This window comes from Chelon labrosus (assembly GCF_963514085.1).
Source record: "Chelon labrosus genome assembly, chromosome: 7".
Lineage (NCBI taxonomy): Eukaryota > Metazoa > Chordata > Actinopteri > Mugiliformes > Mugilidae > Chelon > Chelon labrosus.
The window spans coordinates 18,114,728-18,236,623 of NC_140343.1; the positions used below are offsets into that span (position 1 = coordinate 18,114,728).

The 121,896-nt window shown below is 42.0% G+C and overlaps 8 protein-coding genes across 9 annotated transcripts; 4 read left to right on the forward strand and 4 right to left on the reverse strand.

Annotated features, from left to right (window-relative positions):
- Positions 1-28,366: 28,366 nt before the first annotated feature.
- LOC311491172 (uncharacterized protein) lies at positions 28,367-37,480 on the forward strand (the record flags this gene model as incomplete). The annotated part of the gene is made up of 19 exons (XM_084549030.1): positions 28,367-28,558; positions 28,960-29,125; positions 29,221-29,373; positions 29,480-29,640; positions 29,769-29,945; positions 30,032-30,170; positions 30,452-30,639; positions 30,719-30,860; positions 30,970-31,124; positions 31,319-31,322; positions 33,093-33,208; positions 33,541-33,706; positions 33,801-33,953; positions 34,022-34,182; positions 34,432-34,605; positions 34,705-34,846; positions 34,937-35,124; positions 36,856-36,997; positions 37,117-37,480. The coding sequence occupies 19 exons, from the start codon at positions 28,367-28,369 to the stop codon at positions 37,290-37,292; spliced, it is 2,895 nt and encodes a 964-aa protein (XP_084405156.1). The 3' UTR covers positions 37,293-37,480.
- A 195-nt stretch (positions 37,481-37,675) lies between these two features.
- On the reverse strand, positions 37,676-51,843 carry hook1 (hook microtubule-tethering protein 1). The gene is made up of 22 exons (XM_084547723.1): positions 51,529-51,843; positions 50,338-50,423; positions 49,574-49,646; positions 48,845-48,895; positions 46,548-46,680; positions 46,202-46,269; positions 45,883-45,945; positions 45,058-45,141; positions 43,606-43,769; positions 43,390-43,530; positions 42,151-42,352; positions 41,900-42,010; positions 41,713-41,800; positions 41,567-41,633; positions 41,336-41,476; positions 40,756-40,843; positions 40,506-40,537; positions 40,338-40,420; positions 40,149-40,249; positions 39,925-40,026; positions 39,749-39,817; positions 37,676-39,656 (listed from the first exon to the last, which is right to left on the reverse strand). Exons 1-22 carry the CDS (start codon positions 51,571-51,573, stop codon positions 39,498-39,500), a joined length of 2,151 nt encoding a protein of 716 aa, XP_084403849.1. The 5' UTR covers positions 51,574-51,843; the 3' UTR covers positions 37,676-39,497.
- A 2,683-nt stretch (positions 51,844-54,526) lies between these two features.
- Positions 54,527-56,686, forward strand: LOC311491173 (E3 ubiquitin-protein ligase RNF170; the record flags this gene model as incomplete). Its single annotated transcript, XM_084549031.1, has 5 exons — positions 54,527-54,547; positions 54,723-54,831; positions 55,443-55,516; positions 55,597-55,707; positions 56,267-56,686. The coding sequence occupies 5 exons, from the start codon at positions 54,527-54,529 to the stop codon at positions 56,606-56,608; spliced, it is 657 nt and encodes a 218-aa protein (XP_084405157.1). The 3' UTR covers positions 56,609-56,686.
- A 320-nt stretch (positions 56,687-57,006) lies between these two features.
- pfas (phosphoribosylformylglycinamidine synthase) lies at positions 57,007-71,014 on the reverse strand. Of its 2 annotated transcripts, none has more exons than XM_084548684.1 (28): positions 70,153-71,014; positions 67,912-68,034; positions 67,620-67,755; positions 66,405-66,510; positions 65,974-66,172; positions 64,344-64,449; positions 64,096-64,236; positions 63,884-64,008; positions 63,644-63,772; positions 62,771-62,908; positions 62,310-62,438; positions 62,122-62,195; positions 61,874-62,030; positions 61,729-61,790; positions 61,441-61,602; positions 61,078-61,314; positions 60,738-60,968; positions 60,374-60,554; positions 60,201-60,284; positions 59,831-59,986; positions 59,487-59,606; positions 59,231-59,376; positions 58,935-59,142; positions 58,612-58,703; positions 58,392-58,506; positions 58,166-58,315; positions 57,871-58,011; positions 57,007-57,612 (listed from the first exon to the last, which is right to left on the reverse strand). In XM_084548684.1, the coding sequence occupies exons 2-28, from the start codon at positions 68,030-68,032 to the stop codon at positions 57,296-57,298; spliced, it is 3,963 nt and encodes a 1,320-aa protein (XP_084404810.1). In that variant the 5' UTR covers positions 68,033-68,034; positions 70,153-71,014; the 3' UTR covers positions 57,007-57,295. The 2 variants fall into 2 exon arrangements, with proteins under 2 accessions (XP_084404810.1, XP_084404809.1); XM_084548683.1 differs by having other exon boundaries at positions 67,620-67,761.
- Positions 71,015-71,546: 532 nt separating this feature from the next.
- Positions 71,547-98,407, reverse strand: ipo13b (importin 13b). The gene is made up of 23 exons (XM_084548000.1): positions 98,336-98,407; positions 97,851-97,929; positions 91,818-91,943; positions 91,381-91,737; positions 90,785-91,038; positions 87,406-87,546; positions 86,730-86,871; positions 86,070-86,236; positions 85,682-85,802; positions 85,196-85,343; positions 84,894-85,075; positions 84,655-84,681; positions 84,043-84,177; positions 82,317-82,469; positions 81,820-81,900; positions 81,612-81,749; positions 78,102-78,198; positions 76,096-76,148; positions 74,508-74,574; positions 74,287-74,345; positions 74,096-74,185; positions 73,766-73,947; positions 71,547-73,644 (listed from the first exon to the last, which is right to left on the reverse strand). Exons 2-23 carry the CDS (start codon positions 97,917-97,919, stop codon positions 73,548-73,550), a joined length of 2,886 nt encoding a protein of 961 aa, XP_084404126.1. The 5' UTR covers positions 97,920-97,929; positions 98,336-98,407; the 3' UTR covers positions 71,547-73,547.
- Positions 98,408-99,527: 1,120 nt separating this feature from the next.
- LOC311490657 (uncharacterized protein) lies at positions 99,528-110,672 on the forward strand. Its single transcript, XM_084548268.1, has 5 exons — positions 99,528-100,067; positions 103,187-103,402; positions 106,226-106,738; positions 107,693-107,850; positions 108,528-110,672. The coding sequence occupies exons 1-5, from the start codon at positions 99,998-100,000 to the stop codon at positions 108,570-108,572; spliced, it is 1,002 nt and encodes a 333-aa protein (XP_084404394.1). The 5' UTR covers positions 99,528-99,997; the 3' UTR covers positions 108,573-110,672.
- A 95-nt stretch (positions 110,673-110,767) lies between these two features.
- LOC311490804 (uncharacterized protein) lies at positions 110,768-117,704 on the reverse strand. The gene is made up of 11 exons (XM_084548509.1): positions 117,660-117,704; positions 117,355-117,397; positions 117,016-117,176; positions 116,817-116,898; positions 115,484-115,658; positions 115,229-115,302; positions 115,024-115,100; positions 114,836-114,936; positions 114,661-114,749; positions 114,437-114,577; positions 110,768-113,450 (listed from the first exon to the last, which is right to left on the reverse strand). The coding sequence occupies exons 1-11, from the start codon at positions 117,663-117,665 to the stop codon at positions 113,284-113,286; spliced, it is 1,116 nt and encodes a 371-aa protein (XP_084404635.1). The 5' UTR covers positions 117,666-117,704; the 3' UTR covers positions 110,768-113,283.
- Positions 117,705-118,413: 709 nt separating this feature from the next.
- On the forward strand, positions 118,414-121,554 carry mmachc (metabolism of cobalamin associated C). The gene is made up of 5 exons (XM_084547790.1): positions 118,414-118,938; positions 119,220-119,417; positions 119,944-120,096; positions 120,185-120,361; positions 120,470-121,554. Exons 1-5 carry the CDS (start codon positions 118,849-118,851, stop codon positions 120,650-120,652), a joined length of 801 nt encoding a protein of 266 aa, XP_084403916.1. The 5' UTR covers positions 118,414-118,848; the 3' UTR covers positions 120,653-121,554.
- The last annotated feature ends 342 nt before the right edge of the window (positions 121,555-121,896 follow it).

Here is a 121,896-nt window from a genome sequence, read left to right on the forward strand (position 1 = left end):
CAGTTCGTTATCATTTTTTTTCTTTTAATTTTCGTTTTTATTTATTTCAGTTAACAAAATTGTTTTCTCAATTTTAGTTTTCGTTATTTCGTTCGTTTTTGTGAACGATAATAACCTTGATCTATACCACTCCCTGTTCTGAAGTCACTCTTTGCATTTTAATTTTTTGTAAATACTTAGATGTTCAGATTTCAAATGAACGGTTCCACACTGTCGAATCAAATGAAATATCATGTAACATAACATATGTATATGACTGCAGATATGTATAATGTGTTCATTAAAAAAGATGAAATGAGAACTCAGGAGGATCAAGGTGAGAAAGGTAGCAGGCCTGAATGGTCTGTTGTCAGTCTGCAAACCAGAGTCATGGTTTCCAGTCAACAGGTGAGTCTGCTCAGAAGTCACCTAGTGGAAGAAGAAGAAGACAAAGAAGAAAAAGAAGGAGTATAAGTAGAAGACTGCTCGAAGGAATGGACAAGAACAAGAAAACGAAGAAGAAACAGAAGAAGAAGAAGAAGGCGGCGACGTGGAAGGAGTAGCAGAAGAAGAGAAGAAACTAATTTGAAGGAAAGGACAGGAAAAAGAAGTCATTATGTCTGTGTTGAAACTGAAGCTCCCATTATGGTTCATGGGTTGTAAACAAGAAGTATTAGGTAGCTGAGATGCAGTGAGCCGTCCTAAAGAAGTCTTTTTTGAAGTCTTTCGTTTCTGCGGTGCCACATTCCAAAGTCCATCAACTCTAATAACTATTGTCTTTCAACGTGATGCCATATTGTTTTTCTGGTACCTGCATCTTTGTTGACGTTCTGCAGGATGGTGTAGATCTCCACCAGCCTCCTTACCAGCTGATTCTTCTTCTGTCCGAAAAGAGACATAGGGTGGGGTTGGTGAGGGGACAAATTTAAAGTTGTAATTGGCTAAGTTGTCATTTCTTTTGTGTTGACGTTTAATAAAAACGAATGAGAAATAAAAAATATTAAGAATATGTCATCATATTAACTAGGGGTGTAACGGTTTTTGTATTCGCCCCTCTGTGTTACGGTACGGACGTCACGGTTCGGTGCATGCAGTCATTCTGAGTGAGTAGCCTATCAAAACAAAGAAAAAGTCGAGTCCTCACTTCAGTCCAGGTGATGGTAATGAGCCTAAAAGCTGCCAGCAAACGTCATTAGCCTACAGCAGAAGAAGATAGAAAAAGAAAAAGAATAGACAAAGAAGAAAAGTGATGGAGAGAAGTGTGGAGTTGGAAGAGCCATTGGCTTCATTTTAATCACCAGTGTGGGAACACTTGGGTTACCCAGTGCAACATGGCACGATGGCACGCGAGTGGTGGACCGGACAAAAAATGTCTGCCGACGATGTTTCACGCAGGTGCCGTACGTCGCTTGAAACACATCAAACATGCTAACGCACATAAGATGGCATCACCCCATGTCTATTTTTTACTTTTATTTTTAACAGGAGGCGGTTTTTAGTTCCCGTTATGCCGAACCGTAGCGAACCGTGACCCCCACACCGAGGTATGTACAAAACCACGACTTGTGTGTACCGTTACAATATTAACAGATTTTTAAACACTTTTTCATTTAAATTCAAATTCACAGCATACCATCCGAATCCTGAGCTGGATTAACAACCTTTGCCTTCTTTCTTTTGGAGTCTTTGAGAGAAGAAAAGCAAAAAAAAAGACAATATTATCTCAGTGTGACCTTATAAAGATTTTAAGTTACCTGGGCAATGCAAATATTAATAAAGAAAATAATTGAACAATACACTGTACTTACCACACAGGAGCACAGGGACACAAGAGGACAGGCAGGCAGAAGGAGTTTAAAAAATAAGCCACCACATTAATTACAGTTCATCATATTGACAGATACTTTTACTACCAGTTACTGTTGGCAGGAAGTAGTAAATACAATTACCTTAAAAAAAGTAAAAAGTAATGAGTAATAAATTAAAATCTCTGAATAACAAGCCCAGCAGTATTCAAAAGGATTACATACCAGTTTGTCTTCTTCTTACTACCTTTGTCTGTATAGATTAGAAAAATGAACAGCTACCAGTTGCAAATACATTTAATATGGATTAAAAATCCCTTAGTTATCGTAATCAAAAACTCCACTTTCCTACGTTGGCTACATTAGCTCCTACCATATTGTGTTTTTCATTTGTTTATACATCACAGTAAGCTGAATATCGTTATCGACGTTTAACGCTTTGGAGCTTGGGCTCTGTGATGGACAGTTTCATTTTTTATTTTTTATGACAAAATAGTGAATTATTTCAGCAATACCATTCAAGTCTTGGGACGTGTCAAATGAGTCTCCGTCGGCATCACTCGGATTGACTTCAGTCCCCGCTTTTGTAGACAAAACAACTGTTTTAACAGAAGACACATTATTATGTTAATGTAAATACAACACATAGTTAACATTTGCAGAACAAGGAACATCAGTTTCAGTTCTATACTCACCTTCTAAGCCTGCAACTATGTCATCAAGGGATTTTCCCTTGTACAAATACACTCCGAGTTCAACTACCATCAGCAGCTTGCTAATTTTCGCCAGTTGTAGCATATTTTCTGTCAGTCTGTAACACTCGCAATGGACTCGAATATCGTGTCCCATAAACTTGGCGAGCTGGTCCAGTATGTTTTCTTTCAGATTCATAATTTGACTCAGTGTGGCCACGTGTTTCTGGCCTCCTTGCCCCACTTGCAGCAGCATATTTTCTTAAGCAGTCTGACCCTCGAAGATGTGACTGGGAATTCTGTCTTGCAAAGACATAGTCATTACACTCCATAATACCATTGTCCTCTTCCCTCTTTTCAGTTAGAAAATCCAGTGATTTGGTCATTTTCTTTGTGAGAAGCACCAGCACTTTTTGACCCCTCTTCCCTCCAATCACCAACCTGGTAAACTCATGACTCAAATTCAGTTCAAGTTTTGAAAGGCACTGCATTTTATCTTCATTTGGTGGCTGTGTGGCTCTGTCCCTATAGGTCACCAAGTGCAGTTTTGCTGCCTCAACTTGCCGTGTTTGGTTAAAAAGAATGATCTGTGAAAGTTGGCACTCACTGAGAGTTTAGAATGTGCTGGGGTTAGGTCCTTTCAACAGTTCACCTTTTGCCTCTTCCTCTGTGGACTTCAACACTTTATGAAGCTTTGCCAAATCCTCCCAAATCAGTGGGATCATTTCCTTTTTGTTCCATCTGTCCCCTTCCAAGTTTGTTCGTGCACGGCGCGACACATAGAGGCCCCATTCTGCAGCTATCAAACCCAAGAAACTCCTCACTCTGCTAGCAGCTGCTTCATCTTCAGCCATTACATGCTGCACAATCACAATATCACAAGCTGCCTTCAGTGAGTGTCCTAACTTTAATGCCAGAGATGGTGTATTATATCTGTACTTCAAACTGGTGAAACCAGAGGCTTTTTTTGCTGCTGCTATAGCTAAGGATGTAACGGGGGGGGTGGGGGGGGGGGTGAATGGATGAAGAAGTTATATTATTGAAGGGAAAGGGGGAAGCACAGGTACTGGTGATTTATCGGGGGAGAGCACGCTGTGTACTAAAAACAAGGGTTTATTAAAAGAACTTAAAATAATTACAAAAAACAATTAAAGAACAAAAACGTTAAAACCTTAAAAGGTTTTAAAACCAAAAGTTAAAAAAATGCAAATGAACGTTAAAACTGTCCATTACTAAAATAAAATAAAAAGAGTCAATCATGGCCGCCAGACCGGGGACGAGGCGGCTCAGAGGGGAGATGACAGAGGCCTTCCACCGCTCCAGGTGCCGCAGGCACCTCTTCTGGCCCTTGGCAGTGGGCTGCCCGGCTGACACCTGTGTTATAAGGGTAGCAATATGGAGATAGAATCATGCCAAAACCTCACACACACACAAAACATGTTTTACTCACGCCCAACGATTCACAAACAAACTCAGTGTGGTTTGCAAATACAAAACATCATTCACAAACTAATGTATTTTGTTTTGCAAATAAGAAACGTACCTATCAAATAAATAGATAATGCTTCAGAAACAAATGCAGTACGTTTTACACATACAAAGAAACATATTTCTTCAAGTACAAAAAAATATCCTTCGAGTACAACAAAAAATCCTTCAAGTACAAAAAAATATCCTTCAAGTACAACAAAAAATCCTTCAAGTACAAAAAAAACCCCAATTCTACAAATACGAAAACTGTCACGTGACTTTTGGCACAATCTTACCACTGTCACGTGACTTTTGGCACAATCTTACCACTGTCACGTGACTTTTGGCACTAATTTTCCGCCTTGCTGATCCACACACAAATGCCTTCAGATCCACACACACAAATGCCAGTAAAATGTCCTGTAATTCACACTCCATAACAGCAGGTGGCGCGGTTGAGTCAATTTAAGGCCGCCAGGACGAACTTTCCCTCCCCCCAAATCTTTATTAAGGCCACCAACAGGAGCTAGCCTACCATGTGTGGATTGGACTTGCCGCCATCGAATTTAACGCAATGAGCAGCCAACAGGTGAGTTTGCGGTCGTTGCTGGTGAAAAATCAAATGTTAAATAAACTCCAGAAATGTCTTTCGTGGGTAGGATGATATATGTAGCTTATGGTACCGCAGGAGCTAACCTAGCTTACACCGATAAGGCTAACTTAACTTTTCATTCTGTTTCTGACTTAACTAAATTAAACTATGGCCACATATAGCGTTACACTTGATACGTCTTGGTCTTAAGACGGAATTTTGAAGTAAAGACGACCTTGGGCCACACACATTTGTTTGAGCACCATCTGAGGAGTGGTGTTAAGTCACTGAATTAACAAAGTAACGGAAGGCTTTTATTGTGAAGAGTTTATAGGAGGTGAAATGTCATTAGCGTAAACTTTTTTAGCGGCGCTGCTCGCGCTAATTCACGTGAAATCAGGTGAAGATGTTCGAGATATTGAGAGCCAATTTGTTCATGGAACAGTTATAAATACTATAGGAGGTTAAAGTGTAAGCAGAAACCGCCACAGTGGGGTGTTGTATGCTGCAAACAAACCGGTTTTGTGCACCTCGATCTGCACTTTATCTCTCAACTATGGTATATCAATGCTTTTACATGCCGTGCTGTGTGGTGAAAAAACGCTAACATAAAAAATAGTGGGGGAATTTTATTGTGAATAATTTGAAGAAAGACTACTAAGTTTGTTTTTTAAATTACCTTTCCAAGTTGACGTGAAGTTATGGGATGATGATAACAATAGAAAACGCAATTTATTATTTTGGACTGGTAAAAAATATGTCTGTTCGTTTTATTTGTTTATGATGCATATAGTTCAATTACCACTTTATCTACAGTTTGCAGTAGTTGGTGGTAGTTAAACTGCAGTGCATTTCAAATCTCTAGCTTCTTCAGTAGTTAACTACTTTGGGTCATGTAGTTTAGCTAGTTAATTACAAACTGCAAATTTATAGTATTTGAATAACATTTTTGGTCGTAAAATATGGCACAATTCCACAGCTCCTTGGCCACAGTTGTCATTTAATGACAATCACCTGTTATTTATAATTAAATGTGGTTTGAGTTTAAGATGTATATGGCAGAATATTTCTCTGGAAATGTAGGCTAGCATTTTTGTAATTCCACATTAACAACTGCTCCCTATCCTCTCTTGACAACAGAAAACACACCTACCTATTGATTGGGATCAATAAAGTAATTCGATCTATCTATTTCTCTCTGTGTCAGTTCAGTTGGACCTCCAACAAGATGAGATTCAGACACAGATTGTGATAATTTCTTGTAATCTTTAGATGTAGATTAACTACTTTTTCGTAGGTTTAGTTTGATAAGGTAGTCTGTTTTTTGAAGCAGTAAATATGTAGTTCAAGTACTTTACATTGTGAAGTAGCTAGTTGTTTGGTTAATTACAGTTTCCCAACAGTGGTTACTGGTACTAACGGCAAGCTGAGGTATTTCTTACAGTGTATGTGCTGGTAGAATTAGGTGACCAGACATCCCAGTTTACTTAGGACAGTCTAGCTTTCAGGTCTGCCTCATTATGCTGTAGATTGTCACAGAGCCTGCCAGAGAATACCTCACCTTCTTAATTAATCCTAATCCCTATTGTCTGAACCACAATGTTTATTTACAGTAACTGACTATTGTTAACATTTAGTCACAGTGATTTGATAAATTTGCATAGAACTGTTTAAGAGCCACAATTGCTGATAACAGATCCAATCCACTTTATTTATATAGCACATTTTCAGATGTGTAATTCCAACATAATACAGCATAATTTGTTCACCCAATTTACTAAATTTTTATAATATTGCTTAGTTATTGGTTATAAATTATATCTAAGTTAGTGTGAACAGATAAAATGTGTGCATAGTGCTGTGTGTTTGCTGAGTGTTTCCTTTGGATTTGAAATTGTGATTTTTTAATTATCTGTTTAAGTTCTCTCACTTAGTAGATATTTATTCTGCTGAAAATTGCTTTTATGTTAATTTAAAAAAGAAAGTTTAAACCTTTCTTTATTCTTGTTTGTATGTGTTTCCAGAAGCCAGACTATGCCAATATTGAGACTGCAGCACGGAACTTGCTGTCTCTCTTATCAGCAAGTGTCAGTCAAGGGCAGGTTGAGGTTCCAGGCCAGAGCCAAGTTCAGGTTCCGATTCAGGGCCAGAATCCCAGCCAGGGAACTTTTCAGGAATCGAGACAGGCCAATGTGCAGCAGGAGATGTCAATGTTAGAATAAGTACAATGTGTCTACAATGTATATAGTATGTGGGCCGTTCAGATTTTGTATGACATGCCTTTCAATTTACTTCACAGGTCTTTTCCTGCTCTTTTTCGAAGGGGACGAACTAGTGGGAAACGCAGATTTCCTATGCCACTAAAAATGGTTTCAGCAGCATCTAAAAAGGCCACAAATATTCAGTTTTATTTACTCCCAAAACCCATGACCAGAACTCCACAGGGGTCTCAGGAGCTCAGCCTGTTAATGGCAGGCTTAGGAAAACGCATGATGTCAGTGCCTGAACACAGCAACCATGCAGAGGTAGGCATTTCTAAAATTATGTACTAAAGAGATCATTAGGAGTGATGATTTATTATAAGAAGTGCTCATGGTTTGTTTTATATTGTCCTAATAAGATTTCAGCAATGCTGCTGCTTGAATTCCCTAAACTGGAGACTTTGTCTGGTGGATGGTTGTTTCATAAGGCAACTGGTAAGCAGATACAGCATGATTTGACATTGTGTGACACATTTGAAATGGACTTTTTAAAAACAAGTTAAAATTGTAGTTGTTAATTCAGTGTTGCTAGACAATTCTGACCATCTTCCAGGGCTGAAAATTAACAAGCACCAAATGCGGGTAGATTATCCATTTGGAGACTAAATGATTAAAAACACTCTCTCTTTTGTGGTAAAATACGAGTAAAAGGTATTAAAAAAAAAAATGGAATTACAAAAAATAAAAACTGAATTTGGGAAAAAATAAAACGCAGTCTGAGTTACATGATTAATAACTATCTGGAAGGTTTACAAAAAATGTACTGTTATGTAATGAAGTACATTTAATAGCAAATAGATTTTTGAGCTCAAAACTTGATAGTAGTAAACTAATTTTGCTTAAAATTTCATTCTGGCCTCGCCTTTAATCTTTTATTCAATACAATACTGTATTATCTCAATGAAAAGTACTGAAAGAAATGTATATGTGACAGAAAAAGGCAATTCATTATTTTGGCTGGTAAAAAATATGCTTGGCTGGTGAATTTTTTCATCTACCAGTCCCCTTGGCTGGTGAGCCAAAAAATTAATTTTCAGCCCTGCCATCTTCATTCCTTAAGGAAATTGGAAATTGCTCTATAAAGTTCTCAGACACCATGCATGATTTCAGGCATAGAGTATTTATACGATACTTAATTCAACACATTGTACTCCTTTCCTCCTGATCACTTTCCCACTGTCCAAAATAATGAAGGAGGAAGTGGCCAGAGAAAACTTATGTTGATCCCACCTGAGTCTGAAGGCTACACCGCAAAACTGCTTAAGACCGTGTCCAACAATGGAAGAAACATGATTTTCATCGTTCCACTTCAAGATGAAATAGACACTACGCCACTTCCTTCTGATGCCCCTGAGTTCAGCAAAATGCCAAAATCGCAATGCAAGACCTGTGGAGAAATTTTACCGTTACAAGTTCTGGCTCTGCATGTAGACTCTTGTAGCAAGTCTACAACTGAAGAAGTAAGTTTTTCTTTACATGACACTTAGTTCTTGAAATCTTTTTCATTTTCAGTGAATGCATATCAAAACAACAATTGCTTTACTACTACAGTGATGTACAGTGATGATGACTGGCTGTAGTCTCCCGAAATCTTCTACATGCTTTGAGACTCTCCGTCTTCCTGCCCGCTACCAAGACTTCACTACCTTTAAGGAAGAATTGATTGCCTGCCTTCAAACAACCGACACTGGATTTGGATTGGTGTAATGGCAGTGCTAAAATGTAGGTTCTTTAAAAAGGCAGTTCTCATTCATGTTTTTGTAAAGAGTTTGTTCAGTCTTTTGGATATACAATGAAGACCATGCTGCCTCCCTCCTTCACCTCCACAAACAGGGTGGGGCGAGGCACCGGTTCGTGTTTTCAGAGGTGTGCTGTTTCACTAACACCCTCCCTGCCTCCATCATCTTTATTTATGTAAATTACTGCAAACATGGGCTTTTTTTTTTTTTTTGCAGGACTTGCTGCTGAGCTTGTTTGCATCTCTAAGAGCAATTTGTGGAAAAATCTTAATCTTAATTAATTTTGGCTTTAATCATATTTTTTACAGTTGCCAAGTCATGAAAAAATGTCTGGCAACAAAATGTTTGAATTTGAAGAGTTAGTGTTTTGCTGGTTGTTGACTTTGGCTGCCTTGAAAAAAATAAACAGCCAAAGTTGGGGTTTATCTTCAGAGAACAACCACTGTGGCAAAGGGTATGTTCATGTTGGAAAACAAATGGTCAGTCCTCCGGAAATAAAATAAAAACATTCTGGAAATAATCAAATGGCATGTTTATTGTACAAAGTTTGCAACAAACAACCCACCATGCCCTGCACATTTTATTATATATTTAGCAGTGGTAGAAATACTCAGATCCTTTACCTACATAAAAGTACCAATAGATCAATGTAAAAATATTAACTGCTCTTGGAAGTATTACAGTAAAATGGGTCTGGTCCCTCTGACTGATTAGCTTAACTGAAGCATCAGTGTGTGCAGTAAGCAGGGCTCCCACATTTCCTGTGTAGAATAAATTCTTTGTTGAAGAAAACTTTACTTAGGTTCAGATTGGTAAAAAGAAAACTCAAGTCCAGAAGAATAAAGGGTGGTTGTGGTAACCATACATGCAGCATGGGCAGAAGCACATTCATGTAGTGTCTGCAGTTCCACCCGACAGTCCCAACATCACCAAATGCTGAGTAAGTCTTACTGTAAGCCTAGTAAGTGCTGGACATACTGGACAGTAACTAGGTAGATGTCTGAGCCATGTGATTGGGAGTGTCCCAGGGGATTTATGGCTGCCTTTAGTGCTGCCATTTGTTCATCACTCAGTACATCGCCCATCTCAGGAACAGTGACCCCATGGTGTGGCTCCTCAGGCAGGCCACTGTCCTCCCAGTCCAAATGTGGTAGGTACAATCCCTGAAAAGACATGTAAAGTGTTTATGTAGAGCAGTGGTTCTCAAACCATCAAGGACCCAGACCACATTTGATAACATTTTGAAACATAAACTCCATAAACACACAAATATTTATTCTGAGCATAATATTACTTTCTTTGTCAATGTATGTAAATTTGTAGAAAAAGTCTTTCTAGAAAAAATCAGAATTAAAAAAAAAAAAAAAGAGGTATTTTGTAGCCTACTAAGGGTTTGTACTCATTCTTTGCTCTCACGCTATTTGGCGCTAAAGTTGTTCATTCATAATTATAGTTCTCACGGCGTAACTAAGACGTGGATGCACCAAAGAAGCAAGACATGTACAAGTAATAAACGCCCGTTTTAAAGAACCGACCTGTGTCTGTGTGCGATGAAGAGAGCTACGGTGTGAGAGACACTATTGTGACGGCGGTCACAAGAAAAAAATCAACATCTTTGTTATAACTTGGGCGATAAAAATAAGCATTTTCTGTTTATCTGTGCAGTATTGATTTAGTACGGGAAATTCCGAGACCGCGATAAAACATTAACGTCAGCTCAGAGTTCACTCATCTGGGACTAGAACATCCTTTCTGTTGCTCGGTCGTTACTAAGGGTTGGGTTATTTGCTGTAGTGGTTAAACCACGTTCCATTACACATAATGAGTCTACTGATGTGACTGATTTTATTTCAGTTATTAGTCAAACCCCATGTGTTTCCATGGAAACGCGACGCACACTCGCAAAAACCTTTCAGCAAATTGTCCGTCAACATGGATATATTTTGATTATACATTTTAGTTTTGTTGGTATTAGTTGTATAATCGCAATATTACCCTTGAGGGTGCTTTTAAGTCATATGAGCACCTCTCGGGTAATATTGCTTAATTGATTCAGTAATAAGTAGAAATACACAAATAATTCATTGGAGTACCTCTTGATCATTTTTAAATAAATATCTTGCATGAAGACAGCCACAGATTCCATTATCTTCTGTGCATGGACAAAACTTGGCAGTTTGCAGAGAAAGGATCTCTCAAGTTGCGTCTGTTTTGAATCCACAGGTTAAGCCTCGAGTCGTCGCAGAACATCTGCAGGTGTCGACTGAAGTGGTTGCTCAATTTTGTAGCGTTATTGCAGTATTTTAGTACTGCCTGGCACAGCTTACACTGAACCTTACTTTTGTCCATTTCCTGCAGTGTTTCTGGTACGTACATTAATTATGTGGCGGTCCGCCGCTACTTAATTATTGCGCCGCTGTTTGGTCGAGTACAGCCTCTGTCCTTACAACGCAAATCACACAAAGGTGTTGGTCACCGCACCCCCACTGGCCAGGGGCTTGAATTGATTCAGAGGATTTTCTGAATTGATATTGATTTGGGGAAAAATATATTGCAATGCATTGATGAATCGATATTTTTACCCACCCCTAGTATGCACAGTAATTAATAATAAAAGCACCATGAATTCAACAAATCATCTAAATTAGACTAACATAAACTCACACCAAGCTAATACAAAGAAAGACAGCTATGTTGAACTTGCTTCATAGTACATCCCTCTGTTCAGATAAGTGCTTTTCTGGACTGACATAAACTTAAAACATAGAAGCACACAATGTCACAGACATTCCCCTTTACCTCTGCATCTGGTTCTGCCATGGCATGTTGAATGTTCCCCATCTCCCACAACTGATTGGGTGTTAGGTTACCCTCAGTTCTGAGTGGGTGGTTATCCCATCCACTGCTGAAGATATCAAGACTAGCTTGTAGTCTGGGCAGAAATGCATAATGACAACTGAAGAGGTGTGCAATGTTTGACAGGTCAAGCAAACCATCCTCCTCTAGTGAGTGCAGCACACTGTAGTATATGCTGGTCACAGCACACCACACGTCTCTCCAGAGTCGTTCAATTCTGGGAAGAGAGTTTGAGAAAGATTAGATATGGTTTACATACATTTATGCATAAGATTTTACAATAGCATAACCAAAAGGTCTCAAAAGAAAAATAGTTATCACAATTAAGTGAATATTCATTTTGCTTTCTTGATGTTAAAGTCTAATTTGTTCAGTCAGTCGCTATATGGTGCATGTCAAAGACTTGAATGTAAATTGACTTTGTGGGAGGAAACAGTTATGGTGATGTTCAATCTTATATTCATTACATTAATCAGGTAGCACCATCGCCCAAGCGTATTTGCTGCAAGATTATGGTCACACAAATCAGAACACAAATCAGAAAAATTAAGTATAAACCAAATTGGGTCCATGTTCCGTTTTTTCCATTTCCTATTTTTGACTTGAGCATATATCAAAAGCACAAAAAACAAGCTCTTCTTTCTTTTTGAAAAGAATATTGTATGAAAAAATAGATTTGATATATAGTAGTGTGACAAAAACCTGCCTTTGATTGTGCACGCTCTTCCCAGCAATGAAACTGGACCTTCCTGTTCCCTTGATAGAGAACATCAGCCGTGCAATGTCCACGTTCTCGACTCCATGATCCGCTCTTACCCTAAAAAAATAAACATTTTGTGCATTTATTATTTGTGGTGCTCTAAACAATTTTAACTTCAGGCATTTCCTGTTTGTTTGTGTCAACATATGATGTAAACACACCAGTTTCTCACTTAAAGATGCAGTAAGTAGTTGAGTCACTAAACCATGTCAAAGACGTCTTCGGTGTGGCAGCACCGAGCACCGCGGCCTGTGTGTTTTTCCTCGGACCGCCGAGCAGCGAGCACTGCGGTCTGTCTGTCTCAAGTGTGTGATCATTTCAGTGTAAAATAATTAGGTCAAAAATGATTTAATATACTGCAAATACTAGTTTTTTTTATGTTGATTTATACTTCATTTAATCTGACAAGGCTACCAGGTACGGCCCATTTAATTAATCTAAATATAAAAACTTCAAGTGTTTTGTCAGGAACATGGATCCTCCACTCTGCAGTAAGCAGAAAAGTCATGTCCTGTATCCGCTCCCTTTTTCACCCAATCCGGAGGGAGAACTCCACACATTTCTTTTCCATTTATCGCAGAACAGAGGGAGTGGCAGAGCCACATTAATAACCAAACACTCTAAATGACTGATGGCTATGGAAATATAGAACTATTTAAAACTTATATTTAATAAAAATATATCACTTACTTCTGCTTTAAGCCAACAAAAAAAATGATAATCACACCATTAATACCTTTTCAGCTCTTTGCTTTATATCATTCTGTACATTCTTTAGATGCATGGCATACAAGATTGCATATTGTGGTGAGGAAGGCAAGGCAAGGAATGACCCACTGTATTATTTACCTTGATGGAAATCCATATCTCTCCACTGATTGCTGGAAGAAGGCCAGTGCTGTTGAGGACCGATTATTGTTTGCTGCACCCAGGTACATGATCTATAGAAAATATTAAGAGGGTGTAATTTTTTCTTTTTCAAGCTGTCCTCTTAAATGTTTTTTTTACGTGAAATATACCTTTCTAGAAAAGCCATCCACAGCACCAAAAATGACAATGTTGTACCTGGGTAGACAAAAGACACTATAATAGTACAGCCTGCAATATATGTAAGTGAAATCCATTTCATTTATATGGCATCAAATCAAAACAGAAGTGATGTCATGACAGTTTTAATATACAGCTGGTCAAGACAATACTCTTTAACTCTAAGTAACAAGTAGAATTATACAGACCGTATTAGCTTGTGATTGGTGTCCACGTGGACCAGAGCTTTGGGACCAGGGACTGAGTAGGTGCGACGCACAACACACCCTAGCTGGTTCATGCGAGAAAGGATGCCAACAGTGTCCACACGGTGCATGGAGGCCCGCACCCTCTCCCACTGCACTCTGAATCCTCTGGCCTGCAAGCTTCCCTTAACTAAGCGGTACCCAGCATGAGGCATGTCTTTTTTTATTTCGGTTACCAAAAGGTCCAACTCTGCATTTGAACATGTGCTATAGAGTGCTCTGACAGAAAACCCAAACTCTCTCATTCTTCTAAATATGGAGCGAGTGGACACTCCCATCAAGTTAGCTATGCACGGCACAGGAAGACCTTGGTTGATGAGATGCAACAAAGAATCCGGAGAAATATCAAATCTTGGACGCCCAGTTGCTCCATGATGAACCTGCACAAATACTATGGGGACCTGCTTTTCTCTTTCTTCAACAACCAACTTGTGCAGCTCTGTGAGTGCATCTACAATGGCTTTTGGGATGAGAACCTGGTCAGAGGCAGCACTAAAAAGAACAGCCTCCTGAGAACACACAAATTCAAAATAATCCAGGTCAAGTGGCTGCTGACTGACAATATGCTGGAGCCGTGTGTGGAGCCTCTCTAACATTGTTTGTGCAAGCAGTTCCTAGAGAGAGGGGAAAAGAGGAAAAATGTATGAGAGGTCAAAAATACTGGTATACCTGAACATGACTAGTAAAATGACCAAAAACTGCTATTACACTTTGCTTTATTCTTAATATCTTCATGACCATTAGTGATAGAGACCTCACATATTTGCACATGATTAATATTAGATTGTGCTTAAAGAAAATGTAATGATTAACATCATATGGATGCAGAAAATTAGTTTATAATACCCTCAATATCAGGAGTTTAGCCATTTACCCAAATCTAGGGCCTTGTAGAAAATCAATAGGCATGCAGTACAAACTTTGAACGGTTCAGTTATACTATGAACATGTTTGTCTTCCATCCTGCAAAGTTTGGTGAGGCTAGAAATACTATTTAAGATATTAATGTCCAAACATAGTTCCTTGTCCATTTAACCCATATTCTAACTAGGTCAAGTTTTGGCAATAGACCAGCTGATGCAGGGTTAGGGTTAGATCATCATAAACAAATAAAACGAACAGACATATTTTTTACCAGTCCAAAATAATAAATTGCGTTTTCTATTGTTATCATCATCCCATAACTTCACGTCAACTTGGAAAGGTAATTTAAAAAACAAACTTAGTAGTCTTTCTTCAAATTATTCACAATAAAATTCCCCCACTATTTTTTATGTTAGCGTTTTTTCACCACACAGCACGGCATGTAAAAGCATTGATATACCATAGTTGAGAGATAAAGTGCAGATCGAGGTGCACAAAACCGGTTTGTTTGCAGCATACAACACCCCACTGTGGCGGTTTCTGCTTACACTTTAACCTCCTATAGTATTTATAACTGTTCCATGAACAAATTGGCTCTCAATATCTCGAACATCTTCACCTGATTTCACGTGAATTAGCGCGAGCAGCGCCGCTAAAAAAGTTTACGCTAATGACATTTCACCTCCTATAAACTCTTCACAATAAAAGCCTTCCGTTACTTTGTTAATTCAGTGACTTAACACCACTCCTCAGATGGTGCTCAAACAAATGTGTGTGGCCCAAGGTCGTCTTTACTTCAAAATTCCGTCTTAAGACCAAGACGTATCAAGTGTAACGCTATATGTGGCCATAGTTTAATTTAGTTAAGTCAGAAACAGAATGAAAAGTTAAGTTAGCCTTATCGGTGTAAGCTAGGTTAGCTCCTGCGGTACCATAAGCTACATATATCATCCTACCCACGAAAGACATTTCTGGAGTTTATTTAACATTTGATTTTTCACCAGCAACGACCGCAAACTCACCTGTTGGCTGCTCATTGCGTTAAATTCGATGGCGGCAAGTCCAATCCACACATGGTAGGCTAGCTCCTGTTGGTGGCCTTAATAAAGATTTGGGGGGAGGGAAAGTTCGTCCTGGCGGCCTTAAATTGACTCAACCGCGCCACCTGCTGTTATGGAGTGTGAATTACAGGACATTTTACTGGCATTTGTGTGTGTGGATCTGAAGGCATTTGTGTGTGGATCAGCAAGGCGGAAAATTAGTGCCAAAAGTCACGTGACAGTGGTAAGATTGTGCCAAAAGTCACGTGACAGTGGTAAGATTGTGCCAAAAGTCACGTGACAGTTTTCGTATTTGTAGAATTGGGGTTTTTTTTGTACTTGAAGGATTTTTTGTTGTACTTGAAGGATATTTTTTTGTACTTGAAGGATTTTTTGTTGTACTCGAAGGATATTTTTTTGTACTTGAAGAAATATGTTTCTTTGTATGTGTAAAACGTACTGCATTTGTTTCTGAAGCATTATCTATTTATTTGATAGGTACGTTTCTTATTTGCAAAACAAAATACATTAGTTTGTGAATGATGTTTTGTATTTGCAAACCACACTGAGTTTGTTTGTGAATCGTTGGGCGTGAGTAAAACATGTTTTGTGTGTGTGTGAGGTTTTGGCATGATTCTAACTCCATAGTAGCATGGCTCCTTTAAGGGGTGGTACTATAGTGCGCATGTGCGACCATGACGTGTGTGTGGGTGGTAGAGCGAGGGTGAGCGAGTGTAACGGTGAAAAGTTAACAGTGAGACTGGTTAGCGAAGTTAGCAATAGATGAACAGTGCATGTTACAGTGTTGCGTAATAAAGGCTGTCACTTCTTCAAAGACAGAAGGGAGCTTCCGTGTATTGCTTGCCACTGCTGAAGATGAAGTAAGGGGGGTTAGCCCCGAAGTTAGCATCAACTTCTGCCCTGGAGGAAACTCTCCCCTGTGCTTCCCGACTACGGTCTGGGAGCCGAACAGGAACGGCTAACACTGGCGACCACGAAGGGACTCTCTGACATTTAACGGAACAACAGTGGTGAGCAAAGAGAGAAAAACGAAAGAGAGAAAAACGGCGAGATAAGCCGGAACAATTAGCCACGTTCATTGTTTACTGCACCTGGCCAAGAAGTAAAGAAATACAAATGGCTGCTAACCACCGCTATACTGCCAAGAACATTTTTAATAACGTGACCAGCCACTCTAACCCTTTCATGACACTGACTGCAGTAAATGAAAGTCAAGGAGAAATAAAAAGGGACTACATAAACGAAAGAAATGAAAGATATGCACATTATAACCCCTTCTACTGTGAAGAAGAGCCAATTGAAATAAGGCAGAGAGTGACTGAAACTTCCCATGAGCCAATACAGCCCAGGTTATCAAGCACAAACCCCTTTCTTGGTGCTAATATGGACAGTTACTGTTTTCGAGACAACATGGCTGACATACAGAGCTCACAACCATATTTCCATGTGCATAACCACCAGACTCCTGCCCTGCTGCACAACCTAGCCATGCCACCGGCTGCCACAGTTGCAACACCCAATACAAACCCCTTTTCCTCTGCCCACCTGGGAAGTTTCATCCAGAGCACACCTGCCAACTACTCTCTCCCATGCTCCACCTGCCCGAGACCACACGCCCCTTGCTGTGACCTCATAAAAGACTATGATAATAATAATGCACCAGAACGGTGTCATAGCCAGACTGAACGGTTAAAGGACATATCCACCAATTGTGAGAGGGCCAAGACACGTGTATGTCAGCCTCACAGTGCACGCCAGCCTCACAGTGCACGCTACCAGCCTTCATCTGAGAGTGAGGAAGACTACGACAACAGAGAGAGAGTCCCCACTCTACGTCCTGGTCAGTATGATGGCACCACTCCATGGAAAGAGTTTCTGCACCGGTTTGAGAGCTGCGCAAAGGCTAATTACTGGTCGGAAAAGACTATGGCTGTCCAGTTGAATTACTGTCTGGTGGGCGCTGCAGGGGCAATCATCCACAGAAATCCTCGGTCTGCACGGTGGGACTACAGCCGTCTGTTGGAGGAGATGGAGACTGCATACGGCCCTTCGTCAGAGCATGCAGCCGCAGTAGCTATTGAACTGAAACAGCGTGTTCGCCGTTTGGGTGAGGCTCTCCATGTGTTAAGAGATGACATATATGGAAAAGTGTCAGTAGCCTACAGTGACAGGACAGAGACCGAGCAGGACGCCATAGGCGTTGAAGTTTTCACCAATGCTGTAGGCAATGCAGAAATTGTACAGAAACTGTTAGAACAACGGCCACACACACTGGCGCAAGCCTATGACATCGCCCGCCGTCATGAAACCACCAAGCGGGCAGCGTTACATGTCACTAACCTCATGCAGTCAGGGGCACGCAGCATGGCTGAACGGAGGCCCTGTGCTGCTGTAATCAGAGAGGGAGCTGTGACAGAGAGAGCTGAGGCGGGTGCAGCACCACCAGTGGCCAGCTGGGTGCCTGAGTCTGCCAGCTCCAGCCATCCACCACGTAAATGGAAGGGCCAAAAAGATAAAAGTGAGGAGATTCGCTGTCACAATTGCTCAGGGTTGGGTCACATGAAGAGAAATTGCCCCTCACCAAGGAAACTCTTCAGAGCTCAAACCTCAACAACCTTCTCCGAAAGCCCAGAGTCTGCTGTGCTCCATCTTAAAGCCCAAGGTCAAGAAATGAGCATTAACATGTTTGTGTATGAACTGGAAGTGTGTGCTGTTTTGGACAGTGGGGCACGGAGAAGTGTGATGCCTCTGTGCCATTATAACAGCATTCATCCGGATGTCCGGCCTTCACTGCAGCCATCAGAGGTAGAGACTTTGCTTGGTGTTGGGCCTGGTGACGTCCCCGTGCTTGGTGAGGCCTATATTCCTGTACACGTTAACAACCGACAGGTGAGTGTGCATTTCCTGGTTGCTGACATAGCCGGCGATGAGGCTCTCTTAGGCCATCCATTCCTGATTCAAGCTCAAGCACGCCTTGATTTTGGGAACCACCGCATTGTGCTATTTGGGGAGGAAGTGCCCTATTTCCGCTCACAAACCAAACCAAAGACGCATGCAGTGAAAGTGGCTCAGACTGTGGTGCTGGAGGCCGGACAAGAATACCTGGTACGAGGCAACGTTCACTACAGGGAACCTGTTAAAGGGGAGGTGTTGTTGAACCCCACCAAGGGCTTCGTAGAGAAACACAAAGTGCTTGTTGCACGCATCCTGGTGGAAGCTAAGCCCCTCAAAACTGTTCCCCTCCGCCTTTTCAACCCTGGAAGCACATCCGTAACTATCAAAGAAGGGGCAATTGCAGGGTTTCTCCAGCCTGCTAAAGCCTTGTCATCTACAAAGACCCCAACTCAGCCTGAACAAACCATTAGCAGCCCCCCCCCACTGTTCCCCAGCACCTGCAGGAGCTTTACACCCAGAGTTCCGCTGAGCTTAACAGAGAAGAGCAGCTTCAGCTAGCACAGCTGCTGTGCACCTACAACACTGTGTTCTCCACTGGTCCGGATGACCTCTGCCACACCAGCTTGGTGCAGCATGACATCATAACCCGGCCAGGCATCCCAGTCAAGCAGCCACCACGCCAGATGGCGTGTGAGAAACAACAAAGTGCTGACCACCAGATACAGCAGAGCTTGAAAGCAGGACTGGCATGCCGGAGCCACAGCAGCTGGGCATCGCCCATAGTGATGGTACGTAAAAAGGACGGTACATACCGCCTCTGCATAGACTATAGAGCCTTGAATGACTGTACCATTAAAGACGCATACCCGCTGCCTCGCATCCAGGACACCCTGGACACCCTCTCCAGTGCCAAGTGGTTCAGTACATTGGACCTCGCCTCCGGCTACTGGCAGGTCGAACTGACCCCCAGAGCACGCAAAGCAGCAGCTTTCTGCACCAGAAATGGACTGTTTGAGTGGAACGTTATGCCGTTTGGACTGTGCAATGCTCCTGCAACATTCCAGCGATTGATGGACCGCGTCTTGGCTGGCATGCAGTGGGAGACGTGTCTGGTCTATTTGGACGACATTATTGTGCTAGGCCGGAATGTCTCTGAGATGTTGGAGCGGCTGGGCCAGGTTTTCAACCGTCTTCACCAGGCCAACCTGAAACTAAAGCCTGCCAAGTGCTTTCTCTTCCGCCGCCAGGTAGCCTACCTAGGGCATATTGTCTCAGAGGATGGTGTGGCCACTGACCCCAACAAGGTCCAGAAGGTGCAGGAGTGGCCCACGCCATCGTCAGTCCACGAGGTCCACCGATTCATTGGCCTTGCATCATACTATCGTCGCTTTGTGAAAGACTTTGCCTCCATAGCTGAGCCCCTCCATGACCTGACAAAGAAACATGCCCATTTTCGGTGGACTGAGGAATGCCAGGTGGCGTTCGACGAGCTCCTCGGTCTCTTCATCCGTGCGGCCGGCACACCCGCTGCTGGGACACCTGCTGTCTTTGCCCGTTCTTGGCTCGTTCGCGGCCTCCTCTTCGTTCTCCTCCCCTCACGCCGCCACGACGTCCCTCCGGCGTTCCTCTCACATGATGACTCTTGGTTCTTGGTCCTTGATCAGTCCTCACTCAGTCCGTCCGTCCGTGGTTCCCTTTTGTTCGTACATGTTACTATCGTTTCTCTGGCGTCTTTTTCCCATCGTGCCTTCATAATCTTTTCCGGGTCGTGCTCTCTTTATATCCCTCCGCCACTCTTCCCCGCTGCCGATTGGTTCAGTGGTACGGGGAGAGGGCGGAGCCTCCCAGGTGCAAAGTGGTGTGTTCACGGGCAGAAGTTAAAATCACACGCATGCAGTTAAAAACATAATAAATAAAATGGTTAAAAACAACACAAGTAAAAGCATGCAATGTTAAAAGTCAATAAAACAAAGTCAAAACAATTCAATCATGTTAAAAACCACACTTCTGCCCCGTGACAAAGGAAAACTTTGGTGGCACCAGAATGTCTTGAATTGTCTTTACTTCACAGTCAATGGACTTAGCAGCAAGAAGAAATCTCCCTAACTGCCTAATTTTTTGACTAATATGACCATCTTTTGAAGGGTCACTTCCATGCTTCTCCAGTAGTCAGTCACCAAATCCACATATGAGAGGGTAATTTTACACTTCAGTCGACACCTCATACAGTATCATTCTGGCAATAATTTTTGAGCACCACTCTGTTAACTGTCCTCTTTTTGGCAGAAGAGATGAAGCAGAAGATTGAACCCTCCTTTTTTTGTTGGACTGAAGTTGTGGGTCACCCATTTTGTTATGACACGTTTTCTCAAGTCTCCAGAGCTCATCTTTCAAGAAGAATTCAAAACATAAGTTGCATGGTAGAAAATCTTCTGCTTCTGCTTTTTCTGATGGCTGTCTGTATGTCACCATCTCCCCCTGTCCTTTTTGGAACACAAGAATGTTGTGAAAGTAATTGCCTTTCCTCAGAAGTTGTGCTAATATCTGACGGCATTTCTTTGATCTTGGTAGAAGACATATTGCCCTGGCCACTTCTTCCTCAGTGCTGTTTGCGCAGTAGGTGTCTAGCCATTTTACTCTAAGACTCTTTGCAGTATACACAATAGTGTCTCTTGTCCCATTTCCTCTTCTCTCCCTTGTCACAGGTTTTCACTGTAACTTGTACCTTACCAGCATCATCATCCTCCTCTTTAGAATGTGCATCGTCATCCACACTGAATTCATCCCTGTTGTCACTTCTAGCAGCTTCTTTGTGTTCATCAAGAAAGTCTTCGGTAAAAGAAGTTCCACCAATGTCTTCAAGACAAATGGTAGTGAATTTCTTCTTGGTGTCTACCACTTACTTTTCGTTTTCATCTCTAGATGAGTCCATGGATGACGTGATATAATCACTCTCAAGATCATGACTGGATTTTGATAGATATCCATCAGTTGCACTATCATCCTGAAAGAAATTAACAGATCCCTAGCCACGGCGGTCTAACACGGAGGCTAGCCGGAGCTTGTCACGGTCATCAAACCAGCACGAAAGTCAAAACGTAAATTTGTAGTTTCAGAATTTAAAGGGATGTTATTTTTAATTGAAGTGCATCTGTGTGAAGTTGCAAAATGTTATTCCACCACGCAAAGTAGGAAACGTTTATGTCTTGTAACAACATTAATGACAGTATATATGTATAAGAAGAGTAATGTTATATAATATGATGCTTTTCCTTAAATAAATGATGACCTGTTGAACAGTGATAAGAGTTATATTAAGTATACTATACAACATTAGTTTACATGTATATTTGTCTGTGTATAGTTTTCCTTCAGTAATCACTTTTGCTATTAAAATGATTCTGATTAATGATCATTTATTATGATTTTCTTGTACTTTCAGTAGAAGCCATGCCTTTCGAAAGAGAATTAGGGCAGACACCACACAAAATTTTAACAGGACGCCAGCAGTATTGGCACAGTCAAAATTTTGTAGTTATTATTATTATTATTTTCAATAAATTAATTAAATAATGATGCAATAATAGTAATTACAAATGATAATTGCAATATAATGTTCAATAAATACAAAATATAAATATAATAATAAAATCCATATGTACCGTTTTGTTTTTGTGGAAAAATGTAATGAGAGCGGTGGTCAAAATTCATGTCCAATCAGAAAATTCGGTTCCTCGAAATAAAATTTACATGCACAACTGGTGTGTGTCCAATAGGGGAGCTCCGACCCTCTTTCACCCAAACACACTTCAGGGGTTACAAACTCTGTGAGATAATTTTCTGAAACTTCTACAGACCACCCATTAAAGTCAATGGAGCCTATCTAAGCATTAACTTTGTGAGGACTGGACAAACGGTCCTCACAACGTGAAATGTCCTAACAATGTTGGTCCACCACCCAGGGTTGGTCCTCACAAATTCATGAAGACAAGTGCACACACACACACACTCACCCCCACACTCACCCCCCCCCCCCCCACACACACACACTCACTCACTCACTCACTCACTCACTCACTCAAACACACACACACAAAGGTCTTGGTTGTTAAGGTGGAAGTAGGTGTGGTTTACAGCTTTTTATATAAGTGTTCAGGCACAAACCTTTATACAGACTCTGATTTACTATTTTTTCAGATGTCCTCTCTCAGTGTGTGTGAAGGTTACAATAGATTTGGTCAAGTGTGAACAAGCTGGAAAAAGTTGTTGTTGGAGGACAACGAAACTTGAAATCATGGATATTCCTCCTGCAGCTGGTTTCACGCACTTTAACCATGTGGCTTTATAGTTTTTTGCTAGGTCTTGACCTAAAGGGGATACTGTTGTTTATTTTCTGTTCCTTCTGATAGCAGACTTCCTCAAAAACAAGAATCCACCAAATTTCCCTCCAGGACCTAGGCCTCTCCCCTTTGTGGGGAATTTGCTGAGTGTGGACAACAAGAAGCCATACATTTATTTCACCAAGGTATTGATCCATACACAGGTGTTATTTTAAAGGGCTTGCAAGTACTGAAGATTAAAGACTGGAAGTCACATTATTTCTTTTAAGTCACATTATTTCTAAATAAATACATACACCACTGTTATAAAGCATATTTTTATCAAGTTGTGTTTTTAAATAATAGTTAAACTTGCACTTGATTAATGAATAAAATTTAGCTCAATAAATCTTTTTTCACCACTGTGACAAAGTGGGTGAGAACCACACCATTTGTCCCATTTACCGTTTCTGCATAATCATGTTTATTTAATATTTGTTTGCCAAATTCCACCTTTTTCTGTAATGTGCCTACACTTAGGGCCTGTCCACACAGAAACGCAAAAACGCAGAAACGCAGAAGTTTTGCATCGTTTTGGCCGATCGTCCACAGGTATCCTGTAAACGCATAGCCCTAAAACGCACTTTTCTGAAAATGGGTCCCAGGATGGAGAAATTCGCAAACGCACCTCTTGCGTTTCTGTGTAGACAGAAACGGAGAAAACGATGATGTCATTGCCACACCCCCGAACAGCCTTCCACCTCCCGCGAGACGTCTCATAACAACATCAACAACAATGGCGGACTACATGCTAGTTTTCCTGCTGGAGAAGATATTGAGCCTATTAGGGTTACTAGGGCAAAATATCATGCTCCTGTGCCACCACGCTGAGCAAAAAAGGCGATTTGTAAACAGCGCTCAAGATTTGTGCGCATGCTCCGCCTCTTCCTCTCCGTTTTTGGTGAATTTCTGAAACTGAAACAGCGCCACCTATAGGCCTGGAATATGAAGTAGCGTTTTCGGTCGTGCTGAAATGGATCTGTGTGGACGCGGATATTTCTTGAAACGATGCCATCGAAAACGGAGAGGGAAAAGATCGTTTTCGTACGTGTGGACGTGGCCTTACTATCCCGGGTTTGTTTGTGTTTGCATTATATTTGGTTATAAATCATTAGTGATGGGCAAATGATACCGAGGCTTTGGAGCTTGTGTCGCACTTCCTGAAGCGGAGTGGTTCGAACCTCTGTGTCGGAGCTTGTATCAAAACACCAGCGTCACGTGACCAAAGCACTAAGCGCTTCAATAGGCGTGTTCGACTTCATGCAGATCTGTGCAGATCTGACTTGACGTGATGCATGCTGGGTTGTTCATGCTATAGACCTCGAATATGATTGGTTAAAATGAACTTGTTCAACCCAGCATGCATCACGTCAAGTCAGATCTGCACAGATCTGCATGAAGTCGAACGTGCCTATTGCTTCAAAATGTTTTGAAGCGTTTCATTGGCTCACAGTGTGCCGGTGCGTGTCATTGGCTCATAGTGTGTGTCAGTGCGTTTCATTGGCTCGTAGTGTTCATGCGTTGTGAGCCTATGACAGCTTGACAGGTTTGACAGAGTTGCATTCAGTACAAATATTCTCAAACACTACAAACCATGATACCAAGAGCAAATGAAAATAGTTGCTGTAAGTGCTGAAACATAAACATTGGTGTAAATTACCAAAGGTTCATGGAACGTAGTAGTGACGTAAATTAAAATGGTTCAACGACAAAAAGCGTAATATGAAAGGGGCTAGTGGTACATTGAAAAAACAACGGTCTTTCGTTAGTGAAGCAAGGGTTCGATGCCCATTCATTGCTTTGTATGCATTTTATTATTATATGTATATAATTTATTTATTATCAGCTTTAAACCACATATCCATGTAATGAAGTCGAACCTCATCACAGAGGATCACAGACAGAACCATCAATGGGGGTGTTTTGAAATGAGGTTATAATTTATTTGTTCGTTTAAGATTAGGTAGAGAGGGTAAAGAGTACTGGAAGTTAAAGGCCAACGGGAAGGTGCCTGTTTGTGCAAAAAGTATATTTACAACTTGTCACTTAACTTTTCCAGGATGGAAAAGGTGAACATACCTGCTTAATGGTATGCACCAGCAGGATGTCAGTCAAGTGCTAATGAACAGCACTATAAAAGCAGGGGAGAACAACCATGTCTGTGTAGCTGGGTGCACGTTACATTACGTTAAGTTGCGTTAAGTTAATCTAAGTTGCTATACGTTTAGTTTTATTCAGTTAAGCTTTGTTAACTTTAATTTTGTACATTTTGTAGATATTCCTTTTTTTTCCATTATATGTATGTTTTGGTGACACCTGGGCTCGGAGAAATAAACACTTTTTTTTGGACTGGAACAACGTTTTGAGTCTGTCTCCTACTAATTCCTACCGCTCTGGCCAGACTCCCCCACAAGGATGATGAACATACATGCTTGTTAACACATACAGTATTATGTGTTTTAAGGAGACCTGGTTGCACCCTGCCATCCCGGACCACAGTGTGTCTATACCCAACTTCAAGACTCTATGGGCAGATAGAAAGATAAGAAGAAGGGCGGCGGGGTTGCTGTTTGTGTGAATGAGAGATGGCAGTCCTGGTCATATTACTGTGAAGGGTTGTGTCTGTACACCGGACATTGAACTTTTAGCTGTGGAAGTGTGTTGATATTAATTACCAAGTTAATTTCCTTCTGTTATATTTGTCGGAGTATAGTGCCAGTGCCCTGCCCTCCCCTGGGACGGTCAGATCACGTACTGGTGCTGTTAACACCTGAGTATGTTCCTACAGTGAAGAGGCAGCCTGTCTCAACAATGACAGCTAAGGCTGTTACATACTCCGCGAGAAGCACAGAGGGCTGTGAGAACAAAATTACATCATTTTGCCATCTCGTTTGGGAGTTCTCGCTGCTTCTTCTCGACACATCAACCGGGCAGAACTTTTTACTCGAGTGGTGTCCGGTTTCTATTCTGTGAATGGTCAGAAATTGTAAGTGGGTGTGGTTAATGCGGAATAGCAGAAATGCTAGCAGAATAGCAGAAATGCTAGCAGAATAGCAGAAACGCTAGCGGAATAGCAGAAACGCTAGCGGAATAGCAGAAATGCTAGCGGCTAGTGGAAATGCTCCATGAGCTCCCAGATGCTAATATTCGCAGTGTGACCACTGATCTCTCCTGGCTGGAGATCGGCTTACTGTGTGTGTGAGTGCATCCCGAATGAACGGCATGATCCAACAGACACGGTTGTCAAAACAACTGGTCGATATCCATAAATATTAAGAAAAGTGCATCTCGTCACTCACAAGGCTTAGGGCATCTGATGTATGCTGCAACAGGAGGGCCCTATGAGGACTTCTCCGGAGTTCGGCAATTAAGCTTCTTGTGAAGTATAAATTACTTGGCCAAAATATCCAAAAAAAGCCTTTAAAAAAAGGCAACTTAGTCCAGGTGGAGTCAGGAGGCTAGCCCGGCTCTGCAGGACTGAAAACACCAACTGGGACGTGCTCTGCCAGCCCCACAGGAATGACATACACAGGATGACATGACATGATGACTACATCATGGATTATATCAATTTCTGTGAGGATACAGCAATCCCTACAAGGACTGTCCGCTGTCATCCTAACAACAAGCCCTGAATCACCAGCCAGTTGAAGGATCTCCTGAACCAGAAGAAGCAGGCCTTCAGATCTGGAGGTATGGACGAGTTGAAGAGAATACAGTAGGAAATCAGGGTCAAGCTGAGGGAGCTTAAGGGTGCCAACAGGAGAAAACTGGAGGCCAAGCTCCAGCAGAACAATAGAGCTCCGAGCCTCACATGACTTTTTTTCTGATATAGCCAAATTGGCAGGAAAACTGAATGGCGCCAACGTTGATTTCAGGCCATCAGAGTTTACTGCGCACTTTAAACAGATAGAAATTGACCAGTACAAGGCAAAACTCAACAGATTATATATCACGGACCCTGATCATATCCCAGGTGTGCTTTTTTCGAGCATTGAAACAGCTGGCGCTGACAATTTTCCTGACCTGCAGTATCCAGATATATTCTTCTCTGGGGATGGCACATGCTTGAAGATGGATGGGACATGAATCGGTCACTTGACAGAGGGTTGTCGCTCTTTTTCCCTGAAACATGTAAATAATAGGGGTGTAATGGTATATGTATTCGTCCCGCTGTGTCACGGTATGGGCATCACGGTTCAGTGACAAAATGAATGAATGGTATGAGAACCCTCCTAATGTTTTATTCTATTTTTCACTTTTATTTTTTACTTTTATAACAGGAGGTGTTTTTTTATTTTTTTCAGTCAATTGGTGTCTGTTAAAAATAAATGAAACAAGCTAGTCTTTTACATGTGTGAGTTTTTGTTGCTTTTTTCCCATTGTACCAAACTGTACCGAACCGTGACCCCCACACCGACGTACGTACCGAACCCTGCCTTGTGTGTATTGTTTCACCCCTAGTAATTACATTTTCACATGTTTACATACTCAAGGTTTAATGGATATTTATGTTTGAAAGTGGGACTCTTAAGATTAATCCTATGCTCTCTTGTTTCCATTATACACAGAAACAGAAATGCAGAATGTACAATTGAAGTAAAGACCTACATTGAAGATTTTTTTCTGAGGAGGTTCATGACAGTAACATAATTACAATAACAAGTGACTGCCTAATCCCGAATTTCTTTCTCATTGTGAGTATCTTCAAAATAAAAGTATCTGATGACAAAATGGCTACCAAAATAAACACCGGAAGTGGTTTACATTAGTAACAAACCTTCTTGTAAGTCATTTACATACCATACTTAATCCATCTGTAGAACAACTCACCTTTCTGGAACAGATAACACTATGTCAATGTCCACTCCCACACTTTTGGAAGTCGCTGTAAGAAGTGTTATAGGTTATGTTTTTAAACAAATCAATGATTTCAGTTGTGCTTCCTTGCCGAACATAACGTTCCATTAGCTGAGGAAAGACTACTTTGATTTAAAAAGACAACTAGATTAGTCACGATGGGCTTTAAAAAAATCACCACAAACTCAGTGAGTTTGCAATATCGATCAAATAGTATCATGTTGATCGATGATAAACATCAGTGGACTCCAGTGAAATAACATCTGACTTCCATCAGAAAATTGACAGCTTTTTATGTCCTGTCATTATGACACCACTACTATTTGTCATTTACATGAAACATTTTATTTATTACCGTGATTTGTCCTGGATTTATTCTATCAGTGCACATGCACCTTAAATGCCGTTTGTCATCACTGCACTTTGTATTTTGCTCTTTGCACTATAAACATTTAATGTCACTCTATCTTTAATCATCTTGCTGAGCTAGGGATTTTGTTGCCCATGACTGTTTGCCTTGGGATAACATTGCCAGGTTACATTAGGTTAGGTTTTATCTCACACACACCCACACACACAAACGCACACAAACGCACACACACACACGCACACACGCACACAAACAAAGGTCTAGATTGCCAGGGTGGAAGTAGGTGTGGTTTGCAGCTTTTTGTATAAGTGATCCAGCACAAACCTTTTATACAGACTCTGATTTACTACTTTTTCAGCTGTCCTCTCTCAGTGTGTGTGAAGGTTACAATAGAATTTGTGCGAACAAGCTGTAAAAAGTTTTTTGTTGGAGGAAGACGAAACTTGAAATCGCAAATATTCCTACTGCGGCTGGTTTCACGCAATTTAACCATGTGGCTTTATAGTTTTTTGCTAAGTCTTGACCTAAAGGGGATACTGTTGTTTGTTTTTCTGTTCCTTCTGGTAGCAGACTTCCTCAAAAACAGGAATCCACTAAATTATCCTCCAGGACCAAGGCCTCTCCCCTTTGTGGGGAATTTACTGAGCGTGGACAACAAGCAGCCACAGATTTATTTCACCAAGGTATTGATCCATACACAGGTGTTATTTTAAAGGGCTTGCAAGTATTGAAGATTAAAGATTGGAAGTCACATTATTTCTAAATAAATACATTATTTGAAATTTGTTTTAAAGCATATTTTTATCAAGTTGTGTTTTTTAAATAATAGTTAAACTTGCAATTAAATTGATTGAATAAAATTCTCATTTGTTCTTAATAGCAACAAATGTGGATCATAACAACAAGTTAAATGACCCAACATGTAACTAAGTCAATTATTTTTATTAATTCACATGTAAAATCTGTTCACTGAGCTGTGAGCTTGGGTTTACACTGACATCTGGTGGTCTAATTGTGAACATGAAATTAACTTTTGAGTTAGAGGTCCATGTGATGCAGTGTTTCCTTGATGTGGTGTCAACAGCTGGCTGATGTCTACGGGAATGTGTTCAGTGTCCGACTCGGCAGTGAGAAGATGGTGTTTGTGTCTGGGTACAAGATGGTGAAAGAAGCCATAGTGACACAAGCTGAGAACTTTGTGGATCGACCACCTACTGCAATGCGTGACAGGTTTTACTCAGGACCATCAGGTAAAAAGAATCTTTCTCTGTTCTTTGCCACCTTCTGTACAGGAATTAGTGAACCTCATAATTAGCCTCTTCTCCTCTACATTGCTTGTGTCTAGGTGGTCTGTTCATGAGCAATGGTGAAATATGGAAGAGACAGCGACGCTTTGCTTTGTCTACCTTGCGCAACTTCGGCCTGGGAAAAAGCACTATGGAACAGTGTATCTGTGAGGAAATCCAATACCTCCAGGAGGAGATAGAGAAGGAGAAAGGTGGTTTGCACTGAGTACATCATAAGCTCATACCTCTGTGCCACCAGCAGTAACCACTGGTAAGAAAAAAAATGCCTTTTTATGACAGTGCCTTCCTCTTCTTCAGGTGGACCTTTCCGCCCTGTGGGCCTCTTCAATAATGCTGTGTCCAACATCATCTGCCAGCTGGTGATGGGGAAAAGGTTTGACTACAGTGACCACAACTTCCAGATCTTGCTGAAATACCTGTCTCAGATTCTTGTGCTGGAGGGCTCCATGTGGGGCCTGGTAAGTCTCTAATATCCATTAAGTTCAGTCATTGACAGGGGGGCAGTACTCTAGTGTGACTGTGGGAGCATCACTGAATGTTTTTGAATGAAAGTTTCTTTCAGCACATACTCTTTTATTCCGAGTAGCTCTACGAAGCATTCCCTGGAGTGATGAAGCACCTTCCAGGTCAACACAACAACCTCTTCAACTATTTCGACATCCTCAAAGACTTCATTAGTGAGGAGATACAGAGCCACAAGAAGGACCTGGACCACAGCAATCCCAGAGACTACATTGACACTTTCCTTATTGAAATGGAGAAAGTATGTAGACAGCTGCATTGCACATATTGCACTGAACAACTAAGCGATTGTTGACACTAATGTGTCTTCTCTGTGTGTCTGAATAGCACAAGGAATCTAACCTGGGCTTCAGTGAGACCAACCTGGCTCTATGCTCTCTGGATCTGTTCCTTGCTGGAACAGAAACAACATCCACTACCATGCTGTGGGCTTTAATCTACCTCATCAAAAACCCAGATGTCCAGGGTGGGTCAAATGACAGACCCTACAGTGAACTATGAAGTATCCAAGGAAGCCGTTTCCAACTTTGGTGTGCTGTTAGTGTTAAAAATAACAAACACGCTGATAACGGTTTGCAATATTTGTGTGATAACATAATGCACAGGTTTACTTAAAGCCAGTCTGGCTTAACATATTATATCAAGTTGTTAGTATGGCTCATATACAAATATGAAATAACAGAGAGATCTTTGACTCATACGCATGTCTTGCAGTTGAATCTAAGGTCCTTCAATTTCCTCCAACAGAGAAAGTCCATGCAGAGATTGACAGAGTGATTGGACACACCCGGCCACCAGTCATGGCTGACAGAACAAATTTGCCCTACACTGATGCTGTCATACATGAGATTCAGAGGATTGGAAATATTGTTCCTCTCAACGGCCTCAGGATGGCGGCCAAGGACACAACACTGGGTGGATACATGATACCCAAGGTGCATTTATTGTGGTATACAATCATTTTAGGTGTTAGTTGAGTGTTTGTGTTGCAGCATATTCTGTTTGTTTTTATAGGGTACTGCCTTGATGCCTATCTTGACCTCTGTGCTGTTTGACAAGACTGAATGGGAGACTCCAGACGAATTCAACCCTAAACACTTCCTAGATGCTCAGGGAAAGTTTGTTAAGAAAGAAGCATTCCTTCCTTTCTCTGCAGGTACAGTCCACCGCATTCACCTCTTGTGTTTTAAGCATAACTCAAACAAGAAAATCCATCATCATCCTTGGCTTTTAAACGTGTTTGTGTATGTTTGTTGATTCTTCAGGGAAACGTGTGTGTCTCGGAGAAGGCCTCGCCAAGATGGAGCTGTTTCTGTTTATGGTTGGTTTACTGCAGAAGTTCTCTTTCTTTGCTCCTGATGGAGTAGAGCTGAGTACAGAAGCAACCGCTGGAACTACACGTGTACCTGTCCCCTTCATGGTTAAAGCCAAGGCTCGCTGAATTAAACAATATCTCACCGAATCATTTCTCTTTCATCGATGTGTAACAGACAAGAAAAATGCTTTGGTAGAGAAAGATGTGATTATCAGAACCTTTCACATGCAGTACTGTTGCATGTGAAACGGACCTATTGATTCTCTTTATATCTTCATTTATTTCTGTTGTTTTTACAGAACAGTATGATTTTATGAAAGGCACTATTAACAAAAAAATCTTATGATCATACATACTGTAAAATTACAGTGACATATTCTGAAACTTTCAATTATCTAGGTCACTTGAACATTTGTAAATTAAAAAAAAAAATGATTTGTGTCATGAAAGCTGAAGTCATTTGTTAAAACGCAACACATTCGCTCATTAAAGTGTGAATATTCAAACATCTCAGACCCACTATGTGAAGAATTAAAAATACATTAATGTCATCAGGTAGTATTAGGAATGACAGCCAGATATGCACAGTGAGTAGGTTTGTCCCATAGACTGTATATAAATATGGACAAGACGTCCCCGCTCCCTTGCATTGGCCAACCTGACGCTAAGCCAAAATCAAGCGCCTGCGCAGTACAGTCTGAGAGAAATGATGTGTGACTTCTGACTCGCCATCTTGCGAGTTTGGAGCCAGAGTCTGTGCAGTACGGTCCGAGACTGGAGGGAGGTCGACCAGTGTTATCGACGACCTGCCCACACATCTGGCGGACTCCCCTGCATTTTAATTGAATTAATCCTACGGTCTGCTCTACCTCCACCAGTTATAAATAAATGTTAGATTATACACAGTACTTACTTATTATACTTACTTATTAATTAATATTTCAACTCTCACGGTCCTACGGACTGCTTTATGGAGCAGTTGACATGGCAACTGGTAACTAAAATTAAACTTATCAGAAAATTTGAAACTTGAACATGAATCAGCATTACATTTACTACCTACATTGAGAGAACCTATCCTTAAAAAAAATATTTCACTTGTGTTTTACGTGTATTTTAGTGTTTTGGCCAAGTCCCATCCACTATCATGGAGGAGGTGGAGCTTATTACCTATACTACAGCCAGACACTTGGGGGAGTTCTACTTGCTTTGTCTTCAGTTTTTAGGAGCGGTTCCGCCCTCCAACTTTATTTACAGTCTATGGTTTGTCCACATTGTAAAAATATCATGGTCCTGTCTGAAGATTTCATGTGAACCTGTTTGAGTTTCCTGTTTTATTTTCCTGTTTTAAGTTCTTCCAGTCGTTTCCTGTCTAGTGTTATTTCCTGTGTTTTCCCCCTTTGTATTTGGCATATTCAGTTACATGTTGTTTTCACTAAAGCCATTTTGTTTAATATACCTGCCTCGTCCCGTCGTGTTCTGCATTTGCGTTCTACCTCACCTCCAAACCATGACAAAAAAAATAAAAAAAAAAAAAGTCAAAAGGAGTTACACAGACAGCAATCCTTTATCTGCATTGCTGGTATTCATGATAAAGCCTTCTGAGCTTACTCTAAAACATCAGCATTTAATCCACTACAATAACAACAATCAGAATCATACCATTTTATGCATAATGCTTTGTGATGTCTTTGTTTTATATGAAGAGAAATAATTATTTATTTTCTGAACTATTGTCTTAACACTGGATAACAGTTCATGTATTTGAAAACCTGCTATGTTTAATTGAGGTTCATGCACGTTTTGGTCACTTTCAAGGATGGGACATATTCTGTATTTGGCTAATAGAGGACTGAGTTGATGTTAAACACATAGATCATTATATCTACCAAGCTGTGAGTCATCAGAGTGCCAGCCCATCTCCAACTAGAAAACGATGATGGGGTAAGAGGTCCTAACCAGTGCTTTGCTTGTCTCCTCTCCTGCTCTGCTTCACAATGTGCCTGTGTGATTTGCTTCTGTGGCTTGGTGTGAGGGGGATTCTGCTTTTTATTTTGACCGTTCTCCTGGCAGCATATTTTCTAAATGAAAAGGACCCTGCACACTTTCCTCCTGGACCACCGGCTTTGCCTCTCTTGGGAAACATCTTCAACATTGAATCTAAACAGCCTCATATTTACCTAACCAAGGTAAGCGGACGGCATCAGGACATTTTCATTTCGTGTTTTATCTCATTCTGAAAAGGCCACTTAAAGTAATAAATAACTCTATTCATATGAAATGTTATTTTAGTACACAATCACTGCTTTATAATTAGACATGTACTTGAGAATGACGTTTTAAAAAAATGTCCACATGTATAGCAGACTTTTCTCAAACAGAATATTGAAAGGTTTATATTATATTTTAAAAACAATGCTTAAATGTGTAGACGTTTCGTGTTAACGACACATTTGTGCTGAATGCATTTTATTACAGTCACATGCTAGACAACAGGCCATTTATTCTTCTGCGTCAACAGCTAGCTGATGTTTACGGGAATGTGTTTTGCATCCGTCTGGGAAGACACAAAACAGTGTTTGTGTCTGGGTGGAAGATGGTGAAGGAGGCTTTAGTGACACAGGCTGACAACTTTGTGGACCGGCCTTACAGCCCGATGGTGACCAGAATTTATTCAGGAAATTCAGGTGAATCGCGTAGGACAGTAATATTGAGTACATCGGCCCACCTGCCTACCTCCTCAGACCCACCTGAGTAATGTCTGCTGTCTTTCCGTGTCAGCTGGTCTTTTCTTCAGTAACGGCAAGGTGTGGAGGAGACAGCGACGATTTGCCATGGCCACGTTACGCACATTTGGTCTGGCCAAGAGCTCCATGGAGCAGAGCATCTGTGACGAGAGTCGACACCTGCAGGAGGCTATGGAAAAGGAGAAAGGTTGACAATACAAAAAAGTTCCGTAAGAAACTCAGTATAATGTAACTAAACACATTTCCTCTGTTCAGGTGAGCCACTTGACCCTGTGCCACTGTTAAACAACGCTGTGGCCAACATCATCTGCCAGATAGTGTTTGGGAGGCGTTTTGAATACAGTGACCCCAACTTCCAGAGCATGCTGAAGAATCTGACCGATATGGCCTATCTGGAAGGCTCTGTTTGGGCTCTAGTAAGATGCTAATGTAACACACGCATAAATAACAGTGCATGATTTCATCCATAAATTTCATATTTCATCCATAGCCAGAACAAGAATGTTGACTCACAGACACATCAGCCAACAGGATAGTGTAATTGAGATATGTATAATAATTGTATACTGGTGAAACAATTTATAACTGTCCAAGTATCTATTAAAGGCTCCTCTTAAAAAACGTATTGTGATATACGGTAAGCTCCATCTTTCTTCTACTCACAGCTATATGATGCATTCCCAGCACTGATGAAACGCTTGCCGGGGCCTCACAACCAGATCTTCACCAGCTCCAAATCTTTGGAGTCATCTATCAGAGCAGAGATTAGGAGACACAAATTGGATCTAGACCTCAGCAATCCACGAGATTATATCGACAACTTCCTCACTGAGGAGAAAGTATGATGATCACATTCAGATCAACAGAACTGTTGAAATGACAGCAAATCAAATATTCCCGAACCGACTGTATGTTTCTCCCTCTGCTCTGCTCCACAGCACAACCGAAATAGCGAAGTGGGCTTTGAGGAAGAAAACCTGGTTCTGTGCTGTCTGGATCTGTTCCTGGCTGGCAGTGAAACCACGTCAAAAACTCTGCAGTGGGGACTCATCTTCTTCATCAAGAACCCTCATGTCCAGGGTGGGTGTTCAGATGAAACGATTTGTTTGATGAGGAAATAGATCACAATGGCGGAATATGTTCAATGAATAAATGTGTTCTGTGTCCTAGACAAAGTCCAGGCAGAGATAGACAGAGTGATCGGACAGACCAGGCAGCCCACCATGGCAGACAAGCCGAACATGCCCTACACTGACGCCGTCATCCATGAGATCCAGAGAATGGGAAATATTGTCCCGCTCAATGGACTCAGGATGGCTGCCAAGGACACTATCCTGGGTGGTTACTTCATACCAAAGGTTTGTCTGATGCTCACCGAACACAAAAGCTTAAGTAGACTACAAGATTCATTCACAAAACTACTACAAGTAATTTTGTGAAGTTGGTGTGAAAAATAGAAATACGGGGAAGTCAGCAACAATAATTTATTTAGCATGAGTTAAAGAAGAATCCACTTGGAGATTTACACTCCAAAAACAAAACAACTGCTTAGCTTACACATTTGTAGCGCAGAGATTTCAGTTGATGAATAATGGGAGTTTAGGACTGGGTAGGTAGGAGGAAGAGGAGTGAGAGAACACTGAAGGACATACACTGATGGGTAGGCAAACTGGGTTAAAGTAAGCTTGTCAGGCAGTTGGGGGAGTGCCTCTTTCTGCCAAATATTAGTTAACCTGATTTCCAACGCAGGTTGCTGTACAAATAGTTTGAGCGTGCAGAGACCAGCAGCCTATTGGAAATAAGTGAATATTAAAAATTCTGTTAAAATATTTGAAGAAACACAAGGGCTGATGATTTATTTTTCAAGACACATGCAAAAAATGTTTTAATTGTCATTGTGGTCAAAGTTTATTCCTGAGTCCTGGAGTCCTGGCCAATATATTACAAAATAACAGTTAAAACACAGACAAAAGACAAATAAAAGAAAAACAAAAAGATGAGAATTTAAAGTGCATATGTGGAGTCGGCCTCAGTACTCTTGGGCTCAATGAAATGAACTGTTTCCAGTCATTCTGCAAGATACTATTATGCAAAGGGTGCAGAGTGGACAAAAGGCATTTTTCCTGTTTCAGTATATGCATATTGACAGAAAGCAACCATTGATTTTGTGATCGCAGAGAGTAAAGAGCAGCTGTTCTCTGTGCAATCAAGGTACATATGTAGGAAGGCAGTAATCCGAGTATTGCCATATATAAGTGTACCAATAAACGATCCTTCAGGTGGCCAGAGCAGGCCATCCTGCCCCTTCCTCCATAATCTAACACAGATAAAAAGGTTGCAGCAACAAGCCGCTTTTTTGCATTTAAAGAAAAACGCAACTTGTTCTGGAAATGAAAACCCAATTTTAGCCTCAGCTTCTTTACAAGTTTCTCCACATGTGGCTTGAAAGTGAGGGAGTAATCAATTAAAACACCCAGGTATTTATACATGTATACCACCTCTATAGCATTTCCTTCCAGAGTGGTCACTGAGGGAATCATTTTTGGCCACTTCCTAGAATTGCACAGCATAATCTTAGTCTTGCCTGCACTGAGAACAAGTTTCAGGTGAAGTAATGAGTACTATATAGCATCAAAAGCTTTCTGCAGGGACTCAGTGGTCTGAACAAGAGTTGGTCCACAGCAGTGTATAACTGTTTCATCCACATAAAAATGCAAATTAGCACCTGACACACTTAGACCCAGATCACTGATATAAATAATGAATAAGAGGAATCCTAATACTGAACGCTGTGGCACCCCTCTGTGAACAGTAACAAATTCAGAACAGAGACCATCATATTTAATGCGCCGAGTCTGAATAAAAGCTGATTTCCATACATAATTATTTTCCACTATGCCACTATGAAGTTAAATAGGTTTGTAAGAGGACCTGACATAGGGCTGTATTGTCAAAAAGTATGTAGTTGACTTTTTTTTTCTTGAAATAACGAAATGTCAGCTTTGTATTTTCATATTTTCAAATCTTGTATAATAAAAACCAGTCATCTGAATGGAAAAGTAATTTGATTGTCGTCTGTTTGTGTGCAGGGTACCTCTGTGATGCCTAACCTGACCTCTGTGCTGTTTGACAAGACCGAATGGGAGACTCCAGACACCTTCAACCCCCATCACTTTCTAGATGCTGAGGGCAGGTTTATGAGGAGGGATGCCTTTTTACCTTTCTCCGCAGGTTAAGTCTCGCTTTGAATAGGCGTTAATCGCTTTTTGGAAATGAAGCCTCTGTTGAAGCTGCAGAAAATGTGTGTTCACAAAGGATTAACTTAAGAGAGTTGTGTTTTTTCCTACCAGGAAAGCGAGCATGTCTTGGCGAGGGCCTGGCGAGGATGGAGTTGTTCTTGTTTTTCGTCAGTCTGTTTCAGAAGTTTCACTTTTCCACTCTGGACGGAGTTGAGCTGAGAACAGACGGAATCACTGGAGCCACACGCACACCGTACCCCTTTAAGATCTATGCCCAGCCCCGCTGAGCGCTCCAGAGTAACCCCAAAAAGATTATAAACTGCTATTAAACAGAAATATGGTTTGTTTTTGTACACATGCAATATTTTGGCTAGTTTTCCTGTCAATATCAAAGAAGATGATATTTATGTCAGTGCAAGAAAAGAAATGTCTACAGTAGGTAAAGCAGAGAAACCACAGCATGGTCTACATCTGTGAACACTCTCGGCTATTCAGGTCATAGTATATCTAAAAAAATAAAAAAATAAAAAATAAATTGCAGGTGAATATTGGGTCTATACACCCTGGTCATTTGAATTTCAGGTGGGCGCCACCGACAGATACTCCAGATAGATACTTACAAACTGCAGCTTCACACTTTTCTCTGTGTTGCTGGCTTTTGTTGTCTGAAACCCACTGAGTTGTTGATGATAATGATGAAACGTCTTCAAGAAAACTTGAGTCCAGCTGGCTTTGTTTTTTATGTTTGGGACACATATTGGGACGTAATGGGACATGTGTAACTGTTAACTATGAATTTAAAGACCAACACTGCCATCTAACCAGCTGCAGCAGCAAAACAATCACCAACTCAGTCATGTCTATCATTTCCCACTTGTGTTGAATTTCACTGGACTATTTGCTTCCAATAAAAACAGACATTTGCTTACTGTCCAAACAGACAGTAGTAGATATATTTTGTAAGTACAGTAAGTGTCCTTAAGTACAGTATGTATGGTGGAATTTAACTGTTGAGATTAATTTCTAAAGTGCAGCTTTACTGTACGGAGTCAACTCTAAATAAAGACCCGATGGTTCGTGATCGTGGAGTGTATATAGTTGTTTTTTTTTTTTTAACCAAACGGAGACGGAACAGTACAGTTTTAGAAAAAGAATTTATTTATTCACCAGAAAATGTTTGACTCTTAAATTCCTGAAAACTCATAATGCCTTTCTCAGTCTTCAATTACACACAAACATAAGTTTCTAGGCTGTGCTACGCTTGATCACACTTTTTACTTTTACGCTATCATGAATCTATATGACGCATTCACTGCAAAGGAACAATCAAAGCTCTTTGAGATGCATCTATGGGTCTCGTATGGGGAAACCATGATAACAAAACATCTGTAAGAATACAAAGTGAGAAAGAAGTCAAAAGGCTTGTTATATTGTGAAACTACCAATAACCCACAATATGAAAGACAATACCTGCCTCTATATGGCGCTTTTTACTCTGAACATCTGCTGACACTAAACCAGCTGAAAACATATTCATGATTAAAAACTCTCAAGTCCAATATATGCAGGTACTGTATGAATGTTTAACCTGGTTCTGACATTTGGATCAAAAGCTGGTGTTTCAATCATGTTTACATTACAATTATACAACTTCATTGACTACACTCTTGATTACTCACCACTAATTAAGACTCAAGATATTCAGAGAATAGAAAGGCTAGTCAGTGTGCTGCCAGTAAAGAGGTCAAATCACCAGACCTCAAAGGTTGACTATGGATAATATGACCTCCGGGATTTTCACAGCTTCATATGATGGGCTTGTTCCATTGTAGTAAAAACGTTTAAAGTGTGTGATGTTAGATGCTTAAACTCTGTTGGTGGCCAGCACCAAATATAGCATTCATTTTCTCAAAGCATGCTTTTTTTTTTTCTTTTTTAACCCCCATCAGCCTGTGGGATGACAGCATCGGTACCATTCACTGCATAGTATGATGGTACAGTTAGTACATAAATCAACAATCACAAGTTACATTTAGTAGGCTTTAGCGTTCAAGTAACCCTTTATAAAAATCACATTCATAAATACGCAGGGCTCTAACATCATTTATATTTCTATCATTCCTGACCAAGTGCAACCAGGCATAAAGGAGCCATGGTTACATTGATTGTAGCAAGTGGCTGAGTCTGCAGATAACAAAGCAAAAACACAGGGAAGAATGGGAATACGCTCCACGTCTACAGTTGGGACAGTGAGGAGAAAACAGGTTAATGTTCTATATAAAGTTGACTAGTGTAGCGTGGGACTGTCTGCTATAACCTCCACTGGCTCACCTATAGGGCTGTGTTTGATAAGTGCTCACTGAGTCTAATCAGCTTATCCCTAAGTTCTAAGAGCAGATGTGTTTAAGGTCACTTGAGTGCTCACTTGTAGTAGGGAGTGTGGGTTTTAGCCTCAGGAGAATAAGGTGAGACATTTGGCTGAATGACACAGTCTACTTGGAGGTAGTGGCAGGCATGCTGATGGAAAGCACCTGGCGCGGGGCGTTTGAGACTTGCCGCTGCTGCGACAAGAAGGACTGGCCAGGGGACAACATGGAGGAGTTACCGCCACCGAGACGGGATTCAATGGCCAGTTTCTGAAAGTTTAGACTCTGAGGACGAAGAAAAATGTATTTTCAGAGAATGCTGAATGTCAGTTTTGTCATAAAAGACACAATGTCAATAGACAATTCTGTGATTTTACCTTGTTATACCAAGCTGTGACAATCATCTTCTCCTCATACTCTCTCAGCCTGGCCTGCTCACATTGACGCTAGGAGGCAAATCAACCAAACATCAGTTAGATTTGAAAAGAGTCCCGTAAAAACATCTCTGATGTCCATATTATAAGCAGTTATCCAAGTCAAAGTGCTGACTTACTTCCAGTTGGACGATCTGCTTGTCTCGGTCAGCTAACTGGTTCTTCAGAGCCTGGATCTCAGCAGTAGCAGGATTCAGCTTAGGGTCTAATGCTCTGATCACCTACAAGCAGGAAGCAACAACAGTGAAACAATAATACGGACAATGTTTTAACTACTGGACTCTAAATTAAATTTTAGGGTCAAACAAAAACAGCGTCACAATACAAAATGAAAATCACTCACATCACGAGCTTTCTCAAGGTACATCTTGTACCTCTCTTCCATGGCCCGCATGTCATCGTCCTTCTTCTTCAGGGCAGCCATCAACTCATCGTGCTTCAAGGCTTAACAACAACAAATTATAAACAGTCATCCTTTGTTGTGTTGACATTGTAGTAGTGGTAGTGTAATGACAGAAAACATCAAACTTACAGTTTTGAGTGTTATCAGGCTGGAGGTCCTCCAGCAGCTCTTTCTTCTTCATGATTTCGTCCTGAGCCTCGTTCAGCTGGACCCTGGAGAGAAATAAAAGCTTCTTCTTAACTGGAAAACACACAAAATCATCATTCATCGCAGCACAGACCTAAGGCTCACACTTACATGTGCGCATCAAGTTTCCGCTTGAGGTTTGACTGAAAATAGAATTGAAAGTAGAAGATTATATTTGTATGGCAAAATAAGCAACATTATGTCTGGGCTTTTACCTCTTAATCCGTTAAAATTTGGACTTAAACATAAATTAGTGTGACTTTCTTGTTTGATGCTACTCAAGCACAAAGTCTAACAGCCTAAGATTAACTCTCCAGGGCATTTTCTCTGTATTGGTGCCGGTGAATGTTTGCAAACTTACATCATCAGGTTTGGCCGCCTGACTCTGCAGAGCCTTCTGGAGGTCCTCGACCTGCTGCTGTAGCTCACTGATCCGCTCTCGGCTCAATCTGGAGATTAACCACCAGGCAGAGGAAGGTTAACGTGCAGGAAGAATGTTTGACAGGGAAGTTCACACAATACATCAGCGCCAAAAAACATAAAAAAGGAAAGCCACTATGGATTCATTCAACACAGTTAGGGATTCCAAATTAACTCTTTACATGGATGCTAAACAAAATGATCTGATTAAATATATGCATTTTCATGCTCAGCTTTGTTACTCTCACAATTCTGTATTTGTTGCCACCTAAATGTTTTTGGCCCTCCAGAAAAGTCCCCTTACTTGGTTTTTAGCAACCGTAGAGTAAACACGAGCAAAAAGAATGTATTCATTCTACGCATGTATTAATTCACATGATTGTTAGGCCTTCCTGTTAACTGATTATCAATTTCTGATCAGGCCAGTCTCTTCCAACTGAGATGTTTACACAGAAGCATTTTTATTCTGACTGGACTATTAAGTGCCCATGTAGTTACAATCACACATTAACTCTGTTAACCTGTTCTCAGTGTCCAGTTCACTTCGTGTCTTATGAGCTTCCTCCAGCTGTGCCTGCAGAGCAGCGATCTTCTCCCGCTCATATTCCTCCTGCTGAACTCTCAGCATCTTGTTCTCATGCTGCAGCCTGATGAACTTCTCTCTAAAATCACACATACAACGTCAGCGCACGCACCACACTGGACAGCCGACAGAAATAATATGATGTACGGTATGAGCAGTAAAACACTACCTGTACTCAATGGGTATTAACTCAGCTGCCAAGTTGTCATGGCTGGGGCTGCCAGAAGTAATAATCCCTATAAGAAAAATGTATGTGTAGTTTAGAATACAAGAGCAACAAGTGGCTAAGCAGCACTATTATCGTCCTTCAGATACCTGCTTGGGAAAGCTGGTGCTGTTGAGCCTGTGTGCATCGCAGCTCCTCATTGATTTCCTTCAGAGAATCTCTCTCGATGATGGTCCTCTACAGAAGGAGTAGAGATGTTAAAGCAGTTCTTAGCTAAGACTTTTTTTTATTATTATTATTATTATTATTGGTAGCACATGTCAAATGCTGCTGAACCTCTTTCTCCTTCATCACAGTTTCATGCTTCTCCTCCAACTTTTTCATCTCAAAAGCCAAGTTGTCCGCTCGCCTCGTCTCCTCAGACAACTTCTTGTGAAGCTCCTGCACCTTAAGGGACAAACAAAAGTGGCACCAAATACATTCTTTCCTAGCAAATTCAAACAAACATATTAATATATACAGTCTCGTTAAATGTGCATTGTTCTATACAATGTGGATATTCCCTTTAATATAATACAATAATCTACCTGTCTCTTGTATGACTCGAGCTGAGCACGGGCAGCGTTGGCTTTGCGCAGCTCTTCCTCCAGACTGACAGTGTTGTGCATGTAGGTCATGTTGTTCTCCTCCAACAATTTCATCTGCCTCTTGAGATCACCCAGATTCTCCAGCTTACGCTTGTACGTTTCCACTGAGGCCTCGAGCATCACCACTCTGTCTGAGTAGTTCCTACAGGAATTCAAAACAAAAACATGAATATAGTCGCAATTTGTGGGCTCTGCAGCTGGTATTGAAAAATATAAACGAAAGAAGGGCTCTTTAAAGTATGAAATAAAGTGAGAGTCTGCAGATCTTCCAGAATCTTCCACTATTTTAAATTAAGGCGTTACATGTCCTGCTACTACACAGGTAGTGTTAATATTCTTAACTAGCATCTGAATGAATCAGTCAAGCTTGTCAACATGTCCTCACTGGACCAATACCTAACAACTGTGGTATTTTCCCTCCTCACAGTGCCTCGAAACATCTAAAAGAATTGCCCTCACTAGAGTTTTAAACATACTACAATACTGCAAGTCTCCTCCTCATGACCAAAACTCACTGAACTGGCATCCAAAGAAGTGTCAAAAATAAAGTAAGTAGCCATAACCATAAATTGTGTGTTGCCTTTACCTGTTGTGTGACATTTTATACCAGGTAGGTAGTTAACTCAATCAAGCCCAGCACAATGCCATACAAAACAAAGCCAAAACTTTGCCTAGGGTGGGAATCAAACTTGTTACATTAAAGCTAGTCACACTAACCACCACACCATCTGCGCACTGTGCTTCCACAGATAGAAACACTGGCTTTTGTAGATCCATGAATTCTGCTCCCATCAAGTTCTGACACACTAAACAACTGTGCATGAAGTAAGTCTACTCTGAGAAGTTTTGATCCATTTTAAATACAGTCCAAAGAGAAAATATTAAACTTCAAACTAGTTTGATTTTTCCACAGTGAGACTTGGAGGCTTGTGGCTACATTTTGATGCTACTAGATCCTTGTAGAGATAAATCTGCATGATTTTGAGCAGGTTGGATTTATTTTTCTGATCTCCAAAGAATGCTCCTCCACTCCCTAGCTAATGTCACTCATTGAAAAATCTGGAAAATGCTTCACTCTGAGCATAGATATTGCACCAAATTTGGTGAATTTCTTGAGCACTGCGTTTTAATGTTACTATGATCAGTCGGCTGCAGTAAACCTCCCACACTGACACAAACCTCAGGACATCCAGTTCATCTTTAAGAGCCCGTGATTCCTCTGCCAGACCGGTGAGCTCGTCATTACGATGCTGAACCTCAATCAGCTGCTTCTCCAGCTCCTCACAGTGGATCCGGTAGTCATCCTTAGCAGCCTCCAGCCTGGAAGAAGACAATAACTGTTTGGTCTTTACCATATGAGGTAGATGGCGCTCATTAAATATCAAAGTCACAAACCTGAAGTTCTCCTCTTGCAGTGTCTCGAGTTGTTGCTGTAACTGACTGTGTTTTCTTCCCGAGGGCACACTCGGATCGTCGAACGTGTCGAGCTGATTGGTTCGGTCTGTTAGGACATCATTCTCAGCCAATAAGCTGTTCCGCTCCTCTTGAAGAACGGCCACCTATCCAGGGACAACAAGGTCAGAGAGCCACTCTCATAAGTAGTACAATATTTAAGTCAGCAGGAAGAATATACGTTAGATCTCGTTTTGGTGAATTATTACATGCAAAGCAAAAACACCACATCTGGGCATCAAAAGAAACACCCTCTCCATTATAAATAACTCTTCTTTTCCCAGTTGTTAAAGCAAACAGTGCAGTTAATTCATGCTGCAAACAGTGCAGCATGAATTAACTGCATGTTAAGCAAACATGTTAATACAGTTAGTTCGTTTTTCCTTTTCATCCATCATCCCTCACGTTCACTATTTGAGTTTGACCAGTTTAACATACACTAGATCATTAATGAGAAACATATTATTCTTTAAAGTCCTGCTTATAATATGTCTACAATACTGTGTCTAACATAAGAATTTACATCTTTAACTAGGACTGGGCTATACTGTTGAAATTAATATTGTTGCAATAGATATGGGAAATGTACAGTATATAACCCACTTGAAAACTTTACTACAAATAAAATAAAACCTTGACACCTACGACCATTATCTCTAACAACACAATTCAACTCTGTGTCTAAAATATCACATCATATTTAACTTTCATTTGCTTGTCTTGTGAATGACATTGTATCGCCTGGTGTAGCCCAAGATAGATTTCAAAATAACGTGATGTTGCTTTCCCTAGGAGAAGGTTATTATATCAGACAGATGTTCTAGGATGAATTACTGGGAAAAAAATAATTATTAAACAAGCAATCCGCGACTCGTCTTGAAGAGAATCCCCACTGAGTCATCTGTTAGCTGAGTTAGAATAAAGGTCTGAGCAGCTGGTTTAGATGGGTTTAGTTTCACCACGACGGTCAGCCATGTTGGACTTACCTCGCTGCGAAGAGAGACGAGCAAGACTGGGGACAGAACAGATCAAATCTGTCGAGAGTCCAGTTGAACAGTTGATCAGTGGCTAAGCTACATTTAGTCTGCCTGCACAGTGCTGAGTGAGGCCTTCCAAAAGTGTGGTCTGGATGCCACAGTGGGACCAGCATAGCCCAGACTAAAGCCCACAGTCATTCTGCCAGAGCAGCTCCAGACAATGGACCCAAGCATTACAGCAAATTACACAACTCCTGTTTATACTGTACCAAAGGCGCGCGCGTGTGTGTGTGCGCGTGCGCGTGCATGTGTGTTGACATGGAGAGCTGAATATCTGCAAACATGTGAAATGGTACTGAGGCAAGACAGCTCGAAATAACTCATACTAATGTAAACTTTAATAGAGATTTGTATTCACCTGTATGTCCAGCTCTTGACAGCGTTGTGCTAGTGCTTCCTTCTCTGCCAGAAGTTCCCCAAGGTCCTCTAGGGCTTTTTTTAGCTGGGCACATGAATTGAAAGCAGAATGAACTAATGCACACATTCTGATGATGCCCACATGCATAAAACAAAAGCTTCTGCTGCTATATGCAAGTCAGAAGGCTAATATGGCCACCAACTAAACTTACATTAACTATTAACTAAAGTAAAACTAATGTGAAAGCATGAAAAGGATGGCCATTTTCAGTTTTCACACAATGTTAAAAGCCTGACCTCTCAGTTAGTTTTCCAGTTAAGGCCGCAGATGCGCAGAGCACTGCATTGCACAGTGTGTGTCAATATCTGATCTTTGTGATTCTCTGCAGCATACTGGTGTGAGGTAATGCTCTTCCTCAAACAGAGCCACAAAAATAAATTCCCTAGTGAGTGGTTATGGAAGGAGGTTGGCTTGTCTTTGATATGCTAAAATTAACTGTATCTGTCATCCTAACCGCCTACTAAATATTTCACTGGTGACATATACTGTTTGTACAGAACAATAAAGATCAAAGTACAAGTCAACAAACTGGCTTGCTCACCAACCGTTTAATTAAATTTCCAAGTGATTTTCAAGGCGCAGCAAAGAGGAATCAACTGAACTTTTTTTTTTTCTGCTATGTAGATCCGAGGGATTTTTATTTTGGGGCTTTTGAAGTGTTTAAAGTCAGAACCAGCTCCCATCTGGACATTAGCAATGTGTTTCCACATTCATTTAGTGTAACAGTACCTGATTCAGACAAATCTCTGTGGTAATAACACTGACCTGCTGTTCCAAGTCCCCTGACAGCTCTGCTCCAAACGGGGCCACGATCTCTTTACTCATGAGCTGGAGAGGAAAATGTCACTGGGTTTATTACACACTCATTAAAAGAGCTGTAAAGCCTCAACCTCTTTTAACCATACAGTGTGTAGTGTATGCACTCTGTCCTACTTCAACAACTACAGCTGCTGCTGACGTTTTCTGAGACATTCTGACACAAGTTACCAAAAATAAAACGTACAACTGCTCAACAAAACTGTTCTGGATAGTTGAGATGCCGCTAATCTGAGAGTGACAAATTTGGTATTAATGATGGACTGACCTCTTGAATCGCTGTCATGACAACATGCTGCACAGACTCCTCCAAGGTCATGATGATCTGAATGTATTCTGGTGATATAATGAGAGAGGCTCATCCCACACATAGAAAACATTTACATAGAGACAAATTACTTTTCCTAATCTGTGTCCAACTTCGATGAGTTCTGCCTTTGTCAGTGATTTGGCAGGGAAATAATTAACATTATTCGACAAAGGGCCTTAACCCAACACTTCACCCCTTCTTATCCTAACTGAACAACACATGTATACTGTAGATACTTCTGTCTATAAATGATGTATCGGTCTAATTTGTATATAGACATTTTAACACACAAGCTGTGATATACCTTGTTTGCGCTCACATCTGACAGCACAGCCCAGTATGAGCTGCAGCAGCCGCCCCAGCTCCACTGGGTCTGAATGCTCTGCCACCAGAGACAGATCTGGCAGGGGGAAGTCTGAGATTTCCTGAGTTAAGACCTGATGGTACACAAACAGAAGCAAATGCAAGGTTACATATATATATACACATATATGAACATGAAATACAATGTGCATTGATAAAAAAAACTAAAAACTAAACTAAAACGGATATCCTGGGTATCTGTACTTTACTACTAAAGTACTAAAGACATTGTGCCTCATTTGCTCTTATATTTGTAGACTTGTTCTTGTTTTATTCACACAGCATGTGCAAAATTATTATTATTATTATTATTATAGACCTGGTCATGACACATGTGCATTAACCAGTTTTGATCTTATTACTGGAGCTATGTTAGTGAAACAGAATCATTCTAATTGATGGGTGTATGCTCGCTATTAGCATACTGCCCAACCTCCACTTATCAACATAAGGAAATACATTACCCTAAAAATATATTACAGAGAAATCTGTGTAGTTTGTCTAAGACAGGAGAACTTAATGACTGAAGCCACTGAAAGAATCGTATCTGAGGTGGAAGTCAAAACAGCAGACGTTCCAGAGTAACTTCCTAGGAGTGACAAAAGTTAAAAGTAGTTTAACTGACATTGCTTCAGGGAAAATATAAGTTGATGAAGAAAAACAATAGACCAGAAGACAAAGAGGGACACTGGCGGATGACAAAGAATACGTAATCCAGGGGTGTCAAACTCAAATAGACGCTGGGCCAAAATTTAAAACTGGGACAAAGTCGCGGGCCAGACTCGATATGTACTGAAACCTTCTGGAGCTTCTGCTTTATGTCCACGTCCTTGTACTTGTCGTGGTGTTACGTTTCATAGTGTCTTCTCGTGTTCTATTGTTTCGTTACAGCCGCGTTGGCTCACAAGACAAACAGGTCTGTCCTTTACAATAGATAATCTGCCTCCCACCCGTCTTGAAAGGTCCTGTTTTCCACCTTTCGTTTGACCATTTTTAGGCAGGGGTGGCTTAAATTCGCCCGAAGTGAGTGGTAGCATGAGGTTGCTTATAAATGTCAACAGAGGAGGAGGGGACGCGTACCAGTCTTTATTAACATGCCAACACACTAGCAAAGCATTCTGGGATTTATAGTATTGGCGGTGCATAGCTACATACAGGCGTCTAGGACCAAATATTATTACACCGTGGGCCAGATTTGGCCTGCGGGTCTGAGTTTGACACCCCTGACCTAATCAGTCCTACTTGCCACAACTACTGGACAAACATTCACAACTAGGTAAATCAAATAAATGAGTAATTTCTTTCTGGTAATTTATGTCAGTTTATAAGATGATAGCACACTTTATATAATCTGTTTACTGTTTACTGCTTACTGTTTATTGTTTGTGCACTGTAAATTGCTCACTTTATCCGTATTTTGTATCGCCTAATTTATCATCTGCCCATCTCCTCTATTGTAAATTATGTTATGTTATAGTTCCTGTTTATAGTCTAGATGTGATTATGTGATTATGTATATGCTGCTCATTAACCTGTATATATGGCCTCACCTGTACATAGGTTTTGATCTGTAAATATTGTCCATATGCTGTAAAAACAACCTGTACCGTAATATTTATGCCACGTGCACTTACTGCCTATCGCACTTCTGGTTACATGCTAAACTGCATTTCGTTGCTCTGTACCTGTACATGTGTAATGACAATAAAGTTGAATCAAATCTAATCTAATATTTGCAATTGCCTGTTTTATTGGAAAGATAATGGCAATGCATGCAACACGTTTTATAGCTTAATATTTCAATTATGGCAATAATACAATGCATCTGTAAATTAAAGGTTTTGAATATTTTCGTTATTTAAAGCCTTTTCAGTAAAAGTGATTATTAGATGCTACACATCCAGTTAAAAGGTGTGTGTTTACATGTTCTGTGTACGCATGGTCTAAAGGCAGTTCTCAATTAGTATATGAACACATTCAGGTAAGAAAGTGAGAGTGAAACGGTCATGCGCATGGTTCACGCTTATGCACTGTTTGTAAATGAGGTCCACTGTGTACCAAACTTTAAGTGCTTGAGTTTGTAATGCACCACTAATTTTCCTTCAACTGAATCTCCTGAGTCATGTCTCCATTGAGACAGTAAATACTACAACTCCCAAAGCAAGAGTCCAGCCCTCATGTAGGGTGTTTTCCTACAACTGTGCAACAACAACAACAAGGACATTGTGTTCTTCCTACCTCGTTATAATAGTCAACCACCATCTGAAGAATCTTCTTGAGGTTGTTCATCTGAAAACAAAGATTATGAAAGAATATTTGAAATTTGTTACCGAACACATGTATCTAGAGGAACAGATCACAACAGAGAATGTCTTCCAATGCAGTTTATGTTCATGCAAATGAACACACAATGCACACATGTGAAAATAGGCCTTTGTCAAAGCAGACATTTTCAGATGTCATTAAATTAATTATTAACAGCATTGACAATGACTCTTTTAAGTGCCCCAGTAAGATCAACATCAACAAAACAATAAAGTTAACATGACGCAGCTAAATGGACCCTTATTATTTGCACAGATAGTTTTCCTGTTTATTTTTTGTTTGTTTGTTTGTTTGTTAGTTTTTCTCAATGAAAAAGGCCTACTTTGGAGTAAAAAGCAGCATGAGAGAACACAACAACCAAAGAGAAGAACAAATGGGATTTTTTTTTTTTTTATTACCTTTACATTATATATATATACACATATTTGGACAAACATACATGCACACATTTCACCAGAAGAGCGCAGGGTCATAGTGTGGGATAAGCCAGAAGCAGCACCCCTGGAGCAGGTTGGAGGTCAGTGTCAAGGACAGTTTTGCAGGAGCAAACAGAGGATTTAGCAGACGGGGGTTGAGCAAAATGTGAAGAGAAAAGTCAGAGAGGACAGATGTTGGACAGGTAACAAGACAGCGTCTTTGTACCTTAAGTCTCCAGTTTCCCTCGACGTCCGTTTTGATGCGACCGAGCCACCCATCAGTGAACCATGCTGGGTCTCTGTTGCACACAGACGGCAATAATAGTTAGGCAACACTTTCCTTTCAACGTTATCATTAAAATCGTTTAGTATTTATTTAATGTTTTCTAGATAATAGTTTTTGAATGACTTTTCTGTTTCTCATCATTTTTTATTTATTTTTTTTTTACACATTCCTACTGTATCTGGCAGAATGCATTTAAATGATTAACAGAAGCCAGGTGTTTCTTTCATGCAGCTGTGAGTTTACTTATAAAGAGCTAGTCACTTATTAGGAGCCTTGCAAGCGCATTTTAGACTCTCCACACTGATGTGTAAGATGAAACTAGCAAAACCCGTTGTCTACAGTGGACATGAATTCACACTGGAGTAAACTTGTGAAACCAAGTCAAAACCCGCTGAATTTCAGTGTCTGACACAATCTTTTGTCTACAGAAAACAACATCACTAAATCATGGTTTGCCAAAGACAAACAAACCAACAATCTCCAACAAGGACATCATGAGTAGCTTTTTTTTTTGTATGTGTGTTGAAGTGAAATCAAGAATCTCGCACATAATATTAGAATAGTTTACAGAGGCTGGGTGGTGAACTAAATAGTTTAGCTTGCCCTACTGTTTAGACTGTGCGTCCTCTAGACCTCACACATCAGGCTGCAGTGTGGCGTGATTTACTCAAGCCTAACTTAAGTCCTCGTAAGCGCTCCCTCACATCTGATGCAGGGCCTGCGACATTGCTGCTCCGGTGGTGAGCTCATCCACCGTTCTGCAGGGCGCAGGAGTGTCGAACGTCTGCAGCTGAGAGGGAGAAACAAAGCGCATTTATGAAGAACAATGAACAGGAAAGCATAAGGAAAAATGCACTTTCTTGAGGAGTTTATCCACAACCCACGTTTTCCGAGTTGGTGAAACTTTTTTTTAAAATTCCCTGTGGAAAGTAATTAAAGACGAGACGGGAGAACAGAGACGAACTAATAAATGGATAGAGGGAGAGGGATGTGGAAGAGTGCATGTAACAGAGACAAAGACAAGACAAGGGCTTCCCTCCCAAAGTGAAGCGGTAAATAATTCATGTAGCAGCCAAGGTGTAAGGTGATAAACATCCTGCTGTTAATAGAAAATGACCAAACTTATCTAAAAACTATCACTTAGAGATTCACAACCACCAAGCAGATGTAAGCATTAACTTTTACAAGACATGTAAATGAGGCGCTTTATTTCATAAATGGACACAAAGGTTTGTCTTGAGTTTAAAAGCCCTGGTGGCGGGGTAGGCTCACCAGAAACCAATTGATATTGATCATTTCAGTCCTGCCAAGTATTTGATGTGACTTATAAAATGTAAAAGTATGTCAGATGAACCTGGCATGAGCTCGTCCTAGTATTTACCCGAAACAAAACGCGGATACACACCCTAGTACATCTGCACTAACACTGTTAGCTACAGCTAGCTGTGTCCAAGGTGTATGGTTGATACAGTTGGCGTTAGCTGCATTTAATCACATTACATAACAATAATGATTAAAGAGCGACATTCCTCAAATATCCTCTGGTTAATTGGATTATCAGACTAAGCCCGGTGAGAGTCAACTAAACTGTAGGATATTGTTGATATCTTAACTTTACACCAACAGTCTTCAGGGTGGACCAACATGTCTCTTCGTTACCTAGCTACTTCATTTGGACGGACAGGGATGCTACAGAGACTCTGACCGAGACATGAACCACGACTGGAGCTAATAACGAAGTATTTCTGCTGCTGGAAAACCTGCCCACAGTCTTGGTTCATATACGCTTCATTTTCTCGCTGCTGGTGAAACGAGCCATAGCGGACACCAGCTTAAAAACAGGTAAATAAAATCCCTCACATTTGTTGCGGCGACACATTCTCAAATAAACTCACCCATATTATCAGACTCTCGACCAGCGCCGTTTTGTTTTCGTCCATTTGCAACCCTTTTAGCAATAATATGCTCCTTCACCTGTCCGCTCGGCTCTTCCGTTCTTTTCCTCCGCATTTGACCTCACCTGCTGCCAAAGGTAGACCTCTAACGACATATACGCAGCTAAGAGACCGAGCTGAGGCTTTTACGCCACAAAACAACGTAACACGTACGCGAATGGCGCAGCGACGTAGCTCTTTGACGTCCACTTGCTCGCAGGTTGGGTTGATGTGAAGTGGAGAAGCAGCCTCGTCCAATCAGAATTGAGATTGGCGGAGATTGACGGCCGTTAAACCTCGCTCTGACCAATCAGAAGGCTTTATTTGGATTTTGCGTCTGCCTCCATTATCTGATCAAAATCAAAACATTTTTTTTTTCCAACCTAGTATGCCATTGTCAGTCAGCATCTCCATTTAAGATACACTTGTATTTAACAAATTAATTTAACACAAGGGTATGAAGCAAAGATTAATAGTTATTTAATAATAATTATATCCAATCATTGAGCCAGCCCACGTACAGTTAAAAAGACTTTACCTGCCTATAATAATAATACTGTACAGACAAAAACAGACACTCAGTATTAAAAATAAAGCATTTATTAAAACTTCAATTTAAAAATCAACCAAATCATGTCAATTAACACGAGGAAGTGTACAGACAGAGGTGTGCCCAACAAGAAAAAGCACTCAGCCAATATAAAATCTTTATTGCATTTTTTTCACGTTTGACTACGTGGCCTGCTGTAAATTACTATTACCTCGCGCAATAAGGCAGCAGACTAAAAGTCCCCCACAGCCAGTTTTTCAGGTGTTTAGTGCTGAAAAAAGTGAATCCCACTGGAATGTTAATCCTTTTAGCCGTATTTTATAGACCACATCAAGAAATAGAGTATTTTTTGTACTCTGCACGGTAACCATTCAGCCCTTTGAGCACGCGAGTCCTTTACGGATGGTAAATCATTTCCAGTAAATACAATAAACCTTGTCATGTTATCCATTTAGAAAATCTCACGTGAGGGCGTGTTGTCATCAGATGCAAATACTGCCCGCTTTTAGTCACTCTAAGATAAGAAATCTTAAAGTGAGACTGTCTCCTGCTTTCTTGAGACACAGAGTGGAAAATTACAAGCCTAAAAGATTTATTCCACTGAATTCTTACAACATCCTGAAGTAAAATCAGCGTATGGGCTAAGGCTGGACTTTACCCACACGGCCTGCAGGAGCTCCCTCTGTCCTTGTTTAACAGCAGCTGGATGAGAACCACTGTTTTATCTCCCGATTCCTGCCACTGTGAGACCCTGACCCGCGCTCACCGATGGCGACTATTTTTAGATGACCTGAACCACACGGACTCTTCAGCTTCTATTGGGGAAGAGCCAGTGTAAATATTTGACAAGATATTTCTGCGGCAGCTCCCTTGGTGAAATATGTGAAGGTTGTCACATATCTCTGCTCACATAGCCTATACCGTGCCTAGAGTTGTTGTGCTTTTTCCAGCGTTTGTTCTTTCTTCTTTTTCTAACATTTGCTAAAATAAAGCAACGTTATTACTGCTGTTGCTGCAGTCACTTGTCCAACACTGACTTTTCATTCATTTTAAAAGCTTTGTTTCACACTAAAACATGGATTTGTTAGAGGCCCCCTTTCTGATAATGTACATTTGTTACTTTAATACACTGTTTGTGTCTTTCACTGATTTCACAACCAGTACTTGGTGAGTATCATTTGGCTGGGATTTCGGTGGAGTAAACTGTGGGTAAATGATTGACATGTTCATATGCAACCTACTTAAACAGAGTGTGGGAGGAATATTTCCTGGCTTTCATTGGGTCATGTGACCCAAATAGCTTGCCTCTGACTGCACTAAAGCAACCACTTTGCTGATGTTTAGGTTTTAATTGACCTTTTAATTACTAAAAGTTGCTCACAGTCTGTTGTGAACTGGGTGCATTGTGTCAGTGGCGTGGGCTTGTGTTGTTCAAAGCTCTGCTTTATTGATCTGACTGCATTACGACTCCCTTTAAAAAGAAAGGCCGGCTGATATTGGAAGGTGTAGTTGATCATTAACAAGCAGCTCCAATTTATTTTGCACTGTGATGCTGTCGGGCAGCACTTCACTTCGTTCTAGCACAGAATAGTGACTACCTGTATAATTAAGAGACAGCTTCAGAGCAACAAAACTTCAGACCTCAGTCATCCAGGTGAGTCTTTTTCTTATGGTTTCCCTTACACAAGTGCAGTTGCACTTTACAAAGTGACTCCAGATGATTACGGTTTGGGTAAATTCTTGTACAGAACGTGTTTTGATCCCAAGGAAAGTCATGCTTCCTCTGTACGATTTGTTAGAAATCTGCTGATCACATTTTAAACAAAAAACGTTTCAAATAACATGACATGTCTGTTTCAGTAAGTGCTCAATTTAAATGTAATATGGCAGCAACAGCCATAATGTGATCCTGAGTACGTAGTTTAATTTGAGCACTTGTATTATTGTTAACTTAATCTTTCAGTCTAGATGCATTTGACTTCTAAATGCAGGGCACGCTTTCAAATCATTAAGCAAACTGATATGGTCGGAGCATCAATATCTGTGACCCACAAACAGAAAATAACTCAGTCAGCCTTATCTCACAAATCAGCAGTTGCGCGTCGGTATCTCTTTACTGGCAGATATCTGAGTATTTAAGGTGTGTTTATCATTGTCATCATCTAATGTCACGTTGCAGACTGAAACGTCTCCCCTAATAAGATCCACCAGGTCAGGGTCACCCAGGATCATCCATATCTTTGGCGTTCTCCACAGAGCAGTCAACATATATGAGGTGCCACCAGGTGAGAGTTTCGTTTTATTATTAGAACAACAGAATCATTATTTATTTTAAATGGAGAGGCCTGTGTCCGTGAGGAAATATGTGTGCTTTTACTTGAGGGATTGCCTGGATCTAGAAAATTCAACATGCACACTGGCAGTATTCCTGTGAGAAGATGCTTTTATTAGAGTCACAGTCTGGTGGATAGAGTTACTGCCACACAAATGATACTAATCTCACTGTTTACATGTATGGTTATTATATAGTATACAGAATCAGGATGTGGTCTTAGGGATCCTGTGTTAAACATCCTGTGTCTTAACATTTGTCTCTACTCTTCAGGAATCTTCGCAGTCATGTCTGTCCACAAGCAGACAAGACTGGCACTGCCCAGTCTGCCTGCAGACGGCCAGATTCCCAGTCCAGACAAACTGTGGCCATTTGTTCTGTGGTACGAGATCACACACAAAAACACCCAAGCTGGCACCACATCAGTCTAGAGCTGTTCTTTTAGAAGCACGCATCTCTTCTCTCGGTCGTCCAAGAGGCCGGGTTCATTCATTTTTCATTCATGCTCACACTTGCTCCCCTGTTACATCATGTGTTAGCATCATGAGTTCATGCCATTCATTCAGGGATCGGTGTAGTGTGTGCTGCAGCCGTATGTCACAAGTTTTGGGGGCCGTCTGCTCCACTTTCAATAATTAACTGTTGCCATGGTTTCCTTAAATCTGCTTCTTGATAGTGAAGCAAGTCACCAAACACAAGTGGTTTACTTCACAGAGCTCTTTGTCGTTTAGAAACACAAAGAACTTGAGGTAATTTCATTTTATGATGAACACACGGTGCAGCAAGGAGAGGCGTATCTGCTACCTTCTAACGATAGAAAAGTATTTAAACCTTTTCAGGTCTGGTTTCGAAAACAACTGTTCATATTTTAGCTGTAATCAGAAATCCATGCCTCAGTTTATGTTTATGAAACAAATGCACCCCTGATATTTATCTAATACAGATTGCAAAGCTATTTCTGAAGTGTTAAAGGCTGTGTGTCGGATTTTGCAGCTCCCTGTATGATCACCTACTGGAGACATGGCTCGTGGCTGGACGCAGTCAGCTGTCCGCTGTGCAGACAGAAGGTACAGTATCAGTTTTTTTCTGTATACCGTGAACACGTTTTGCGTGTGGACACAGCGAAAAGATGTTTGTGACTTTGCAGGTCAGCGTTCTGTGCCATCTGTTTAGCGAGAGCCGATCAGACCAGCAGTCCAAGGAAGTTCTTGGGGAAATCACAGACTACAACAAGCGTTATTCTGGAGCCCCACGAAGGGTCAGTACCCGTTACAACTTCAGACGTAACATCAACACCTCAAATAACTGGAAGCACCGCCTGCTAAAAGTATCAGGGGGTTGCAAGTTTCTTTTTGCAGCCTTGAATGTAACATCAGATTAGAACAAAGGTTTAAGTTTGGCAACAAAATTAACAGTTATGCAACCTTAAAGACTTATTGTCCTCCTGAAACACTATTGCCAGACAAAGGAGGTATCTGGTTAACACCTCACAATGACACACCCAGGTGGCCTACTTTGGGTGTGTGTTTGCGTTTCTCTGAAATATGAACACAGCTGATTTCCCACATCTCCTTCACATACTCTTATATAAACTTAATGAAAGGGGGAGTCAAGTTGTGAGACTTTTGAATTTTGAGTCTGATGTCTATTTGTGTTTCTTCCCTTTTAAAGGAGCTATAGCACTCTGTCTTTACAAACATCTAAATAAAGGAATTTATCACAGGAATATCAAATGTCAACGTTCATATCTAAAACAATTTGGATGTTTTCATCTCTTATTTGTCCTCTATTTCTATCCTGCATGCTGACCCTTCCAGGTGACAGACTACCTATGCGACGCACCTCTACTTCTGCAGTTACTGGCTCGTGGCCTGGGCACCATGGGAGGACTTGTGTGGCTGTTTCTTTTCAGGGTGGCTCTGTGCTGTTTGGGGACCGTGGTGTCCATCTCCTCCCCTCCCCTGGACCCTGTGTCTTCGTCATCTAGTTCCACGGAAACGGACCCCTCTTTCTGCGGACTGCTGGGCGTCCTGGATGACCTGGTGGTGGTCATCCTGCTCATCATCTGCGTGATTAATATCAACCAGCATGTGGCGCCAGAGAGTGGACACTCTGAAAATGCTACATCCTCGCAGGGAGTAATTGGGAATTCACTGTAAATAGATGCTGCTGGAGTGTCAGAACAAGCAGTTTGACATGGACCTTTATTGGATTTCTTAATCCTGGATGTAGCTAGCTGGATTAGCAGATGTAAGAATATTGAAAAGTGTGCAGCATGCCACAGTCAAGATGAAGAAGAATGTGGACTTGGACTCCAGGCCTATTTGTCAAGTGTTTACAGAGCCAAGAGTGATATCTAAAAGACAAAGTTATGCAGTATGCTGGTTCAACTGTCATACAAATCCTCCAGTCCACTTGCCTTCTGTATTTTAATACAGTTTTAATTAATGTTGCTACTTTGTCTGAGCAAACTATCTAAAAGCTGTCAGTACTGTAGTATTGACACCCCTGTAAATACCTGATATTGTATGAATTAGTTTTTATGGTCAAAATAAAGAATATTTATTGTTTTTAGTTTCACACTCCACATTCTGTTTTAGTCATTTATTTATTAGCAAGTTCAGTTTCAACTGTTTCAGAGGAGCAACATTTTCACTGTCAGCTGAGTAGTGCAGTTTTGTAAACTATACAGTGAGTTAAATCTGTGGAATGTATCAAGTCATAGTTAAATCAACAGTTAGTAATAATGCATAAAGTAAAAGCACCACATTAGTATAAAGACACAATGTAAACAGGCCTTATAGTTTCAGTTGACATGACTTTGACAACACCTGTAGCATGTACACCTATTGCGACGCAGTGTTGCTGCACCAGGCAGCTGCGTTCTTGAACATGTGTAGCCAGGGTGAAGGTGTAAGAGAAGGCCTGAAGTCTCTCGGGGCCCAGGGCCACTGCCAGCCCAGAGTGCAACGCTCCGGGTGGGGCATCATGGCCAGGTGTCTTCCGTCCCTGGAGCAGAGCCCTGCAGTTCCCTGCGGGGAGCCGTTGGGGTTGAGGGGGTACTCTTCAGTGGGACAACCCTGGTCGTCAAGATAACGGAGGGGAGCGAGTCCTCCAGAAATAATTATGTCCTGGGAATGGGTGCTACGGAATTGCATCAGACCTGCAGAATGGAGAGAGGTGAGGGGAAAATCAATATCAAACACAGCTGTGGATGACATAACACACAGGCCAGTGACTTTTTAGTCAGCAGAAACAATCTTAGTTGCGCAAGTTAAAAACTTCCATACTGACCAACCTTTTCCTTCTCAGCTACAGTAAATGTAAGCCGGTGGATATTAGCAAAACTGGACCGCACACACACATTTATGAACATTTAAGAACTACTACATGATCTGATCTGATCTGGTCCTGACATTACCTTCTCCATGTGCAACCCAGACTCCCAGAGCAGAGCCCTCCATGCCTCTGAGCCAGATGGACGGGGACTCCTGGATCCCAACACTGACAAACCGTGACTCAAACCTGCCAGACTTATTATGGGTCAGCACCACTTCAGATTCTAGAGGGAAAATAATAAAAAAAAAAACATTAAAACGTATTTAGAAACTTCTTACATATATGTTTCTGCCACATTGTCCCGACTCGCAACTACAGTATATTCTTGCCCTTTTACAAGAAACACAAGTGCGATTCTCTTAGCCTTCTGCTCTTACCTGCTCCGTCCTCGCTCTCTCCCACCCAGCCCAGCAGGGCGAGCAGCTGACAGCCGTTGCACACACCCAGACTCACTGTGTCGTCTCGCTGCCGGAAGCGATCAAATTCAGCCTTGGCCTTGGGATTGTAGGCAACAGTAGCAGCCCAGCCTTCAAAGAACAAATATGGCATTACACAAGAAAAATAATGTCTCAGAGTAGCACATGGGTTTGTTGGTTTATTTGCCTTTAGCTGATCCCAGGACGTCTGCGTAGCTGAAGCCACCAACAAACACGACTGCTTTAAAAGGCTCCAGGGTCAGAGAGCCAGAGCACAGGTCCTGCATGGTGACATCCCAAACCTAAACACATGATGAAAGGATTAAAACCTGAATATAAACAACACAGTGTTGATCAACTATACAGTACAGTTCAAATCTTCAGTTCATAATGGTCTCATTAATGACCTCAAAGCCCGCCATATAGAGAGAAACAGACATCTCTCGATCTCCGTTACTGCCCTCCTCTCGGACCACGGCTACACGTGGCTGCCCTGCAGCTGAAAGGACAAATCATATCAGAGAAAAAAATTACCACCATTTAACAGACTAAACAGCTGAGAAAATAACAGGACATTAGACTTTACCCAATGTCTTGTTGGTTGACAAAACAATAGTTTGATAAATAGAATAATCTGATGGACAGATTAACTCATAATAAAATAGTCATTGGTGGCAGCACTACAACACACTATGTGACTGCTAATGGTATTGATCCTGTTCAGTCTTACAAATCTGGCTGATGCTTGGCGCTTCCAAAGGGTCAAAGGTCAGTTTGAAGTACGGCTGTGTCCTTCGAGCTAGCCCCTCCTCTTCCTGCTTAACACAGAGCTCATTGGTTTGGAGGCGCTCCAGTTGGAAACTGGTGTCCTCCCAAAGTCCTCTGAGGTTAGGCAACGGCTCTCTCAGCACCTCCTGCCCATCCACATGGACACTGACCTAGGAGACAAATTTGAGAATTACAGAATTAGAGGACAGCGGAGGACTGTAATAGACAAAAGAGAAAACGCTGAGGTCCATGTCTCACCACAGCATCCGGTCCGAAGCCGCTAACCCTGCCAATACGACGGCACTGCAAACCTGCGTCTGTGTATCTCTGGCACACGGTTTCCAAATCAGAGTGCGAAACCTCCAGAACCAAACCCAGCTCCTCGCTGAACAACAGCTCCAAGACTGCACAGACGACAGCAAAAACACGCCATGAGTTTATAATCACAGCTACACAGTTTATAACCTGTATGAGTGAACTGAAACAAAACCAAATAACACAGTAACTCGCTGACCTCCAGCTCCTTGTGATGACAACTCTATGACAATTCCACGGTTTCCTGCAAACGCCATCTCTAGCAGGCAGGAGATGAGGCCTCCATCACTGATGTCATGTCCTGCACTCAGCAGATGATCTGAGGGAACAGAAAACAATCTTCCATTTTCTATCAGACTGCATTAAACTGTAGAACCACTAGGGGGCTGTCTTAGCACAGATCAAAGCTGTATCTGTGGACTACAAAAATAAAAAATAAAAATAAAAAAGCAGAATAAAATTCGCCCACTGAGTCGCAGTACCGTACTACTTGCCTTGTGGCCTTGTGGCATGTAGTACTATTTCCTGCGAGCACAAACTGACCGTGTATAAGTTTCTGAGTGGTGTTGAAGCAAGCGGTCAATAGTTCTGGCTGGTCCAGGTCAGGGGAGCAGTCTCCCAGCTGGCTGTAGCACTGAGCCAGGGCAGAGCCTCCAAGACGATGACGGCCTGGACTGAGAGGAACCCACAACAACACGCCTGCAGACAGAGGACAAAAGGTCAGTGGCAGGCTGTCTGTTACTGAGGACGTGTGTAGTGAGGAGGATGAACAGAAAAATTCCGACGGACAAGGATATTTTCATTTCTGCAAACTTTCTTTCAAAAATATGAGTCATAGATATATTTTTGTTACTAATTATGATCAATCCCATTTGAGGCAGCATTTGCGTATGAGTTGGTGTGTGCATCATACCTTTGCCATCTGGATCCTCAAGATCAGGCGTCACAGTGGCCGTGATGTCAGGACACACAGCGTACGCCGAAATAACCAGAGCACCTGAAACAGAAGCAGAACAAACTTTAACAACACGCACACACTGCACACGCACATCCGTAAACGCATCCACACACCGACAGTTAGAGTACCTGGAGCTTTGACCGTCTCTTTCCCCACTCTTGCAGCCATACTCAGTGAGTCCTTGCCTCCATCAATGGCTACTCCCAGCTGACCCATGACCTCACACATGGCTTTGCAGGCCTCCCACAGGGCTGTCCCCTCACCAGGCAGCTTGGCAGCCCACATCCAGTTACCACTACACTTCACATCCTAAAATACACAACCAAGAAAACAAAACAAAGAGGTGATAATGTGCAAACTGGGCTAATTTAAACCAAGAAAAAATACAGACTACAGTGTTACAACCTCAGCAAGTACAGAATATGGTATCCATTTGAAAAGACCATTGTGTTTTTTTCTGTCTTTTTTTCATTTTGGGCTTGAACTCCTCACCTTCAGCGCTGTGACTCTGGCAAACACCAGATTGGTCAGAGCCTCTCCAACAGCCATGCGAGCCCCGGCTGCAGGACAGACCAGCCCTTTAATTGGCTGCTCCCCGATGGCTGTTGCTGCTCCCTCCAGGCTAAATGGTGACAGAGCAACAACAGCCACGTCAGCCAATGGGGTGTGAAGGGGGCCGACGCACTGTTGCTGGGCAACTAGCCCAGTCACAGACCGGTCCACCTGACGGAGGGGAGGGAGGGAGGGAGTGAAGACATGAAGAGTCACACAGTGTCTGCACAAATTTATGTCTAAAGACAGAGACCGTGTAAGACGGGGATGTAACACACACCTTGTTGGTCAGGTAGCGTTTTGACGCCACAGAGGGCAAACGTAAAACTCTGTCAAGAGCATCTTTGACTGTCAGTCCAGCAGGAAGAGTCAGTGGCTGATGGGTTGGGGCCAGACGCTCCATCTTAAACTCCTTCTGTGGCATCTTCCCCAGAACCCACTCCAGCTGCAGGTCGACAGGATGACGCCCCCCGTCTGCCTGTTCGCCACTGCCCCCCTCATCATCCACCAGCACAATCTGTGTGAGAAATGAAGAAGTGTGACAGCGTGACACTTGAGGTTGTTCAGCGACTACTGCTCATTAAAGTGTATCGACTGGTACAGTGGATGTGCTTTTATCGACTTGAGCCAGGCTGAAACGTGCCTTGCCGTCTCCTGTGATGTTCCCCACAAAGTCGACAGGACACTTCTCCCTCTGACACACCCTCTCCAGGAAGGACCTGTCTGATGGACGCAGCAGAAGGGCATTGCTCTCTTGATACTCTGCCCCCCACAGCTCCATCACACTCAATGTGGGGTCACCTTTCTACACAAAAAGACAAGATTCAACTAAGACACAAAATGCAGAATCAAAGACATATATCTCATGTGATAGAACAGAATTTACTTTTTTTAAAATGAAAACGATAAGCTGTGTTCATGCGCTCATTACCTTGAATCTACTGCAGTAGATCATAGCTCCCACTGGCTCACTGAGCTCCTTGAGCACATTACCTAATGATGAAAATAATGCACTATAATGTCTTAACTGTGGTTTCATTTCTAAGCTTTTACACAAAAATTCTACAATTTTGTACCATTTCCTCCTGCCCCCTGATCGTGTATGCTGCAGATTGGGTTCCCATTCTTTCTTTCCAGACACGCCCTGAGAGCCCGATTCATCTTCTGCTCCATCTCAGCATCTCCCCTCTGGACTGCCCCCAGATCTCTGTCGCTGGAGTTGTCCCCCTGGACCTACAAGCAGAAATGTCCTTAAATACTCAAAAACACCTGCGCTGGGTGAGGGCACTGTCAGTCTCAGTGTGATTTACTGTGGCGTCCATACTTGAACGGAAGAGGCCGCTCCTCCTCCCACGCCGATCCTGTACACCGGCCCTCCGATCTTCACCACCTCCATTCCTATTGACACAAGTGAAGCAGAGGAGCAGAGGGGCACTGTGAGTCATTGATCCGTAGACGTGTATGTGTAAATATAGCTTCTGGATCGATTACTCGTTTCACACACTGCATTACCAGGCTTTGCCTCTTCTTTCTTCACGTGCGTATCTTCAATAGAGCCGAGACCACCGCTGAACATGATCGGCTTAATCCACTCCCGCCGCTCTCCATTAGGTAGCCGCATGCCGAAGGAACGAGCAAAACCTAGGAGGGTGTAAAATTAAACAGCAGCGCTATAACGAGTGAGTCAAATAGTTGCCTTATAACAAAATGTTCCCTTTCCTTTGTTTCATTGTCTAAATAGAAAAAGCTGAGGTCTATGTCTCACCACAGCTTCTGGTCCAAAGCCAAAGGTCAATCATTTGTTTTTGGTAACCAAAGAGTCAAAAAAAAGATTGTTTTGTTTTCCTCTGCTAATATGAATGTAAGATGTGCATCCCTGTTTCACAGTATGTGTTGATCAGCTGTGCCATCTGCTTTGATGTTAAATTAAATGAATTAATTGTTAAATCATGAGCAGTGGTAGGTTTTCAAACCTGACAGGACAGGTTCTCCAAACTTGTTGCCGTAGTCCGACGCTCCATCACTGGCCTCGATGGCAACCTGCAGCGGGGGTGCGAAGCTGGAAGGATACTCCCATCCCTCTCCTTCAGACTCCCAGGGGAGAACGTAACCTGGAGAGGAGCCCATTGAGAAAAATCTATTTCTGCAAAGCACAGTCCAGGTCAGTTTTCTAACCCTGACCTCATCATTTTCTCATGTTCGGTGAGGTGTGCCTCAGGGTTTCATTTATGGGCCTTTTTTTTTTTTTTATTGTTCCTGTACAATTTGGTGTTTCTTCACCTCTATTCAACAAATACACCGAAGCACATGACAAATTGTGCCATGTGCTGGTTTCATGTGGGACATTTCAAGTGTATGTTTTTGTGTTTTGACAGGAATTTAAGTTTAAAGCGAAATACCACAGAATCAAATATTAACATGCAATATATCTTTGAAAATTTAGCTTTTTATACACTATATGCTTATCGCTTTCAATGCAACGGCCTCAATCACAGCTTGAGATCTCTTTATTACCTTTATATTGTTCTTTTGATTTACTTTGTGTGAAGGACTTTAGTGTCTTAGAAATTACCAACTTTCTAAAACACTAACACTTCACTAAATACTAATAATAAGGATTATTTTCATTAGTTTTACTACGGCAGTGCCCGCTTTCACAGCCACAGCTTAGGACACAATCCTCAGCAGTAAATCGTAGGGGCTCTGCCCAATTAGGCTTCGCCCACAGGCAGCCAAAGGCCAGCTAAGGATACAACTGAAACACGAGGACAACATACGCAAACAACTCTGATACACTCATAATAGCGAGATCATGCAACCCATTATCAAGGTTTACAGCGTCTGACCTGGTATGTGCAGGTTTCCGAAGCAGTATCCTGCGGTGCCAGCGATGACATGGCCTCCTTGTCCAGCACTCTGGACGTCTCTGATTCGACCTCCGGTCCCTGTGGTGGCACCACTGAACGGTGCAACACCTAAAAGGCCATTCAAATAAGACTATACCTTATTTTTTGACAAGCAGCTCATGAGCAAAAATGGGCATGAATGTTGTAAGCAAGCACACTTTTATTTATTTATTTCCTGACCAGTTGGGAAGTTGTGCGTCTCTGCAGTGAAGATGACATGTCGTAGAGAGCGCCGTGTCTCATACGGGCTTGCCTGGCACGGGTCTTTAGGATAAACAAATTCAAGATCCATGCCTTTGATTCCACTGGAGACACAAACACACATTTCACAGGAAGTCAGCGTGGCCAGAAACACATGCCGAGTCTGGTTGCTGCACAGTTTCCTCTACTACCTGCTGTTATCGCAGAACTTGATGACGTTGTTCTGGTTGCTGTGCCGCTGGGTGTCCATTATGAGGCTGAAAAGAGTCTCCTGCTGCTCCTGCCCTTCGATCACCATCCGCCCACGGAAGAACCAGTGACGGCTGTGCTCGCTGGGACACCAAGGGACAAAGAAAGGCGTTGGGGGAGAAAAAAAAAACATTAACTGCAGAGCTGAAAAACACACCCTGCTAATCTGATCTCTACAGACAACCCCTACCTGTTGGACTGGGCCAAGTCAAAACACTCCACACTGGTGGGGTTCCTTTTAATCCTCTGGAACAGCGATGTGTAGTAGTCCAGATCCCAGGAATCAAAGGCCAGACCTGTGTCAAGCACAGTGCACACACAACATTTTGTTTACAAAAAAAACAACCACGAGGCAGAAAGAGGAGAATGAACACCACACATGTACACTTTCTGTACGAGCAAAATGAGTCACAGAAACACTGTAAGTAGAGACCACGCACCCAGCAACTATCTTACACATCTAACTCTGGTTTGCACACAGACGCATTCACACAACTTTAACTGTTATTACATATTGATCATCAAACAGATCATACACACCACCCATAACAACCTTTTATTAAACACTATGTTTAACTGGGGAAATAAAACAGTGAGTGTAAAGTTATTGCATAGGAAATTTAAGCAGTTTAAATATATATCCCCTCAATTCACCAGTTTGTGGACACCGACAAACTACGCACTGAAATGATTCTCATCTATTTGAGCTGCTAGTGAATTTTAATGAAGCTGAACACGAGTATGCAAAACACGTTCTGCCACTGTGACCAGGGCCACTCTGAAACGTGTCCATGTATAGAGGAATAACAGACTTGGTACATCACTGTGGTTCATTAGGCAGAAAATAGACTGCTTGATTAGGCAAAGTCAAAATAATAAATGACAACAAATACCTGGTCCTTGGTGATCATTGTGATGGTTTGCAGGTTTTCATTATGTGGTGGGACGGTAGACTTAACGTGTTCAGGTTTGGGGTAATATGAAAATATGAAGACATCACTCTGGGCCTTGCTGCCCCTTTGATAAGCCCCGCCACCCCATGTTGCTGTTGCTACTTCACACAAACAAATGCAATATCCACTCCCACAGAAAAATGTAGCAGTCATAGTTAGCATTAAAACCGTGATTCTTTAAAATTATGAAAAACCTACAGCCGACGAGTTTGGTAACACTGGTGAAAAGACTAGTAACTTTTCCAGCGTCTGCCAAGGTTAGCACAGGTGCTAACATGTTAGCAAATGTTTCAGATTCACTCTTTCACACTATACTGACAAGAGTTTACACGGAGTCCTCTGTTTGGTGTCTCAGCCGACCAATCAGAAGGTAATCAAAGGGTGAACTGGGTTAGGACACGATTTTGAGATTATAGTTTCACCTTTGACCCCAGACTCAGCAGATTCAACTATTTTAATCACTGCAACGTAAAACACTGTCTTCAGCTAACAGATCGTCTTATCCGGTGTCTGACCTCCATTAAATAGACTGAGCCTTCATCTCTTTTTGGGTTTCATCACATTAGACGAGCACACACTTAACACACACATGCACGTGTAAGATAATCAGCAGCATCGTCTCTGTCCTGTGACTTTAACGAGCAGCTAAGTAATAATGTCACGCATCATGTGACATTATTACCTCCCCCAGCACACGCAGTGTACTCACAGATAGCTGCAAGACTGAAAAGAAGCATAAAGAGAGGAAGAGAGGAGAGACAAGTCACAGTACATTAAACGCAATGAGAGACTCAGTAAGAAAAGTAAAAGGAGAGAGGCAGAATAATAGAGCAGAAACAATAAAGGGGGGGAGGGGGGGGGTCTTACCCAGATCATCGTTTGCTTTCTCCAAGGCTGCGCGACCCTTTCCCAAGATGTCCACCTCAAACACCGACTGTGGTTTGGTTTCTACAGTGAAGGAGGTGATGGGATGTGGGTAGATACACTCTGTCATAGTGTCATACAGACACTCGGTCAGCTTCCTTACGTCTTCGTTGAGTTTGTTCACATTCTCTCCGTTCTTGGGCTGAAGAGGAGGCACAGAGATCACATTAAAAGGCAGGAAAATCAAGTGACATTCTTGAAACAGTGCTCTCCTAAAGGGTTTTCTTTAGATTAGATTACATTAGATTTATTTTATTTATCTCGTTGGAAATTCGGTGCCCAGCATCTTCATTGCATAGAAACCATGAATACATAATGCAGTGTAAAAAATCTACAGTATTGGCAGCAACGACCAAAGTAGAGTTGTTTCTCACCTTGATGAGAAACCTGCGAGACAGCTCCACTCGTGTGACGTTAGTGAGGCCGGCACTCTGGCAGATGGACACGGCGTTAGTGGACCAGGCGGTGGAGAAGTTCAACCTTAAAACGTAAAAGAAGAGCTGTTGGTATCTACCTTACGGCACATCATTACGGCTCATTAGGCAGAAAATGTATCACTCAATTAAGCAAAGACAGAATAATAAATGACAACAAATACCTGGTGCAGCTTTTCATTATGTGGTGGGAACTTATCATTTATATTTCCATATTATCTACCCCTGAACATCTGCCTACCTCAAAAGACTGTTTTCTGCAGAAGTATCTACTTTAGTATAGACAGATAGATAGATAGATAGATAGTATAGCCTTATGGCCTGAGGAACAAACGTCCCCCTCAACCTGTCTGTGGAGCAGGACAGAGACAGCAGCCTGTCACTGAATGAGCTTCTCTGCCTGACTATGGTGTCGTGTAGAGGGTGGTGGACATTGTTCATGATGTGTCCTTGCCTCTGCCACCATCCTTGCATCCATCAGTGTACCACTTTGAACATTTCGAATCCATAAATTCTCATTTCACCCTGCTCTGCAACACTTGGCTCTGACTAATATCTGCTATGTTCTCTCTTTTCAGAGAGTTTCAGGAGGTCAGAGCTGCGTGGCATTTTCGGTGAATGTTCATCAGGCATGAGGCACGGATAAACATTCACATCTTTGTTGGCAAGGATTAACCTTTAATATGTTGGACACTGAAGGATCTTTTCTTAATTTGTGAGGCAGCTGGATCCTTGCAAGATAGAAGACTAGACGATATGCTCGAGGCTGAACCTGAGTTTTTTGTTTTGGTGACCTGTAATCTGTCAGATTCCATTTGCAAACATAACTACTGCACTTTTATCATGGAATTCATTCCCAATACTTGACTTTGATGGTCAATATATTGAAAAGAAGCAGAAACCTCCAGGTCTGCAAAAAGGGGAGCCAGTGTGAAAGTGCCAAAAACTGCATTTTCTCCAGTGACCACTTGCTGGTTCCAAAAGAGTCAGCTCCCACATATTTCTCCCGGCTAAGGTTAGGCAAAGTCAAGCGCTGCCAAGATGGCAACTGCCGTAGCCACCCACACTGAGCTTTAAAACCGCTTATCATAAATGATGCCACAGACGGTTTATCCATCTATATGTACAATCAACAACTTAAACTACAAGTAGCACCTGGGTCCAATCTCCACCAGTGTCTCCCCACTGCCCTCTGTGAGGTTTGGTTTCTCAGACAGTGGCTCTGCCTGCAGCGGAGGACGAAACAACCAGAGGAGAACCTCCTTCTGTTCAGCACTGAGACTCTCACAGCCTGCAGCTGAGAAGAAATAATGAGACAAAATGGTTAAATGGACAACAGAAAATCCCCAAGGCTACACAAGGTGTCTTCATAGTGTTTTACTGTCAACAGCTTAAACATGTTAAATTAATGTCTTCATTATCAACTGACAAGATGTTATACACTCACCTGTCAGTTCCACGTTGTAGCACAGCTCAGTTGAGATTGACAGATGTGGGTAGAGCTTGGCTGCCCTCTGTAAGGCTCGCCCATTCAGAGCTTCGTTACTGTAGAACCGAACTACAGCCATGACTTGACAGAGAGACAGACAAACAAAGATAAATCAATCATAGCATCCTTTATCAATGATACCGATTTCCGTTCATCAACTATATTTTTCGGATTTATCACTCAGTCTGCAGCCAAATGTCAATACTGATGGTCAAAGAGAAGAAAGCTCCGTCACATCTTCTCACTGAGGCTGACCTTTGTCTCCAGTTCAGTCCATATCAAGACAACCCAGTAATTAGACTGCAGGACACTGAGCAAAGCCTGCAGCCGAGTATGGGTGTCTCAAATGGCAACATCCCTATGTTCAAGGTAATCGGTTGATGCAACATGCTGCAGATGTCTCATGATACAGCAACCTAATTTATTCTGAAATAAGACACAGCACTGTGGAAACGTATTAGACACTCTAGATCAGGCCTATTCAATCAGCAGCCCACGGGCCACATGCATCCCAGAACCAACCCCCGAGTGGCCCAGTCTGTGGTCCAGCCCACCTGATTTGAATTGAACTGAAGAAATTCGGAGGGCTAGTCGTTTACAGTCTTAACTCGTACACTGTTTCAGACCATGAATGCAAGACTCCGTGTAGCATCTGCGTCGTTTTGGAGCGTGGCTAGCGGTGCTGACCCAAGATACCGAATCTAAAATCTGTCATTTTCAACTCTGAAACGCAGAACTGACAATGAAAACCGTTGAATTAAACCTGGGCTGACAAATACTTATTTATTTTACCATCAAGTTCAAACTCCAACCCTATGTGTTTAATTTGCTGCTACTAAAAGATTTTTATTCTGTTAACTGCAGTTTGTGATGTGCCATGTTCAGATAGGACCAGAAACTAATGTTATTGCTACAGTTTTGTTTTGATATGCCTGGGTAAGATGTGACCAAAATCTGCATTTACAGAATTTTATTTAATTTTTTCCCATTCTATTTATTTTATTTTTATTTAAGTGAAAAAACATATTTCTACTACCCCAGGTTCTGTTCAATTACAGCTCCATTATTGTGTTTTCATGCACTTTTTGATGTGCCCTTGTCATGTTAACAAATTTAAAAGATAAGATAATCCTTTGTTTTATCCCACAGTGGATAAAATGCGCATATTTTTCATCACATTCCTCTGTGTTGGTTTGAAATTTGTCATTACCACCTGCTTACTGAGCGCCTAACATGTCTGGCCTGGCGATATGCCCAGCTGAATTTGGAATTGAACATCCCTGCTTTAGATGGTTTTGTTTTTATCCATCGTACAAGACCAACATTCAATTCTGCAGCTTGACGATGAAACCAAAAAAATGGAAAATATGAAACACAACAAAACCTATGGTTCCTTTAGTATTTAAAACCAGACCTTTTATATACGATTTGTATATGATAAACTATTTCTTATATTACATACATAGCACTTGTTTTGTTTAATATATTTAATGTGCTTTGACTTGCAGTATTTGCTTTTAACTTCCTCATTTTCTCTTACCAGTCTTTGTATGTGTGAGCATACGTAGCAGTAAATCGTGTTCTAAATGTGAAACAGCCTGAATATACAGAACAACTTTTGACTTAACAGGTGAACCACCTCAGATTGTTACAGAAGCATGATGTTTTATCACTACAGCTTAAACTGTACATGATCCGATGTAATGCAGTTTCACTCCATCCAAATTGCCCAGTCAGAAACAGCTGATTGACAAGGCTTAGATTTTAAACTGTGTTGATTTAATGGCTCATTCACTGCGTTGGAAACTTTTCAAACTCTGGACACAAGCAGTGAGCCTCCTGACAATTGCCTCACTGATTGTGTGCATACCGCAGGTCACACACTGCACGGTCAGGAGCTTTATGTTAGTCCTCATGGACCACATGGAGCAAACTACAAGCCCTTTCAGTAAGCACACACCTCCTTAAGAATACCGACTGTGTGAGGAGGCTGATTTAATCAATAAGGATATACACAGTAACACCAACACGGTGCATAAAACGTCTTAATAAGTCGTGAAAGTGACAATGGTGAAATATATTGCATATATAATACATTTACAGTATGCTAGCATGGAATTGGGACAATGTGTTGCTTTCCTCCGCTGCTGCGAGAAAACTATGAGGCTAAAATAATTAGCAGAAAGTTAGCTAACTTACGTGTTAGCAGCGTCAGTGATTGACTCTGTGTTGAGGATGAAAAACTGAGCTGCAGCTTTTCCCCGGAGTCCTGGAAGAACTTCTTCTGCCCTTGAGTGGACTGGAAGTGGTCTGGTTGGCGGAGGACTCACAGGACAGGATGGATGGACTCGTACACCCACGTGCGCGCCACTACAAATGTACGACGCATGCGCACATCACACTTCAGGAAGTTTTGATTGCTCCATCCTAATTTACCTGGAACTGGATTTGCAACGTATTTCTCGTCTAAACTCAACTTTATTGTGAATTTTGCACTATAGTTGTACTTACAGAATGAAATAATGTGTTGTCATTAAATACAGAGCTGTTTCTATATAGCTGAACTATTTCAGTTCAGGAGTTTCCAGTGTTTTAGAGCCAATATATTTACAGTTAGGCTTAAAGACCAAATAAATACAATGAACATGAGTATATCCACAAGGGTTTCTTTTCTTAGTAGAAGATGGTGGCTTTCAAACAGATTAGATAAATGATGTTTGAAATATTGAGAATGACTTAATTTCAGTACTTCTAATATTTCAAGGATTCTTTATTGTCATTTCAACACATGTTGGTACATGGGACGGAACGAAATTAGTTTCTCTGGTCCCGATTCAAGCCATAGCAAAAACAGTAAAAAGTATAAATATATAATAAAATTAGCTAACTAAGTATTGTACAAAAATAGCAAGAAGTGTATAAATATAGGCAGTAAAAAAAAAGTGTCAGCGCTGTAATAATTGGAGTTTAACTGCAATGAATGACACAGTATAATATCCAGTCCTGTACCATTGAGGTAGTGTGCAAGTGGAGTTAAAGTGACGTTGTGCAAAAACAACTGCAATCTATGCAGATGTGTCTGTGGGTGGTTGTTGTTCAACAGTCTCACAGCCTCCGGGAAGAAGCTGTTCCTCAGTCTGGTGGTCCTGCTAATGCTCCGTAGCCTCCTGCCTGAGGGGAGAGGGACAAACAGTACGTGTGCGGGGTGGGTGGGGTCTTTCCTCATGCAGGTGGCCCTTTTTCTGCATCTGGAGGTGTAAATGTCCGTGGTGGTGGTGGATAGACTGGCTATAAGACTGATGGTGAAATCCCATATACTAAACACAGGCTGAATCCAGCTGGGATCGAACTAAATCTAAAATACAAGTGATACAATCAAATGAAAGATTTGTTTCTTACACATTTCTACTTAATCTATTACTTACTAGTGTACTGTGGAAAATATCTGGAGGAGGCTGCAGACAGTTTGATGGAAGCGCTGAAACAAAGGTACAAAACAACTCCCACACACACACAGAGAGAGACAGTCAAGAGCTGCAGTCTTAGATATATTTAATAAATTAAAGCCAAGGTACAAAAAAAAAACAATGTACATTTCATTGCTCCCTCCCCTCCTCCTCCCACAACTCTTTCTTAAAACTGATACAAACACTGTTCACTTTCTCACCTTAGACCACGAAACAGACCAGGGATAAGTGTTGAAAGTCATTCACAGTTCATATCTAAAGCCAAACAGCTCGCTCCAGAGCCGGTTCCCGTCTCGGGTCTCGGTTCAAGTCACACCTTTCTCCAGTTTCTCACACACTGAATATGCCTCGTCCCCTGAACCCTAACCCCCCCCCAAACAAAACACATACATGCTACATGTCTGCAGGCACCTCGGATAAGACAGAAGGATTAGACTGAGATAAAGTTTTATCAGAGACCACAAAGTACATTTCAATGCTGAGTGATATTAGCCGTCAGCTGGTCCTACTGATGCACTATGTTACAGTTGTTGCATCACTTTACCAATAATGTCTCAAGCATAATGGATGAGCACAGAATGTCAGTGTGAAATGACTCCAGAGGTCTTACATTGTGTTACTGAACTCTCTAATCCTTCTCGGTCCTCTCCAAGGCAGTGACCCAGATGAGTGAAAGGTTTCTGGGAAGCTTGTTCACAAGCATTTTGTTAAGAGCAGTAGTTGGTATCAAAAACAGACAAATGGGTGAATCTGGTCAATGACTATCCAGGCGATATGGAGGTTTAATAGATGGGAAGTGGTTGCTGGTGAGCAGCAGAGGTGAAATACTGGACGTGCCTGGTCCGTCTTTATGATGTGAGTAGTCTGAATGAGCGCGGTGTGAAGAAATCAATGGGCTCTCTGTTTAAAAGTAGGAAATTATACATGTGTACTGTAGGTCCGATATAAGTGCACTGAACAAGTGGAAAAAAGATACATCTGTGCGCACACAACCTCTCATACACACGGGCGTGAACACACGCATACACTCAAATACACAGAAGTGTTCAGCAATAACTGTTAATATGCACAACTTGATTAATATTTTTGCACGATTACAGTGTCTAAGCAGTCCACCGCCATGATTATTAATCGTTCCGTATCTCGTCTCAGTTTTACATCTTTTGTCTTTTCTCACTGCCACTTACTATAGTACATTTTCCTTCCAGCCATCTCTCGAGGCAGCCCTGCTTTACCTATGGGACCACTGCATAAAAATCACTATCTACAACCAGAGGAGACTGCAGTATGACTGGGTGGGATTGTATGTACATGAGGTACAGCCCAATACACAGAGGGCTGGGCAAGAGAGCAGGCTGTGTTAAGTCCAAGTTATGTGGCCTTCATCTTTCTTTGTCCACTCATTCCCCCTAAAAGGCATTTATTAAAAAAAAAAAAAAGACAAATTTACAAAAACAATTCATGATAATTTGGCAAATGCAGAGATCACAGGGGCAAGTGTAGGAGTAAATATTATTGTATTAATGTCATCTTCCTGCAGAATCCCCTCCTGACATTGGCCTTTCCTCTTCCCATTAGCAGCAGCAGGACTTAAAACCACTATCTTTTTATATGTGTATACATATACATTTATATAATGAATTTGATTCATTTTGAAAAATAATGTCAAGTAGCTACGTACAATACCACTACCATTTCATATGGATGCTAATCACCAGGAAACAACCTAGGAACCACAGGAAGATCTAGAAAGGCAGAACAAGACAGAGATAGGAGGAGGAGTGAGGCAGCATGCTGGGTGTGCTGCTCAAAGCTCTTCCAAAACAAAAGACCTTCAAAGAAGAGTAGAGAGGAGAGAGAAACAATCTTATAACAGAAAAATAAATCATTGGAGAAGAGAGCATGGCCTCTCTAAAGCCACCAGTGATTTCATGTTTGCCCATTAATCTGATGGCAGGTCTATGCTGGAATGGTTCCATGTCTTGTCCTGCAGCGGGGTGGGTTTTCATTACAATCATTTCATGGTATCTTCTCTGAAGGGGTTGGAGAGAACGGTGTTGTTGTGGCATCCAGCTGTTTGCACTGAGGGCAGAGGTCACGGTTAGGTGAGAGTTCAAGGGCAGAGTTTCAGTATTCAGCGGCGTACTCTGTACCATGGAGACCTCTGCACAGCAACGTGAACTCTTTGACTATGTCCTTCACCCGCCTCTTATTCACACGTTCTCTGCAGGACAAAAGAGGCAGTGGGAAGGAGGGAAGACAGGACACAATTATTGGGTATGTCTAACAGTTGACCAACTACTTTGACTCAAATAAGCCTGTAAACAAATGTCAGATGGTGTTACCTGAGTATCTGCTGTGAGAAGTTGTCTTTCTGCTCAGCCGTGACCCGGGACGACGGGAATCCTGGAGGCTGCAGAGCCTCTTTCAACCACATAGCGAGTAGAGAGAAGCAGTGCTTGTTCAGAGAGAACAGCACTTCGGCAAACTGGTCCATCAGACTCCGAGATGCCCCGCCCCCAATGCCCTGGAGAGAGCAGAGGAGGCATTTTAGGGAGTTAATTACAACAAAGAGCTTGGAGTGTGATAACACATTAAACTGGGGGATAAGTGAAATAATGAAACACAATGAAATAATAAACTTTTGGTGTCTCTTTTAATGTGGGGCATCTTACCTCCAGCACGGCCTGTATCAACAGCTTGCCGTCCTCCTGTACCAACCTAGCTAACGGAGGCACATCTGAGCAGTGGGGTAACAGTTCAGTCTAGAGCAGAAACACAGAAAGAAATCATCAGTTTGAAAGACAAACAACTCATTTATAATTTTGCTTGCAAAGTTTCAGAAGCGCTGAGTGCGTGTCCTTACAAAGAACAAGCATGTTGACTTGACTGTCGGAGCCTCAGGAAATTTGAGTGACAGAATACCTGGAAGTGGGAGAGAGACAAAGAAACTACTGAAGGCTGGTGTCAAACATTTACACTGTGGACTTTGTACTGACAAGCACAGTTTTAGAAAAAAAGATGTAGCAAAACACCTAACAAGCGTGTAGGGGTGTGTGTTAGTGTTAACTATGTCAAACTACTTACCACAGTGGAACACTGCTTTCACATCAAGACTCTCAGACAAGAACAAATCGGGCTTCCGTTTGAGGGCCTACGAGGCAGATAAAGGCATTAAATAGAGTATGTTTCTGTTGGCCCGACGCACTCTGTACTGCTTCACCACATTCCACTGCATAAGCTCCTTCAAAATACTGCTATCAACAATACCCGCCGCTAAGCCTGGTAGCCGGATCTGACAACAACTCTGGACTGGGAGCAGATCTGCCTACCAGGCTATAGTACTCTCTCCGTCTGTTTAGGTCCAAACTCATACAGAGATCCTCCAATGCAAAACTCAGCAGGTATAACAAACAAATTGCAAAAAATCAAACTTTAAAATCATTTGAAACTTAAGTCAAACTAAAGGCAATGGTGGGTTTGGCTTTGATTCTTGAAATCAATTCTATTTGAAAACATTAAATTTCCTTGTTTTTGGTTGACTGGATTGAATATGCAACAGAAGTGTGTAAGTAATTAACATGTGCAGATAAAGATAAAACACAACTCATCTCATAATAATGAACTCATTTAGGATGGAGGAGAGGAGAGAGGGAGAGAGGGAAAGGGAGAGAGATGAAGGTCAGATCTATCCAAAGATAGAAAAAACTTAGGAGGAAGAATGAAGACGAAAAACAAAAATATAAAACAGAAGAGCCATCAGCCAATTTGTCAGAGCTGATTAATATTAGTTGAATATTAATTCATTTGGGCTTTGATTGGCTCTGGGCTGGAATGACTTCAGAGGACTGGGCTCAGAGACTAACCAGTCACCTGGGACCACAACGCTCGTACTGTTGCATCACCTTCCCAAGAGCGCCGCATCAGCTAAAATGTTTCATCTCAGAGTGTTGAAGCATTTCCAAAGAGCAAATGTACCCCGATGTTGACTTTACAGAAAAAAGGAAGAGACCTGGTCAAGTTTAAGTGTTTAAAAGTGAATTCTTATGAAAAGTCGGTCCACTTCACACACTAATGCTCATTCTCTTTTTTTCTAAGCAGCACAAAAAGAAGTATAGTGAATTAAAATGATAATTAACTGAAGGATTATATGTCTCTGTGCGTCACGAGAATTAAATCTTTCTAACATGCAGTTAATTATCAGAAAGACGCTGTCAACTTTCTAAAACGAGACTATTTGTCTGATGACAGTGAGAACATGACAGCCAGCGAGTTAATTAACTGAATACAGTGTAGGTTTTATAAGAAAGGATGTTAAACACACAAGATAAGGACTTGTGTGGTATTAGGGCATTGTATATGTACTATAAAGAGCATATCAGACTGATTAGACTCTTTTCCGCAGGTAAAAGAAACCTACATGAGCTCAGAGCTGTGGCGAGGTGACTGTTAGAATCAGAAGCGTTTGAGGAGAGACAAACGTCCCTTTCTCAAATATTCCCCTCAAGTGTTTCATTCCACTGCCTCGCCTATGTGATGGGACACCTTAGGGCCCAGCAACAAAGAACAGAAAGAGATACAGAGAGAGTAGAGGACAGAGAAACAGAGAGAAACTAGAAAAAGAGAGAAAGAGAGAGAAACCCAAAGTGAATGAAATAAGAAACCAAAAACACACCTGAGCTTGGAGTTGCATAAATGAATCAACAATATCAGGATGATCCCTGGGTCCTAAAATATAATAAAGATGAAACTTAAGAAATCATAAGAGAATAAGAATAATATACAAACAGCAACTTAATAGATTCAACAGTCATGTGGAACTAAAAGAGAACTCAAAAATATCTCATTGAAATAATTCACACGTGAGTAAGGAACGAAGGGGAGAAGGGAGGGGGAGGGGCATATGAAGCTTTGGCAGAGTCTTGGAAGAAGAGACCAACCAAAAACAAAAAACAGGCAGAAGACAAAGACATGGGTCTGTTTGGAGAGAAAACAGAAAGAAGTAACGAGAGAAAAAGAACAAACCTAAAACCAAAAAAAAAAAAAAAAAAAGTGGGTTTGGAGTGGGAGCCCAGGAGGCACCTCTGTTACTGTTACAGTTTGGAGGAAAAGAGGCGCCAAATCTGAATGAACTCTCTTTTGCCTTCTTCCTATGAGACACTGTCGGCATCATTATGGTAAAATAAAAAGCAGAACGTTTCCTCTCAGATTTAAAGAAGTGCCTCACAGGAGGAGGGTACTGTAAAGGGTCCATTCAGCACTGGTCAATAATATCCCCTTTGGCTATAAAGGTGAACCCATAGCATCAGTAAGAATAACACTCATAGACCAGGATAGGTTCTGATAGCGTTACCTCCCTTATGCTGGACACAGACTACGAGACGTTTACCAGTAGAACCGACTGCCAATGATGCACAACTAAACACGCATCTTCTGTGAAAGCGTCTGAGCAGAAGAATTAAATGTAGATTTAATGAAATCTACATTGAGATTTCAGGCTTTCTGGTTTTATTCCGATGGATTAAGTTTGATGATGGGGGACCCCCCAACATCAAACTTGTAATAACACAAAACAAATGTCTGTAGTGAGCGCCCAGCCTTGGTTGTTCCCAGACTCCAAACAAGTTTCCAGCTCAATACCTCCCCTCCCTCCAGCCCTCATCCACACGCAACCCGTCAAGAGAATACACAGCTTATTCAGAGGCTGTGAGGGAGAGCCCAACTCGTATCTAAGCACAGCAATGGCTGCAACCATTTTGAGATGGAACTCTCCCCGCTACATTACATTACAGCCACCTGAATATGCTAACGGTCTTAATGCTGCAACTGTGTGCTGAACTAATACTGTCTACTGGAGGGTACCTGCTCAGAAAAAAAATAAGAGTTTAGAGGCAGGAGGAGCGGCAGCCACTACATAACCAGTCAAAGCAGGGAAGAAGGAGAGGAAAAAAGGGACAACACAAAGGGAAGGGGAGCATCACATAGACCTGGTACAAATATTTAAATCCAAGTTTAGGGAATGATATAACATCATCCAATTTGTCCCCAATTTATGTTAACTCACACAGTATTCACATATGTAAACTTCAGATCAACTTTGAGCACTTTTACAAAATGAAAGTAGTTCCCATGCAAAAACACTGCAAATATAAATAAATCCGCAGTTTTGTAAATGAAAAAAAAATGAAATGAGCTGATTAACTGAAAACACTGCAACAAGTTCAAAGCAAATCATAATGGTCAGAAAACGATTTAATCAGTGGGTAAGTGGAATAAAAAGGTCTGCTTTGATAAAATCAGCACTCGAGACCACATCTCTTCAACACAGGAAGCACACAGACAACTGGATGGTTCCACCAACGTTAATGATTAATAGGAGCCAACGTTTGAAGGTCGACTGTGACACTGATAACCTTTGACCCTAAGGCCTCTGGGCTGAGCAGATTTATCAAAGTCTAGTAGTATAGAAGCAAATCAACCATGTACAATCATAGTAGGAAATGGGAGCATTTACAAATTAGTTTCTTTTATTTTCACAAATTTGTTTTTTAACTTCACTCTTTTCCTCTGCTGTACCGAGGCATGATATTGGACCCCTGTGAAATCAGATATAATCAGAAACATCTACTTGTCGTTTAAAAGAAACAGTTCACAGTACTGACACTCTGCTGGACCCCCTACCTTGCTGGAAGATGGACAGTGTTACCGTGGTAACCAGCTCAAACAGAGCCTTGATGGGTGGGAAGTGGTCTGTCTCACTGGCAAAGATATGCACCATCTGAAACAGCAGGTCTTCATATCAAACACCAGCTATATTTACGTACTGGAAAGAAACAGGCTACAGCAGACAGAGGACACCTTTACACATGGACCATACTAACCAATACCAAGATTATATTTTTGACAAAACAAGCTCTGTATGAGAACATACTTAATTTCTTATTGTAAAAATGTATTTGCATTTTGCATATAGCTATGGCTCAGCTGTGGAAACTGGCTTACTTAGAATTGGTGTCGTTTGAAGTTTCAGTTGGATATAAATAATGCGATTTAATTAATATGACTTCACCACTGAGCAATGATCCGTCATTCCTTCACATAGTTAAAACACCATCACTTTTTCTGTGTGAAATGTTTGTCATGCACATACGCCATTCTCAGAGTATTCATATAAATAGCCAATAAACAATCATCTTTAATAAAGAACATGCTTGTTGTTAAGATGACATTCAAAATACAGATAAAAATAATACATTGGTCACATGTGTGCATGTATGAATTCATAATGAGATAAATTAGTAAGGTGGTTGATATAGTATCAGGTACAAACAATTTGATCTATAAACAACAATAATAAGTTATGAATTGTAGTTCATGTGGCTACACAAATAATTCTTGAGTCTTATCGTGAATCTATGGAGCAGCTGAAAGGTCACAGTCAGAATTTTTTGTCCCTCCTGATCCAGATCAACAATTGCTATGTTGATTCAGTCAACAAAGAATATACTAGCAGGTAAGGACAATAACACACTGAAGACAATACGTAAAGGAGAGATGTTGTGACAGTCTACGTGATGCATTTAGTGTAGAGCCCGACCGATATATCGGCAGGCCGATATTATCGGCCGATATTAGGCATTTTCCAAACTATCGGTATCGGCATTTATAATGGCCGATAAATGAATATTTCAAAAATAAAATAAAAACGAAACACCCTTCAGCCATGTCATGAGTGTTGGCGTTGTATAGTTTAGTTTGTCCACCAGAGGGCACTCTACACCGTCCCTGTTGGCAACACTCCAGCCAGAGTCGGCAGAGAGAACCAGTTATCCGCGAGTAAGATCATCGGTGAAGTGTGTTCATGGTGAGTTGGTCACGAGACATACATTGCTTGAATAACAATTAAAAGAACATACCCATCAGTTCTCTTAACTCAAATAAGCATGACAAAATTCGTGACTATCATGTCCAGTTTTGCTGCTGTTAAATAAGCCGAGAGTGAAGCGGAATTAGCTAGCGGCTAGTAGCTAGCGGCTAATTACGTTACGTTGTTACAGTGTAGTTGACTGACTGTCCTTTTAACTTTTGACAATGTGACTGAAGTATTTCTTTAATAGCGTGACAGTTATAGCAATGAGACGTATCATCTCTCCTTGGCCTGTTATATTGAAAATGTATGTTTTACAATTTGCACTATGACGTTATCCATTGCTAAATTATGGCTCATCATAGACTAGCTAACCACAAAGCTAGCTAATGCCACTATCAGTGGAAGACCGCTAACGTTAACATTAATGAGCTTGGAAACCACAACGAACTTATTCTGCCTAAATAAAGTACTGTAATGATTACTGTATTCATAACTAGCATATCTCTAGTTACAGTCCCTGCATTTAAAATGTACGTTAGACTTGCGAGGAGTGAACATTTAGACATAGAGAAAAAGTATCAAACGTAGCTTGTGCATAAAGTTAGCTTTTCTTTTACACGTGTGTGAAATCCAATGACGCCAAGTGTGCGTTGCAGACTGTCGTTCAGCCGCAGCATTAACGAGTCACATAATGGTTTTAGATCGCTAAATAGTAGGTTTTAGAAGGCAGGCAGCAACTGATGATTGAACATGGTTTGATGTAGCTTGATGGAAAGAATTTAAAAAGTGCAGGTAAAGGGATGCATTATCATATTATTTTAGTTAAAACTCATAAATAACTACAAATAACTAATGTTAGGGAAATCAGTTAATGTTTTGTTGCGCGTTTCTGAAAAAAAAAAAAAAAAACGGCCGATATATCGGCATATCGGTTTTTAAAACCAACAAATATTTGTATCGGTATCGGCCTTCAAAATCCTTTATCGGTCGGGCTCTAATTTAGTGTTTTATTTTTAAGGTCTGAGCTCCAAAAGTATACAGCTGCTAGCTGTATTCACAGCTGCAGCCTCCCTGCCTGGCTGTGATGTGTGTAGCTGTGGGTGGATATTGTTCAGGGTTCAGCTGCTGTTGTGGTTCAATTTATGGTGCTAAGGATACTGCATGTCCAGCTATACTATTTAAAGCTCAGGAATAAAGCAGCTTCAAAAGAACAGGGAGCCAACTTAACCATCACTGCTGGATGTACAATCATTAAAAAAAATAAAAGAAAAACCTGTAAGAAGCAAAACAGAGCCATGACTACAGCCTCAGTCACAGTGACAGCTGTGTCATTCAAAAGCTGCAGCCACAGATACCGTCTGTTTCAGCAACGGCCACTGAGAGAGCTGGTGAATCGGCTCCTCTAGTTTTCTTTCAAAATGCAATGGTACAGATTTGTGCCTGGTAGACACAGCTGAGAAGGCACCGACTCTCACTGTTGTTACAACCAGCGGCAGACTACTGTAATACATGATACTGTATCATAACACATCTCAGCCTCTTCTCTGCGTGTCGGAGGAAATGCATCACTGCGATATAACACAAAAACTATGGTTGTTATTGCCATTATAAGACTTAGGTTCAGCACTTCAATATTTATTTCCAACACTTCAGCCAAATAAACTGGAGGAACTATGCTGTAACTTCTTCAACACATTTCAGTGTCGTGTACAGAATGACTGAGGCTCAGCTTCTCCTCTCTGTCTGATCACACAGCAGAAAGCAAAGAGGCAGTGGTGAGGACAGAGAGCCCAGGTGAAGTATAAAAAAAATTAATTTTATTTGAGGCAGCTGCACCTGTTGTTTGAGCGCAATAAAACTTTGTGAGTACAAAGCCAATAAGATTTCATTATCACATCATCCGTTCAACGGGCATAAACATGACGAAAAGAAAATATTTTCACCTGCTCCCAATCGCCGCTGCTATGATTTACACAACCTCAGCAAGCTTGTTATGCCTATATGAGCGGTTTCAAACAAGCTAAAACGGCAATGAGAAAAGCTCCACTGTATCGCTGCTGCGACCTCTAGAAACTTGCACCACAGAAATAGTCCACAAAACAATTCTTGCAGTGACCTTTCAGGAGCTCTACATGACTCACTGTGTGGGTGACGTTTTACAGACTTAAACTGTCTCCTCATTATTCTTGGACTCAGTGATGCATAGCTAACTAGCTTATGAACAGCCCTTTCTGACAAAGCTCTAAAACCCAGCCATACGTAACTGCAAAAAAATAAAATAAAATAAAGAAAATGCAGATGTGAGTAAGTTGAGTGTGTACCTGTCGTGTGAGGTCAAGGGCTGAGGCCTGGGGAATTGTACTGTACATCTGCCCGAGCATCTCACTTAGCTGAGAAACCATGGGAGCAAAATCATGGAGGAGAGTCTTCACTGACTTCTCAAAGATGGCACACACCGCCTGAGGGACATCACAAGATTAGCTATACTGAAATGTCGGCGGTCAGACAGTATGTGGCTGGACAACTCACCTCTACAACCTGCGAATCGTTGAGCCACTTGCTGAGTACCGTCTGTATGAGAGCGAAAACTTGCTGCAAAACTACCACCACCTGAAACGCATGAACAAACTTTGTTAAACTAAAGCCAAACAAATAGAAATCAAACATGTCTTCTTGTCATAAACAAGAAGAAACATCACATTAACATTTCTACATGGGCGTATGCCTATAGGCAGAATGACAACGCTTGAGTGAGTGGGCAAGATTTTCCTGCTGGCCACCCTCATGCCTCTAACTAGTGATGGCTGATGCATTTAGTGGTGGAGAAAGAAGAAGGTTGGGGTTGTGGGGAATGGAGCTCACATAGCCGTCTTTCCTGCTCATTAAACTGGAGTGTACTACATTACAAGACCTTTAAATGGTACAGCCTTTATGTTAATATCATGTACCATAAATAGAATTAGCCATCACAACTGTCCGATGTCTAACCGTACTCATGAGGAAGATGATAGTGTGCGGAGACTTACAGGGTTTGGTCCAGGTGGGGGTGGAGCTGTTTTGACAGGTGGTGCTGAGCTGTCCGCAGACTCATCGTCCTGCTTGCTAATGTCGAGCGTAGTGAAGAGGTTGGACAGCAGCCCCAAGATGTGGATGATTGCTAATTTATTGGAGGGATTAGGCTGGAGAAGAAATAAAAAAAACAAAGAGATTACTTCTACTTGGGAATTTGCTTGTTTACAACCTAAAAACACGGTCCATCTGGCTCGTTTAGTTCCTTGAAAAATAACTGCTGAAATATTTAAGAGGACAAACAAAGCCTACACTTGTTACCGAATATTTACTCCTGAACAGGATGAACAGTTATGAAAGATGAAAATGATCAATAACTCTATAATGTCCAACACAATGCTGTCAAGCCAATGACAAAAAAAAAATTAAAATCATAATAAATAATCTGTTCAGTTATAATAAATCCAAAACTGAACACTTTTTTGAGCTGTTGGTTAAAAATTAAGTAAGTTTGAAGTGCTATTATTTTAATAATAGAGTAATGACATAACTAATTATCATTCATATTAATAATTAAGCGCACTGATTAACTTAAAATGCAATGTCAATGGGCATATGTGTCAGCAAACTTAAAAAAATAAATAAAATAAATAACAAGGCAATAAAAAACAAAACACGGTAATGACTAATTTCAAATCAGTTTTTCCACTGACATCAGCCCACACACGGACACACACACACCTCCCCCAGGTAAAAACATTAATTAAGGTTTCATTGGCAGCGTTTAACCATTGTGCTGTCTCCATGGTGATGTGGCATTTCCAACAGACTGCAAAGAGGAAAAAGATGTGGCTGCCACACCCTTAAATAACCACAGCTCTTGTGTCTTCTTCAAATTAGCTTTCCTATCATAAACAGAAAACAGCCTCATGAGAGTGACTCCATCAGCTTTATTCAGACGTCACGGTCATTCGCCCCCGATGTAACGTAACCAGAGGGTCTCAACACTAGGTGCCACTATTTGACCAGCTCCACACACAGCCCCTGATTTTCTAGGCTGATGTAATGCCGATATATCAAAAAGCTAGACAGAAAACAATAAGAGAGAGGAAGTGAGAGTGGATACGACAGTGTGTGACTGCATATTATGTGGCGGGTGAGACGGGGACAGAGAGAGACACAGAGAGAAACGAAAAAGCTTCATCTAAACTGACATCTCTATTCACCCCTGCCCTGCTCTTTATAGACGGTAAAACAAGAGATCTGGAGAAAACGGTAAATATCAAGCTACTTTTTGATAAGGCCATGTCCATATTTCCACTATCAAGCTCGACAATTTGAAAATCCAGGCTTTATTATAAGTGACATTTAAACACAGTCATGAATTTTGATTTGCATGACTGTGCTCACACACGTAAAAACATGACCTACTGTAAGTGCGCATGTGTAGGCACTTTCTTTTTCTGAACTCTTAATTTATCTCGCTGTAGTGTGTGTGTGTGTGTGTGTGTGTGTGTGTGTGTGTTTGCATGAGGGAGAGGAAAGTGCGTTGTTGCTGTGCTTCCTAGTGAGTCACTAGCCCATGGTGGAGGGTCAAATCCAATCTGGTCCCGCAGAGAAATGTTCCACTGCAGTGACACCACACAGACACAAGGTCTGTTCCTATTGGCTAGAGTCCAACTGCGTCTGCTCTGTGTTTGTGTATGAGTGTGTTCACTGTTTCATGTTGGTCTGCGTACGCACCGTCTCATCTGCTAGCTTCTCCAGTTGCTGAATGTAGGGGGTGATGAGGGAGTGAAGGTTTCTTAAGATGTCTTCCACGGGGAGAGCGGAGAGCAGGAAGCCGAGAGCCTGCATCAGCCACATACACTGACTTGTCTGCAAGAATCAGAATCTGAATCAGATTTATGCTCATACATACAAGGATACTGTCTTGGTATTTGGTGCTGTAAACATTGTAAGAAATAGGAAACAATATGAAATAAATAAATAAAAAAAAGTGTTATTTTAAAGAGCAAAGGACCTGTACAGACTGTGCACACATATAAAAGAAAAAAGGCAGGGTGTATACAAATGTTCACAGCATTAAGTATTAATTAAGCACCAGAATGTACAGGCTATAGTCCAGGAAAAACACATTAATGTAACACTGTACACACTGTTTGATCACTGGTTTAGCTCAAGTCATTAATGACTCATATACAGATGCATCAAATAGATTTTTCACAACACATAACATCCTGAGACCACCAGCTGCAAACGTGCTACGTAATTCTTTCACAACATTCCTCATTCAAACGTCACTGCTGAGCAGAGCGTTGAACAGAAACTGAACGTGAAACAACACACACTGACCTTGTGGATCTGCTTTATAAGCACCTCCTTGAGAGAGAGAGAAAAAAAAAAGAGTCAGTGGTGTCTCTATTATGCTGCAAGCGCAATAAAACCGGCTCAAAATAGCAATATTCCAAAAATAACACAACTGAAATGATTTCAAATAGGCAAGTGTTATTTCTGGAAAGAAAGAACATCACCAGTCTGAAACACCTCAGCTATCAGAAGTAAGAAAGAAGGAGATATAAATCTGCACGTACCTGAGAGACAGCCACTATGTTGGTTGCATATGGTGGCAGGTCGTATTTGCATTCCCTACAGATTTTCTTGAGCGTTGAGACGGAAGATACAGAAAGGTCTGGGTTCCCTAAAGCTTGTAGCACCAAGGGCAGGACACTGCTGAGCATCACTGGGTGGTCTGCTAACCATTCAGCCAGAGCACCTATAAAGAGATTAACCGCAGTCTATGTTACAGCAGTGAAATTACTTTGTCCTGCACCACATTGTCTATAAATTACACTTAATATTGTTGGCTTTAATCAAACAAACTGCATTATCTCACCTATTGTGAACATCACTGTGTCTGCTAACTGGACATTGTTGATGTTGATTCTGGGGATGAGTCCTATCAGGCCTGGGATGACGTCAGAGTAATTCACATCTATCGTCTCTGCTATGGACTGGAAGCCATACAGCAAGGCTTCTGTGTGCTGGAGGAAGAGGATGCAGTCAGTATATGTGTAAGCATGGGCCGAAAATAACAGATTACAGTGCAAAATGAGAATAAACCAAAGTCGAAATCAATAAAAGCTTCAAATAGTTGTATACATTTTATGAATACAAATGTCAAAACGCCTGGAGTTTTATTTTGGAGACCTGTGGGGCCAGCTAACATAATGTGAAAAACAGTCCTGAAAAAAACAGGTCTAATAAATCGAGTATGACACATTTCCAGTCCATGGTTTTGTGCAACACGGGAAAGAAAATAAAAACAAAACAGAAAATAGCTCCTATTATTTCTTTGTCTGTGTGTGTATGTCTCACCCACCTGCCATGACGTGGGCTGCTCGGCATTAGTCAACAGTCTCCCTAGTTTATCGTACAGGTTGCTCAGCAGCTCTGCTCCCAGCATCTCATATACATACATGAGAGTGTCTGAGATATCCACCCTGAAGGACAGATGTACACAAACAGACTGATTTCAGAGGCACGCCTTGACACCTTAGCTGTTAATCTATTTGTCAGGCGGGTTTTGCCCTCTCAGCTGCCAGTCCAGCGGGAGTGTGTTAGAGAAAAACACACTCATTTGCTGACCAATCATCCTGTCAGCGAGTAATCTCTAAAACACCTAGGCCATCACTGAAACACTAGCAGCAGGAACAAACACGTTCAATACACAGAGAGACAAACACGCATGTGAATGCACACATAAATACCTGTAGATCCTGAACTGCTCTTTCTCATCTGAGGACCAGGATGCATACTCCTGGTCAGTCGGGAACTGGGCTTTGTGCAGCAGAACATCCACCAACTGGAAATACACTGGCCTGTAGACCTGCAGATACACCGCTTGCTTATCTGACTCAAACGACATGATTTCATCCTGTGAATGAGGAAATGACCATTAAGAACAACAGTTAGTCCAGGATCTGGAACATAAAATGATTAATATATCTTACAGACCAAACCAGACCGTCTTGAATAACACGGTGTTTACCACATAAAGATGTGCATCTATATTTCAGATCTTATTAGAAAACAATAACACTATTATCTAAGGTCTGGGATGTTACACAGCCAGCTTGCATAAACAGAGACATTGATAACATAAAAGACAACAAGCAAATGTTTGCCGATAAGTTGCCATAATTTACTAATGTGCAATTGGAGACAAACATCTCAGCCAAGCAGCACATTTGTGCATCAAATGCCTTACAAGCCTGGATAAAGCTTATTTTCTGAGATGGTTTTGCATGTCTAGAAAAGACGAGACTAGACGAAAATGTGGATAAACCACGGTGGCAGGCATATACAGTAGAAACACTGTATTGTTGATATTCACATTGACTTTAGGATGGGATTTTAACATGTCTTACTTGAAGTGTGTACCAGAAAGTGAGTGTGAGAGAGCTCGTGGTCTCATTGACCGGGTAGTGGCCGGGGATGCCTGTACAAAACATGATCATGTTGACTAAAGCCAGGAAGCTTTGCCAGTGATCCACCTGCTCCAACAGAGTCCTGTAGAAAGAGAGAATGATGGGTGTAAAAGAAAGAAAGCAACTCTCTATAGCAGAGGCTAGTGGCTAGAATGGCAGTGCTACTTTCTGCCCATTTGCCCAAGTTCTAAGCAGTGTGTTTATGCGCATATAGACCTATAAAACTAAACAATGTAGTTTTCTATTAAATTAATGCTATGCTTATTAATGGCAAAATATATTAAAAAGAATATATTAGGTCTTCACTGAATAAATCTGAATTTCTGTGATGAATAGTATCATTATGTAAAGGTTTGAATTGGTTTCTTCATTCATAAATTCCCTGGTACATATGTTGTTGTTGAGCATGTTTGAATAACAGGCTGACATATTAATGTTACATGTCATGGTTATTATTTAGTGGTAAGTTAACCAAAAGATTATAAAGCTACTCAGAAAAATGATCAATATATTAATTAACATTTAATAAAAACATTATGTTTATTATTTTTATTCATTATTCATGTATATACCATTATATACCATTAATATACCATTAAGAGGGACACACACACACCTGGAGTGGTTCTCTCCCAGAGTGACAGCAATGCGGCAGATACCATGGCAGGTCTCCATGTCTCCATTCTGAACAGCCTCTCTGAGCTGCTCCTGGAGAGCCAGCACTTGTGGAACCAGTTTTAGTAAAGTGTTCACATATCTATAAGCCAAAGACAAAACACAGACAAATTCATACCAGAATCAACACGCATGGGTCCAGTCATTTCATTAAAATATGTTTAAATAATACAACAGATTATAACACATGATGCAAGACCAGGGAGACCAATATAAAACTGACTCAAACTGCTCACGGCTAGGTTGTTGTATTTATTGCTTTATTTCTAATCAAATCTCAGCCCGAATTCTGATCCATCACACCCACCTTAAAAATCCCACACAGCTACCAGGAACCCAGAAAATCTATTCAAAGCTCCTTCTAAGAGCTCCACTGCCCGCCGTTATTGTTCTCTCTTCTTTCTGCTGTCTCAGCCATTTGTAATTCCCTCACCCTGGCTAAAACACACGCATGTGCTGACACGCACACAAACACACAGACGCACACAGATACACAACTTCAGCCCTGCTCATGTAATGACATCAGACCACATCACTGCCCCTGCCGTCCTTAATGACAGCGAGAGCAGGAGTGACATTTGGAGATGAAGGACGTGTTCATGGTCCTGAATGTCACAGAGACGATGTGCATGTGTGAGCTCTATACATGTAAACCACATTATGTGCGTCCCAGGGGAGCTTTTGTGGTATGCTGGCTGTTTTTCATCTCTCACGAGAAAGTCAATATAAGGATGCTGGTTCAGGTCGATGAATATTCATCAATGACACAGCAAGGTTGTGTGACGTTATCAAGGTTTGAACAAAAACAACAGATAGATAGATAAATAAATAAATAAAAAAGGACTAAGTAAACCGAGTAAACATCTAAAGATGAACCCAGGACTGAAAATAATGATTATTTTTATGATCAGCTACTTCAGGTTGTTTTAAAAAAAAAACTATTAATATTTCAATCCCACATTGTAATAAGAAAACAAATAAAAAAATAATCTGCAAATCTTACATTTACTTTAAAAAAAAAAAAAAAAAAAAAAAAAGGCAAAGCCTCACATAAAAAAATATTAACTAGACAATGTTTGGGATTTTGGGAATATATTTACTTGAAACAGTTTAACCGATTAAAGTCTAGAGCAGTATATGAAAAAATCTGTCCATTAATTAATCAAATAGTCAAATAGTGATTCCAGAGATTCAGTGTCACGACAGACAAAAGACCAGAAAGAAGAAGAAAGAAATGACACTATGCCATATGCACTTTCTGGTCTGCAGGTTAAATGCATCTTTTACTGCGGTCCTACGAAGCATTCATTACTCTAATTTCCCACAGGCCCTCTTATGTGCCGAGAAGCCAGTTCTATATTCCTGCGTTATGTAGCTAAGACCCCTATTCAGAAGCCCACGCTGATTCAGCTTTCTCAGGAGGGAGCTACACCCAGCTGAAATGGGATGTGTATGAATCTGGCCTCCATCTAATAATCCCCTACCTGTGTTTCTGTTGGCCTACATCCTCTCTGCTCGGCTGTCTGAGACACTCTGTGAGAGCAGCGCCGGGAACTACACTTAACCTAACCGTCTGAGTGACTGTGTGTGTCTGTTTGTGTCTGTGTGTGTATATATATACACACATGTGAATGGGAGACTGCACTCATGCGCTCAGAAGGTCATTCATTTTTAATAAGGTGCTTTGCAGATGCAGGTCATGCACTCTTAGCTCAGGAAAGAAGACTTTGTGTGTACGTGATATGATTAAAAGGGAAAAATGGATTTGTACGCCTTTGTCCATTTAGCTCATAAGAGACGACATTCTAGAGATTCCTCTGAGATCGTCTACGGCAAATTCCTCCGCTCTAACACATAGCTGCCCGTCACATCTTCCCTTTGCTCCCGTCCTGCTGTTACACTCTTTCTACCTCCTTCCTGACTCCTCCTTTATTCTCTCCCTCTCATCCCCCCCTCCTCCCTCCCTCCCCAACATCCCTCTCCCCACCTCTGCTCCTCTCTGCAATTACTGCAACACTCTGAGACATGGGAAATGGGTTGCCTGGCAACAGGATGCAGCTGGACCAATAGCATCCCCCCCAATGAGTTGACTGTAATGTGTTTAAACAGAGAGAGAGAGAGAACAAGAGACGGGGAGGAGGGCTTAGTACTGATGGAGAAAGACGGGAAAGGAAGAACACAAAGAAACAGAGGTAGAAAGGGAGAAAAAAATAAAATGGACAGGAGCAGCAGGGAAAAATTGTGAATTTTGACACTTTGTGGGGATGATGGAGAAAAAGCCTTGTGTCTAATTGACTAATACATTTGTCTGTTTCCCTCCTTGCTCACAGATATACACTAGGCATAAGATATTCTGCAGCTACTCATCTGTAAATCAGACGATGCACAGACAAAAACAACGGCCACATGTGTCCCAAGAGAGGTCACTAATGAGACAGTGGAGACTTCTGGGAGGACATGACAAACACACCAGCAAGCCTACACATGACATGTGACCTGTGATCCGCTATGAGTAAAACACGTAAAAAGAAAATGCAAAATGAAAATGACTCAACAACTGTTCAAAGAATTGACATTTAGTGAGGAAATCAAAAGGATTCAATCTTTAGCCAACAGTTTACCCTCTGTGCTCCTTAGCACATGCACAGGGCTGTGTGTTGAGGATGTTCTACCTGTAACGCCGCTGCCATTAAACGTCTTCCTACCATCTGCTCAGCATACTGTCAGTGTGTTTAAAAGGACCTGTCGGCAGCAACTTCACAGGTCCAGCCCCGCCCCCTGCCTGTGTAGCAGCACTGAAGTATATAAGGGATGTAGTCTTGTTCTTGCACACTTTCACACCTTCCCCTGCCCTCCTCCTTCTCTTAGCATCCTTTCTTCTCTTTGCATCGTCCCGTCACACCCGCCCTCCCTCTCTCTCTCTCTCTCCCTCTCTCTCCCTCTCAGTCTCTAGGGGAGGGGTAATGGGTGCCTGCCATGTCTGAATCAACCAGGGCATGATGACATCTCTCCCCAGCTCTGTAACCATAGCAACGCCAGCCAAGCAAGAAATGCCGCTCTTCTCCTTGTGGCTGTCAGCTTACCCCCGTATCAATCCCTCCCTCCTTCCTTCCAACCCTCTCTGATGCCCTTCCAGTGCCCACCCCGTTTCCTGCTCTCAGCTAATGCACCTTTCTTTTCGCGTCTCTTCCTTCACTTTATCCATCTACAATCACGTACGGTGTGATTTCTTCAGTTACTAACATGATACTGTAAGCTTTCATGTTGTTATTGTTCTGTGTTGATTTGATTACACACTGTAAAACATACAATGCACATACCTTTGGGAGTCGGGCTGAGAGATCGCATTGACTATTGCTTCTACTGCTGTGTCGAAGAGCTCTGGGTCAGGAAGGGCACTGAAGCAGTCGTGCACTAGGCCTTCACTCTCGCTGAGGGGCACATCCAACAGTACCCATGATGACAGGCAGCGCAGCACGCGAGCTTTCACTGCCCCCGGGCTATCCGTCCTCCGCAGCAGTTGTTGCAGTAAGGGACACACTGACCCCCACTCCCGGCCTAGGGCTCCCCGAACCTGGAGGTACGATGATAATGAGGGTTACACTGCTACAGTATTGCTCATGTGTGGCATGGGTCTATGGTGGATGATTAGGGCTGGCTATTGTTATAAGTGCCTCTATAATGGTGCCAACAAGGTGCCAGCCAAATATCACGGCTTCACACGAACCACTGTACAGTTACTTTGCATTCACAAACATTCACTTCCAGCTTTCCATTTTCAGCTCTCTATTAATGCATTGACATTAATGTATACAGGCCCCCTTTAGAAGATTAATTCAAAAGAAAACCTATAAATAATAGACAGGTGTCCTCCACTGCCTACAGATGACGGGCAAAGTGGCATCTGGAGACCTACCTGTCCCTTTCTGTACTGCGGCAGGCGGCTGGTCTGGAACTCCTCAGGCAGGACAGTGAGCAGCTCGAGCAACGCCAGGCAGCGTGCCCGCCCATCCACCCCTCCTCCCTCCTCCTGAAACACCCGCACCATCTCTGATACTGCGCCAGGCCAGGCCTCAGGCATCGTGTTGAGTGCCAGAGAGGCTAGCGCCACACACAGCCGGGTGAGCACCATCTTGGAGCCAGAGGAGAAGCAAGCAATCTGGGAGAATAGCTGGCTCTTCAGGGACTCATACTGGTCTGTGGGGATGTCAGACCAGTACCGAGAGATTTTGGTATGAAGCGCACTAGCGCCAAAGTACTGGATCTCGGGCACCTGTGAGAGAACATAAGATGAATGCAAATGACAAAGTGTTTTTCAGTGCTTGTGTGTGTGTGTGTGTGTGTACCTCATACCTTGTCTGGGCTCAGTAGGGCCCAGCAAAACTGCCAGGCCTGAGGCGAGACCTGAGCCTGCATTAGCCATTTCTGGGCCAGATTCTTGTTTTCTATATTCGGATCATAGTACAACTGGTGAAGGGCCTGGAATTGAAGAAGAGAAAGAATAACACTGAGCACCGTCAAAGAAATGCTTACAGTCTGTGGAGGACTGAACGACGAAGGAGTTGAATAGCTCACTGGAACAGCCAAGTGAGAAATGTTTCTCATTTGGAAAACACAGCAACCCATAGTAGACAGGGTACCTTCAAAACCTGAAGAGGCGAGAAAGCAATGACCTAAAAACAGCACTCTCTGAAGTAATTTGTGTACTTGAGTACAGGGAGAGAAATAAGGAGTAAATCGAAAAAGAAAGGGTGAGAAAAAGGAGCATCAATTAAACAGACACCTCTAATCCTAGCGATGCCAGAAGAAAGGTACTACTCTGCAAAAATGTCTATTTATTTCTCCCTCGCTCTCTGTTCTCACACACAAACACATACACTCACACATGTACATGCTCACTGAACTAAAACTGCTGCCTGCCAGCACAGTGTGTTTCACAAGCAGCACGGGGGAAAAAAAAAAATCTTTTCAGTGAGTTTTCTGATCCTTGTCTTTTACCCCCGAAGCCTGCTCACATCAATTCCCCCACCACCAGTCATTTTCTCCCCTTTCTTCCCTGTCATTTCATCCATCTACCCACCCGCCTCCAGCCTAAACTGCCCATCCAGTTTCATCCCATCTCTCAGCTATCAATCTTTATCTCAGCCTTCGTCTAAGATCGACATTTTCCCCCGTGCCCCCATTAGAAAACTTTAGGATGTTTGACAAAGGAGGATGAACAATACTGGGAAAAAAACAATGGCGGCTCAGAGTGCAACGATAAAGCTGCAGCTGTAAAGACGAACGCCTATACAGCGTCAATGCCTCGCGGAAGCAGAGTCTCAGGTGGTGTTCTCTGCACGTCTCCCATCCTCCAATGCAATTACCCGTCTCGGCTGTCTGAGACTCTGTACATGGCTGGCTGGGTGTAAATGAGCTGATTGTTCACAGAGTCAGGTAGCATTTGTACATCTATACGTGAGTGAGAGCTATAGATCCAAGTACTCTATGCTGACCAGGCACCACATGTACTGTACTTTTCTGGCAGGTCGATGTGCTCAGCTAGCATCTACCTACAGCTCCCACAGTTTAGCAAAAACGTGTGAAAACAGGATGTGGATGATTTATTTAAACGGTACAAATTCATGCAGACAAACGTACAACATTTTAAAGTGTTTAGTTGCAATTGAGCAGGGACTTTCTATTATCAAAGCATTAGGATGGGTTTGTCAGTCAGGTCCCCGCCGCCCTTCCTATTAAACGAAGCTGTGATATCAGAGTTCAAAGCAGCAGATCATTACCGCAGTCCACTTTATGATCGCAGACCTCTTCTTATCCAGTCCCAAACAGCGCTGTTCTGTCCTTCCGAGGTTTATTATCAAAGCAAAAGACACTAGACATTTTGTTGCTTTAATCTTCTTGCAAAGAACCACCTGAAGTCTTTTCCCATAGATCCCACCAGATATCAACCGTTAAATGGACTGTTATAATTTGGTAGCAAATAGCATGCACATCCCTAGAAAAAGCACCTACCTACATTTTTCCTTGTAGCTCAAGTAAACAGTTAAACCTACAGACGGTGGTAAACTGCCTGAACCACCACCGGTCTTCACCTGGGAATGGTGTGCTCTTTGGCAGACACTGTCAAAGGTCATTAGCTTCCTCTATAGTCAGTTTCAAACAGGAGAATGAAGGGAAAGGGGGTGAAAGTGAAAAACGTGGCTTACTCAGACGGATTTACCATCTGATTCCACATATACCTAAGGATTTAGATGTATATTCTTGTGTATTCAATACTGAACCCAAGAGAATTACTACAGCAAAGCCTCTGTGTTAACAAATAACAGCACAATGACTGAACTATACATAAAATCAAGGACAAATAAAAAGCAAATCAATAACCCATTACCTATAAATAGTAGCTGAGCTCAAGCCATCTGTCAACAGTGTGTCACACTGTCAAAGCTATTACAGTGATGAGAGAGTAGCGCTGGAGCCGCGACGCACCGCTGACCCATCATGACACTGAGCTATAACTGTGAGAATCAAAGACACGCTGAGGAATGATGATTAATGAAGGAACAAAGAACAATAGATTGTGTGAGAGAGTGCGCGGGTGGTTGTTGACAGCACACAGAGATTAAGAATACCGTGTTGCTAATAGCGATGAAGTATCGGCGCACGGACGGCAAATAACCCCCTTGAAAACCTCGGTTATGTGAACGACGGTTACATTTACTACACAAGAAGTGAAAAGCACGCTCACACTGGGAAATGTATCACGTAACCAAAAGGAAACGTGATCCATCCTGAGCTATTTATATGTTTATATTTTTGTCAATACGTTAGCTGGCTGGCTAAATCAGCTCCTTTGTTTTTAAATTCTATTAAACTACTTAAGAACAACACAACACCTGCAGTCACATACACTTGTTTGCTTGTTTATTTGGCACAAATGAATGAATAACAGTCCTGCACTAAATCTACATGACGGTTATGATATTCAACATTTGTTTAAAATAACAAGAGAGATGTTGATTCATGCATTCTGGAGGCTGTGGTTTGTAGAGCTACTGCGTGTATTGAATTGTGCTCTACCAATGCATGTTTGTTTACCACCTTTCTTTCTTACCCTGTTTCAACATAAACTGAACATAATAACAGTCAAGAAGGGAGATTTAGTTCAGGACAGTTTTATTACATTACATTTATTTTCACTAGTGTACCTAATGAACTGGCAAGTGAGTGCACATCTTATTCTAATGTTATTTACGGTTGCCAAATGACAGCGATGCACCACGAGCTGAGCACCCGGGGGGTAAGCGCACTACTAAACGCACGCTGACAGCCTGATGTGGACAGCATTCTGGGTAGTGGGATAATTCGCCTTTGGCTAAGCCCCGCCCCCCCTTAGTTACTGTTGCTACGTCCGACATTCTCTTCTGGGCTGTGGTTTTCTGGTTATCTATAAGGCTCTGCTATCAACGTGGCTTATGCTGTGACAGCTCTTCCTGCTGAACTTTTGTCAAACTTTTATAAAGCAGCAAATAAAGTGTCCGATAGAAGTAGGCAAAAAAGGGGGCTGCAATATGCGTTCGAAGGCTATATTCAGGACATACAAGTGAAACGCAACGAACAACAAGGCATCCAAATAGAGGGAAAAGCATACACAGTCAAAAAATGAACTACCGCATATCCTATTAATCGAGACGGAGGCTGGGACTGACAATATCAAGGAGCAACACTGTTCATGCAAAGCTGGGTACGTCTCTATTCACTTCTATAATCGTTATATTACGAAGCAAACGGACTAACGTTACGCACGTATAACGTTGTATTTCTTCAGCGTGTGCTAGCGTATCAACAACTATGCAACTTAAGCTGTAACGGTGGTGTTTTGGTTAGCTCCACAGGGTTTTGCGCGCACATCATTGGGCTTATCCATACCCTGGATGCTGGATATATACCGACAGTATAGCCTGCCGAGACCGAAAATACGAGACGCCTGCGTTAAAGTCAATGGAGCGCTGTGGAAAAAGTGTCGGACCCCTGTGGGAGCTCTCTTGGCTGCGCTGTGATTGGTCAATCTACATTCTAGGGTGTGGCTTAGCCAAAGGTGAATTGTACATATAGTTATGGCAAATGAATGGTCACCCCTGGTCACCCCTGTAAAGAACCCTTGAGCAACATGCTGACCGGGCCTGACCCACAACTGCGTTTCTTTGTTCGGTACAGTAGTGGTTTGTTTCAGGGGAGAAATGACCAAATCCTAACACAGCCCACAGTTTAACACCACAGCGTTGAGCTACTCTGAATTTCCTCTAAATCCACTTGCTCGTCAGATCGGGACTCTAAAGATAATTACAGTTGGGCGGAAATGTAAGGCAGTGTACGAAGCCCTTCATTATACACACACAGAGATACTGACAATGTGGTACTTTGTTTGTTTCGCAAACCAAAGACCGAACAAAGAGCTTTCTATTGGACGCATACGAATACTGGGCCAGGAACCATCATCTCCACCAAACAAGCTCACACCCACCAAAACCCCCGATCTACCAAAATGATAATTCTGCACTCCTTTTTTATTTCACTGTTTCAGCAGCTGCAGTCATTAAGGGACAGCACTGTGTTCTGTCTGCAGGTGTGTACAGTAAATATTAACAACTACATGCTGACTGTGAAACCAGTGAAGGCAACATCGCAGGCACAAAGCCGGGGGTGTGACGCAGATACTAATATGACGCTTTTAGGCGAACACACACAGATCCTAATGAAACCTTTTGTCCTTCTCTACGCTGAATGAACACTGCTTCACTGATTCCACGACCAATTAAGCGCCACCCTGGCCAATTTATCGCAAAAGAATTGGAAGATGAGAAGAAGAAAATCTCCCCCAAGCAGAAAGTGAACGCATTATCTAAATACAGGCAAGTCTTACGAGAACAATATCTCATCAGTTTTGAAATGCAAGAGCGGTGCAAGTAAGAAAGCAAAAAAAGTGCTCGTGGCCTTCGTGGAAAGTGTATACTTCAGATGCTGTTTGCCACGTTGTTTAGTTAATGAGATTAGTGATAGCGCTACACCAACTGGGGCAGACAGAAGCTGTTACAGGGTCTGACAAGGCACCTTAAACTCAACAAGCCCCCCCTCCAACAGATTCAAAAAATTTGCAGTGACATCTGAGAAATGAATTATCACTACACCGACATTTAACCACGATACCCAACTTCAGATTATCAGATGAATCACTGAGTGCTGTGTATATCGTGTGTGGGTTAGATCAGTTTTTTGATGAACATCATGCACTATTTTTGTTCACTGGCAAACGAGGTTTTCACTTCGACTGCAACTGAGAAGCTTTAATAAAACCAAATAACAACAGCCTTATGTAATGAAAAACAAAATCAGTCATCTTAGGCATATCTTTTACTTCTCGTAAAATTTTCCTCTGCAGATAAACTAAATTGTAACACTCCTAGTTACATTACATTTATAATATATTGTTTTAGGTGTGCATACAATACGCAATCATATTTATTCACTGACTTTATGTATATTATGTGTGCACAATCTCACAGACAACACACTCTGAATGAAAACAAAGATTATCCAAAGGCAGACACTGTTCATAATTCTTCTTTCATTACATCAGGAAACACGGTATCCTGTAAAACCCTTTCCCCTGCAGGAATGTGCTTCTCTCCTTCAAACCTGCCTCTAATCATGTCTGTCGCATCGACAACCATCCTCTCACCCCCCCCCCCTCCTCTTTCTTTACTGGCGCTGTCTCAGACATCGACCCCTCCCTCCCTCCATCACCTCATCTCCCCCATCAATCTCATCACATCAGCTCTGCTCTTCCACAGAAGGACCTCTCTCGCTCCCCCCACCCCACCCCTCCAGCCTCTCTATTGTCTCCCCCACCCATCCCTTCATGCCAGAGTCAGTGGCCACCCAACTGGGAGACTCATCACTGCAACCTGGCAGTCAACAACATGGTGTGTGCACATACACAACCAAACACATCGAACGAATAGAAAAACAGAAACACAAGACAAACATTTTACAGAGAGCGATGGAGACTGTAAACAATTAACAGTCTGTAACCTGCTATTTTACTCTCATCTTATTATTCTTCCTAAACATTATCCACTAAGACCAAACCAGTTGAGCTGCTAACTCCTAAACACAACAACATTATCTCTGCAAACGTGTCACTTGTGTAAAAAAAAAAAAAAAAGTGTTAACTAATGCAATAATATGTGGCTCACAAGGCAAATAAATCTCCTCTGCTTTACCTCGCCAGTCCCCCTGGACGGCCTGGGAAAAACAACCTCTTCTTCAGTCAACACATCGCTGCCACTGAATGAGCTGACAAGCTGCTGGTTTGCTCTAAACACTCACCTTCTCTACGTTTTCCACCGTGAAGTCCAGCGCGTCCGGTGTGGCTGCTATCCTCCCCGTCGTCTCCATATCTCCGCAGCTGTCAAACGATCAAAGAGGAGCAAACGTTAAACCTCCCCTCTTCAAACGGTGCCATTTCCATGATATTCCCACGGCAGCAGTCGCAATGCTTGAGTTAGCAATGCGGCATCACTAATTTAGGTTTACGGATGACACGAGAAGCTAGCCGGCAAGCTAACGTTAGCTCGCCCAACTTAAGAGTAGGCTAGCTGTTGCTAACCTCCGCTATAGAAGAAATACTATAGCAACGGCTAGCGCCACTATGCTAACGCCAAAATAGCTAATGTAGCTAATGTAAGCTCTAGTGCCAAATACGGACAAGCGAGAAAGCTCTACTGGTATTTTAAGAGTGTGACAGTACTATCAAAACAACGCCTTATCCGTGTATTAGATCGAGGCTGCCCAGTGGACCAATAATCTCACACCTTTCTGTCCTGCGACGGTATGAGACGATGCTGGCAGCTCCCTGCCGCTTTTCAGCTTCTGCTCCGTCACCAGGCGCTTTTTGCTACATTCAAGCGCCGTGGGAAATGTCGTAATCGCAGGCTGGCTGTCAAGGACCACCCAATAACACGGCACATGAAACAGCGTTTTCTAAAGTTCCCAAAATATTAAACGTGGAAAATGTGCAAAAGTTTAAAAATATATACACATAAGTGTTATTAAAGCACGAATGAATCCTATATGTTTTGCCATAGTTGTATTTACTACCTTGTTTCTCGTTACTTGTTTAGACATTTCATGTTGGTATGTTTTGTGTTTGTTTATTATATGCATTGGCATTTAAATGCGGCATTCCTCATTCTATTCAACAGTGTCATCCTCATATTATGATGTGTGAGGGATAACGAACAGAAAACATATGTGTCTGTCGCACATGTTGTTACATGAACAATAACTGAATGTTGTAAAATTGGTGCTAAATATTCAAACAGCATATATATATATTATTACTTCATATAACCCAGCAGGTAACTTGGACTCATCTTCCAAAGGTATGTCACGGTTTGCACAGGAGTTCATTCTGTAAAACTGAATTTTTTGGTGTCGGTATCGGTTTCACTGAAACTAAATAAGAGTGAATGAAAAATCGATGTGTGAGAAATACGGTCTCTGGTTAAACATATACTAGTATATAAACACCTTTTCAGAACTTCATGTTTGTTTTTTGGAGGGGGTCAGTTGTAGAGCAACAGCGCCCTTACGTGGGCCAGTGAAGATATCACACCAAGGTAACATAAAAAGCGCCAGTCATGCAAAAAAAGGATGATAGTAACTCTCTTGCTTCAAGATCGAGTCAAACACCCAAAGGAAGGAGTTCATTCTTAAAATGCTGGCCGATAATCCAAGGGCGGACTCCATACCGTTCAGCCTTTAGACTTGTTTTGTGTGCAGAATAGTTTCTTCACAGTCTCTGATATTTCAGTTTTAGCCATTTATCTATTCAATTAATAAATCAATAAACCCATACATGTAATAGGCCAACGGCATTAAAAGGTAAAAAAGAACAACATGACTATCTTAATATTCATGCGTAATAACGACATGACTCAACCTTTGTTTAGAGCTTAAAATGTTAAGTAGCCTATAAATAAAAACGATTCATTCTTGTGTGACCTTCATAAATGCTGAGATGACTGGCTGTATTTTGTGTTGATCAACTGTACAATACATTGCTTAGTCTATGTTCTTATGCGCAGCGTGGGTAGGCGTTTGTCTTCCTACTGAATGCGCGTCATGGCATAGAGTCAGACCCACTGACTATTTTGAACAGAGAACACGTGGCACTGTATCGAGAGAGAGAGAGAGAGAGAGAGAGAGAGAGAGAGAGAGAGAGAGCTGTCAGGCTGGACGCATACTCGCTTCAGTCCCTCCAGCCACGCACACACTGGCCGAACCGTTGTTTGTGCGTCCGCATCGGGTAGGACAGTAAACAGAGGCCTAGGATTTATAAAACTACTCCATGAAAGTCTGGAATCGGACAGTCAACGAGAGAGAGCGAGGGAAGTCCTGCGAGAACAAGACGAGACAAAACGACATTTGAGGCTATAGTCATTTTCTTCTTCCTGCGTAGCCAGAGGACAGAGATGATGGAGACCAAACTCTGGATTGCCCTTTGCGCGCTTCTGGTCATCAACTTGGGAACCGCTGACCATAGTAGGTGGCAGTTTCTTTATGATCACTTTCACTACGATCTGTTGACTTTGGACTGTTGGTTACTTTGATTAAAACACTATTCATTTGTGGTACAATATTTAAAGATAATGTGTACTAACTATACCACGCAAGTCTCTCCTTTTTCACACCAACCTCCCGTGAACACACTATAGACTGTATTGTTGGTTGACACCTGTGGGTGTTTTTCTAGGACTGAGATTTACACCTTCTCACATTCTCTGTCAGGCTGTAAATTGACTGAGCTCTTTTTCTTATCCAGTAGACGGATAGCCGTGAACATCTGAGTTCTTCTTGTGTGTTTCTTTCAGTCCACCCTCAAGTGGACAAACTCCAGCACACCTGTCACCAGCTTTATTGAAATATTATGCTTTACATTCAAGCATCAATCCCCCAACCCCTTCCGCTTTCTGCTTGCATTACATTTGCACATCTTTGCACACATCCTGTATTTCTCTATAAACCACATTCGGTTTTCTCTACTACCTGTTTTCGTCGCTCTTCCTCCTCTTTCTTTGTTACCCGTCACATAAAAAGGAAAATGAGACTATTGACATTTGCAAAGGATTTTATTGAGCTGAACTGTAGCATCAGCTCCTGGGGCTGAAGTTGGAATGAAGAGAAAACAGCATGGCTTCTCTGGAGAACATTTATTAGCTGTAAATGAACAGGGAAGTACACTGAGATAAATGACACTTCCAATTATGTGCAGCAGCTCGCTGTCATTTTACTGCCTCCATGCTAATTGGCTTGTCTCTGCAGTACAGTATCTAGATTTTATGAGGAGATTTAAAGCGGTGCAGCTGTAGCAGGTTCCTTATTTCCTGTGTCTTGACACCACACAGGCTGATGGCTGTGAAGAGGAGGGGGAGAAATGTGAGTGTATCAACACTCACAGTAAAAATCCCCCAGAAATTTCTCAGCAAAGAAAACGTTTTCTTTTTCCATTCTCGACTCATTTGGCCTCATTTGCCATTAATAAATCGTTTTCTTTCTTCCTCTTTTAGGAACACGAGTCCTCTAAATTACAGGTCCTTCAGACCAAACTGACAAAACTGAAAAAGGTCCTACCACAACCCCCCCCCCAAAAAAACTTTAAATAAAAGATGTCCACTAATAACTAGCATGTCCAAAGAAATGGACTTGTGGTCTGTTTTCCTTTTGATATAGCTTTACTTAGATTACTGAGAACTTTCACAGATAAGAACTGGCATGAGATTTTAATCAGCAACCGCACGTCAGTTCATTATCGTGTCTCATAAGAAATAACTCCAGAGCACAGAGTCATATGAAGCAGAACTGCACAGTTACATTGAGGCAAATTATTGTCATACAAACACCTAGGCTTCATTGGCTTCCTTTAAGTGACAATTAAAAATAATCCATTTCATGTCTCATCATTCATTGTCAACCTATATATCTACTTTTTTTTTTTTTTTTAAAACTGGAATTACTACAATTAGTTGAAATATGATTAAAATACAGAATTATGTTTTAGGGAGATTTTCAGAGCACATTCACTCACTGCGGTGGTAATGCCACAATATGTAACATAACTAAATAACCAGCTGCAGTTACATAATGTGCTCAAAAGGTTGACTGGAAAAGAAGATGAGAACCTAGAGATATGCAGCTCTTGTGCAGCACCCACCGAGCGGTTTCATTTCCAAATAATTAGTGGTATTATTGACTCAAACGTCAGCCGAATCACATGCGGCGACAACCAGTGCTTATGGGATTTTTACTGGATCAGTCAGACCGGTCTCAGGCATTCTGTATCACTGCACTTGAAGCAGCGGACATCTGTTTGCAGAGAAACGGTTGGCTGTTCGTCTCACTGGCAGGGTCAAGAAGTGAGCTGGAGCTATTTCCCCAGGTACACGCTGCACTGGCCTGAAAGATTGTGAGTAATATCTGGAGAGAGGCGAGTGCAATAGTGGAAACAGTGACCCTCTTTATGAATCTGCGCTGAACACACACACACACACACATATATAGAAACACACATATATACAAAAACAGACATAGCCCACTCCTCCAGCATTTAGCCTGAGCAGCTGTAATGGAGCTAAAGCGAGAGAACAAGGCCAGTATTATACAGCCAAGCACCTCTGTCTATTTATGAGCGTGTCTGTTTTGGTATCATTTGAGTTCAAAGAGGTCTCTCTCTCTCTCTCTCTCTCTCTCGCGCTACCTCGCTCTCTTTCACGGTGTGTGCTGATGTGCTGTGTGAGTGATTATGGAGGTAATGAAAGGCATCAGGGCAGTGTGTTACCGAACGGTAATGACTTTACATTACATTAGTGATCTGGTCTTCATCAAAGGAAAGCAGGTAGAAACAGAAACAGACAGTGATGACGAAGACATGAAGGCAGAGCAGGAAGAGAGTGAGAGAGACTGAAGGCCTTCATTAAAATGACATTACTTCAAAGACCAAAAATTGCTCTCATATGGGCCGTAGGTCGAAGCCGCGCAAAGTTAATGTCGATTGTTTTATCCCGTAGTCTGAAGTTCTGTTTAGCGACGATGTGACTGTGCAGACTCTTTAGTTGTTCTCACCCTGATGGTCAGAACGCCACAAGGTCTGACTGGCCATTAATTCTAAAGAAGGGAACATCACCCTGTGGTTGAATATTGGTTCACTTTACATTGTAAAGAGTCTTTACCTCCTTATGCAAGAGAAAATACAGATGTGTAAATTAAATATAACATGCTTCCCCAATTCTAGCAAGACACTAAAACCTTGTTCGCTCTGGTGAAGCCGATTGATACAAGACTGTGGTTGTACCGATCGGGAAACTCTATTAAAGTGCTGTGTTCCTTTGCTAGGTAATGTATTCACAGACAGATAATTCTTCCCGGATGAATGATGCATACATCGCTGTGGAAAGGTATTTCCATGACAGGAAGAAGAGGGAGTCCTGCGGTAGATGCTACGGCCTTCACAGAGCTCTGATCTCAATATCATAGAGTCAATCTGGGATTATATAAAAAGACAGGAGACAGCCTAAACCCTTAGAAAAATTGTTGCAAAAAAAAATATCGAATAAGTTACGTATGACCTGGAAGTCAAATGTTGCTTTGTCTCTCTATCCCATCAGCTGGTGACCACAGTACTAGAGCTCCTACTCCAGGATCTCGTGATCCTCAGACAGTTCCTGCGGCTTCAGTTGCTGAACCTGTGCCCAGTTCCAGCCCAAACCTCACCAGTCATACACTGAACAGCGCTGACGCAAACCCAAGCCATAATGGCACCAGCAGTTTGAGCAACACATCTACAGTAAATGAAACCATCTCTATGACGTCCAAGGACAACGGTAACTATGCAACTCTTATAGTTTTTCTTGTGTTCGCTGAGAAAACTAAATGGCACACTTAAGGTGCAGGAAATGTGATGAGCCAATGTTGGACTCAAAAAAGCTCAAAAAAGGTGATATAATGTTGTACTTATTGTCTGTCTGTCTGAGGTTTGCCAGAAGGGATGATTTGTCACACTCAAGGAAGAATTTAGCAGGAAGCCCAGCTCAGCGTTGAATAGCTATATTTAACACAGTCCTTATCACCTTTTTCCATGTCCAGAAGTGGGTCACAGAGCGAATGTCAGGGTTAATGGGCACAAACACAACACAGGCAGAGGCAGAGAGCTCAGACTAGACCGTTAAAAAGTAGAGCACAGAGTAGAACGCTGCCTTGATTAAATAAGGTGCACTGTGCTGTGAGAGCAACGTCAAGGAGAAAAGTTAGCTAAGAAGTGATTCAGATGGTGTCGAGAAAGGAGAGAAGTGATTAAATGCTGTGTGACTTTTCACAGGGGAGTGAGAAAGGTGGAAGTGAAATACTCCCCCCGGAGCCACGAGCTTTCTCCCTCCCTCCGTCGTTCACGCACACACACCTACATATTCACAGACAGGCACCCTTTTAGATTCTGGTTTAGTTTAGTTGGTATCTTTTGTGGCAGTTGTACAGGCAGATAGGTGTAGTTATATTTGTCCTGGCTCAGGCATATTTGACTTTTTAGTCTCCAGGCTTTACCCAAATACAGAGGAGGTAAATGGATTTCCATTTGCGATGTTTGTAGGAAAGGAAAATGTACGGCTAATCAAAACTAAGAGTCTACCGCCAGGCTAGCAGATGTTTAGATGGTGAAATGATTTACAACGTTTGTATGTTTCTGTATGAGTGTTAGCCTACTGACATTTCCTGATAAGCACTAAGTACACTGCTCAAAGAAATTAAAGGAACACGTTTTAATCAGAGTATAGCATCAAGCCAATGGGATATTGATCTGATCAGTTAAGTAGCAGAGGGGGGTGTTAACTGCGCAAGAGGGTCAACAATGGGAAGACCCCCAAAACAGGAATGGTTATACTGGTAGAGGCCAGTGACATTTTTGACAGTTCAGCTCCTCCGGGATGGCACATCAATACGTACCATTGCTAAAAGGTTTGCTGTGTAGTTACTCTAGGAGACCTGAACAGGGCCGTAGAAGGTCCTCAACCCATCAGCAGGACCGGTATCTGCTCCTTTGTGCAATGAGGGACAGGATGAGTGCTGCCAGAGCCCTACACAATGACCTCCAGCAGGCCACTGGTGTAAATGTCTCTGACCAAACAATCAGAAAGAGATTTCAAGAGGTTGGCATGAGGGCCCAACATCCTCTAGTGGGACCTGTGCTCACTGTACCCAACACCGCGGAGCTTGATTTGTATTTGCCATAGAACACCAGAATTGGAAGGTCCGCCACTGGCACCCTGTGCTCTTCACATATGAGAGCAGGTTCATCCTGAACACATGTGACAGACGTGAAAGGGTCTAGAGAAGCCGTGGAGAACGTTATGCTGTCTGTAACATCATTCAGTGTCACTGTTTTTTTGGTGGGTCAGTGATGGCCCGGGGAGGCGTATCCATGGAGGGAAGCATAGACCTCTACGGGCTAGGCAGCGGCACCCTGACTGCCATTAGGTATCGGGATGAAATCGTTTGACCCATTGTCAGACCCTACGCTGGTGTAGTGGGTCCTGAGTTCCTCCTGGTCCACGACAATGCCCGACCACATATGGCAGTTCCTGGAGGATGAAGGAATTGATACTATTGACTGGTCCCCATGCTTGCCTGACCTTAATCCAATAGAAGACCTCTGGGACATTATGTTTCGGTACATCCGACGCTGCCAGATTGCACCTCAGACTGTCCAAGAGCTTGGTGATTCCCTGGACCACATCTGGGAGGAGATACCCCAGGAAACCATTCGTCATGTCTCGACATTATCAGGCAGGCACACAAGAGCGTGGGGGCCATACAAACTACTGAGTACCATTTTGTGTTGATGCAAGGAAATTTCAGCAAAATGGACGAGCCATGTATTGTATAATGAGGCTAATGGGAGTTGATACTAATTGGTAATACTGGGTGTTTGGTCATGAGACAAAGCAGTGGACAGAATCTAATGTGATGTGGTGATGGCGTCACAGTCTGGCGCTAATCTAAGTTTTGTAACTAACGTCGGAGCGGACTTTTCAGTGATGGAAAGAGGCTCATCCTGTTTCGCAATTTATATCATATCAACATGTCATGACGCACACAACAAACAGTGCTGTTCATGGTGCCGGAACAGCAGTACGTAGAGATCCATTAGAGACAGTAGCTGCGCCCCAAATGATGTAGGTGTTTATCTGCATACAACACATGTGGAGACATATTTTAATGCAAGGTATGAACACAAATAGGTGTAGGATCTCTCATGCCCTCAAAGACCTATTCACCCCCACATTGTGTGTAGGGTAGAGGCAGGAAACTGTCGCCTTCAAATTGGGTCATGCTCACCGTGTTCACAAGTGTTCACATGGACTTACCCTCTTGTGGCATTCGCAACAACCCAAGTGGAAATTTTCACAAGTTGTGTGTATTACTTCCTGTCATAACCACAAGCTCATGAGTTTGAGGGCAGCATATGTAAAAATATATGAAACTAAGCTAACTGCATTGCTGGGTGTCACAGTGTAAGGATGTTTGTAATTTATGTAAAATGGCCTTTTAATTCCTCACTTTATTTAGGCATGTTCAATATTTCTGGATGGTAGAATAATATTTCCCGGTAGAATTGCAGTGTTGATGGTAACTTGCTCTTTGTCTTCCTGCAGCTACTTACAACATCTCTCACCCAGCGGCTGCCGGTCCCGATACGAACAAAAACACAACACTGTCCCAACTTGCACTTCCTACTTCTGAGAGCTTTTCTATTACCCCTCACACTTCCCCTTCACCCACCTCTACCAGCACCACACTCACGGCTCACGCTTCTCCTACCACAGTGTCCTCACCAAATCACAACACATCACACCCAATGACAGCTTTGCCTGCTGACTCACCAAGCCAGCCAAATCAAAATAACACACACTCCTCCACGCCTGAACCGCCCCAAACTGCTCACACCGCTGCCGGCGCCCAGCTCAATTCTACGGTCGCTACCATTCCCTCTCACGAGAACTCCACTTCTCAACCGACGACAAACGATTCATCTCATGGACAGCCGAAGCTGGAGGCCTCCAGTCAAGCCACCCCGAAGTCCACCACCACCAACCCGACGAGCAGCCCCTCCACTCAGGCTAAAACCCACTCCGACATGCCATCCCAGCTCAACGTGGAGGGTGACAGTAAGTGCATAGTACCTTCTGTGCTGGTGTATGAATTTGTTTTCTGCACTATTTACTGACTGGTTATTGACAGAGCCAGAAGTGAGTTGGCTTAAACAACAAAGGCAACGTTGTTCTTTGTTTTGCAGCACAAGCCAGCCCTTGCTTCTGCACACACAGACACAAACACACACCACGCATCACTCGTTTGCGTCTTCTGCGAGCACTGTCACCACCAAGCACGCCACAATCATGGGCTTGTTTGGGAAAGGGACAGAGGCGGTCATGGGACTTCTGTTTTTCTTCTGCCCCTCTGCCTGTTCTTCTCAATGATTTATATAGCTGCAGACTACAGTCCAAACAGAGAGGAAAGCAGTAGATAAACTGCTCACTGTTGTCCGGCCTGCTTGACTACTGTTAAAATCTAAAAATCTCTTTCTCTGCTTGTCTCGCTCCGTGTGGTTTTATTAGGAGCTTGGCACCTCGCCTCTTTCCATTAGCCAGAGGAATAGGGAGCATTCGCTGCTCTGTGGTCGTTGTTACTTTCAACCAGAGGAAATAAAAAAAAGAAAAAGGCCAAGTTTACAAAAACACACTTCCATAGCAACATCTTCAGTGTATACAGAAATACACTGCAGATGCAAATTCCTCCTGTACAGAATTACACAAACACAGAGACAGACTTTAAGAAAGAAAGAATTTTACTACAATTCTAATTCTTCTGAAATTAAGGCTTATAAATAGATATACATCAGCAGCGACCTCAAGGAGACAGGCAAGTTTAACATCATCCTGTTTGACATTTCTGTCCCGAGCTACACTCCGCAGGCTGCGGTTGCAACTTTAAACAGCCATTTAAGAAGCTGCGTTTCTGCTACCCTGTTAGGTGAAAGTAAAATCCGTCCCAGCATTGCCAGCTTGTTTACTCAGGCAAAGACGGGCCCCACTCATGTGTCCCCTGTGTTTCTGGTCCAGCGACGATGGTCCACGACTCTCCCACATTGGACCCCCTCCTGGCCGGCCTGGTGTCAGCCTTCATCATCACTGCTGTCATCATCACGCTGCTCCTCTTCCTCAAACTGCGCCGAAGAGACAACCGGCCTGAGTTCCGCAGGCTGCAGGACCTACCCATGGTGAGCACGCTCTAAAAAAATGTTTACGCTGTCAGATGCTGTTAAGCACAGATGTGTGATATACTTTTAGAGTCAATACTCATTTAGCCCTACTGGAGATTTCCCTCTACTGTGCCAATCCAATCCTATATGTAATGGGTATTTAGGCTTCATACACAGTAATTTATTAAAGTTACTTATTAACATTTAAAAGAATTGTAAGATGGTTAATCTGTTTGGAAAACGCTTTTGGCTTTCTTGTCGAGACTTAGACGAGAAGATTGAGATCACTCTGAAGTCATGGTTAGCTTAGCTTTGCACAAATACTCCAACCAGAATTAAAACCAGCTTGAGACTCTTTCACATAAACAGACAAATTGATTTATTGTGGATAAAACAAACGTGATACAACATGCCACTTAATGACACTCTGAGGAGCTGGCAGGTGGATTCGTTGAGAGACAGGTCAGGTGTGTCCCTATTATTCAGGTCTTTATGCTGTGCTAATATAACCAGCTGCCGGTTAACAATGAGAGATATAATTTCCTCAGCAATCTCTCGACAAGAAAGTAAATCTTTTCAACCACTTGTGAAGTTATTAATTCAAAAGTAAGAGCCTTTGTAAATACTGAGTTATTTCAACGTTTGAAAATGGAGCCTTAATGTAATTATTGTGTTATTCCATTTCTCCTGCGTAGGATGATATGATGGAAGACACACCCTTGTCCATGTACAGCTACTGATAGAGGCACAGATGAACTTGTGGCGCCCAAATACCCTCCTCCCATCAGGCCACTGTGGTTGTTCACCCGGCCTTTCTTCCTTAATTCTTTACCAAAAAGAAAGGACCCTGGGTAGGTGGAAGCACGTTTCTGGATTGCTTTCATTTATCCAGATTGCTGACATGTAAGAAAGGACATTAGTGAAACTGCAATGGACAATGAAGACAATACCCATGATGGGTCCCTTTGGAAAAACTATTTTGGTGTCTGTAATTACAAATTAGGCCAGCGGCTCTGTTCAGGACTGTACACTGCGTATTGTTTAGCCCATCTTTTGGGGTTGTATAATATAATTTGATTTCCCTAGAGATGAAAAGGGTAGGAGGCAACTTCATCCATCACTCTGGTGGTTTACACCTAGATCCAGATTGCCAGATCCTTGTATTGCTAGACTCTTTCATTCAAGTCTGGCAGAAATTAAAGGCCGGCGCCCTGACTAGAAGGCAAGGAAAAAGGAAATGAACCAACAGTCTGATTATAGTGTTAACAAGGTTGCACTTTACATTGCTGCAGGAGTGGAGAAAATAAAAATGGAAAAATATTTTTGTGTATGAGAAAAAGTAAGTTTTGTGCGTGTACATAGGCAACATAGCGGTGTACATTTGTAGGTGTGTGTGCGCACGTGTGTGAGTCTGTTTAGGGGGGGATGTATGATGTCGAGGCACTGCAGGGAATATTCAATGTTTTTGTTGTTTGGTTTTTTTTTTCTATGTTATTGGTCCTGCTGCCTTTATGCCAAAATTTTGATACGTTTTTTGTTTCTTTCCTGGGGTCTCTTTAGTCCAGGAGAGAGTGCCTTACACTTACAGGAACCTCTTAAACTACAATTTATTTATTTTCCACACAAATTGACTTTCAAATTTCCCAGTCGTTTCCAGTGCTTCATACGATGCCCATTTAAACACACACTCGGGGCTGGTATCTGCTCTGACTTGCCTGTGTTTGAAGATTAGCCTTGAGCGTGTTCACATAGAGCCACTCCTTCCTACAGTGACAGTTGCGGACTGAAGTTGGCCAATGGCCTCTCCACACAACGTTAGAATTGTTCTCCGTGTGTTGTAAATACTACTGATGATTGCATCATGCAAAAAGGTCTTTATGAAACTCTTCCTCTTAGTTCCTGCTTTAGCACATTTGCTAGACACGAACTCACTTGCCAGTTCATTAGGTACACTAGTGAAAATAAATAGATTCTTATGTATGAGCCATGCACTAAATCTCTGGGATTCAACTGTATGATCATTTTGGAGGATTTAATTATTTAGCCTAGCCCACTGACTAAAATAGGATTGTCAGAAATAACAGTCAATACAGCACAATACAATGCAATAGTACCACAAACCACAGCCTCCAAAATAACTCCATAACTCCTCCATAACCTTCATGATGCTAAGATTTAGCGCAGGACTGCGAATGCATTAGTTTCCACTAGTGTACCTAATGAAGTGGCAAAATGTTACATGGACTGGCCTGACAACACCTTCACTTCATTTAGTAAGTTCACAGATATTTCACTTATTACACTGTGCATGAGCCTTACTGTATATGTGGTCTGCAAATGCACAGGAGAATATAAGTGGATGTGTGACACATACAGGACAACAGAATCACACACAAAAACACATGTAGCTCCTCTTCATAGAGACCAAAGTCTACATACTGACATGAGGTGGATTAGATTTGAGCTAAAACTGCACTCTGTTTATTTTTTTGTTCCACCAACAACTCCAAGTTAAAGGAAAATGCAACTTAATTGTTGTCTGATGAGCCACCAGAACAGATTCAGTACTCTTCCAGCACTGATGCTACATACAGCGTCCATACGACAATACACCGGTCCTCCAGAAGTTACTCCTTTACTTGGTCAACATGGCGGCTGTGGCTCATATGTCCTGAAATCTCCCACTGATGTTCAATTGGGTTGTGATCTGGTGACCATGCAAATAATTCAATAATTTACTGTTTATTTCTTAAGTGTTAAAAGAATACACACAGGCTTTGGTGCCCGATGTGGATCATGGACTGTTGGTGATTTATGATTAAAGGCATTTTGGAACCATCCGTGGCATTTTGTCTTATTCCTATTTTAGACCTCAGTATCACAGCAAACGACTTTTATCATGTCAACACGCTGCAACAGAAAATCAAGCTCCTGCTTTAACACTTTTATTGTCGGAGTCAAACATTTCTTTTACAGATATTCAGTGAACCTATCAGTGCAGTGCTTTGCTGCAGCGCCACTGCACAATACCTGGCAAATGCCATAAAACGGCAGTAAAAAAGGTCTGATTCATCAGCCATTATGTGGCCACAATAACAAATAGATGAGCCGTTTCTTCATTAGATTCCTCTTCAGCCACAATACAAGGACAGTGTTAGAAGAGCTTTGTGAAAATGTTATGCTCTGTGCTATTTACTGTTTTCTATGTCTTTTGTTGTTCAGTAAGAATCTGGGAGACAATTTGTCATGTTAGATGAGCTGGATAGTATGCGGTAAATTTTATTACCTAAGCTTCCACATATGCACTCCAGTGAACACCCAACCTGCCTGTCATCTCCCCGTGGCTCTGCACTGTGGTCTGGGATCTGTGATGGGGGGTGTCTGGAAGCTGAAATATTTAACAGCTAGACACCTCACCCAGCACAGTGTGATTCATGTCAGACATGACAACACAAAGGGACCCTTGACTGTCTTAACCGAGCCGTGTGTGTGTGCAGAGATCGCAGCGAAGGTGGAGGGGCACTGGCGCCTTGACAAAACGTTAATGGCTTCTGATTCCTCTTTGTCTCCACCTCAGCTGCATTACCAGGAACCAAAGCCCATCCCTCATCAGATTCCTTCTCGGGGAAAGTGTGCATTATGTCAGGATATAAAAGCCATTAAATATCCATTACTCTGCCACAGTGAAGAATGTACTGTAACTTCTCGACTTTTAAAGAGGAAAGTTACTGTGGGTGTGCACACCTGCTGTTTTACCAAACCAAGTGGTCAAAATGCTTCAATCTCAAGTAACATGAGGTTTTATCTGTTAATACAAATGGATTAATTAAAAAGTAACACCTCAACGTTGGAGTAAGCAACCATTCCCACTCCATTTAAGGATGTGCATTCCCAACACAACACTAGAGAGAGTGAACAACAACAGCAAGCCACATTAGTCAGATAATAGCTGTGACAGTTTGATTAAACATCATATCTTGCAACAACATTATCTTGATTCTGTGAAATGAATGTTCCTGTCCTATCAAAATGCAACAGGGAAACTGAAAAGTCTCTCCAATGTCAACACGGCGCCTAGCCCTTAATTTTCAGTTTATATAAAGCTGCTTGGTTTCTCGGCCATCTGCTGGCTCATGCCGTTCTGTCCAATTCACTTTTTACAGATCCAGGACTTTTCCAGGCATACACGCTGGAGAGACAGCTACCAAACGGTGAGAAGAAAATTGCTGAATATGCGTATTACAGTGTATTAGATTTCGACGGCAACACAATCTAGCTTTAAGGCAATTTAAGCACTGAGATTGCTGACCTCTGCACTGCTAAGTGATCAGTTGTGTGTTATTATGGATCCTGCTGCAGCTTAGAGGACAGACGGGTCCTGCCCAAACCTTAACCACATCAAACCTTTACTAACCAAAACAATCTATAATCATAACAAATCTTAACGTGACTATTTTTAACCTTGTGGTTCAGCAGATCAATCACAGGGCTTCTGTCCTTAACCCTGGCAGGACCCATAATTTATTGTCAGTAGCGCACATCATGTGAGCGGAGGGAGTGGCAACAATTAAAACATTACATTCTTTGTGTAGCTTACACTGAGGAATAATGCACCTTACAAAAAAAAAAAAAAAAAAGCTTCTTTACTGCCACAAAGGCCTTCAGTCATAAAACAAGTTGTGTTTTGAAAGCGACGCTCATACAAAGACTTCTTTAAACAGCTGCCTGACTCCTCGGTGGGTCCACAGACTCATCAGTCCATACGTGTGGAGACAGTTACAGCAGATTATTTAGATGTTCCAAAGAACAGCAGATATGACTAACAAGCGTAACGGAAACACACATAGCAACCGTGTTATCAACTATGTGGTAATACTGAGGTAAAGCACTGCTTTCACTAGTAGCATTTTAAACAAATTTTAAAAATTAGCATATGCTCAACATTCAGGTGATTTGCACACTTTTAGCAAACTTAAAACAATTTAACACAATACATTGTGTGAACCGTCCTGAGGCCAACACTTCTGTTGCCCTCATAAATAACTGTCTAAGAGCTCCTCACAGTAACAAAAAGTTATTGTAAAGGTATGAACTGTGTATACTATTCATATCCCAACAGGTCTGTGAAGCAACAGTAATGATGCTAGAACTTAATTAGTGGTTACTGTGTATGTGATTTGGTTGCCATGCCAAGTCTGCTGTTTGCCATCCTTTGTTTTCTTTCCCCTTCTCGTGGGAACACAGAGGAAATAAGCCATATGGCTGTTTGTGTTATCTGGACTACTTCTATTTTTAAAGTTTTGGTGTTCACTGCAGAGCTGTCTATCTGAACTGTGTCGGTAAACAAAATGAAAATGGTAATATTTTAGGTAGTGCGTTAGAGTAATAAGAAATGTCTTTTCGCTGCCAAATGCTCTCCCAAGTCTGCCAAGAACTTCATCATGTAACAGGTCAGAGGTCATCGAGACTTAGGTCAGATCCTAAATCTGGGTCAGCGTCGTCATCCAGAAGATCATCACCATTGCTCTCATCATCATCCTCCAGATCTGATCCTGGGCCAGCAAAGTCACTCCGTCTGGACTGAACGCTCAGACGTACTCGTGGCTTCTGATGAAGAGCTGGCAGACATTAAGAGCAGAGAAGGAGCAGTTAACTTGTGTATGTGAGTGCCTCTTTGCCGTGCTACCATGTGGGACTGGGTTGGAAGACATTCAGACATTTAAATGTTTCCCATAACAACTGCGTAACAGTATGAGAACGTGCGTGTGGATACAATTGTTAAATTATCCGGGCTTCATGAGGCCAAATCACTCTGGGAAACATTTAGAGCAGAGATTGCAATCTCTTCCGGGAACATCGGCCTTCTGTTACAGTAAGTCTCAGGGGTGAGCAGTGCATGAGCTCAGACTGAAACACACAAGAAAACCAAGTTTCCCAAGGCAGGCTTTACAGAGACTGTTGGGAGAGGAAATGAGAGCTTTATCTGCAGATGGAAGAACAGAGGGACTGCAAACCTGCTCACAGTAACGGCGCACATCTACAGATTATTCCCTTCTCTTTTATTTTACTTATCAACCCAATTTTATTTATTTTTTTTCTGCAATCTTGCCTTCATACACACGTCTTCTTTGCCTTCGTGATATAGCTAGTGAAACAGTTTTCAAAATGCACTTATTCGTTAAAGTTAGATGAAAAGATCAATAACGAAACATGAAACTACAGCCAGGAGACGGTGAGCTTAGCTTAGCATAATGACTGGAAACAGGAGAAGCTGACAGCTAGGCTCTGACTGTTGGTACCGTAAAATGGCAAACACAGTGAAGTGCTCTCCTGCTGAATCAGAGTGAAGGCTGAGCCAGATGTGTGGGGGAGGGACGGGAGAGGGAACTACATGTCCCATCTTGCCAAAACCGTCATAAGATTGTGCCCATCTGCTGTTGGACCGTGCGATCCATTTGTCATGACATGTTTGTGTTGCTGTCCGTGTAGGTGGACAGAAGGCTTGTGAAAATGACATCATGAAAACACGCGTTGACGATGACTCAGCACGCTGTACGTACTTGGAGGCTTTTTTTTTTTTCATTCAGAAGACACAAATTCCTACCAGTGTCTTTGTCGTCCAGCCATGACAGATCATCGGAGCTGACCTCGGCCAGACTCGGGGACGGGCTAAAGTCTTCCGAGTCAGAGTCGGCCTCTTTAACTCTGACCACTCTGCTACGGCTGTGAGGAAGTGGTGAGGCCGCTGGAATGAACAGAACACACGGAAATAGGTTTATTATGCTGGTTATGCGTCTATGAGAGAGCCAGAAAAGAAGAGACACTTACCTGACGTGTGCGCTGACTGCAAAGGTGCCGGTTGACGTTCTCTGAGAACAAGACTCCTGACCTCATCCTTCAGTTCTGAGACGGTGGTTCTGTTAAATGCAACATACAGTATGCAATCCGCTGAAAGACAAGATAACCAAGACACATACACACATGTACATGCTCACACGTGTACCTGATCTGATGGACCTCTTGTTGTGTGTGAGAATACTGAGAGAGAGTCTTTGTCAGATCTGTGCTGTGAGTTCTGTAGCCGTCTGTCAGCTCCTCCAGTATCTGAACAAAGCACACAAAGGAAAGGTTAAGGATCTGAACAAATACAAACCACAAACCCACCCTCAAACACATACAAGGTGTGTGTACCTTGCAGTTGCGTTCATACTGTCTCCTGGAGTCCCTGGCCTCTGCCTGCTGGAGGAGCATGTCCTCCTCCTGTCTCCCTGACGAGAGAAAAAGAAAGGACAGAGGCTGTGAGCAAGATTGTGCTTGCTTCTCCTTTTACGGGCCAGCAGTGGGCTAGGACGTGTGCGGTCCTGCTGAATCAATGAGAGTGCATGATGTGACTCACTTAGCCGTGTTTTCATTTGGTCTAACTCTCTCCGCAGGTGTTCCAGCTCCTCTCTGCGAAGCTTTGAGCTGAAGCTGAGGACAAAGGAAGAAAAGCTGTGATAACACTGTCTTGTTAACTTTCTCAAAATGAAACTGACACCCACAACAACAGTCAATGTTTTTAAAAATTCTTTGTGAGGTGTAAACATTTTTCATGTCAATACTGGGCTGGACCTATCATCAGTTTAGTCTGCCAGGTCCACCCTTGATGCACCTCTCCTCCAAGTTGCCTAGCGACGTGGCTCGGTTGATTTGTCCCCGCAGACTGCTCAGCTCACGTCCAACCTCTCGCCTCCATTGCTCCATCCTTCTCTCTGCTCCCGGACTCCCGGATTCCTCCTTCTCTATGTCCCTGTCCCTCAGCTCCTCACGTAGCCTGTGAACTTCCTCTGGAGAAGAAGAGGAGGTTACTGTGAGTAAATCATTTCCTCCACTCCGGCAGCCTTGTGGACAAGTAATAATTTATTAATACCATTAATTATGAATGAATCATCTTATGACTGTCTTTTTTAAGCAAAAGAGGGGTGGACAGTGAGCAGGGGTGGCACAGGAGAGCAAGTTCTGGTTGCATCTGAACTCAGGACATGGATGAGGCAGCATTTTTACACACATCATACACATTTAGTTACATTTACTCATTTCCAAAATGCCGCATAAATGTGACTACGGCGCGTAAGTGTACGCAATGTAAATAAGTGCAGAAATACTAAATATGTGATGAACTGCTGTAATTGCTTATGGCTCACAATATTGAGAGCATATTTTCCCGTAAATCGGCTGGCTTCCTGCTGCCTCAACTATTCAGCTACTGAATCCATTCAGCACCATCTCCCCAGAGACGAACTAACTGATACTGGTAGGAGGCAGTGGATCGAACTGTTTTTAATGCCAAAGTGAATCATGTCTAGAGCCTCTCCACGTTATTTAAATAGATTCTACCTAGTATACATATAACTCCAAGTAGAAGATAGGAAGATTTGCCAGTCTTTGTCGCTTACAGTTCTTAAACTAATTAGCCCATTTACAGTATATACATAGTGTAAATACACTGCTGAGTATTTCAAACACAATAAAGTTGATTAAAAGCGTTTTCAATGTCAGCGAGGAAAGAAATTAAAACAAAACTTCATGCAGATGAAGGCAGCCTAAATGTATTTTACGTTATGTGCTTGAGGCATTAAACCAAAATAAGGAGGAGGAGGAGTTTTTGGTTTTAGTGACACGAGTGATTCAAAAAATTAAAAGGTACTGTATCAAGATGAGCGGATGTGCGAAAATAACATTTTCTGTGAACTGAAACTGAATACAACTACAAAAATAGCATGATGATTTGTTTAAACTGAAGGGCACCATGGATCACTTACAACAACCTGTTCATTTATCTTGTGATCTCAGTTTGGGTGTGGCCAAACTAACCAGTGTTGAATTTGATAGGAGTTCCTTTCTTATAGTGGACACTAACAGGACTCACACGTAGTTGTTTATGAGAGGATAACTTGACCCAGTTTAAACTGAGGCACGTAGTTCATGGTGCAGCAGCAGGTTACCTTGTAACGTCTGAATGTGACATTGCTGAGATTGTCTCTCTCTTAACACATCATGGAGTTTCTGAGTGAGGGACTCAATCGCCTTGAAAAAGACATCGGAAACAGAAATTTGAAACCACGTTACTGCCAAAATTTAACAATACTGTGAATAACAGCTATAGGGGATGATAATGTTTACTGTTGAGCAAAAAGCACACACCTGGCTCTGTATCTGGAGCTGTGACTGGACAGCAGCTAGGTCTGCCCACTGCACACCAGGGCTGAGAGATGGGGAAGGCCGTCGGAGAAGGGGGCCTTGAGGGGGAAGAGCAGGAGGATCCAAACCTGAACCAGGAATGCTCTCTCTCAGTGGAAACAAACCTGGAGCGGAAGAGGCGTGTGTGGAAGTTGGTTCACAAAAGGGCGAAATCACATCAAATGAGTTCAAACCACAGCTCTTTGTAGGGGGGTGTATTTTTGCAACGTCTGAAAGGGGGGAAGTTAAATATAAATAAACAACGTTTCAGTCACATTCAGAGATCTGAAACGGCTCACCCACCTTCTCCTACTGTGGAGAATTTCCCCGGTGACCTCAGTCTCTCCTGCAGAGACAAAAAAAAAAAAAAACAACTTCCAAATCCAAAAGGTGTTTTTGAACTCTCACCATCTCTGCACAGCTTTACTTTGAACCTCTTTAGTAGAGCATTACTGCCACCTACAGGCTGCTACGATAATGACAACTTACAACTAAATACATAAAAGGGAGGCGGTTACAGAAACAAAAAACATTTAATGTCCCTTTAAATATGTTTATGCTATTTTATGTAGGGCTAATATAGAAGATGAATATTTGAATCTACTCACCCTCATTTTTGCAACGCTGCCATCTGCTACTGACAGGATGGAGCTCAGCTGATTGTCCCAGTTCATGTCGGAGTTGAGCTAGAAAGTAAATGCATGAAGTTGCCAGTGCTTTATTGATCAGTATTACAACATTACATCACTACTGATCATCGCCAAAGAGATACTCAATGCGTTGTGCGCTTTCATGTTTTTTTTTTTTTTAAAAAAAACAACACTGCAGGAGAGTGATGCAGTAACTTTTGACGTCTTTAGAGACAGGTCAGTGAGGTAACACCTGACTTAAGATCTCTGACACTTTGAAGGAGATTAGATTTCAGCAGGCCTGTGCACCTGCACATTTTAGTGACGCTTATCAGCTGCTACACAGGTAAACGCGTCTGCTGCCAGAGTGTGAGATAAGGGCTATCTGGTTATATTAAGGTCCTGCTCAGCTGATCTACAGGTCGTCGGAGGGGGGGAGAGGCTCTCCAGTTTCCAGGAGCACCATTAATAGATTTAAGATGGAGGTAACGATGCGTCCTCCCTGTTCATATACTTCAGCTCATGCTTTCCTCACAAAAGCATAGCAAAATGCTCAACCAACACACCGACACGAAAAATAAAGGCAGAGCAAGTGTTAAACAGCAGACCCTGACTTACTGTTAACCTAAGCTAATGTCTGTTAGCAGGAATTTTACGACGACTTTTATTCTCAACGTTCATAACGTTTCTGTTCTGGTTGTCAGGAAAAAAAATATATATATCGCCTCTAAATAATTTAATATAGTCTCGTTTTGTTAACTACGTAAATGCTGCCACTTCGACTCTTTTAAATGTAATTGCGACACAAATATAGACATTTCTGCTAGCTGGCTAATGAAGCTACTCACATAAAACCCTGCGACCTCACTTTTAAATCCAGGAGCCCATAACGACGCAGCGTGTGACGTAGGCACACAAGGGATTCTGGGTATTGTTGTTCATGCGTCAACTGATTTTTTTATTTTATCTTCGTTCACAAAATTACGGAGGGTAGCCCCTCAGTGTTCCTGCTTAATAAAACGACCTGTGTTTTATGTTTAATCCAGTCGTTTAATCGGAGCTAATCATTTTTTAATTCAACCAAGAGCGTAACTCAGCTTCTGACGTCGACCAGCTAAAGGACACCATATCCCATAATCCAAAGGTCAGTGTTGAGAAGGAAAGCGCAATGGCGGCTTCCTGCGGCAGCGTGAAAAGTATAACAGGACAATTAGAAAGCTGTCTAACACATCTGGGATTTGAAGTGTACCCTCTAAAGGTATAGTGACATTTATTTATATCTAATGTGAAGCTTTAACAGACAAAACAGGTAGGAGACAGGTAAACCAGGAGGCAGAGTGAGCAGTACTGTTTAATACACTGACCAGCAGTCTCAGGAACAGGAAATGCTGCCTATATAAATTGTTATAATACATGTTACAACTAATATAGGATAAATCAAATCTGTCAGTTTTACTGTATGTACTCAGATGATGCTAGTGACACAATTCTGATGGGAGAGATGATCTTCTCTGACAGTTTGTCCCTCCCTGTTCACAGATTGGTTGGTATAACGCAGTGTTGCCTCCATCCCTGCACCTGACTTACCCCGATGACTGCTTGGCCGTGGTGGTGCTCAGCACTCCTGACATGTTTGAACAAGCCTTCCTGCCCTTCCTGGAGCGAAAGGCCTACCAGGGGCTGTCTGACCCCATAGACCAGTGTGTCAGGCAGTATGTCACCTCTGCTGTTTCTCAGGTGAGAGGGGAGGTGTGCGACGGAGGGGAGGACAAATAGAGATATGGCTGTATGGTTGGTTGGGGATAGAGGCTGATGAAACTATAGTTTTGGCAAGTTGTCAAGACATCTACTTAACGCATGACATAAGTACATTTTACGACAGAAATTGTTTACAGATAGACGTTTTTTTACGGATTATTCACTATATCACAATCCCACTGGGTCAGTAGTTTATACACAGTCGGTTGACTCTCTCTTTAAACAGCTTGTTGTCACAGAAACTTCTGATAGGCTGATTGAAATCATCTGAGTAATTTGTACCTGTGGATGTAGACCTCAGAAAAAAACAAACTGTGTTGTCTGGTACATCCCAGTAATTTCAAAATGGTGCCACGATCATCTGTACACACAATACTACGCATGCACTAAGCCCTGACTAACTAAGATTAAATATCAGGATGTGGGATAATCTAATCAGGGATAGAATTGAAAATGTAACCATTTATAACATAGAATATTTCCTTTACCTCTTCCTGCCCTGCAGTGTTTTCCAGGACAGAATGTGGATGTGAGGTACGACTACGAGATGCTGCCCAACAGGAAACCGAAGTTCTTGGCGCAGACTGCTGCACACGTATCTGGAGCAACTTTTTACTACCAACAGTCTAATGTCACAGACCAACCCTGGGGTGAAAAAGTAATTATGCTCTCGATTAAGTTAATTTCCCTGCGCCCTCTCCCTTCCCGTCTCTTCACCTCAGCTTTGCGTGTCTGTTTGTCTCCAGAAAATGTTCGGCGTGTGTGTGCATCCCAGGTTCGGGGGCTGGTTCGCCATCAGAGCCCTGTTGGTTTTTGCAGATGTGACGGTGGGCTCTGAGCTGGTGCAGCCTGCTCCTCCCGACTGTGTGCCTTCCAGAGAGGACCGGATACAGCTGTTGGAGGCTTTCAACTTTCGCTGGCAGGTACAGGACCCGAGCACTTTAAGTCGCGATACTTGTGGTATCATGACTTGACAGTAACTGTTTTGACCGTGTCAGTGTAACACTCCGTGTTCCGCTTTGCGTCTTCAGGACTGGAGCTACAGAGACATTATCCCTCCAGTCCAGACCTACTCCCAGAAACAGAAGAACTACTTCGCCACCCCGCCTGCTCAGCGGCTTGCTCTGCTCAAGACTTGGGGCTTTGTGCCAAGTGAAGACGACCAACCTGATCCCACCTCAGATGCAGAGAGTCAGGAGGGCGGACACGGCTGAAAGAGGAGATCGGCTGAATTGGGGAAGCGTTGCTCATCCTTTCCGAGCACAAACCTCAGCTGCTTGCCAAGCTTTAATTAATACTGGGTCAAACGCTGATCTACCTGCAACATATTGACGCCTGAGCTGACATGTTGACATAAGCTAGTCTGGGATACGTGATTCTTCACTTTCAGTTCTGGTCTGCTGCTATGATGATTACCATCATGTTCATACATTTAAAGTATAAATATATTTTCATGAATAATAGACAGCTTTCCTCATAGCTGTGTTCTGAGAAACACGATCAGTGCAGCTTCTGTTTGAGTAAAATGCTTTTAAAATACATCCGTTTTTGTTTTGGGTTTGACAACAAGTGCCTCTGTTGCTTGATAATGGATGATAAATTATGGTGAAAGTATTGTTGGCTGAAAGTAGCCTTTACCTCTCAATTAAACATAATTCATAGTTTGCCATGTTTTGAAGGTAAGTCCTTCTAATAAGCCTATTTGTTGTTTTCTTATTATACAATCTCTGGGTGTCTGAGTTGGTCAGGAACATTACCAACCAGGTCCAGGTCTGTCCTCTTAGCATCAGCGTGGCTGGCATATCACACTGAACGGTCTCCGCTGTTCTTGAGAGAGTTTAGCGGTTAGTGTTGACAGTTCATGTTTTGACGGTTCATGTTTTTGACAGGTCTTGCACCACATGACTTTATTTGTCCCTGTCTGTTCTCCATAAGAAAGGAGAAAGGAATGACTTTCTTGTGGGGTTTTTGTTTGCTTGTTGTTGTGGGTTTCTTCTTTTAAATTGCTGACAATATATAAAAACTGTGTGTCCCAAGCAATGTCATTGCATCTACAGTTCTCATCTCATTGGCCAAAATTGTTCATATGCATGATGAGCACTGCAACTCTCCTGCACTCCGCAATAAATCCGTCCGTTCACCTCTCTCCAGCATTTATTGCTTCCTTTGTCTTTCCATTGTCTTCTGGCTGTCCCCAGTTTACCTGACACTCGGCTTGATGCATTATAGATGTGAGCTGCCTCTGCCCTCGAGCCTGGTGACAGACTGACTACGTTCAACTGTGACTAACCCTCTGTCACAACACCGTTGCCCAGGACACAGTTCTATACGCCTTTTCTTTTTTTATGAATACTTATTTATTTATTTAAGACGCAGGGGCACAACAGATGTGGGCACAGAGGGGTTAAGTGTGCTGCCTGTCTGCCACCCTGCAGCAGCAGCGGTTCAGTTCAGGTTA

What these genes read in the sequence shown, in the direction of transcription:
- hook1 (XM_084547723.1), bottom strand. Translation starts at nt 51,573, where the DNA reads ATGGACGAAAACAAAACGGCGCTGGTCGAGAGTCTGATAATATGG. An exon ending in TGGTTGACTATTATAACGAG is followed by an intron (nt 46,681 to 48,844) that starts GTAGGAAGAACA and finishes GTGTACCATCAG; the next exon opens with GTCTTAACTCAGGAAATCTC. An exon ending in TCATGACAGCGATTCAAGAG is followed by an intron (nt 45,946 to 46,201) that starts GTCAGTCCATCA and finishes TTTCCTCTCCAG; the next exon opens with CTCATGAGTAAAGAGATCGT.
- pfas (XM_084548683.1), bottom strand. Translation starts at nt 68,032, where the DNA reads ATGGCTGTAGTTCGGTTCTACAGTAACGAAGCTCTGAATGGGCGAGCC. An exon ending in GACTTGGCCCAGTCCAACAG is followed by an intron (nt 64,237 to 64,343) that starts GTAGGGGTTGTC and finishes TTGGTGTCCCAG; the next exon opens with CGAGCACAGCCGTCACTGGT. An exon ending in TCTACTGCAGTAGATTCAAG is followed by an intron (nt 61,603 to 61,728) that starts GTAATGAGCGCA and finishes CTTTTTGTGTAG; the next exon opens with AAAGGTGACCCCACATTGAG.
- ipo13b (XM_084548000.1), bottom strand. Translation starts at nt 97,919, where the DNA reads ATGGAGACGACGGGGAGGATAGCAGCCACACCGGACGCGCTGGACTTC. An exon ending in CGCAGTACAGAAAGGGACAG is followed by an intron (nt 91,039 to 91,380) that starts GTAGGTCTCCAG and finishes TCGTACCTCCAG; the next exon opens with GTTCGGGGAGCCCTAGGCCG. An exon ending in TTCTCACAGCAGATACTCAG is followed by an intron (nt 73,645 to 73,765) that starts GTAACACCATCT and finishes TTTGTCCTGCAG; the next exon opens with AGAACGTGTGAATAAGAGGC.
- LOC311490657 (XM_084548268.1), top strand. Translation starts at nt 99,998, where the DNA reads ATGATGGAGACCAAACTCTGGATTGCCCTTTGCGCGCTTCTGGTCATC. An exon ending in CTTGGGAACCGCTGACCATA is followed by an intron (nt 100,068 to 103,186) that starts GTAGGTGGCAGT and finishes CTATCCCATCAG; the next exon opens with CTGGTGACCACAGTACTAGA. An exon ending in GCTCAACGTGGAGGGTGACA is followed by an intron (nt 106,739 to 107,692) that starts GTAAGTGCATAG and finishes TTTCTGGTCCAG; the next exon opens with CGACGATGGTCCACGACTCT.
- LOC311490804 (XM_084548509.1), bottom strand. An exon ending in CAAGAGGTCCATCAGATCAG is followed by an intron (nt 114,750 to 114,835) that starts GTACACGTGTGA and finishes TGCATTTAACAG; the next exon opens with AACCACCGTCTCAGAACTGA. An exon ending in GCAGTCAGCGCACACGTCAG is followed by an intron (nt 114,578 to 114,660) that starts GTAAGTGTCTCT and finishes TGTTCATTCCAG; the next exon opens with CGGCCTCACCACTTCCTCAC.
- mmachc (XM_084547790.1), top strand. Translation starts at nt 118,849, where the DNA reads ATGGCGGCTTCCTGCGGCAGCGTGAAAAGTATAACAGGACAATTAGAA. An exon ending in TTGAAGTGTACCCTCTAAAG is followed by an intron (nt 118,939 to 119,219) that starts GTATAGTGACAT and finishes CCCTGTTCACAG; the next exon opens with ATTGGTTGGTATAACGCAGT. An exon ending in TCACCTCTGCTGTTTCTCAG is followed by an intron (nt 119,418 to 119,943) that starts GTGAGAGGGGAG and finishes CCTGCCCTGCAG; the next exon opens with TGTTTTCCAGGACAGAATGT.